Source organism: Aythya ferina (genome assembly GCF_964211825.1).
Source record: "Aythya ferina genome assembly, chromosome: 25".
Lineage (NCBI taxonomy): Eukaryota > Metazoa > Chordata > Aves > Anseriformes > Anatidae > Aythya > Aythya ferina.
The window spans coordinates 3,876,387-4,010,303 of NC_140323.1; the positions used below are offsets into that span (position 1 = coordinate 3,876,387).

A 133,917-nucleotide genomic window follows, 5' to 3' on the forward strand; every position below is an offset into this window, starting at 1 on the left:
GGGGCAGGCAGGATGTGTGCTGCTGGGCCTGGAGGGTAGGCCTGGCCTGAGAGGAGACAGTAAAGGAGGCAGGTTTGGGGCTTAAAGCAGGCTTGTCCTGCCCTAGCATTATCCAGAACCTGTGTGCCTGCCCCTGGAAAGCCGTGACAAGACATAAAATGACTCGCAGCTTGCCAAGAGAGCTGCGGTGGTGGAGGAATGGCCGCCTCAAGGGGCTGAGGCCAGGCACCATCACGGGAAGGATGCAAATTTCTCAAAGGAAGCACGATCTTGGCACAGGCTGAGAAGGGAAGGGGAAGCACTGCTCTGCTGGCCCTGAGCGGTGCAGCCCCAGGAGAAAAAAAAAAAAAATCGAAAAATAAAACATATAAAACATTAAAAAAAAAAAAAAAAGCCGCCCGCCCGCCCGCCAATTTATTTGGGGCCCGCCCGCGCCGCTTTTCTCCCCGCTGGGGGCGGTGCTTCCCGCTCGCCACCTCCTGCTAGGCCGGGCGGAAGTGGGGGGGGTGAAGCCGAGCCGGCCGCCATCTTGGCCGCGGGAGCGCGGGGGGTGCCCGTATGTTGGGCGCCATCTTTGAGGCTGGCAGGCAGGAAAGCGACGGCCCGAGCCGCGGGGACGAGGTGGGACGGCGGCGGCTGCGGCGGCCCTGGGCCCTTGGGGTTCGGTAAAAATCCCTGCTCGCCGGTAACTAGAGCCCTTCATAGACCAGCGGGGGGCGGGGGAAAGGCCTCCTGCCCGGCCCGGCTCCCCTCCGCTGCCCTGAGGGGGAGCAGGCCGCGTCCCGGGCCCTGCGGGTCGGGGTGCCCTGAGGGGAGGAGGGGGGGTGCAGGCCGCAGGGCCTGGAGGCAGGGCTGGGGGCTGGGGGCTGGGGGGAGGGCTGGGGTGTTCCCCCCCCCCCCGTATCAGCCCCTTCTGGGCCCTGTGAGACGCGGAGCTGCTGCCCGGGGTTAGGCCCAAGGTCTCCTGTCAGGCCCGGGGCCGCCCTCGCCCTGCCCTTCCCTCCCGCTCCTGAGCCCTTCGTCAGGCCTTGCTGGGCCCTCTGTCCGGCTGTCTGTCCGTCCATCCGACCCTCTGGCCATCTGTCCCACCACCCTGCCCTGTCCCTGCCCTCTCCTTAAGAAAGCAAAGAGTCCCCGGGCTGCCTTCATGGGGGGGGGGGGGGTTAGAGGGGAGGTTCTGCTGAGAAAAAAATGAAAGATTTCCCCCTTAACGGGCGCCTTGCGAGTTCTTTCGAGTTCCAACCTTCTGCCTTCCTTCCGTAGCAGTGCCTCTAAGGGGTGCGCTGTAAGGCAGCCCTCATCTGGCGCGTTGCTCCTCCGTTCCCCCAAGGAACTGCCTTCAGGATCTGACTAACTCTGGATGCACCCGGTTGTCGCCTTAATTTCTCCTTTAGCTTGCTGAAAACAACCCGGTTGGGTGACCTTTTGCGTTTCTCGCTTAAAATTTGGATCGAGGAGGTCTGTGTTTCCTTAAGCTGATGTCCATGCTGAAGGTGCAGAAGGGTTCCGTGCTGTTGCTTGGGTCAGCCTTGTTGCCAGGTTTGGAATGTTTCGCCTACCGGTGCTTCGGTGCTGTTGGGCTGCACTCAGAGTGTGAGCTCTGGGCGTTATTTCTCAAATACTGCGTTATTTGAGCGTACAGACCCCAGATATTCTGCGGAGAGGTGATTTAAGGCACGTCAGAACCACCGCTGCGGCGTGTGCCAGCGTCGGACGCCCGTTCGAGTGATCGGGCGGAGCAGGTGAATTGAATTTTGGTGGCGAGGTGTTGTGGGGGAAGAGCCAGGCTAAGGAGAGCTTCCTCTTGCTCTGCCCCTTCCCATCTCAAATGGCCGCTTCCTGGGGAGATGGGTTCGTTGGGAGGTTAACTACAACGTTACAGTGAGGATGAGGAATCATCTTTAGTCCCGTAGGTATTTGCTGCTAGGCCGCAGCGTTGATTTCAGAAATTGTATTTAAAAAAGGGAAAAGAAAGGAAAGATGTATTCTTTAACATACTCTCTTTTCTCGGAGAGTAGATGGAGGAGCTTCAGCAGTGCCCTTCCTCCGGAAACGATTCCCAGTGTCTGCTCAGACACTGAGGAGGAAAATGAAGGAGAGCCACCCGATAGAAATAAAGGAAAGAAGGGGTCATGGATTAAGGGAAAACCACTACATAAAAAATTGGTGCTCTCTAAAAACTGTTTAAGGGTTTGGGACCTGCAGGTGCTGCCTACACCTGTGTGCGTTGCAGTCGTGCCTGTTGCCACTGAGCAAAACGGGGAGAGCTGCTTTGTCGAACACGGCGTGTTAAAGCATGTGCCACTGCCTGGAAGAAAAGCACGGACTTCCCTCGTGTGGGACTTCTTCCCTAGCGATCTGTGGTTTACCTGATGGTTTCCCATAAGCTGAGAATGTTTAAAAGGAAAAAAAAAAAAAAAAAAAAAAAAAAACAACAAAAAATAACACCAACGTCTAGACTGGCGAGGCAAATCCTCACCTGGGGACTGAGTCAGCGGTGACATCACCATGCGAAGCATTGTGTGCGCTTCAGGTCGGGGCTGCTATAAGCCTCGCAGCGGGGAGGGAGAGCAGATCCAGGGTGCCTCTGTGTCAGCCCTCTGCCCTGGTGGCTTCGTGAGCACTGAGAGTTTGACTCCTGTGTTCCCAGCTTTCGCTTCCGCACCTGTGGTGTGGCAGAGCCAGTGAGCTGCTTCCTCAGCTGGAAGAGGAAGAGGAGTGACCTCAACATTGCCGAGGTAAAGCACAATTATTGAAAAGATCTGACAAAGATGTGGGTTGTACCAGCACGGCCGCTGCAGCTGCAGCAGATCCTGGAGCATTGGAGAAGATAGAGAGGGGTTTCTTCGTGAAAAGAATGCTGTTAAAAGTGTTTTCATGCCAGAAATTAGGACAAACGCCTCTGTTTGGACATCCTCTATTGACCTGGCACATTGGCATTACAGCGTACCTGGCACGCTGTTTGTATTTAAAAAAAAAAAAAAAAAAAAAGGTATTTTAGAGGTATTTGAGTCAGGGCAGGCCAGAAACCTGCCTTGGCACTTCCACATCGCAGCAATGCTTACAGACCCTGCATCCTGGCTGCCAGGCCAGGATCTAAATTTGATGGTGCTGTTGGTAAACTGAAGCTCAGGAAGCGCTTCTGGGTTTTTCTGTTCTTCCACGTGAATTTTTACCCTGTGAAGATGGTGTATTAAGCTATTTTCATAACAACAAATAGGTTTAAAAGCAGTTTCAGTTTAACATCTACATACGTGGGTGTTATTAACAGAGCTTTGTATACTGAGCTGGTGCTTGGTAGGAGAAAACATAAATCTTACCTGGGAAACTCGGACACCCCCAACTACATACTGCTATGAGGAAACTCAGATGTAAGAACACACTGAAATAACACCTCACCAGAGCTGCTGTGCTCCTGACCACCAAAGGCACCTTTTTCCAACACCGTCGTACTGGAAGTTGATTCAGACTGGCATTATGCAGCTGGTTCCATCCGTAACGTGTGACTGTACAGTGCTGTAAAAGAAATACTTTTTCACAGCTTTGGAGAAAGTGAAGCAGAGAAAACCACACATAACCACTGATACCTGGACCCCAAACTGCCACAGACTGACAGTGATGCCCACTGGATATCTCCTGATGCCCTGCTGCCTTCTGACTGCTCCAGCAGAAGTCCCATTTGAATTAGCCAGCAGGTCCCTCTGAGGGAGGGACTTTGCTAAAACTCCTGCCGTAGGAAGTATCCTACGGGAGCCAAGTTGCTAAACTGATGTGTGGTTTTCCCTTAACCCCCTCACCCCTGACTTTCCAGCTCCTGACGACGCTGCCAATGTGTGCAGTGTCACCGTGTGCCAACTAGGTGCCAGCTGCCATGGTTTATATATTGTAAAATTAGTGATTTGGGACTCGTGAGTACTGAGGAGAGGCTAGCAATTGCTTAAGAGCTTTCCTTGTGTCGCTCTGGGGCAGGGAGATGGGTGAAACATCTTAGGCTTGAAAGTGATTCCCTGCAGAGTGGCGTGCTCAGATCTGAACAACAGATCTGTCGTTTTGGCCACCTTATTAGATCCCTGCTTGAGAGGTTGCTTGCAAGAATCGATTCCTCTTCACCTTGATGTGTCAAGCTAAAGACAAATCTGTGCCGAAGCACTGTCTGATCAGACGAGTGCCTCGGTGCAGGATTGTTCTTTGACAGCTACAGAAACAGCAGGACGATCAGCGCCTTCAGAACAGATTGATTTGATCTTGAGGCTGTCACAAAACAGGTCCCTGAAGTGGCACGCCTTCAAATAGAGCTGCTTGGGCCAGCAGCTGTACCTGGCGGCTGCGGTAACTCAGGGCTCAGAGTGTGAGAGCGCGGTGAAAGGTGATCCCCAGCTGGCTGCTGGAGGAAGCTGAGGCAGCATTCAGCTTTAACCTTTGCCTTCTTGGCTGGCATCTTTGCACTCCTGCTGTCAGTGGGTGTTGAGTGTCCTTCCCCCCAGCCTCAGAACGTGCCCTCAGATGTAGGCAGCGTTTAGCAGCTTAGAATTCACTCAAATATAAAGAGTACAAATGATGCTTTTGCTTTGGAACTCTTAGCTTGAGGTTTTCCTGCAGGCCATGAGGTTTCTTGCAGCTGCAGGGATGAGTTCTGTTAGCAAGAGGCTGTTCTGTGCTTCGACTGTGGGAAGATGAATGGTTACCTGTGCACTGTTAAATATAACTTGACACCTAGCACACCGCACTTGCAGCCTGTGGGGTGCTTTAACAAGCAGGTAAATCAGCAGAGGCTGTTTTGCAGCCGGGGTGATGCTGGGTGATTAAAAAGCAGGGGCAGAAGAAGGAGTTTCTGGTGTTCATTCTTGCTTGTCATCCGAATCTCCGCTTCTACTGTTCTTAAAAACAAACAAACAAAAAAAACAACAAGGGGTAAGCATCTTAATATCTTTATTATAAATGGAAGGCACAAAACAGGCCAGCAACAGAGACTGTCCAAGAGAAATGCTTTGTGCTTTATAAACAAACAAGGCAGTACCCTTAGGTGGGTGTGATAATCCTCCTCTAACGCGTTTTTGGAGTGCAAAAATAGATTTGTTCCCTTCTTGCTCTTCTCTCTGGGACAAAGGCAGAATAGGTAACTGCAAAGGTAGACCAGGGAGGTCAGTTTGTTCCATACTGAGAAAGACAAGCCTGTAAAACAAACTAGACAGATTTTCTTTGTACTATTTCTCTTCCTTCAGCAAAGGCAAAGCTTATGACACTTGGTGTATTTCCAGACCCCCAGCTACTGACGCTGTAGCGCATCTCTAATTCTTTGGTACAAAAGGTTCAAAATCTCTTAATGCAAAAGCTTTACCAGCACCCTGGAGCAAAAAAAAGAAATCTAAAAATCTTACTAACTTCTATTACAGACCTGCTGAGTGCACCAGAGTTACTCATTTTTATTCAGGCTTTCAGGGGCAACTTCAGTTGGTTTAGCGCCTGGATTGCCGTGTTAGCAGATGTCAGTTTATAAAAAAAAAAAAAAAAAAAAAAAAGCTTTTGAGGTCCTTTTTAAAACGAGACTGCTTTTCTGGAATTTAGGGCTGCGAGGTATCCTTGGTTTTGCTTTCTTCCCATTCCTTAGACCAGATCCATTCAGATTCTGAACAGCGTTCCCGGGCTGTTCAGGAAAATGGAAGGCAACAAGCAAAATGATGAGCTCCTTGGGCAGTCAAAAGAGCTAAATCTGGAGAGTGTTTTGAGTCAAACTTCCATGCTAAGGAGCACCAGTAATTGTTAGAAGTAGCTGCAGAGGAACCTGCATGGCACTGGGTGTGTTTCTGAAGGTGCTAAAGGTCCGAAGTGACGATTCCTATCCATACTAAAGAAGAGAAGGAAACCTTGCACTTAACTACTGTTTTTATTCCCTTTGTCCAGCAGTCAAAAGCAGTAACTAATATGAGAACCCAACTTTTCCTCTCTTTATTTTAGATTTGGGAAAATTCCCTGCCAAAAAAATATTTCCTGGAAAATTCACTAGTGTTTGTGTGAGTAAAAGGTTCCAACCTTTTATTATTAATTTGTAAGAACTATTTCATCCACTTTTGTCCGGAAGAGTCAGAAATAATTTGCACAGAAATGTGCAGCGTTTTAATGAAAGGATTCAGAATCACTCTAATTTGAACTTTATCTGGTCTGGTTGCAGGTTTTGTGACATTTAGTGTCTCTTAAAAAAAAATAATCAAAATTTCTGACTTCATATCAGAAAAAAGAAAAAAAAATGCTTGTGGCTACATAAAATCTGTTGCAGCTCTGCTCATCGAAAAATCATTGGCTGTTAAATTGGACCTAAGTCGTCTTCTCTAACCTTTCATGATCCTGCAGCAATGGATGATGATGGATATATGGATTAGGGAACAGCACGTGATGGCAAACCTGTGGTATTTGCTACAGCGCAGAAAGAAAAACCAAATTGCTTCCAAAAAAATCAAACTAATTCAAAATCCTTGGTATCATGCAGCCATGCCACTGGCAAAGTGAGCATTCCCCTGCCTCTCAAAGCTTGCTGTACCCTTGATCTGCTGTCTTCCTGCTGTTAATTGATTGCAACTCTACGTGTCTGATCAGGGCTACGAGTTGTTCTCGATATGGAGATCATACAACATATACTGTGCACGCTTGTGTGTATAGATATGTTTATCCTGTATGCATGTACATCCGTATGCATATTTGTGTGCTGGCCCCCAGATCACTCATGTTACAAAGCATCGGCCTCGAAGGCATACTCATCCAAATCTTTTGTAGAGCCTCCATTTTTTTCTAGTTCCCTCAAAATGAGAGAATTTTTTCGCGCTCTCTGTGTCGAAAAGGCAAAAATTCTGATTTTCACTGTCGCTCTCGCTAACTTTCTCTCACTCCCTCCTCGTGTGTGTATAAGCACAGATGTGTGTATGCGTATGCACATCTGTGTCTTTATATGCACTGGTATGTTTTTTGCTGTACAGGTAATAAAGACGGGGAAAGGTTTTTGTGTTTTCTTAATAGGTGAAGAAATCTTGAAGACCAGAGATTGGAACATACTGAATTTTAAATTAAAAAAAAAAAAAAAAAAAAAAAGTTAAATTGTCCGGCTGTGGAAGATGGAGCCTCATTTTTGCAGCCACTTTGAATCACGAGTTCATCTCTAAATGCGCTGGGTTTTTTGTTTTTGTTTTGTTTTGTTTTTTTTTGGTTTTTATTTTTTTGAAGAGCTAACTAACCCTGGCTGTCTCCAGTCTGAGAGAGCATTCAAATGGACTTGCTTCCTCCATTAGTTATAAGCTGTTTAAAAGCGCATCCTATGTTTGAATTGTGGATGAGAGGTTCCCTTGGCAAAGTGAGGAGGAAAATTCTTCCTACCCCTTTATTATTAATTCACGGATTCAGTCTTGGTTCGGCCTACAGGAGAAGTTAACTGGAAGTCTTTGAAGATCGATAACTTTGCTGAGGTTGTCCAGGTAGGTGAAATAAAGACCCACAGTGCCTGGAATGTGCTGTTTAATGCGTCCTAACTGTGTTCTAGAGAAGTTATTTGTAGCCATAGTTGATTATTGACTTGCATGTATCATCAGGTGTTTTTTTTAAGAAGTGACTCCGTTTTCAGGCTTCCAGATGTGCTCCAAGTCATATTATTGAGGATGTGGAAGAGAACGCTTGCTGACAAAGCTCCTGGCAGCTTTACAGAACTTTAATATTGTGTTAGTTCATGTAACAGCTGATTTCAAGGCTTTGCTCTCCTCGAGAGACTAATTTGATTAACTGAAGAAAGCTGGAAAACTGTTCATTCCTCATTATTTTTCACTTGTTACTTTCTTTAGGGTTACTTTTAAAAAGAAGATTTCACTGATCACAAGCCAGTAGAAGACTTTCAGCTCAAGCAAGGGTGAAGACAGCTCTCTCCAAGAGCAGAGGAAGTCCCTGTGGAGAGAACCCGAGCTTGTTACCACAACTCGTCGGCATGTCTAAACAAGGAGACGATTGTTACTTCTATTTTTATTCTACCTGTACCAAGGTATGGCTGGCTTTCCTTTGCTTTGCTTTTTTTTTCCCTATTTTTTTCAGGAAGGAGTAGATTAGGAGGAGGAAGCACACTGGTCTTTGGTTAACTTGAGAACCAGATAGATTCTGAATTCAATTGTAGCAACATTAGGCAGCAGCATGGCCGTTTTGGAGGCTGTACTATATTTTCCTTGTTGGTTTCCTTTTGGCTCCAGGGAGACAACTGTGCCTACCGCCACTGCGAAGCTGCTCTGGGCAATGAGACAGTCTGCACGCTGTGGCAGGAGGGTCGTTGTTTCAGGAATGTCTGCCGATTCAGACACATGGAAATTGACGTGAGTGCCTAACGATGTGTTCTCAAAATAAATCAACAAAAGCATTTTTCAGTGCCGTAGGTGTGCAGATCGTGCTTTTGCAGGATAGATTCGTTTGCTTCAAAATCATACTGGTTTCTGTTACCAAGAGAGGGGGTGGGAGGAAGCAGAGGGAAATAAAATCAATGCCTTAGGTATGTCTTAGCAAGATATTTTTTATTTTCTTATTAGATGCTGACAGTTTTCTCAACAGATGCAGAATAACTGTTAATAGACTGCTAAAACGTGCTGGAGCAGGGGGGGTAATAAACAGGCTGTTCTATCCTCATGGGAGAAGGCCTGATAATGAACTATCAGGTCTCTTCTGTCCTGAAGTCCTTCAGATAACACTGTTGTAGCTGCCTGGGGTAGGAAGTGGGGAAAGTTAAAGGTGCAGAAGAACTGAGTCTCTGAGAAGTAGTTCTGGATAGAGTTAACCTAGGCAATTTCAGATGTTCTTTTTCCCTCTGAATAATCCTAGGTGTGTTAGTTTAACCCACCCTCAACTGATGTCTGAGAGTGCCTGTCTTCTCAAACTGAATGATGACCAATCTAAATGTGCATAGTGGTTACAGCTTATGCAAACTTTGTGAATATGCCTGGAAATACTATACCTAACTGAGAAACTGACCTTTGGAATGATGTTTCAGCACTGTGTTGTGACAGCTGTCATGATCTGGAGCTGTGCATCTCTTTGCAAGCCTCAGGTGCATGTTATCACGAGCTTTTCTTTCTTTCTGTCTTCAGAAAAAGCGCAGTGAGATTCCCTGCTACTGGGAGAACCAGCCGGGAGGCTGTCAGAAAGCCAACTGTGCTTTTCATCACGCAAAGGGACGTTACATCGACGGACAATTCTTACCACCGAGCAAGAGTGAGTTTAGGTCCTTTTTCTTTAAGCGCTGAAGAATTAATTTTGAGTATTACTTAGTGGGTGCCAATCCTGTAGGGGGCATCAGGTAACTGTTCATTTGTGAGTGCAGGAAAAGGTCTGCGGTCATAGGTGGTCACTTAAACCGTGTACTGCTGGTGTTTGTTTTCTGCTTTCGTGCTCAGCTTCTCTTTGCTTTGTGTGATGTTTGCCTTGCAGTTTGCTTCCTGTTGTTTCATCTTTTGCTGGGTGGTAGGGAGATGTGTTGTTGTTCGAAGGGAAGTCATTGTTCATGGTGTAAACGGTGATGGGATAGGCAAAAGGAGATGCTGAATTCATTGTCTGTGCACGTTATCTGCCTTTGCTACCATCTCTTTGCATTGTGGTCAAAGTTTTAAACTGCCATATTACCGATGATCCTCCTCTTCCTCTAGCTACACTGCCAAGTCCGCCTGAGTCCGCGGACGATGATTTGAAAGTGGCTCAGATGTCACTGCAGCAAAACAAACTTTCTGTCCAGTCAAATCCCTCTCCACAGCTAAGGGGGGTGATGAAAGTGGAAAACTCTGAAAATGTCCCAAGCCCTACACACCCTCCAGTTGTAATCAATGCTGCAGATGATGATGAAGATGATGATGGTGAGCATGTTTTGGTTCTTGGAAGGAATTTGTGCTGTAAATGATTGTGTAAATCTTTGGTTCTTGGAAGGAATTTGTGCTGTAAATGAATGTGTTAAATCTTTGGTTCTTGGAAGGAATTTGTGCTGTAAATGAATGTGTTAAATCTTTGGTTCTTGGAAGGAATTTGTGCTGTAAATGAATGTATAAATCACAGATGACCTGAGGTCTGACTAGCGATAGGGCAGGCAGTCTGGCCAGGTCACTGGTGGCTTTGTCTGGCAGTCAGTGGACAGAACCTGAAATGTTGGAGGAAAGCTTAGAACCACTCCTGGCTTTAGCTGGTCTGTTGTGTAAAGTTCTATGTGAAACTAGGAAGGAAATTTCCTTTTTCTGTCTGAAGAGCAATGTGTTGTGTAGTAGTTAAAGCTGCAGAGAGAACCTAGAGTCCTAGATGTTTTGTCCTAGTGTATTCTACTTATGAGTTCATCCGGTCAGTGTAGCTGTTTAAAAAAAAAAACAAAAAACAAAAAACAAAAAAACAAAACAGCAACAAAGTTTTTTATATGAACCATGGGCTGAAGTGTCACTGCATGAGCTACGTAATCATGAACAATCTGGTCTGTGCATAACTAAATAGATTTTTCCCCTTCAGACCAACTTTCTGAGGAAGGAGAAGAGACTAAAACTCCCGTCCAGCAACCAGCTGCAGAAGGAAAAAATGGATTACGGGTGATTTCCACTCGGAAAGCCAGTTCTACTACTACTAAACAAGGTATTCCAGCACCTTAGTAGGATAAATCAGAAGAACTTGACAGTTAAGTCAAAAGCAGTGTGGTGTAAAAACACAACAAAATGTAGGGGTGCTGAATGGACTCAGTTATTTCCGTGATCTCATTTCTGCCATTAATACCATCATGTGCCCATTGGGTCAGAAAGGTGAACTCCTTTTTACTTTTGGAGAACAAAACAGGGCCACATCATGGAGTTTAAATGGCTGCACGTGCAGCCTTGCAACCACTGTTGATAAGCCATATCTAATGATAGAGGGATCTAATATCATGTAATTGGATTAAAATTAAAACTACATTTTTAACCCTGAAGGATGAAAGGAGGGGCAAAGTGCCATTGGTTCTATGGCTCTTTCACTTGTGAGGAGTGTTGGCAGGCTTTATTCTAAATACTTCAGAAAGTTCCTGAGCGCTAAGAAGCCTGAGGACCTGTGGTCCTCAGTGAGTGCCTCTAAGCCTGTCTCATGAACTGTTTCCTGTTTTCAGAGGGCAGTCTGAATTTTGGAATAAAAACACTTGAGGAAATCAAATCGCAGAAGATGAAGGAAAAAAATAAGAGACACGGTGGTGAGTTCATATTCCCTACTTTCTTATCCTGTTCACGGCAGGTGATGGTGACTGGGAGCTGCTTGAGGGACAGACTTCCATTTTTAGCTGGGGGCATCAAGCAACCTGATTCTCAGCCAGCTGGTATTCTAGATGGGAGTTAAAAGGGCAACCAGAGGCAAATTAGTCACCTCTCTTATTTACATGCTCTGCTTGCTGTATTTTTGACAGTAACAAATAATTTAAAATTTTCTGTTCTTTGTGATAGTTTTTTATGTTGGGTAAACTTCCTTATGTTTTGGTTGCTCTGAACAGAAGGTTCTTCAAGATCTTCTCTTCCTCCCGTTGATTCTGTGATTTTTCCCGCTCCAGAAAAGGAAAATGTCCGGACAGTGGTGAGAACTGTGACACTGTCTTCAAAGGAAGGTAATAATGAATGCTTTTGTTTTGATTTCATTACTCCTACACTGGAGGGTTAAGCAATAATTAAAACAACTCACCCATGTTAGCCTTCTGGTGCTGCCTTCTGTTCAAAACGTGCTTTTATGCATAAAGTTCCTGATTGTACTGGAAAGATTTGGTGCTCAGGTTAAGTGCAGTGGCAGGAGGAAAAAAAAAAAAGTGTCAGTATGCAAATAGGGGGGTAACTGAAAAACAGAAGAGTAACGAGAAGAAAGAGCTGTAGAAGCCAGTGCTATATAAGAAGCAATTTCCGAAGCATTAAAGAGGCTGACAGTGGCAGGTTGTGGACACAGTATGACAGGAGTTTGTGTATAAATTGTTTAGAGCTGTGCAAATGCCTTTTAAAGGAAAAAAAGTGTGGAAGTACTTTTACTCGTAGACATTCACCTTAGAAAGGAATATTTCTCAGCATTTGTACCTAATAATATTCTGCTTGCATATGCAGCTTTGTTCTGCACAAAGTATAGCTGTCAAGCAGACTCAGATTCACTCTCTACTATCTCAGCTGGAATTTGAAGCAACCACTGAGACTATTAATATATTTTTTCTATGTTAATTATAGTTAAAATATGAGTTTGTGTGGTTTAGCTGTCAAAACAGTGTCTGACTGGGATTTTTTGGACATGGGCTAATAGGATAATATTTCTGTTGGCTACTGGTTTCTGTGAAATAGAAAAAAAATTCCCTTTTGTTTTAGGGGAGGAACCTGTGGTTCGACTAGATCTTGCTGATAAACAAGGAAAACGGAAAGCCTCTGCAGGTAAGAACTTTTTATGAGCTGTTACGTAGGTGCTGCCTTCTATATATGACTGCATTAAAGAGTATTTTTGATGCATGAAAGGAAAATACATTGCAGTGGAGATCTGTGACTGCAGAAATGGCAAAAAAAAAAAAAATCATTTAGCAGCTGAAAGGCAATTCTATGAAAATATGCTTGAAAAATAGAAGCTTGTTGTTGACTTCTCAAACCTTCCTGCAAAGAAATGTTCTTAAAATATTCCTTGTTTTCTCTGAAGCTGATGTAAGCGCCCCTCCAGTGAAGCGCAGCCTTGCTGAAAGGCTGGGGAAGAAGGTAGAGGCTCCGGGAAATGCTGAGAAAGCACCCAAGAGAGGTACAGGTACTAAACGGGCATCTGGATTGGATTCCTGGGTTTTATATTTAGTCTTTCTGTTTTGTCCTTTTCCAGTGATGTTTCTTTTTGCATGTTGGCTGAGGTTGTAATCACTGGGATTCAAAGTTACCTTTCCTGTCTTATTTTGAAATGTGAACCTGAAGTTGACATTATGCAGCCTCCCTAATTCGTTCTTTTTCTGTTTTGCAGTTCAAGTTCCCAAGCCTCTGAAGGACAGACTAGGATTACCTCCTAAACAGACCAGTCCTGACAAAGGTAACAGCTAGATATTGAATATGCTTTCTCCTCCTTCCTTTCCATGACCTTGGACTGTTTTCATACATCCCTAAAAATTAATTTAAACGAAAACAAAGAACTGATGCCTCTTGCTTGAGTGCTGAAGCTCTTCTGACAGCCACTATCAGAACTCTGGCTCTAGGTGTGTGTTTATTTTCCGCTTGTGCCTTGTCAAGGTTTTTAGCTGCTTCTGTGAACCGTTACATACAATTAGAATAGAACCACTGCCAGGAGCAGGAATTTGAAATGCAGTCTGAAAAAGTAATAAAGTAAAGCAGCATTTCTGTGTAGCAGTTCTCTCTGGATAGGGCTGGTCTTCAAAATACAAGTGGCTCAGAGGAGGAGAATGTTGTTCTGAGGATGTCGTTCTAAGATGCGTTATTGGGAACACTCAAGATTAATTTTCCTTAGTGCTCTGACAAATTCTGGAGACTTAAAATATTGCTGGACTCTCTTTAAATGTTGGTGCTTCTCCTCATTTCTTGATGATGACAGGGAAGGCTGCTAAGCCGAAGGGAGAGATCTATGTGAAAACACTGGAGGAAATCCGTCGCGAGAAAGCTCTTCAGAGGCGCGAAACTCAAGCCAAAGCCGAGGCTGAAGGGCATGGTAAAAGTGAGGATTCCAGCGCAGGGGCAAGACCTGCTCATGCAGGTCGCATCAAAACTTTCTCTGAAGCCTTGTCCGAAAAAAAGAATAATCGCTTGGCAGAAGAGAAGAAAAAAGCAGGAGAATCCCATACCAAGATCAAAATTCAGGGTGAGTCCAAGAAGCAGCTCGCTCTGTCCGGGCCCAGCAAAGGGCAGGTGAAGGAGCTGGCAGGAAAAGTCAAACCAGAAGGAGAAGTGCGCGTTAAAACCTTGGAAGAAATTAAGCGTGAGAAAGCTCTGCGGATGCAGCAGAGTGAAGGAAATGTGCCAGCTCCCTCAGCACAACCCGGACCTGCCCCAGCAGAGCAGAAATCATTACGGAGCACAAAACTAACAGGTAATAAGATGCTTTAATGCCTGTCCCAGTGAGGTGCTTCCCATATTGAACAAGTTCAGTTTGCTCAGGATCTGCTTCATGGGTAAATGCTGAATGGCTTGCACATTGTAGCCTTTCTCTCTCTCTCTCATGGGACACAAGGAATAAATGCACAAAGGCAACAAGTACCCAGCTTTCTTTATTTCTGCTGTTGACAAAACTCTTTTTTTGTCTTTTTTTAAAGCACCTGAAAAAGAAGAAAAGAAGGCAGTGGAATTGAACCGGCCTTTTCCTAAACTTCCCTCTGCATCTGATGTGCAGGTGAGTCCTCTGTGAAGACATGCATACATGCGTACAATTTCTGATAATTCTGACAAGTTCTGTTACTCACCGTGTGCCACCCTCTTGAGTGTGTTCTTACCCTTCAGCATCTGGTAGGAGCTGCAGTGCAGTCTAAATCCTATTGCCAGCAGCATTTCCAGACAACTCTGTAATCCTCAAACTTGGAATCAGTCTGTTTATACCACAGCGAATAAGAAACCCTGTTAGCACCAGCTGAAATCTACACAGCTAACGTGGAGGGAATTCTTTTTGTTCTTACTGACTTTATCTGTCAGACATGAAGGATTTAATACAGAAGGCCAGAGTTCTGTGTTTAAGGAAATCAGTCTGTCAGTGGATACTGTATAGGGGAACTTGTATGACTTTCTGCTGCTTAAAAAGAATGTGATAAATAGATGTACAGCAGAACACCCTAGCTGTTTAAAGAAGCTTGCCATAGTGGATATTGCAGATATGTGAGACTGTTTCCATAGTAAAGCATGGCTCTTGTTACAGGCAGAATTTTATGGAAAAAAAAAAAAAAAAACAGTAACCTGAACGATATTAATATGCTGTTCCACATCGAGACCATTTTGGAGGGATTGCTGATTAGATTTTCTTAACGAAATCTCCACGGATTTTATTTTTTTTTTTTGTCCTATTCATGCACTACTTTTCTTTCCTTCTAGCCCACTCAGCAGAGTGGAACTCGTAAATGTCAAGCGAAGAGCAGTGAGGAGAGACTGTGGGAGAAGCGGCAACAGAGAGAGCAAGAGAAGCTTCGGAAGGAGGAAGCTGCTGTCGAATCCACTGCTGGCTCCTTTGATACTGAACCAGCAGGGAAAGAGGCAGCTCAATTTCAGGACCAGGAAGCTAAAAGTAAGTGTTGAAGGTTAGAGTTACTTAGGTTGTCTTCTGAAATACAGACAGAAGATGACAATTCTCATGCTGTAACTCTGGCTGGGTGCATTTTGCCACACGATGCTACGAAGCGAAGTGTGTACTTTCTTTTTCTTAGTTCATTTCTTTTCCTGTCAGCTAGATGTTAGGTAAGGAACGGGAGACTAGAAAATGACACTACAAATTTGGACTTTGTAGAACAACTTAATAACTGTGGGACATCACTGCAGGGGAGAGGAAGCTGGTACAACAGTTGCATACACTCTTGTCCTGCTATAACTGCTGCTTTTTCCTTTCCTAGAGGGAGCAGGACTTTAAATATAAAAGCTGTCCATATTTGTGAACCTAGCTTGCATTTAGGATTGCTCTGAGTCTGAGGTTTCCCTTGTCCTGGATTATTATTTACTGTAGCTATTCGGTTTCTTTGTTCCTTTGTATGGATTGTTGGTAGACAGAGTTTACTATGTGGAAAAGATTCCTGAGAATCCAGGCAATGGCAGTGTAATTGTGCTGGCCAAATGCATTTAACTGTGTAGAAGGACTGTGGAAATGATTAAGAGAACCTGGATTTTTCCTGAGGCAGAGCAAGACTGTATCAGTTCTCTCTTCCTTTTACTCTAGCCAACTTTACGACGTCTGCGAAGCCTTCTGATGGGAAAGTCACTTCCCCCAAGAAGAAGGCACTGAAACGTAAGGCTCCTGGGAGTTATCCCTCTGCCGTAGCAGCTGTGAAACCACTGACTGCCTTTGCTGACATGATGGGACCTCCAGCCAAAAGAGCAGCCATGGTAAGGCCAGGGCCTAATGCAGAGATGGATCCCTTGTAAAATTTCTACCCTCCTCTGGGACAAAAGGTGGAAAACTCAAACGTTCTGCAGGCCTTCTGTTTCCTTTGAAATCCAGTAGCTGTCTCCAGGATGCTTGTAGAATCCTTCTGTATTTATGAGATGAATGGCACCCTGTAACTGGTACTCTGATGCTGTGATTTCTCTGGTGTGGGGGATTTTGTCCATTAATGCCATGTTCTTAAAAGACACAAGATCGTGAGTAACCTCCAGGTGAATGTAAACTTTCTTCAGGAGCACCTTGGTTTTGTATTTTGGCCAAGGCTCCGCAATGCCAGAGGAGAAGCAGCGTGGAGGAAAAAGCTATTAAGGAATCTTTTACCCATGTGTCATAAATACTGTTTTGCTGCTTTCTAGGGTGTTCCAGACATGCCGGAGCGCGTCCCAGCCACCAGACTTGAAGAAAATCCCCAAAACAGGTGACGACCCCAACTTGTTCTTTTTCTTAATCAGTGTATATCCCCAGGGAAACATAAGTTCTGTCACATGTGGGAAAAAATGAGGGTTCTGAGATAATCAAAGCCAAAATCCATCAAAGGAATAAGTCACCTGAAACCACTTTCTAGCAGCTAGCAGGAATGCTTAATTAGGCTTTCTTGAAATGCTGCAAGTCAGCACAGCTTTCCAGTGACTTCTTGGGTTGTCTGAATACCTGAACGAGGATGAGGTGAAGCTCTACTTCCTCGTGAGGTGGTAGATGATGAGTAGTGTCCTCTGCCTTTTGGTCCTCAAGAATGCCACCTCAACTCCAGGTGCCCTGGCTTCACAGATAAACCCCCAGACTGAAAAATGTAGCTGGTAACACATCGGGCTCTAAATGTAGCCCTGGGTTATTGATAACAATCCCTGTGTAAGATTGAAGCGTAGGAGGGCTTGCCTACAGTTTTAAGAGCCGTTTGCAGAAAAGGGATTTCCCATTAAGAAATGGCATATCCTGATTGTTCTTTCTTGCTCTCCCAAGACCTGAAGCGCGTCTTGGAAGCCAGGCAAGATCTGTGGAGCAAATGGAAGTCTCGAGCTCGACCTCAGCTTCTTCCCAGCTAGAAGAGGCACGGACGCGCCGGCTGAGTTCCACCGGGAATGCGCCCTTATCTGCGGATGAGGATTTTGAGAAACTACTTTGGGAAATCTCGGGAGGCAGACTGGAAGCCGAAATCGACTTAGACCCAGGGAAGGACGAGGATGACCTCCTCCTTGAACTCTCCAAGATGATTGACAGTTGAACTGCGTAGTCCTAGGGTATAATTAAAAAAAAAAAAAAAAAAAAAAAAATTTAAAACTGTTCTTCTTGTTGGATACCCCGAGGTGATCCTTTTTCTAACTGAGGCTTTGCAATGAGACTTAAAGCACAGTCCGAACTGGTAGAAATTGGCAGGATCTGCGCTCAGTTGTCCTAAATTTCCCTGCTGGTCAGAGTTAAGGTCTTGTGCATCCGTTCTGTAACTATAGGTGGCTGCCTTCAATATCGAGAGGACAAAGCACTTCTTTTGGCACAGAAAGATCTCCATTGGCACGCCATGGTGCCTGCAAATCGATCTTCTGATGGAGCGATGCTCTGAAGGCTTAAATGTAAAGCTTCTTCCTTCCTCCCCCCTTGGCACAACTCGATGTTGGGCACATTGCGAAGCTTCGGTGTTCTGATTTCTCGGACAGTTGATACCCAAATCCTGGAGTTACTATGTCAACTCTTGACTTTTACTCGTGTATGCCATTGTTTTGACTGTACCCGTGTCAGATGATGAAGCTGTAGGGGTGGGAGGGAGCAGAATCGTTATTCCAGTGTGTTGTGGACCAAACTTGCTGCCAGGAGTGGGGGTGGGGGTCAGCCCACCCAGCCTTACTTTCAATTATCAGGGAGGATCAAATGGTGAAAAGCAGCAGCTCTGCCATGCGGCTCCGCTACCCCCACTCCCTTCTCTTGTGCTGTACCAAAGTTCCCCCAGGCTTTGGTTGGTGCTTTTTGCTGGTGTGAGGACTCCGGGGCGAGTAGTCGGGACTCTGCCGCAGTCATGGGGTCAATGAAGGGTTGTTTAAGTGCCTCTTGGTTTTAAAACTTGCTCCCCTGAGCTGCTGGCTCTGCTGCCTGCTACAGCAAATGTTCGGGTGCCATCAGCATCGCGCTTGGGCGTGGGCACTGACCCTGCGGAGGACAGAGCTGAGATTCGGGTGTATTGTGTACCCTGCCACCAGCCATCGTTTTTTTTTTTCCCCTAGCAGATGAAATTTGAATTATTTTCCGAACTTTTCGCAGAATGGTATGATTTGTGAAGCTGTGGGGGTCCTCAGGCATTTGCTGCTGGCAGAGGAAAAGCGCTTGTCGAATTTGTTGTAAATACTTCATGTTTGGACAAAACCACGCGTCTCTGTGTGTGTGTGTGTGTGCTGTGACGCCCCGGCCCCGCCAGGGAGAACCTCCGCCGACGAAACTGCTGCTGGAGCTCACGCAGGCCTTCATCGTGCCGAAGGACTTCACGGGGACTTCTGCCGGCTCAGAAATGGGGGAGAAAAAGCAAAATCAGGAGGAGGAGAGCTCAGAGACTGCGCCCACCTGCCCTCGCTTTCCCTTCACCCCAAGCCCTGTTCTACCATCAGCCTTTGCCTCTTCTGCCTGCAGTGCTGGGCTTTCGCGTGCGCCATTGCTCCTGTACATATTTTATCCTTTTTTTTTTTTTTAATATTTGTATCCTATTTAATGCCCCCCCCCCCCCCCATAATAAACCTGCGACCATAGAGACGCGGTCCTCCCGGCTTCCTAGAGCGGCCATCAGCCCTCCGCGGTCCTCCAGCATCCCAGCGCCCCTTGCGCGCGCTCCCGCCCGCCCTCAGCGGCTTCCGGCGGCGGCGGCGGAGCGGGAGCGGCGAGGCGGCGGCAGCCATGGCGTACCGCGGGCAGGGCCAGAAGGTGCAGAAGGTGATGGTGCAGCCCATCGTATCCTTCCTGCGGCTGGGGGGTGCCGGGGAGGTGGGTGGGGGGCGGCTCGGACCTCAGGGGGCTCGGATCTGGGGTCCTGGGGGCTCGGCCCGGGCTTTGAGGCCTTGTCGCGGGGCCCTGAGGCCTCGCTGTGGGGTTTGGGGCCTTGTCCCGAGCCCGGAGCTGTCGTCCCCGTGCTGAGCCCTTAACGCAGCGCCCCAGAACCTCATCTTCCGCTACCTGCAGAACGTGAGTACCGCGGGGAGGGGGCGGGGATGGGGATTTGGGGGGTGTGGGGGGAGTGGGGAGGGTCTGGGGATTCCCCTCGCTGAGTTTTCGGCTCCTGGCCGTGTCCCGGGGCGGGTTTGTGGGGGATGGAGAGCTGTGCAGCGTGCTGGTGGGCACAAGGAGCCCGGCGTTTCCCCCTCGTGTTAACGGGAGCGGGATCGTGCAGCTGGGCATGCAGGGGTGTTCTCTTGTGACTGGAAACGTGTTCACCAAACGTGTAGTATTCGCCCAATGGTATAACACTAAAATGTCAGATTGCTCATTAAAACTGCCCCTGAAAGTTGCTCCTCGGAGCGTTTGGGAGCTGTCGTGGCTGTGGCTAGCAGGTATTTCTGAACACGAGAGAGAACAAAAGTGCTCAGTGTTTGTGGCCCGACTTACTCTCCTCCTTCGTTCTGCAGAGGTCGAGGATCCAGGTGTGGCTCTATGAGCAGGTGAACATGCGGATAGAAGGCTGCATCATCGTGAGTATCCGCACGTCCCCATGTTACATCTTTTGTTTTCCCTCATTCACAATCCTGTTTTTTGGTCAAGAAAAGCTATCACAAGGAAAAAAAGCATTGTACTTCTCTAATAAGTAGTCTTCGTTGTCCGGCCAGGATCAGCAAAGCTGATGATGGTTTGTGGTGTTGCTGAACTAATTCCCTTGTTGCTGACTCCTAGGGCTTTGATGAATACATGAATTTGGTGCTGGACGACGCAGAGGAGATTCACTCCAAGACAAAATCGAGGAAACAGCTGGGTAGGTCGTATGTCTGTGCAACCTGAGTGACGCACGCTCTGAAACCTGCCTGGGTCAGAGGTGCCAAACGTGTGATGAGCCTTGATGTGGAAGTTCAGTGAGCAATTTCTGGCTACATCGCTGTCCCTGATGATTTTTGAGCTGGAGGTTTTGCTGAGCGAGGGAGAATCTGTCCCTGCTTGTTCAGCTGCACCTGAAGCCTGTGGCCCTGGGCCGTTCTCACACTTGCTGTGATCTCTGAGTCAAGGCAGGAAGCCACGGTGGCTGCGGTGTTTATTTACCACCTGCTGCTGGGCAGAAGCAGCGCTGTGGGCCCAGTGCTGGGGTTTTCAGCAGGGACAGCGTGTGCTGGAACGGGGACAGTGGCCGGGGTGCGACTTGGGAGCGTGGAGCAGCCAGCAGGGAAGGGACTCTGTGTAATGAGCAAAACCCTGCTCAACCACACGAAATACTTGCTGAAAACATGAGGTTATTTACAAATTCTGGGCTCTCCCTAATCCCCTCGTTCCCTTCTGTGTGTTGCAGGTCGGATCATGTTAAAAGGGGACAACATCACCCTCCTACAGAGCGTTTCCAACTAGAACTTTCTGTTACAACGAAGGTGGCCGCCCTGCTGCGGAGTGCCTGAGTGCCAGGGGAACGTGGCCTGCTGGCTGATAGGAAGTTATTTGTTACTGGGGTTGCATGCTGAGGTAAAAAGTCCTTCCTTTGTGTGGGAGCAAGTTTTTTGTAGCTTGAAACAATACATGATGTATTTCCCAAATAAACGTTTTTCACATTAACTGTAAACGGAAAACAGAAATCTGCTCATTTTCAGTCCTGGCCTTCTGTGAGTGGAGAAGGGGGACAAATACTGAGGTGTGGGCTTTTCTTTTCCTGTGGATCTGATAATTTCTTGATAATGATCTGTGCTTTCTTGAACATTACATCTGCATGATGAGGCCAGGAGGGACTCCTTCAGGGTCCTTGAGCTAGCAGGGTGCTAATGAGGGTGTGGGAGATCTCGCGTACAATTGCAGCCCTTTGTCGCTGCAGTGACAGGTTCCTCAGATGCTTTCTAAATAAGATAAAGAGGGTTTAACTTCTCGAGAATCGTTTTGGGGGTGTTTACTGTGGATCAATCAGTAGAAGTATCTTAGTGGGGCCGTGAGGGATTTGGGGCTGTGGAGCAGTAACCCCACGTTCACAAGTGTTGTCAGATAAATCTCCAGATCAGAGAGTGAGAGCAGGCAACTGGCTTGGATTAAATCTGTCACTTTGTGCTGCTTTGGACAGAGCCTGCAGATTAAACCCTCGTGCTGCTCAATAAGCTGGGCTATCAGATGGGGCGGCTGGGTTTTTATCATTTGATTTATTCTTTTATCCATTTGGGGATCTGTCTGTTCTCTTTAAGTTTCCCCAAGAGAGCTGAGCTGCTTGGTGCATCGACCAGAGAGAAGTTCCCTGGCTTACTTGGGACAACCAGTCCCCTCCTTGTTTTTCTGATCACAAAAAATAAAGAAGGAAAACCAAATGTTGACTGTAACTCGGAGACTAAGATTACCTGAACAGAGAGAAATGAATTTTGATGCGCAGGCTGTGCTAGAAATCTGTTAATCAGCTTTCAGTTTTTCAAAACTTCAATTTGTGTGTCGTAATAATGAAATTTAATAAATTCAAGGTGGGAGATAAATTCTTTTCTGAAAGGGAAGGACAGAAATACGAGTCTTGAGCTGACCCGGCACAGTTCTGCCATTCTGAGAAGTGATAGAGCAGCAGTGTCACAGCAGACGTTCATGGTAAGAAGCCTTTGAGGGGCAGCGTGACACAATTATTTGGCTAAAGCAGCCTGAGCTGTACGGCCTGCTGCTGGGATTGGGAACTCTAAGTTGTGTTCAAGCTGCTGAGCCCTTCCACCATGTAGTACAGAAGTAACGTGCCCGTGTCATTTGGGCATGGGAGGCACTGAGTGTCCCAGCAGTGGGCACGTAGGGAACAAAATAGCATCTTGTGAGGTCCTCTGCTTTTTATTTCCTCCTCATTTTGCCAGCTGGAGCTTTCAGGAGGGGCGGAGGGAGGCTGTCCCAGGCCATAGGTCGGGTGTTGCAGGGTATTTGTGATGCAGTGCTTGTCAAATTTACCTGCCTGCATCTCCTGTTACAGACAGATTGCGGCCTCGAGGTTCTTTATCTGAAGTTGCAGGCTCTCCTCGAGGTACTGACTTACTCTTTCCAATTTTATATGGAAAATCCCATGCAGGTACGGGGTCAGGAAGAGGTTATTTAACAGAGGAGCTGTTGCATCACGGTGCTTGGGTCCGGTTTATCCAGGGCCCCTGACAATGAAGTAAGGTTGGCTCGGAGCCTGCAAGGCTCTGTTCTGGGGCTTTGTGCGCGGCTGCTTTTTGGGGAGAGTGGGATATTAGGAGAAAGAGCTCGTCCTTATCAGCAGCGCTGCTGCCAACTCCAAATTGTGCACTTCGAGGCTCCGTAATGCCTCCTAGAGCTCCTCTGCTCTCTGATATTATCAAATTAGTGCGAACCAACGTCAATATTGGAGTAGGCTGATGATGGGAGGAAGGAAGTCCAGGCTAATCAGCTCTGAAGCATCTCCTGATAAGGGCCCAAAATAGGCAGTCATTATGTGCCTGGGGAAGCTGCAGAAAAAAAAAAATAATAAAATAAAATAAATGAGAAGCTCCCCAGCAGGAAGCCACAAAAACTGCAGAAAGCCTGCAGGAGAGTCCGAGCATGTGTGGAGGGCCAGGAGGAAATCCAGCCCCATTGTCTGAGCGAGCGTTGTGGTCACAGCTTCTGGGCATCAGCAGCCCCCAGATGGGGCACGAAACCAATCCTGGCTTTGCCCGGCTGCCTTCCCGAGAAGCACTTGCCCGTCCTCCTAAAAAAAACCACGGGACTGCCTCATGGAAATGCTCGCTGATTGCTTTTTTTCAGCCTGATTCCTTCTGAAACATCTCGGTGCCCGGAGCTGGCTGCACGAGGGAGCCTTGGACAGAAGGGGGTGCTGCGGGCTCGGCCAGCTCCCTGCCCCTCCAGCCAAGTGGCGCAAAGCTCGGCAGGAACACGGCGTTCCCCAGCCTCCAGGCGGCTTCGCTGGCTCCCAAACAACCTGGCAGAAAGCTCCGAGCCGGGCGGCAGCCGCACGGGGTGCCCTGCTCCTGCGGGGGATGAGGAGGAGCAGAAGGCTCCGTTCAGCCTGAGGAGGAGCAAGGTAGAGTGAAGGCGTGCAGCTGGGCTTTCCGCTGCTCCAAGCCTGTTGCTGTGTTTGCTTTCGCAAGCTGTACTTTTCCCTAGCCTGCTCGTTCCTCTCCCTCCCGGGCAGGGGCTGGGGGAGAGGGGGGAGTGAAGGCGCCTTGTGAAGAAATCCCTCCAGGTGACGTTCTCGGGTCGCAGCGGGGTGCGTTGTGGCAGAAACACCGCACAGCAGTGCCCGCAAAGCGCCCGTGCTGGAGGTCACCAGGGAAAACTTTCTTAAACCACCAGCGCTCAGCCATCTATCACCAGCTGGCGGTCGGTGTAGGAACCACCTCACCTTCCCCTCGTGGCTCTCTCAGAGAAATCGAGCGAATTCTTTCTCAAAAAGGGAGCGCTCGAGACCGGTTTCTCCACTAATGATGGCACAAGGTACGTGACAGGGATCTCCACCACGCAGCGTTCCAGCTGGAGAGCGTTGCCTTGCCTGTGGCAGCCAGACGCCAGCCCTCTGGGGTCCAGGTGGGGCTGCTCAGCGCCGGCTTTGGGTTTTTCTCAAAGCTGTGAGCATCTTCAGCAGCGTAAATGTTTGTGTCAATGTTTGTGTCTGCTTTCTCCGCCTGTGGCTTCAGGCTTCTGGGAAAAAAAGGCTGCATTTCTTCCCTCTTGCACTTGGGAATTCCTCGCCCTGGCCCAGCCCAGTCCTTTCGTGGGATGCGGCTCCGTGCTTGTGAAACAGCCCCCGAGGAGGGAGGCAGAGTGGTCCCAGCTTTCCAGAGGGCGCAGTGCCTCTGTTCCTCTGTAGGATGCTTTGGTTGGGGGAGTGATTGCCATACCTGCTTGAACCTGCACCTCTGAGGAAAGCCCGGGCTCGCGGAGGCACCAGCAGGTGTTTCTGGGTGCTTTTCCCCGCTCCCAAAAGGTTTTGTTGCACTTTTGGTCGTCAATCTGAGGCTTTTTTGTGGATGCGGTGGGCTCAGGCCTGGGCTGGCAGGAGGATCACGGATGGGCCGCGTGCTGAGCCTGTGCTGCCTTCAGCATTTTCCGTATTTTCAGGCCTGGTAAGTTGTAAAAACCAATTCTGGCTGTTTTCCCTACAAGGGGACAATCACCTTCCCCCCCGCTGTGTTCTGCCACCAGCTTTGATCCCCCAGAGCCTCCTTCGCCCCAAGCCTCGCCGCCTCGTGCTCGGTGCACATTATCTGAGAACTTCTTTCAAGCGCTGGTATGTTTTGAGGATTTTGTGTGCCTAAAAATAATGGTAGCAAACTGACAACGGGGGAAGGTCAAGGACTCAAACGGCCGAGAAGCTGTCCCCTTAGGGCAGCATCTGAATATGGAAAACGTGTGTGGAGGAGGCAGGAGCTGGGGAAGAGCAGCCTCACGCAGCGCCGTGGTGCTTGCCTCAGTTCCCTGCATGTTTTTGGTCCGGTTCTGCGTGGGGAGGGGATAATTTGGGACCTTTTTCTCTGTTTTTCTCCATGGCTAATAAAACCGGGCTAGTGTCCATCAAAAGCAGAGCCGCTGCCTGGGGAGAGGGGGTGGCCGTGCAGCCGTTTTGCCCTTCTCCCCCCCTCCCCGAAGCCCTCGTCCGAGGCTTCTCAGCGTACACAATGCCAAGAACTGGCTCCAGCAGGTTTTGTTCGTGGCAGTACCCTCCGTTGGCAGCCCACACACAAGGTGCCCAGCATGGCTGCCCCCCCATCGTGCCTTTTCACATTCATACCCACCAGGGGCATCGTTCCTATTGTTTGCCACGGCTCTTGGAAAAATGAGTCATGGGCATTTTGCCTGCCCTCAGCGGGGAGACTCTGCCACATTAGCAGCAGCAACGCCCGCCCCCCTGCTCCGCTGCCTCGCATACCAGCAGGCCCCTGCGTGCGAGGAGCTGGGCTTTGCCTCCCTGCAGCCCCTTGCTGCTGCTGCTGCCTCTTGCCGGGGCCTCGTCCCCTGCACCCAAGGCTGGAAGGAGCTCGGCTCGAGGTGCTGCAGCCAGCTCCCTCGCCCCGTTCCTGCAGGGGGTCTTCTCCCTGCCTGGAGCTGGAATATTGAAGCCCGAGTTTCCTGCACTTGTCTTTGGGCTCTGCTCCTTCCTCGGCAGCTTATCAACGCAGATAGCGGTGGTTTGGGGCTCCTCCTGCAGCAGGGACGGAGATCTCCCTGCCCAGCCTCGCTCAGGGTGGCGTTTCCCTGCAGGATTTGGGGCAGGGGCACGGTAAAACAAAACCTCCAGCTACCACGGGGCTGGGGCAGTTTCTTTCACTCCCACACGAGCATTTATTGCTCACCCTCAGGGTGCCTGGGTCCCATTCTGGATTTTTCCTGTTCCACCCGAGAAGTGCTAAGGGCTCAGCTTTGCAGCAGGGCTCTGCCTCCTTGCGAGGACTTCAAACACAGAGCTTCAAAAGCAGGGCTGAGCTTTCCCACCTGTCCTGCCCTGGCTGCTGCTTTACAGCTTTTTTTTTTTTTTTTTTTTTTTTCCCCTTATCTGCTATTCTTCAGTCTCTCGTCTGCAAAACAGGAGCAATATCTAATAGTCCCCTGGGGGGCTGGTGGCTGATGGAGTGCTGCGATGTCCTCGGCCGAGTGGAACAGCGCTGCGCTCCGTCCTGCTGGCTCTGCAGCTCTCCTGCTGCCTGGCAATCTGCTCCCCAAACCCAGCCCTTTTCCGGGGACGCTTCCTTGTGCTTGGGTCGGGGGGTACGTGCTCGCAGCAGAGCCGAGGAGCTGCTTCCCGGGGTGCTTTTTAACCCCAGCTAGAAGTAAACCAGGACCCGCTGGTGAGGCTTTTGCCATCACAAAGCAGCCAGAGCTCAGCTGCATTTATTTATTTATTTATTTATTTATTTATTTATTTATTTATTTATTTATTTTATATTTTTTTTTGTGCATGAGGATGCTCCGAAGCAGAGGGGCGCTTTGAGCACCCCGCCTGCCCTCAGCCTTTCACCCAGACCCCTGGGTGCCCCCCAGCGTGCCCCCCCCTGTGCTCTGTCTGTGCCCTTCAGCCACCTGCAGAGCCGCTCTCTGCCCTACCAGCACCCCCCTCCCTGCAGCCCCAGCCTCTCGGAGCCCCCTCCGCTCCCCGCCTCGTGCAGGTGTCAGGGGGGGACCGAGGGGCAGCGCCAACGGGAGACGGGCTCACGGCGGGTACCGGCATCCGCCCCTTCAAAGGCTTCGTTCTCAGCTGGGGCACGGCGAGCCTGGCTGCGCCGCTGCCTCCTCCCCGAGGCAGGGTGTTTTGGAGCCCAAATCCTTTATCGTAAATCAACAGCAGAGCTAATATATCGAGGAAGTGAGATAATATCGGAGCCCAAGGTGGGCTCCGAAAAGGGGCGCGCGAGGCACGCGCGAGTCTGGGGGGGAGAGGGAAAGGGGGGCTGCTGCGGCAGGAACTCTTTATCTGAGAGGAAACGGCGCTGCTCGAGGGGGAGAGAGCGCCCGTGTGCACCTCTGGGCTTGTGTGAGCGAGGCTCGCCGGGAGCACGAGCGAGCCCCCGGTGCAGGACGGGATTTGCTGCGGTGTCCACGGGGCGCCCGGGCTGGGGACGGTCCCCGGGGTGGCAATTTTGGGGGATGAGGATCCCCAGAGGAGCCAGGGGTGTGCAGCTGAAGCAGCCGAAGCAGCAGCAGCGCTCCCCAGGGCTGTGGGGTGCAGCCCCCGTGGGATGGTCACCGTCAGCACCCAGCGGGTCCGGGCTCTGTGGGGTTGGCACAGCGGAGATGTGAGGCCCAGGGGAGCGGGTTAGGGGCATGCAGGGGGTCAGGGCTGAGCTCTGGTGTCTCCCTTCACACCGTGCTTGGTTTTCCCTAGCAGCCCTTACGGATCCTCAGCTTCCTCGGTGATTTTCCCAGGACTTGGAGGCGGGGGAGAGGCCGGGTCCACCTCCTCTGCTGCTTGGTAGCAGGGGCAATTCTCAGGACGACAAAATCAGCAACCCAAGCCGAGCTGAATTTACCCCTTCGTTAGCTGCGGTTGCTTCCCTTTCTTTGGTAACCCCAAACCCCCTTCTTCGCTCTTGTGAAGCCGAGCGTGGTCGGCGGGGGCATTACCACAGCCTGAAGCTCCCCTCGAAGCACTCAGCAGCTCGGGGCTGAGCCGGAGGCCACCGCTGCCTGCCCCGCTCTGTCCTGTGCCCCAAACCCCTCCGTGGGATTTGTCCCCCTTGGTTGAGGGGCCGGAGGGGGGGGGTGTCAGGGGCCGGGGGCTGTGCTGGCGGCCGGCAGCACCCAGGTGCATTTGGGCAGTGGGGAAAGATGCTCGGCAGCAGCTGGTCCGAGCGTGGCTCTCGCACATCCTTTTAGCCCCAGGGTGTGAGGGCTGCCATCCAGGGAACGGGGGGAGCAGGGGGGAGCGGGATGAGTTGCCCAGCTTTGCATGGCACCCGCGTCTCGTTTTAAACGGGCAGGAGCCGTGCAAACAGCTCCTGGGCTTGGGGTGCTGCAGGGGAAGGAGCCGGGGCTGCGCCGTCCTTCCCCAAGGTGCCGATGGAGACGTCAGGCTTTGTGGTGGGGCAGCAAAGCGCCCTTGGTTCCACGTCCCTGGGGGATTTTGGCGTTTAGGGGACGCTGCGGGCTGCGAGGAGGCACCGCTCCCCCTCACCCATCTCCTGCGGGTGCAGAGGGACCCCCAGCAAACGTTCCCAGGAGGGCAGCAGGAACGCAGCGCGGCTGCGGCTGGGGCACCCCGGTCCCCTTGGCAGCTCCGTTAGGGGAGCCTGGTGAATTCCCCTCCTAAATGCTGGGGTTGGTTTTTTTTTTTTTTTTTTTTTTTTGTCTTTGCTCCCTGCTCGGCTGGGTGGTCCTGGTGCCCCTGCCCGTGCTGTGCCGTGTCGTGCCCTGGCCTGTGTGGGCACACGCATGCTGCAATGCGCCGTGCCTTTTGGGGCAGGGTGGCGAGGAGGGGGGTGGGAAGGAAACATGCCTGCCTCGTTATTTAGTGTCCCACACACGGAGCCTGCCTGGCCCTCGGGAAACCTCCATCCACTGCGCGGCTGGGATCTGCAGCGAAAGCAAACAATGGGATCCCCAGAGACAACAATGCCCCATTGTCCTTTGAAGCCGTAACAATGAGACAATAGACCCCAGTCTGCCTCGCTGGTTCCCAGGCACGCCCCCTGCGCCTCCTCCCGCAGCCCCGATGCGGCTGGGCTCGGGGGCTTGTGCCGTCCCCAAGGACCCCGCGCCCCCCTTCCCGTCCTGCACCCACGGCTCCCGTCCCTCCCTGCTTTGTGGGGAGAGTCCTGGGGGTCCCGGAGCCTCCCGGTCCTCGTGGGTCGTGCCTGAGAGGAGGAGGAAAGCGGCTTCCAGCAGGCTTTGATCCTCGGGGCTTCGGCAGGCTTGGGGATGGAAAAGTCCCGCTGGGTCACACAGCCCCAGCCCCGGAGAACAACGGGACCTTGTTGTCTCCAGGGATGGCCACTTGTCAGCCCCTGCTGCTCTCTGAAGGTTTCCTGGTGTGGCCTCGCCGCCTCCTGGGGGAGAAACAACCACCACCCCTGTCCCCAAAACCCTTCTGCAGGCACCCCAAACGCTGCGTGGGAACGGGGACCTAGGGAAGGGGTGTGAGGGGACGGAGGAAACGGGGCGCAGGGGTCCCCGCTGTCCTGCAGGGCTCCTTGGGGACCTCAGAGCCACTCCTGGGCCCCTCTGCTCTCCTCCTCTGCCTCCCCAAAGGAGCCAGGGCCAGGCCTGCAGCTGCTCCGTGCTCCCCCAAAGCTGTGTGGGGCCACCTGGGATCAAAGGGCACATCCCCACCCCAAAACGGGCTGCGGCACCCCGGTGCTGGGGGCGCAGTGTGCGGCTGAGCGAGGTCCCCATGTCCACAGCCCTCTGCTAAGAGTGGAGAGTGGTCACGGTCTGCATGGAGCCAATTTGTCTTTTTGCCCCATTCTCCTTCATCACGGGCACGGCCCAGCCTGGTGGTCCCCGAGGGACCCCAAAAACCTTGCTTTTTCCCCAAGAGCATGGCCAGGCTCCAGCCTAGGCTGCGTGGAGCCCGGCGAGCCCCCTCTCCTCCCGGTTACCTACCGGCAGCCAAGCCCACCTGAATAGGTAATGAAAGGAGGAGAGAAAAGAGCCCCGAGCACATTGTGTTTCCAATGGGCCGGGAACAATTGCTAAATACAAATCACACAGAGAAAAGGGAGAGAGAGAGAGACAAAAGAAAGAACCCCGGCACAAAGGAGAGGAATGAAATGGTAAGTAAAGTCAAACAAAAAGGAGCCGGGCTGAGACAAAAGAAGGGAACAATATCCCCGAGGCAATAGGCTCCTGAACAATGGGGACAGTGACAGCGGCACAAAGGCACACTGTTTGCAAGTAGACGTTATCTCACACAGCCACTGGCAGGCCTGGCCCTGGCGCTTCTATTTTCAGGGATGCTTTTGTGCGGCGCTGAACAATATTCCTTGCATGGCTGCAGATAGAGAGATGAGGGGGGTTTGGTTCTATTTTTTTTTTTTTTTTTTTTTTTTTTGCCTTCCCGGTGCCAGCTCTGTAATAAAAACAGGTTGGGCCCTTCGGAGAGCCGGCCGGGGCGAGGGGAAAGCCGGGGCTGAGACGGACGAGCCGTGGTGAGGGACGTGGTGCTGGAGGAGCATCGCCTGGGGCTGCCTCCTGCATCCCACGGGGCCACCGTGTCTGTGTGCTCCCGGCAGGGTTGGCACCCCTGGGAGCATCGCTGGCACCTCGGGGTGCTCACGTCCAGGGTTTATCCACCCTGAGCTTTTATTTTTTCAGGGCAGAAAGACAGCCTGTCCTCGTTGCTTTTGTACCTCAGCTCTGAAGAGTTGGACATCGGGTACATGGTGGTGGGGACGTGGGTGCCACCAAGGCGCTCCCCAGCTCTGGGACCACACAGGGACACCCAGCAAGGCGATGGCACCGCTTGGGGCGGCAATTTGTGGGGTCACAGCTCTGTAGGAGGGCGTGTATATCCCGTAACACCCAGCCTGGAGCCTGCAGACCCCCAGGAGGAGGTTTGTGCCCGGCGTGGAGCTGTTGGACGGGGCGGGCAGGGGCGAGTGGCCGCGCAGCCCCCTGCCAGCTGGCCTGCCGCCCGCTTTCCCCTTCTCTCTCGTGTTCCTTGGGTTGGCAGGCGGCTGCGCTGGTGCTGCCAGAGCTGACGGGGCTGGGGCTCTGCTCTGGGCCCTCTTTGTCTTGCCTCGTGGCTGCGCATCAGGTTGCTGGGCCGCTGCTGTCCTCAGCATCCACTGCTGGCACCCGGCAGCAGCGGGCCCCGGGCCAGGGCGGCCCTCGGGCAGCTTCTCCCAGCCCTTTCCAGGGAGTTTGTGGCTTTCGGTGGAGCTGGTGCAGGTCTGGGGCAGTTCGGGCCTGGAAAACCCTTCTGCAGGGCCTTCCAGTTTGTCTCCTGGTGCTGCCTACAACCCAAACTGGTGCTACCTGCGGCCTTACTGGTGCTGCCTGGGGCTTTACTGGTGCTACCTGCAACTTCACTGGTGCTGCCTACGGCCCTACTTATGTTACCTGCAGCCTTACTGGTGCTGCCTACGGCCCTACTTATGTTACCTGCAGCCTTACTGGTGCTGCCTGCGGCCTTACTGGTGCTGCCTGCAGCCCTACTGGTGCTGCCTGCAGCTTCACTGGTGCTGCCTATGGCCCTACTGATGTTACCTGCAGCCTTACTGGTGCTGCTTACAACCCTACTGGTGCTACCTGTGGCCCTACTGGTGCTGCCTGCGGCCTTACTGGTGCTGCCTGCGGCCCTACTGGTGTTGCCTATGGCCTTACTGGTACAGCAGGGTCCGTTATCAAAGCAGGCAGCCTGCAGCTCTCTGCCCCAGCCTTGTGGACAGGGAGCGATGTCCCCAAAGCCCCCCGGTGACATCCCACCAGCTCCCAGCACTCTCCCGGCATCGCCTCTCCTTTTCCCTCCGGTCCCGTGCTCGGAAACCCGTCCCTCCTACGCCGCCAGAAGCCACGGGGACGTCACCCAGTTACTGTAAGTGGCTGGCGAGGGGAGAACTCGGGGTGTTGTGAAGACAGAGGCAAAGGGACCTGGTATCGGTGCCGATCTCCCGAGACACCCAGTTGAGCAGGGGGGGGCTCAGCGCCGACTTGAAAAGCTGCGTGCTGATATCGATCACGTTATCTGAGGGCGCATCCTGTTGCTAACTTGGGCTGCTTCCTCCCCCCTAACAGCTGGTGCTGCAGCGAGATGCAGATGCTGGGGATGCAGCGTGCCCGGGGGGGGGATGCTGCTGTGTTATTTGGGGGCTGGGGAGGCAGGAGCCCCGATTTTTGTTGGCAGCACGAGCGGAGATGCTGCAGCGAGCAGGGCTGCACCCGGCCGCTTCCTACCTGACCCAAGCCCCAGCGCCACCACCTCAGCAGGGGAAAAAAACAAAAAAACACGAGGGGAAATATTTGGGGCATTAAATCAAAGCGAAGCAAGTGTCGTACACTTGCTCTGAAAGGAAAACGGCTCCCAGGCCTGACCGCCCGCTATCTGATGCTGCGGTCGCCTTCACGCACGTGCCGTGAGCAGCGCCTCAAGACAGTGCAGCAGTGGCTGCTCCCCCAAAATTAAAGCCCTGCACCCCTGGGGCTGGGTCAGCACAGCCTGGTCCCTGCAGCCCTGTAGGGACAGCAGCTCCTCTGCTCATCCTCTGCCTTTGCAGCGCCTCTTCCCCTGAGCCTGGCATCCAAAAACCAGCCCAGGTTCCCCCGATCCAATTTCTCCAAGCCGGAGCTCTTTGCTGCAATTAGCTGGTGTTTAAACCCTCGCTAACCCTTAACATCCTAATAACAATAATAGCGATTAGTAATAATGCTCCACACGTCCCGCAGTGCCACGCATCTAAAGATTACGCTCGCTAATTAATTAAGCCCGATCCCCCCCCTCCTTTCCTCGGTGAGGGGAAGAAAAAAAATCTCTGAGAGTCTCTTAAGAAAGGACATAAAGGCAGGGAAATCCAGGCACCAAAACAAGACAAATGGGGATTTGAAGACAATCCGGGCCGGGCCCATGTGACCCAAGGAGTGGACGAGGCAGGAGAAAGGATAAAAATGCCAAGCACAGAGCGGGGAGAGAAAACAACCGCCAGCTTAAAAATCCGGGCAGAGAGCAAAGCACCAAGATGAAGGGAGTGACAAAGCATCAAAGGGACGAGAAACCAAAGGCGTCGGAACAAAGGACAAGCTGGAACAAAGGACCAAAGAGGGGAGAACAAAAGCACTAAATAGAAAACAAAGGCAGGGGGGACAAGAAAAGCCCCTCTGTCGGGCTGTGCCGGAGGGTCCCGGCCGGTGGCCGGTGGGTGGCACGGGCGGTGCCGCGCTCCCCGGTGGAGCCGGGCTGGCGGAGGGCGCCGGAGCCTGGGAGCAGCGGCCCCGGGAGCCCGGCTCTGCCTTTGAACCCCAGCTGATGGGCTCGGCCCCCAGCGCCGCGCTCCCGGGTGGCGAAGGGAGCCTGGGGACGTGGCTGTGCTGCCACGCTGCCCCCCGGCCTCCTCCCTGCCCGCTGGGTGGTCCGGGCATCCCTTCCCGCTCCCCTTGTTGCTCTGCAGGGCAGCCTGCTTGGCATCAGCACCCCTTTCCTCTCCTCCTGCAGCCCCCACCAGCTCCATCTGGAGCCCTCAGCCCCATCTGGAGCCCCCCTGCCCCATTTGTATCCCCCCTGCCCCATCTGCATCCCCAGCCCCAGGCACGGCATCGCCTGTAGGTGCTGCAGGCCTTGGCCGCCTGCTCCCCAGACCCCTGCGGGGGTCCAGCAGTGCCAGCGGGCAGCAGGGACCTTGCACGAGGCTGCCAGGATGCCTGCGTCCTCCCCACCCCGTCCCTTTCCCCTAGGAGAGGAGCTGTCAGCCAGGGCTGTGTGTGTGGCTAGCCGTAGCCACAGGGCCAGCCACTGGGCACCTGGATTTAAAACAGAGGCATTCAGGTTGGGAGGAGAGCCCCAGAGGTGTGCTGCTTGGCTTGCTGTCCCCATCGAATCCCCCATTTGGGGCTGAAAGTCCCCAGCAGGGTTCTGGTTACTCGTGGGGTGGGCTGTGACGGTTTTGGGAGAGAGAGAACCACCGGTGAGTGCCAGGGGCTGTCCAAAAACCAAGCCCTGGAGGTGTCCCCGCTCCAGCCCCGTTCTCGGTCTGTGCTCCAGCACCTGCCCTGGCCATGCACCTTCCCCGAGAGCTGCTGGTGGCTGCTCCTCTCCGCACCTGATGGGGAAACGCTGCCAAAACTCCCCCGTGGTTTGTGGCTGCGGTGGGAGGGGAGGGGGCCGGGGCAGGGCGAGACCCGGGGTTTTCACCAGCACAGCCAGCAAATGCAGCGTCGTGTGCGTGCCTGCCACGAGGGAGCCTTCCCTTCGGGGTTTTGCCGTCCCTGAACGTCCTGCCCAGGTATTTCTGCTCTGCACCAGCCGGGCTCCAACTGCGCCTGCAGCCCCTTCCCACCCCCAGCTCTGTTTTCCTGCAGCATCACAATTTGCTCCGTTTTACTTTGTGTTATTTTTTATTTTTTTATTTTTTTTTTTTCTGCTGAGCTCTCTCTGAGCACTAGCGGAGGACTGGGCTGCTCTCCCCACAGAGCCATCCCAGAGCATCTTGGATTTATTACGCCCAGATTAGAGGCTGTTAGCTGCGGGCGGACCGGGCTCCCTGCAGCAGCAGGGCACCGCCAGCGCCGCACGGGAAGGCAGCATGGGGCGCCCGGCTGCTGGAAGCACCTTGGAAATGGCAAGGAAAAATCGTGGTGTTTGGGTGGAAATAATTGGTAGGGTGATTCCCGGAGCACACCCACCACCCTGCTCGGAGCTGGGGGCTTGGGGCTTCTTTTCATGGTGTTTTTTTCCCCCGTGGCCCAGCCCTGTTCCCATCCTGAGCGCCAAAACCTGGGTCCGTGGGCTGGAAACGAGGGCTCTGCGCAGGAGGCAGGTGCAGGGGGTTGCACAAAGGTGGTCCAAGGCCATCAGGTGGGGGTGTCCCCTATTTCGGAGAGGATGGGGAGCAGGAGGGAACGGGGAGCTGTTGAATTCCCCCGGTTTGAGATCTGTCGGTGCTGGGAGGAGACCGAGGAGCTCCCTCGGAGGCGGCGGGTGCCGACGGGCAGGGACGGAGCACCCTTGGTGTGCCACATCCCCCCGTGGGCCGCGGGACGGAGAAGCCGTGGGGTGAAGCGAGGACAGCCCCGGAGCCGCCGCCGAGTTTGCAGCGAGTTTGAGCTCCTCCGTTCGCATTGTCATATCAGCTCGGGCTTTAATGGGCTGCAGATGTGCGTCTGTCTGCCTGCCTGTGTGTGCGCGCACCCCCACGACGCCGGACCACAACGCGTGCGCGTCCCCGAGGCTCGCTCCCAACCCTCTCTGGTGGCACGGCACAGCTGGGGCTGCGGTGCTGGCCCTGCAGGAGCGCTCCCACCCCCTGGCCGGCCACTCTCTGGGCATGATAGGGACTTTTTTGGGGTGGCCGGGTCCGGAGCTGGCCGAGCGCTGCGGCAGTGTTTTGCTCTCCGTCTTTCCTAGATTGCCGTGGGGTGGGGGAGCCGCGGGGCAGCTCGTGGGGGCGATGCTTTGCCCCCGGTTTAGCGCTGGTTTTGCAGCTTTCCCAGGCTGGTGAGGAGCGGAGCACATGCCCGTTTGCAAACAATGGGCCCGCTTCCGCGCGCAGGAAGCAAGGTCGGATTTGTTCTCCCTGCTTTGCCCCCTCCGGCCAGTTCTGAAGGGGCCAAGCCATTGTCTGAACCATTTCCATGACTCAGTCAACAGCATCCTGCGATCTGGAGGCCGGGACTCGCAGCCAGCACAAAGCAGGAGGCATCGCTCCTGCGGCCAGGGGCCCCGCGGGCTGCACCGAGGGCTGGGGGGGCTTGGGAAAAGGAAGGCGAGCGCTGGCCGTGCCTTTCCCCTCCGTGCCCCCTGCGCCGGCGGCAGCGGGATCTTTGCCCCCGCCAGCTTTCCTGGTCCCCCCACCCATTGTCCCAGCTTCCTTCTGCTGAGGAAAGCAGAAAGCTGGAGGAGGAACCGCTGGGGAGCAGCCCTGGGGGCTTGCCCGGGTGCTGCCAGGTAGGGGGAGGTGGAGCAGGAGCCAAGGGAGCCCGCTGAAGGGATGGGGAGCAGCCCTGCACCATCCTGACACCTCGTACCAATGGTCATGGAGATGCTCCGTGGGGTCTGGGGATGCTCTGTGGGGCCTGGGGATGCTCCGTGGGGCCTGGGGATGCCACATGGGGTCCGAGGAAGCCCCACAGTGCCTGGGGATGCCCTGCACCATCCTGGGGATGCTCCTGGAGAGGAGATGATGCAGGTGGAGCTGGTGTGGCTCAAAGGAGACGTGGGCAGGAGAGGAGCCAGGGTCCCTGCGTGCAGAGGTGCTGCCCCCCCCCCAGCTGGCTGGTTGGGCCCCCACCTCCCAGCACCCATCCGGGGGCGATGCCAAACCCAGGGGACCACCGTGAGGTTGGCACCGGTGGCAGTGGCCAGGCACCGGGCAGGGGAGCCACCGAGCCACCAGGGCCACCACGGCCACCAGTGGGCAGGAAAGGAAAGTGAAAGTCCGTGGCTGCTGCTCCGGCCTGGCTGTTGCCATGGCGACCCGAACAAAGCCTCGGCTCCCTCTTTTTGGCTCAGTTTTTTGGTCCTCGGCCCCTTTGTTAATTGTTTCCCCGGCCAGTTCGGGGGATGCGCCTCCCTCCGCCCCCGGAGCGGCTCCTGGGGGCCCTGCAGGGTGGCCGGGGCTGGTTGTCCCAGCGGGGTGGGCAGGGGGCTTCTGAGGGGCTGTGGGGGGGGGACAGATAGTGTGTGTGTGTGGGGGGGGCACTTCTGCATCCTGCCCTGCTGCAGGTTTGCTGCACGGCTCTCCAGGTCTCAGTTTTGCCATCTGTGAAATGGGAGCGTGTCGGAGAGCTGCAGAGCCACCCGCCCGCCCGCCTCTGCTCCCAAATCCGCTGGGCTTTGGGCTTTGTCCTCTTGGGGGGGATGCCAGGGGGGAAACTCTCCCCGATAACTTCTCGCCTCGCTCTTCCTTCTGTGCTCTCCCCACCGTGGGTGTCCTGCTTGGCTAGGGGCTCGGCACCGCGGCTCCGCTCATTTCTTTGTGACGGTCACTGCAGAGGTTTCCCAGGGGAAGGAGTAGGGTTGGGTGCCCAAACCCCTCCTGAAAACCCATTTTTATGGTTAGCGAGAGGCTGCTGGGAGCGCTGGGCTGCTGCAGCTGCACGGGGAGCAGACGGAAGTCCCCGGAGCCCGAGCTGTTGTGTTGTGCTCCTGGGCCGGGCTGCAAACAAAGCCGGGGAAAAAGAAATTCCCATGGAGGAGAGCGACGGTGCGGGGGGGAGGAAACGGCTTTGAGTCAATGGGAATGTTCCCTGTTGGCAAAACGTAAACAGTTCCCCTCCGATGTTGACATAAAACCGTACAGATTTCGGCCCCTGTTTGGCAACACGTGTGCGCCCCAGCGAGCCCCGAGCCCTCCAGCTCCCAGCGTGGGTTCCTCGGGGGGCGCAGGCGGTGGCGTCCCCGGAGCACCAGGCACAGCCACGGGGGTCCTGCAGTGCCCCGTCCCCCTCCTGCCTTCCCACACCATCCTTTCGGCTCTCCCCTCCTGCCTCCTGTGCCCTCTGCAGGTTTCCTCTTCGGAATGAAACCCCCAAAGGTCCCCAAAAAGCCGCCTGGCTCGGAGCAGGGTGGCACCCAGCGGGAGCTGCGGGGTGCCGGGGCACGAGGAGGGGATGTCCCCGCTGGGAACGGGGACACGGGGGGACAAACGGAGCCCCCGCTTTGTCCAGCCTCTGTCACCGTGCGTGGGGGCTGTGGGAGCTCCCGTGCGGGTGGGATGTGGGGTACGGGGGTGTCTGGGGGTGTCCGCCGAGGCGCCCCGCAGTTCTCTGGGGGGTCTCAGCCCCCATCTCCTCTCCCCCCCTTCCCCAGGACTCCAGGCTGGGGCTGCCGGCGGTGTCACGCGTGGGTCCCCTCACGGGCCAGGGGGGTCCCAAGGGGAGGGGACGGGGCAGAGGGGCCGCCCCGGAGCCGGCTGCTGGCTGGCTGGGCTGCTGGCCCTCCTCCTCTTCCTCCTCCTCCTCCTCCATCCCTCCTCCTCCTCCTCCTCCTCCTCCTCCTCGCTCCCTCTCTCCGCCCGGCGCCGGGGCAGCTCCCAGCGGAGGCGCCGGGGACATGGAGCGGAGCTGAGCCGTGCACGGCGGCACCGGGGCCAGCACCAGCACCGGAGCCAGCACCAAAACCGGCACCAAAACCGGCACCAAAACCGGCACCGACACCAAAACCGGCACCAAAACCGGCACCGGCAGCGGCGGGGACCCGGGCGCAGCGCTGCAGCGCGGCGGAGCCGTGAGTGCAGCCGGGGCAGGGGCAGGGGGCACAGCCCCTGGGGTGGGGGGGGGACACACGGGCACACGGGCACGGTCCCGGGGCGCTGGGCACCGTCCCGAGTCGTGGTCCCCGGTCCCTGTTGGGTTGGGTTGGGGGGGGACCGCCTGGCAGGACCCCCCCACCCCTCCTCCTCCTCCGCCACAACTCCCTGATTTTTTTTAAGCAGAAGGGTTAAAAAAGGAAAAGGGGGCTCCGGGGATTTCCCCGCACGGCCCCCTCCCCGCTGCCAAGTTCGGGGGCCGCAAACTCCCCTCGCAGAGCCGTGCGGGGGCGAGGGGGGAGCACGGCGGGGAAGGGGTTAAACCACGGAACCCCCTTTCTCCCCCCCCACCCGGGCACGGGGCTGGCAGGCAAGGGGTTAACCCCTGGGCATCCCCCCCCCTGTGCTCGGTGTCACCCATCTGAAGCCCCCTCCCCAGGACCCCCCCCGTCCCACCCCGCTTTCTCCTCCGGTTCCCCAGCGGGACGTGTCCCCACGTCCCTGGGCGCACAGCTCCCATCCCTGCTGCCCCCTGCTTTTTGGGGGGGTACAACGCCCCCCCCCAAGACACGGCACTGGGTTTGGGGAGGGGGTCAGCGCCCAGCTGGGCACGGCCAGACGGACACCGGACAGGCGGACACCGCGCACCAAGCTGCAGGCAGGGCCCAGCACCGTGCCCCTGAAGGTCCCGTGGGGTTTGAGGGTTTGGGGCTGCTCAGAGGGCGTCGGTGACACGGCAGCACCGAGGGGGTGCAGGTTTGGGGGTGTCCCGTCCCCCCCCCCCTTGTTCTGCAAGGGGATGGACGCGATGCTGCTGCGGTGCCGGAGGGGAGCGGGGATTTTGGCCGTGTGGCACCATCGCTCCGGCCTCCCCTGCGTCCCCACGGCACCGTCGGGGAAGAATTAGGAGTCCGGGCAGGAAAACTTGCCGGTGGTACCGCACACGGGTGGGTGTCGGTCCTACAAAGTGCCTCGACAAACCGCAGCAGCAGCAGCAGTGCCCCGCTGGGGAGTGGGGTGAGCGCCACGGCGTGCCGCTGGCTGGGACCCCACGGAGGCTGGAGCTCGGCACCGAAATTGTGTCCTCCCCAGCAGCTGTGTCAGGTCCTGTCTGCACACCGGAGCAGTGTTTTGGGGCTGTTCCGGGGAGATTTGGGTCGCTGAGGGCTGAGGGAGAGGAGCTGGTGTGGGCTGGGGGCGTGCTGCAGCTGCTGGATGGTGGAGAGGGCTGTGAAAGGGCTGCGGGGGTTTTGGGGTTTTCACCCCAATCTGGGGTAAGCCCTCGGCTTGGGTAGCACCTGCAGCGGGACACGGCCCCTGCGTGGGGTCGGGGGAGTTAAACTTGGGCAAAGTTAGCGGTGGAAGAGACAAACAGAGAGGTGCATCCCCCGGGGAGCCGTAAATGAGCGGTTTTCATACGAAATGCGCAAATAAATGCAAAGCTTTGCTTCTTTCCACCTCAGCCTAATGATTTCCAGTATTTTATGCAGGGTTTCTTTGCCAGAGAGGGATGCTACCCAGGAAAAATTACAGACCGTGGCTGCGTATTGTTCAAGTCTCAGTTACATCTTGTGAGGTACCTTCAGCACGGAAAACACTTGACTTCCAAAGCAAATCTGGAGTAATAGATTTTAGGAGTGAAAAAGGACCATTAGCTCAGCTAATGTGATTTTCTCCATAGCACAGACCAGATAATATCACTCAGTTACTCTTCTATTGAGCCAATAACTCGCGTTTGTAATTCATGCAATTTCCTTTTAGTTCAATTTAATTTTGTGCAGAATCCATTCTGTTGACACTGATACAGTGTATTTATTTTTTTTTTATTATTATTTTTTTTTTATTTTTTTTGAAAGCCTGCGATTTCAGAGGCTTTGTGTTAAAAATAGCTGCTGTCCTTTGACAAACGTGGGCAGGCTAAAGGCAGTTTTCGAAATCGGCTGCGAGCGACGGGTTCGCAGCAGCATCCAGCTCCCTCCTCGCTGCCCTCCTGCTCAGCCCCCGGCTGCAGAGCGGGCGCTGGGGCGCGGGGCGCACGCCTGGGCTCCCCCCTGGCATCACTTTTGGCCTCATGTGCAGGAGGAGAAGTCCCTGCCGAGCAGCGAAATAGGTAGGAGAGGAGATCAGAAACTTTTACAGATTTATTATCCCTCGCTAAATGTATTTTCTGGAGGAAGGTGCTTTGGGTTGGGACTGCTGGGCACGGTTTTCCTCTCTGAAGCAAAGCGCTGTCATTCCTCTTACCTCCAGCATGCCTGCTCTCTGCTTGCTTATTTTTATTTCTTTTTTACCCTTTCCAAATTGGAGCACCCAAATCTTCCTCTGGACAGCCCTGGGAGCAAAGTTTGTTCCGGCCAGGGGCTGGGGGAGGCAAGATGTCCTGGGGGGAATAGCTGGGCTTTTTGTCTCCCTGCCGAAATGTCCGGGGAGCTGTGCCCTGGCACGCGAGTCGGAGCGAGGATGGGGCAGATCGTAAACTTGTTATTTGCTGGAGGGGATTTAATCCATCCATGGGACGCAGAGGAAGGGCTCTGCGCTCAGTGCGAGGCTCCCAGCCGCAGCGGCACGGTAAATCTAGCCTTTCAGTGGGTTTATTTTTGTATTTGTTACTTGCTGGGGGGCTCCTGGGGCGCACACCCGAGCCTGCAGCTCTCACTGCCCTTTGCCTTCCTGGAACTCAGCCTCGCTGGGGCCAGGCACCGCCACCGAGGCTGCAAAGAGGTCGGGGATGGGAGGCTCTGGGAGCTGGCAGCGCGCTGCAGGGCACATTTTGCACCCCCAAGGTGAGCGTGTTGGGGCGATGCAGGGCTCGGAGCCCCCGCGGCTGCAGGTGGGCTTGCGAGGGCAGGGACACGGGGCCGGGCTGCATCCCGTGGACGAAGCATCCTCGGGGCTGCGGGGTTTGAAGTTTGCTGATGAGCTTGTGGGGTGGCTCGGAGCGTCCCCACAACGAGGGTGGTCTGCAGGGTGTGGGACCTTCGCTGTGCCGTGGGTGCCGGGTCACCCGAGCTGGCCCCGTCTCGTCTCCGCCATCCCTCCCGTTCTCTGCCTTGGGACTGAACCCAGCAACCTCGGAAGGGTTTTGGGGCTGTTCTCGGCCACCCTCGGGGCTCTGACCCTGCACACCACGGGGACCTGAGGGCTTGGGGACCGGTGGCCCGCAGCCGCCTGCTGTCCTGCGTGAGTCCGGCTTTGTGTGGCCGCTGCGAAGCCGCGCTCCGGCTTGCTCCAGCTCCATCCCATTGTAAGCACAGCGCGGTTTTGTGTCGGGCCGGCTTTGTGTGTGCTCGGGTGAGTGCAGAAAGCAGCCGGGCTTTTTTTTTTTATCACCGGAGGGCCAACCTGCAGCAGGCGCAGCAGCAGCAGCGGCCGATGGTGCGGGTGCGCTGTCAGCGCGGCTCCGCTCTCTGCTTTTACGCCCTGAAAGTTCCTCAGCCGGGCTAATAAAACGCGTCGTGTTTATTTTTCCTTTTTTAAAAATAATAATAATAATTGGAAAAAAAAAAGAAAAACAAAAACAAAAACAAAAATCCACTCACGGGCAGGGCGGTTGCTCCCTACAGCTCTGGACAACGCCGTGGAGGAAGCCCGCTGGCCTCTTTTGTTCTCCTCTGGTGCGGCCGTGCTGCTGAGCGTGGCATCGCTACAAGCTGCGAACTATTGATGAAAGATGTTTGTTTCGTTTTCCCTCTGCTAGAAAACACCCACGGGCCGAAGCTGCCCGGTTTTGTGTGTCTGACAGCAGCTGGGGCTGGCCGAGGGGCTGGCGGGGGACTTGTGCTCGCCGGAGACGCGGTGGCCCGGGGGTCGGGCGGTCCCCGCCTGGGGGTCCGTGGAGCCCTGACCAGGCAGCGCCGGGCTGTCCCGAGCTCTGCTTGTTTGTTTGTCACCAGCTTTGGAGGTTTGGGTTTCATTGTGCTGCGGGGAGGAAGACTTGGGATGCTGAAAAAGTTTTACGTGATGCATCACCAGTTTCCACCCAGTTTTAGCCCAGTAGAAACCAGACGAAAGGGAAATAAATTCGGGCGGCTTGTGACAGTCCTGCTGGGGAAAATCTCGGTGCCTTTACCCCGTCCTGTGCCTTTTGGAGACTGTCTTCAGGAGCCAAATCTGGCCGTGCCCCGTACCCCCAGAGCTCCTCGGCGCGAGAAACGCGTGGGTTCGTCCAGCGCTGCTGCCTTCAGCAGGAGGAAAGTTGGCGGGGCCAAAGGCATCGACTTTGGGAACATTTTCCGCGGCTTGGAAGCCCTCCCCGCCTCCCTCCCACTCCGCCGCGCCGTCCCCACCTGCTCCAGGACCATATGTCCCAAGCTGGAAGCGCTCCAGCCCCGAAACAAGGGCCTTTGGTCTGCCCAGTCCCACCAGTTTGGCACCGGTGGGGGAGAGGAGAGGCTGAGGAGGTACAGGGGGCACCTCTGGCTGGCGTCGGAGATGCCCCAGCTGCTCGGACAGGGCAGTTAAAAAAAAATAAAATAATAAATGAGCAGGGGAGGCAGCGGCTTGACCTGGCTTCCACAAGGCTTTTGTGCGAGTCGGCCCAAGCACACTCTTGGAGGGGAGCAGGGCACGGGGACACTGCCAAAACGTCCGTGTCCCCTTCGCCTCCAAGCACCGCACCAGCACCTTGGAGCCGGGACAGGTTTGCAGCCGCTTTTAGCTAAAAATGTGTCGGTTTTGAGGGAGAAAGCCGCTGCTGCGGGCGTTACGCTGCCCTCCCCGCCGCCTCGTCCCGCTCCCTTTGCGGCCCTTCCCCTGCAGAATGCCGCCCGGGAGATGGCTCCGAAATGTTTGAAATTCTGCCTCGCCATAATTTAATGCTCCATTACCAGCCAGGCCCGCTGCGGGCATGTGACCGTTATAAAAGATGCAGCCTGGTGGCTGCAGAGCCCGGGCAGCCTCCCCCCCGGCTGCCTTATCAGAGAAAATCGAGATAAGGGGCTCATCATTAGGGCAGCCCCGTGCGCACTCAGTGGTCCTGGCCAAAATCTGCTGGCCCGAGTTGTTATTTTTTTTTAATTCTGGCTGGCGAAGGTGGCCGATGGCAGTTCGGGGTGTGCTGGGAGGAGAGGGTCAGGCTGTAAATGAAACACAAGGAGAATTAAAAGAACATGGGGTAGCAGGGAGCCCAGAGCGGGGGCATTTGATCCTCTCTGCCCTCGCAAAATGGGGTTATTGTGGTCTGGGAGCCTGGGAAGAAATAGGAACAGGTCGGGAGGAGCACCTGGAGGCGTTGGCAGCCTCTCCGGCACCGCGGTGACAGCAGCCAGCCTGTCTCCCCGATGGGGCCCTTGTATCTTCCTCTTTTCTCCTGGGTGGGTGCTGGTGGCGCAGGGTGGCTCCGTTTTACAGCCTCGTTCAGGGAAAAAGTAGAAAAAAAAAACAGAAAAAACAGAAAATAAAGCAGAGGTAGGTGGTGGCGGTGCGCTGGGTTGCAGTGGGCACGCAGAGCCCGGGCTGCTGCTGGGCTCCACGCTCAGCCCCTGCTGTGCCAGAGACACGTCCCCGGTCCTGGGCACCCCCTGTCCCTCCTGGCGTTGTCCCACGGCTGGCAGGGGGCTTTGTCCCCGCTGTCCCGTGCGGGGTGAGCATGAGAGCAGCAGGGGTGGCAGCACTGGTCCTTAGTGCTGGGCTGCATGGGGCTGGAGAGGAGAAAAAGTGCAGAGAGGAGAGAAAAGGGGACAGGACAGGACAGGACAGGACAGGACAGGACCATGGGCTGAAAAACATCTGGGAAAGCACCGGGTGCACAGCTCGTCCCCAGCATCCTGAGGTCTCCAGAAACTGGGGACGGGGCAGGGCTGGGACAAATCCCACAGGGCAGGGTGATGGTGGCGTTGGCTATGGGATGGAGCGGGTCCGGTGTGAGCTGGGCAGGGGGGAGCCACCTCCTGCAGCCCCTCTCCACCTGCCAGGAGCTGCTGGAGCCAGGCTTGGGGAATTTAGCGAGGCCCTGCCCCGGCCCAGGGCGGCATCCGCCTGCCCGCCCGTCGGGGAACGGTCGGGGAATGCCAGAGCCCGGCTTATCTTTTGTCTGGAACAATAGAGGGCTCGGCCCTATTGTTCTACCTTGCACGCCCAGCCGGAAAGCGAGTCCCCTGGGGCAGGGGCTGCACAGGAGCTGCCTCTGGGGCTGCTCGGCTTGGGGGGGGGGTTTGCTGGCAGAGCGGACACGGACACGGACACGGACATGGACACGGACATCGCCATCCCCACGGGCTCGGCAGGTGAATTCCCCAGTGGCTGAAGGAGCTTTCCTGCTCAGTTTTTTCACTGTGATACAGGCTCTGGGGAAGGGATGCCCGGAGCTGGAGGGGTAGTGTGAGGGTGGCCCCCGGGGGACCCAGCCGTAGCTGCGTGGCACAAACACAGCAGGGCAGTGTTTGCCCCTCTCCGAGGCTCCTGGGCTGCGATTTGGGTGTCTGGGTGCAATCCCTGCAGTATCTGGCCTTCCCGTGCCCAGCGGCAGCGCTCTCAGCTCCAGCTGGCAGCGTTAAAAACCCCTTCCCCAGACCACGCTCAGCCTCTTTCTGCTGCCTGAGCTGCACCCCCTGCAAAAAAAAAACAGCGTGTGTGTGTGTGCACGGAGCAAATGTGGGCTCCCAGCCCCGCTAAGCCGTGCAGGAGCCAGCCGGGACGAGGCACGTGGAGCCAGGGGCTGCCAAAACCCCTTGCAGGCTGGGGGACCCGAGGGGAATTGGGGACACAGCGAGGCGCGGGGGGACAGGTGCCAGCGGGGCTGCGCGGCCACAAAGAGCCCCTTGTGGGCTGCGGGACACGGGGGTGGCTGGGGGCAATCGGACACCCCCTCGCCACAGGGCAGAGCCGCCTGCTGCTCGCCGGAGAGTCTCTGCTCTCCCCTTCGCTGCATTTTGTTTTTTTTTTTGTTGTTGTGCGCTGAAAATAATCCTGGCGGGGCAGGGAGGGCTCGTCCCCAAATCTCTCTGCCGTGACCAGGATTTCGTGGGCTTTATCTCCTCCGGGGAGAGGGCTGAGGCGCGAACCCGGCTGGGTGGGGTGGTCTCGGTTTGTGGGGTGGTGGCTGCTGGAGCCCTTTAGCCGGTGCCCCCACCCCACCGCCCAGGCTGCTTGCTCATCTCCCTGCTGGTTGTGGAGCTCTGCAGGCTCAGAAGTGATGAGCTGGAACCGGGAGCTGCCCCGGTGTTAATTTTGGGGATGTTTTAACCCATGCCAGAAAAGCTTCCAAAAAAAAAAAAAAACGTGCTCAGGGTGGGTGAGCGGGGAGGGAAGGAGGCGGTAGAAATGCGAGGCTGGGAGGCATCGGCCGGATCCCTGCACCCCGGCAGAGGAGGTTTCATGGAGGTGTGAGCCCAGTCCCCATCCTCATCCCTGTCCCCATCCCTCCAGGCTTCCCTGCCCGCCTTGATGACACTTTGCAAGCTGGGGACAGCCGCAGTGCTCGGCCGGGTCAGCCCCATGAGCTGTCCCCTTCTCTTCCCCAGCGCCGTGCTCGGGGTGAGCTCCCTGGGCACGGGGGATGCCGCACGGCCCCTCTGTAAAGGACCCCAGCAGCTGCAGCAGGATGGGGGCGAGCTGAAGCAATTATAGCAGCATTTTTGGGGCACGAACCAGCCCTTCTGATTTCTCTCTCGCACTGAGCCCTGTGTCGTGAGCCCCGTTGCTGCTGCTGGAGGCACCTGGAGCAGCGTGGGGACGAGCTCCCCGCCGAGTCCTTACCACGGGGGCCTGAATCCACCCCGTAAATCAGAGTAACAGCATCTGAGCGACCCTGGGTGCTGCTAATAAGGGAGAGAAGCCGGGCCGAAAGCATTTTCCTCGGGGGTCTTCATCCTGACCCGGCCAGCCGTGACCGCTGAGCTCTGAACCACGGTGGGATCGGGGCTTGGGTTGCCAATAGCGAGGGTGCGATGGTTTGGGGGGGTCTTTGGGCATGGCACCGACAGCTCCTGTCACGCTGGGAAAAATCTGTTGTCCAAATGTCAAACGGCCCCAGCAGCTGGGAGGTGGTGGCAGCCCCTGCCCCGAGCCCGGGCAGCAGCTGGGGAGGGCGAGGTGGCCTCGGTGGCCAAGGGAGCCAGCACAGCTCGGGCTCAGGGACCCGTTTGCTGCAGTTACAAAGCCACAGGAGGTGAAACCGAAGGTTTCCGGCTCGCTGCAGGCTGCTGGGTTTTGGGGAGCAGGCAGAAGCGTGCGAACGTGGGGGTTTTGTCTTCGGTGCCACCTTTGAGGAGCCCCCGAGCTCCTTCGGGTGCTCACGTGTGAGCCTGGCTCATGTGGGAAGCACGGGGGCAACCAGACCTCCCCCCAGAGGGAATTCCCCTCTGAACCTGGGGGCAGCTGGAAAAAATGACTTGGATGGAAGGTGGAAAATGGCACGAGAAGGTCAGCAAGGGTTGAGAGAGGGGGGTGCATCGTGCTCCGTGCCATGCCCGGGGACCCTTGGTCCTAAAGTGCCCGGGCACGCAGCTCTGGTGCGGGGTGAGCCGAGCGAGTGCCTTGGGGTAAGAGCCGGAGAGGAAAAGGGTCAAACGTCCTCGCCCCTCCAGCGAGCGATAGGAAAGTATTGTTTAGGAACAAGTCGAGTCAAACGTGCCCCGTGCTCTGCCTGGAAATGCTGAGTGAGTGAAATTGCACAAAACGTGCACCGAGATCGGGCCCCTCGATAAGCCCCAGGGCCGCGCCTGGGTGCGGAGAGGCTGCGAAGGAAAGGAGGGCGACGGCGCTCGCAGCGCGGTGCCGGGTGAGTTGGCCTCGGCCTTCGCCTCCTGGCTCTGCTCCCCTTACGGGAAGGGTTCCTTCATTTGCCTTTTTCCCCCCTTTTTCTTGAATTTCTTTCCCATAATGGATTGTTCGCTTCAGATCGATTGCCTTGGGAGAGGTGGCGGCTGAGCAGGCTGCTGGCTGTATCGATGGGGAGGGGGAGGCAGGGGGATTTAAGGGGTCCTGGGTCTGGGGGAGGTGCTGAGGACCTCAGCAGGGTCCTCTGCCCTGTGGGATGCTGGTGTTGGGGCCGTGGGCCTGATCCTGCCAGCCCTGCAGGTGCCTCGTGTGCGGGCTCGGTGCTGCGGGTCAGGTTTGCTGCTGCTCCCTCCACCAGCAAACATTCTGCGAAGGAGGAGGCGTGTTTAAAAATTATTTCTGGTGCAGAAAAAAAGTAAAGAAAGAGTAAATACACGTTCTTCAAAGTTCCTCTCTCCTCCTGTTTCCCCTACATCTTGCTAACATGCTTCGATATCGCTATCTCCTGGGCTTGTGATAAAGGGGAAGAAAGGAAGGGCATGGAAAGGGGTCTTGGAAAATATTACGGTTGCAGGGCTTATGTTTTCCCCTGGAGGATTTAGACCTGCAGGGGAGGTTTTTTTTTTTTTTTTTTCTCTTGTAGCCCTTCAGAGGAAAGCACTGCTCTCAAAGCCCTGTGAGCGAGAGCGCTTTGAGCGCCGCTGCGTGCAAAAGCGCCGCTGCGCCGAGCCGCGTGGCTTCCCGCCGGCGTTGTGCAGGGTGCAGAGCTCTGCGAAGGCTCAGGAGGGGCTGCTCCCCCCCTGGTTGGCCTCATCTGCAGCCAGCAGCCCCCCTCAGAGCCCTCCTTGCTCCCCAGGACCGGGTTGCAGCGGGTCCCCCCCCTTTGATGCCACCGGTTGTCCCCTTCTGGTCCCCCTGCTGCGGGGCGCGGCGCTAGCTAAAGCCATTTTCACGCCGACCTGGGTGAGAAACGCATCCAGCTACAGAGCCGAGGCTGGTGCACGAGCCTTTCCTTATTGATACCAGAAGGAAAAATAAAAAACAACAACAAAAACCCCGCGGACTGTCTCGTCCCAGGGCCAGGAAGCGGGGATGACCGGCGCGCTCCCCTGCCCATCACGTGGCAGCCGCTGGGACTGTTCCCCGCGCCCGCTTCCCCCTGGGCTTCGCAGGGCTTTAAATAATTCCAGCGCGACGGAGTTTCCTCCGCTTCCCTGATGAGATCACTCCCCGCCTCATAAATCTCGCGGCCAGGAAGTTCCACCTGATGTGCAGCTTAATTTTTCCCCTACTTAAACCCATCCCGTCACTCGTCTCGCTAAAGGAAAAATCTGTTTGGGCCGGAGCTGCGAAGGCGGTGGACCCGTGCCAGTTTACACCCCGAGCCGGCTCCGGCTGCCTCTTTTTTTTTGATTTTCTCCTTTTTTTTCAGCTTGGGTGCTGCTCTCTGGGGTGCAGTGGGATGTGGTGGGCTCTGTCAGCCAGGCTCACCGGAGGCTGTGTCCCTGCGTGGTGCTGAGCGCCGGGCAAACCCCGCGGCAGGAGCCGGCTGCTTCCATCTCCGGGGTGAAAACATGCAGGAAAATAACACGTGCTGCTCGCTGGGCTTCGCCTCCTGCTGTGGCAGCCTCGGGGTTGTTCTTATTCCTTATTTTGAAGCTTTTCTTTAAAATATAGCTTCACAGCAGTGCAGCCAAGGGCGGGCAGAGCATGAGTCTGGCTATTGCATCCGTAGGGTAAGTGCTGGTAAATCAGATGTGATTTAATTCCCCCTGGGCCAGCACTCTGGGGCTCTGCTCGCTGTCGGATGGGGGTGGACATGGGGAGGGGGCAAAGGATGGTAGGGGGGGGTCCCAGCAAGGCCCTGGTGCTGGGAGGCAGCACGGGGAGGGAGCAGCTGAGTAAGACAGGAAGGCACCGTGCCGTGATGCGTCCCTCGGCCCTTTCATAAGAAACCAGAGCCAGGTGGTAAAAGAAACCTCAGAAGCCCTACGAAAGCAGCACCAAGTGCGCGCTGGAAATTGTTAGTAAGAGGGGGGGGCATCGGGAGGAGGGGGGAGCGGCGCAGTTCAAACCTGCACGGGCTGGACCAGATGGGCTCCGGGACCTGGAGGGCGCACGCGGCGCCTGGAAATTGCCATTTTCAGGCAGGTTTTTGCTTTCCCCTTCCCACAAGAGCAGGGTTCCCGTGGAAGGACTCCGTCTGCTGCTGCTCGCAGGCGCCGTGCACAACCCAGGCCCTTCTCCTCCTTGCATGATGTAAATCCATTCTGCCAAGCCCCCCAGATCCTTTCCTTCCCCTCTGCCATGCCCCCAGATTCATTTTTTTTTTTCTCCATCTTGCTCGTGCGGATCCTTAAGTGAATTTAGCAATTAACACCTTTTCCCCTCCCTCCCCAAGTTTTGCAGGACTGCTTAGATTTCCCCGACCATCCGAAGGGCTCCCCGGCCGGCATGCATCAGCAAGACGAGCATTTCGTTAGCAGTCCTAGCTGCGGCCCAGAGGCCTTTGGAGAAGGTCGGGTTTGGGGACAGAATGACGAAATGCTGCTCGAGCTGCTGGTAATCGCTTTAGGGGCAAGAGCCAGGCTGTAAGAGGAGCCGGGCGTTTCTACTTTGCATCTCAGTGATGGAGAATTGGTGCTGCCCCCACAGAGGAGGCCGTGCCGGAGCTGTGACGATGCGAGCCCCAAAAGCGAAGGGGAAAAATCCTTCCCCTGATGGGGCACCAGTCCCGGCCCCGTGGGATCGGGGCCAGAAGGGAGCTGGGTGCCGGGGGGGCACAGGTGCCCCTGGCTGGGGGTTTCCATGATGCTGACGCTGTCCCCGTTGTGTCACCGCTTCGCCCCGACGTTTCCGGAGGCCGTTATCCTCCCCAGTGGTGACGTTGCCTTCGGGGAGCTGCTGGAGGCCGGACAAAGCGCCGCCTGTTTTGCTTGAGCAGTGGGAATCCCAAGCGATCTGCCCGTGAGCCCCCAAGGCTTTGCCAGGACGGAGCCCCAGGGCTTTCCAAACTCGCCCTTCTTGGCACCGATTTGGTGTTTTTTTCCAGCAAGCCGAGCTCTCGGCAGCTTTCTGGGAAAAAGGCCGGGGCTTTCCGCGGGCATGCCGGGGGCAGGTGAGGTGTTAGAGAGGATGTGCAGAGCTCGGGCTCGCCCAAATGCAGCACGTTTCCGCTGCTGCAGCACCTCGGTTTTTGGGGCAGGATGGGTGCGAGCTGGGGACCGTGCGCCCTGCAAGCGCCGCTGCTGCTCGGTGTCCCCCGGACACGTGGCTGTCACGTGGCGGCGGCGTTTCTGCTGCTGGATAAGCTCGGCATCCGGACGTCTTCTGGGCTTAAATCCTGCTTTTTCAGTTAACGCCGGGGGTCCGGCGCTTTCTTTTTGCTGAAAGTTTCTGGGTGGCGATCCTCAGGATCTGTGCAGGGCTCTGGCTGCGAGCCATGCAGGCTGCGCTTCCCAGCTCCGCCGTGTCCCCACCGGTGTCCCCAAAGGTCACCGTTTCCTCCCGCTAGTGACAGCGCGGTGGTGGGGACAGCAGGTAGGCTTTAGGGCCAGGGTCTGGAGCCTGATGGCAATCCCTCGTGAGCCCCCCCAGCATCAGGAAGGTGAGATGTGAAGCCACGACCCCGCTCTTTGTCACCCACCGAAGCCCCTCTCCCATCAGCTGCTGCCTGCTGTCCCCTCTCCAGGCAGGAGCCCACCGGGGGACGTGCCACATCCCCAAAAAGTGGCAACCCCGTGAACTTCCCAGCCGGGGGCCTTCACCTCGGCCACCCCCGTGGGCACGGCGCGGCCCCGGCAGGAGGAAGCCATCCGTTCTTTTATGTGCGAAGGCACGCTGGGCGGAAAGGCTTGGAAAGGGCCCCGAAAGGACATTCCAAGTCTGGCAGGAAAGCGGCCCGCTCGTCTGGCAGGAGACGGGCTATTGTCTGTGCCGGTGGCCGGAGGGATTCCTTGGGCCTGTGTGGAAGGAGAAAACCTGTGCGTGGGTTTTTTTTTTCTCTGCCTTCTCTCCAGGGGGTGCTGGGGGCACAAGCGTGGTGGCGGTGATGCGTGGCTCCTGCCCGTGGTGCCTTCACGCCGGCCTCGCTCTCGGTGCCCCCTCGGGTTTTTGCGCTTGGCCACGCTTTGTGCTTTCTCCCTGGCTGGGGAGGGATGTCTGAACTGATAATTTTCTGCTGTAATTGTGGAGAAAGAGGAAAAGATAAAAAAAAAAAAAAAAAAAAAAACCAACATGACAGCCTCTCAGCTCTCCTGGCCTACGTGATGGGGCCAGGAATAAGAGCTGGGCAGCCCAACTCACCCCGTCAAACGTTGGGGTGGGAGCAGCCCCGGGGCGAGCAGGGGTGCAGGACCCAGCCAGCTCCTGCGCTCAGCCTCTCTCCTGGGACACAAGGAGGTGGAATTGCCCAAATGGGATCTCCTGTGTGCCGAAATGGGATCTTCTACCTCGTGCTGCAGCAGCTCAGGGGACTTTGTGTGCTTGTGGCTTTCCGCCCCCCCCCTCTGCACTCGCTGGTGTTTTTACAAGAGTTTGGGTTTCACCGAGCCTCAGCGTGTGCGCCCCAGCCCTGCCGAGCTGCAGGCAGCCGCCCTGCGAGCAGAAACCCTCCGTACCCATCCCGCAGCACACACTGCTGCCTTTTTCCTCCATTTGTGCGACCGGGACGACAAACCCACAGGCAGGAGAGGCTCTGGAGGCTAGGGGAGGTCAGCAGGAGGCACGCACTGATCCCCAACCACGGTGCCAGGCTGCTGCCGGCTCTGCCCCTGCCCCTTGGAGCCGTTTTGTGCGCTGCAGGCGGGGCAGATAGGATCAGCCTGCAGCCAGGAAGGGTGGCACGGCACACGGGGAGAATTGCAGGACGTGCCATTGAGGGGTGCTAACGGGGCAGGAAAGCGGCAGGGCAGCGGGATGTCGCCGTCCCGAGGTGGCAGCCCCTTGGGCTGGAGGTTTAGGTGGCACAGAGCGGCTGGGGCCTCTCGGAGGCGAGCTGAGCGAATGGTGCTTGCAGGGCATGGACAATTTAGGGCTTTGGTGGTCGTAATAAGCCCTCCTCGTGCTGCCCAAAGGCTCCTGGGGACACCTTATCCCCCCGCCGTGGGCTGGTGGCACTCGTTTGGTGCGAATCCTGCCTGCGCTCTGCCTCCCCAGGCGGGCACTTCTCATCCGCGCGCCGCTCCCCTCCGCCCTTCATTAATCGGGGAACATTAAAGGTGAAGAGCTGTTCCATGAAGACGTGTTCCCGGTGCCAAGGCAATTGTCCCCGTCCCTATTGTCTGCGCAACAGAGGAGCTCTTGAGCCGAGCACCTGAGCCTGCCGGCGCAGGCCTGGTACAGAGCGAGCCTGTAACAAGAGAACTGTGCGCTTTTCTCCTTTTTCTTCTCATTTATATATATATATATATATATATGGTTTTTTTTTTCTGTTCAGCAAACCGTACAATAAACCCACAAGGAGGCCCCTTTCAGCAGCCCCCTATTAAAGCACCAGCCCCGTTTTAAGAGTGGACTTCCAGTGGCCCCATGGGTTAAGGACCACAGGGGGGTGACCTGCTGGAGGAGGGGGATTTGGTAGGAGATGCGGTCCGGGAGGGGAGAGCAGGGGCAGGAAGGTGAGGAGCGGGGTTTTTGCCTTTAAAGACAGGCTGGAGGAAGGTGCAGGGGTGCCCTCAGTGCTTTTTTTTGCTTCCCCGTGCTGGGTTCAGGTGGTTGCTGTTGCTCCCCCAGCTCTGCTCCGTGCACGTGGAGCTGCGCTCAGCGCCCAGCCAAACTCCGTCTTTATTCCCGTCTTTATTCCCGCATCTTCCCCAAATTATAAAACCACCCGAGGCAACGAGCGCCGTGCTTCGGTGCCTCGGTTTCCCCACGGCCCACATCCAGCCCCTTGCTGCTCTCCCAGCTCCGGCTCGGTGGGCGCAGCACCCGCAGCCACAGGGCACGGCTTCCCGCTGGCTCCCCGCCATCCCCGTTTTGGTGCCAAAAGCGCCCTTTTCCTCCCCGGCCGAGGCGTGCCGAGGGCACACGGGGTGTGTTTTTATTCCGGCGAGGCCGGGAGGGACGGGACATGCAGGGTGGCAGTGCCGGGGGTCCCCTCCTGGCCGCCCCCCGAGGTGGGCTGGGGGCAGGAAGGGGCGACGCGGGCGGTGCTGCAGGATGCGGGCAGATCCCGTGCGATGCCGGGGCCGGGAGGAAGCCCACGAGCCCGGCGAGCGCAATGATTTGTTCGGAGAAGGGCAGGGAACTGAGATTAAAAAAAGCCCTGCTAAGATCAGAAACTCTGGCGCGCACAGTGCCCCATTGTTGAGCTGTCACACTTCCCTTTACTTTATTGCTTTTGTCCAACACCCCATTGTTCCACTTCCTTTTGTCCCCTATTCAGAGCCCTGGCTTTTCATTACCCAGCCGGCCTTGTTGTTTTCGTTTCTTTTGTTTGAAGTTCCTGAGAGGAAGGTTTTATTTTCAGCGGGTTGATTAATTCGCAGCTTGAGCTGCCCTTTGTTTGTTGTGTCACCGCTGCCCCCGAGTCGGGCAGCCGGCTTCGGCCCCTAGCCCATTTTAGGGGGGCCCCGAGATGCTGGGGGGCAGGCGTGAGCCCCCGGAGGCTGCAGCAGGTTTTTGGGGTCCCTGCTGTAGGGTGCAGACCCCCCCCAGCACACTGTAGTCCCTGTGGCCCCTGTGGTCCTGCACCCTGGCCCCGGTGGTGCAAACCCCGTCCTTCGTGGCCCCCTTTCCCCTTTATTCCTCCCTGATTTGTGACCTGGGGAGGGCGATGTCTGAGCCTGGGGAGGGCGATGTTTGCTGCCAGTCCGTGCAGCCTGAGGGCTGGTGGCCCAGGAGGGGAAATCCCCGCAGGGAGCACCGCAGTCGGGCTCTTCCCCTCGCCCCCCGTGCAATCCCGTTGCGGTCCCGGTTTGTCCCATTTGGGAATTCGGCCTCTGCCACCCGGCACTGGCTGACCCCATGGAAAAGGCTGGCCGTGGTGATGCTCGGTGTCCCCCCCCGGGTCACTTCAGAGCCCTGTGGTACCCAACCAAGGGCCGGGAGCCCCGATATGGTCATGAAAACCCCACAGAACAGCGAGGGCGCAGCTTCACCGAGACCCCTGCAAACCATCGGCACGGCGCACCCAGCTACGGGGCAGGGCTGGGCGAAGGGGTGCCCTCTGCTTTGGGGTGGGGGGGAGCAGAGGGACCCCACCACCCCGCTGACGGCCCCGTTGCCCCGCAGGATGTCCATGAGGAGCCCCGTTTCTCCCCACCTGGAGCTCGATGGGGCGGGCAGCATGGTGAACTGCAGCATCAAGACGGAGGAGAAGAAGGAGGGCGGCTACGAGTCCCCGCCGGGGGCTGCCCCCAGCGCCGAGCCCCGTCCCAGTGACCCCCCGGGACCACCGCCGAGGGAGGGCACGGACCCCCAGGCCCTGCCACAGGTGGGTCCCACGGCTGTCACCCCCCTCCTCCAGCCCCCTGGTCCTGGCCTTGACCGAGCCCGGGTCCCACCGTGCTGGCAGCGCGCTGCATCCCGCCCCGGGCAGACGGGGGTTGTTGTTTCCCCGAGCTTTTATTTCTCATCCTGAGGAAATGAGGCTGCAACCTGAGGCTCCCCCAGGCTTTCTGGCTGCTGCCGATGCTCTCGGGTCAGCCCTGGGATTTGCCTTTGGCCTGCAGCCCTCCGTGGCCTCCTGCACACCTCCTCCGCACGGTCACCCTCCCATTTTCCCATTTCAGTAGCTCTCGGCCATCCTCTCCCCGTGTCTCATAGCCCTCCCAGGCCCAGAGGAGCAGGGCAGCCTAAATAATTAGCAACAACCTCCTGCAAACGAGTCCTGGCTGCAGGAGGAGCGGAGATGCTCTCCAGCAGGGCTGCTCCCCAGGGGACGGGGATGTGCCGCAGGGTCCCGTGGTCCCGTAGCCAGCCTGGTGGGGCTGGCTCTGAGCATCCCACCGGCTCAGCACCGCCTGCCCGGAGCCCCGTGGATGTCCCCATCCATGGGAGCCTCCTCCAGGTGACCCCGTGTGTGTTGCAGGAGTCCCATTCGCCCGCCGGCGATGCGCTGGAGCCCCGGCGCTCGGCCTTCGAGCCGGCTGTCAGCAGCCAGGAGAAGCTGGACTTCAACAAGAACCTAAAAGAGGGTAAGAAAGGCTCCTGTGATTTACCCCCCGGCTGTTTTCGGAAAGATTTGGGATGGGAATCACCATCCCATGCTGTGCTCACGTGGCTCTCCTCTCCTCCCCTCCTCTCTCCTGCCTCCCCGTGTGCCTGCCGCTGGGGACAGTGATGCCAACCATCGAGAAATTGCTGTCCAGCGACTGGAAGGAGCGGCTGCTGGGCCGAAACGCTGCTGAGACCAAAGAAGTGAAGGGTGAGGTCCCCTCCCTGCCTCCTCGGTGCCCACGGGGCCGGCAGCTTTGTGTCCCCCCCCCCCCAGCAGGTGTGCGCGCAGCTTTGTGCGTTTTGGTGTTTCGTAACCAAAAAGTTCATTTGATTTTTTGGGGAGAGGAGGGTTCCTCCCTCCAAAAAAAAAAGAAAGCTTGTTCTGAGGACACATAGGGATGTTAGAGCACATCGGGGTCTGTAAACATCCCATGCACGGCCCCCTGGCCACCCTTCGCCCACCTGATGCCGCTCACCCCCTTCCCAAGCCCCCTGACCCGCAGCCTTGCGGCTCCTTCCCTGGCGCAGGAACCCAGGAGAGCCTGGCGGAGAAGGAGCTGCAGCTCCTCGTCATGATCAACCAGCTGTCCACGCTGCGGGACCAGCTCCTGACGGCGCACTCGGAGCAGAAGAACATGGCTGCGATGCTCTTCGAGAAGCAGCAGCAGCAGATGGAGCTGGCGAGGCAGCAGCAGGAGCAGGTGGGCTCGGGCACCCCCCCGGCCGTGGGGACTGTCCCGTCGGGGATGGCTTTGGTGTCCTCTGGACACAGGAACGGGACCAAGGGGACGAGGAGCAGGGGCAGGAGCGCCCTAGAAGTGATGGGGAGGTGGCTTTGGTGTCGGGGGCTGAAGGGTTTTGGTGTCTGCCCAGAAAATACCCCAATTTCCTTGCCCAGCCCGAGGCTTCCTATCGTGCTCCTCGCTACCAGGAGGCTCGGTCGTAGCTGTCCGTCCTCCTTCTGCCTGCTGAGGACGGCAGCCAAAGGAGGTCCTCATCACCGTGTGCCCTTCCTGACTGCTCTCTCCTTTCTCTGTGAACATCCCTTTATTCCTCAGCAGTGGCCCAAATGGTGCTACAAGTGCGGGGCTGACACCCCTGCCACATGGGGTGTGGGTGACGCGGTCCCTTCCCAGCCTATTTCTCACCTCGTGCCTGTCGAGGTGACTTGGGGACAGCTCAGCTAGCACCCTACCCCCCCACGGCAGCCCATGGGGACCTCCGCAGCCTCTCTTTTGCTGGTGTAGGGCAGCTCGTGCCCCGCTGGGGCTCGGGGCTCCCTGCTCCCGCGGCTCAGCCCCGCTGTCTCCCTCCTGCCAGATCGCGAAGCAGCAGCAGCAGCTCATCCAGCAGCAGCACAAAATCAACCTGCTGCAGCAACAGATCCAGGTAAGGGCGGGGATCACCCCGCTGCCACCCTGCGGGGACAGCCCGAGGGGACGTCGCGCACGGGGAGGGGGTCACCCGGCCTCTCCGCTCCTCTCCCCCTCTTCCCTCCAGCAGGTCAACATGCCGTACGTCATGATCCCCGCCTTCACCCCCAGCCACCAGCCTCTCCCCGTGACGCAGGACCCCCAGATAGCGCTGCCCATCCAGCCCATCCCCTGCAAACCAGGTGAGCGGGGTCCCCCAGGGCGCAGGGGGGGCACCCTGCAGGGTGGCCTCGTCCCCCGACGCCTCCGTCTCTGCTCCTCGCAGTGGATTACCCCGTGCAGCTGCTGCACAGCCCCCCTCCTCCCACGCTGAAGAGACCCGGCGGCTCGAGCCACCTCCAGATGCAGGTAACAGCCCCAAAGCATCCGTAAACCACCCCAAAAAAACACCCCGCAGCTGGGGGGCCGTGGGCAGCGCATCACCCTGCCTGCCCTCCTCCGCCGCAGGAGACCTCGCAGCCGCTGAACCTGACGGCCAAACCCAAAGGCTCCGAGCTCCCCAGTGCCTCCAGCTCGCCCAGTTTGAAGATGAGCAGCTGCCAATCCCTCACGCCGAGCCACGGGGCCACGAGGGAGCTGCAGACCAGCCCGTCCAACCTGCCTCTGGGTGGGTTCCCAAAAGCCTTCGTCCATCCTGGGCACCTCCTAGGTGCAGGAGATGTCTCTGCTCCGTGGGGTCCCACCTTGCTGCGGTGGGCAGCACCCACCCTGCGGCTCCGTGCGACCCCACAGGCAGCTCCTGTTGGGTTTGCGAGGGCAGGATGGGTGCCGCGGGGGTTTTGGGGTGCTGGTGCTGACGGGTGCTCTCCGGGTTTTGCCACCAGGCTTCCTGGGCGAAGGCGATGCCATCACCAAAGCCATCCAGGACGCGCGGCAGCTGCTGCACGGCCACGGTGGGGCCATGGAGGGCGCGCTCAGCCACCCCTACCGCAAGGTGAGCCAGGTCCAAATCCACCTTTTCTCACCCCAATCGGTCTCCGTACGTGGCGTAACATCCCTGAGCCCCCTCCCCGCAGGATCACGTCGGCCTGGACACCTCCCCGGTGAAGGAGCGGCTGGAGGAGGCCCCCGCGCACCGCCTGGACGAGGCTCTGCTCAGCTGCGAGATGGACGGTAGGGCAGGGGGGCACGCAGCAGGTCCCGGGGGGGGGGGACACACCACCCCATTCCCCTCACCCCCCCACCCTGATCCGGCCCCTGCTTTGCCTCGCAGGCTCGCGGCACTTCCCCGAGTCCAGGAACAACAACCACATCAAGCGGCCCATGAACGCCTTCATGGTGTGGGCGAAGGATGAGAGGAGGAAGATCCTGCAAGCCTTCCCCGACATGCACAACTCCAGCATCAGCAAGATCCTGGGTGAGTGCCCCGCGGCCGCTCCCCTTGGGTGGGCAGCCCCGGGCTGTGGTTTGGGGGTGAAACGAGGAGCGAAACCTCCTCCTGGCGTTTGGTGCAGCTGTGGGGACAAGGTCTTAAAAACGCCAAAAGGGACGGGGGGAGGTGTGCGGGGAGGCGCTGCATGGCAGGGACGAGGATGGGCCCAGATCTGCTGCATTTGGCCCCCCCGTGGTCCCTGGGTGCTGCTCACACCGGGGGGTCCTGGGTGATCACCCCATGGGTGACCACCACCTGCTGGCCCTACAGAGCACCGGCAGGGTCCTGTGGGGCGAATCCCTCCTCTGCCTGATGGTGCCCTGGACAATTCTGGAGCCCGGCACCGCGTTTTTGCCACCCTCTCCAACCGGCCTCCACCTGAGCGCAGCATCTGCTCTTTTTCCCCCCTCCATCCTCCCCGCTCCCTGCACCCCGAGGTGCTCCTCACCCCTCGGGGATGCTGCTCCGGCACTCGGCACCCTCGTGGTGCCTGTAGCAGCAGCATCCTCATCCCGCCACGTCCCAGCCCCGCGACCCCGGTGGCCCTGCGGCAGCTCGCTGCCTCTCCAGCCCTTCCCCGCGGCCGTTTCGCCCCAGCCTCCGGCTATTAAAAGCGAGCGGTGCGGTCTCCAGCGAGCCCGTCCCAAGGGCCAAGCCGAGCGTGGGGCGGCGCGGCGCGGCCCCGCTGTGGGTTCACCTCCAGCGCACGCACCTCGCTCCGCCGCCGGCTCGTTTTAGCAGCTCCGCTCGTTAAAGAAGAAACGAAACAACCGCCAGGCTTTTCCCTTTGAGGGAACGTGCGGGCAGGATCTGCTCGCAACCGCCGGGGACCGGGGGGGGAGTCTGGGAGCGGGTGCTCTGTGGTGTGCTGGTTGCTCTCACGCTCGATGTCCGTGGCTTTAAATAACCGGCGCTGGTTTGGTTTTTTTTTGTTTTTTTTTTTGTTTTTTTTTGCCTGGCAGCCGCTCACGGGTGCAAATTTAGCAGGTGAATACCTGCAGGCGAGCGGTGCTCACCCGGATCGGGGGGGTTTTGGTTCCTGTGTGCTCTCCGGCACGGTTGCTCCTGAAAAAGTGGGCTCGGCACGAAGGGCTGAGCAGGTGGAGGAGGCCTGAGCAAGGTGGACGTGGGGCGTGCACGCCTCCCTGCTGCGCTTTCCCTGGGGTGCCCGGCTCGTGGTGATGCTCCCCAGGGAGCTGGGCTGGGCTGGGGGGCGAAGGAGACCCAAGGGAGGGATGGGGAGGCTCAAAGAGGATTTTAGGGCATGGGGTCTGTGGAAATGTCCAGCCCAAAGGCCTGCTCAGAGCCCTGCTGACTCCACGGGCAGATGAGGATGCTCAGGGCTGTGCGCTGTTGACCCTGAGCATCTCCACGGCTGGAAATCCCACACCCTGCTGGGACCTCATCCCAGGGCTGCACCGCTCCCAGTGGGCTGAATCCTTTCCCCGTGGCCCGCTGTGATTCCCCTTGTGGCTGCTGCCTCTCGTCCTCCACCGTGCACCTGCAGAAAGAGCTGAGCTCGCTCTCCCCCGCGCCCCCTTGGCGCGGTGGAAGCCGCAGCCGCAGCCCCTGCGCCTCGCCTGAGCCATCCCAGCTCCTGCTCCCTGGTGGCCACCGCTGCAATGCTCCCACCGTGCCCGTCTCTCCCCAGCCCTCGACACAAATCCAGCTTCAGACCTCGGTGCGGCACCGAGGGGGCTGATCCTGTCCCTCCCCAGCCTGGCCCCGGCCAGCACCCTTTGTGCCGTGCCCCCCGCTTTGCTCTCCTGCCTCGGGTGCTGGCGGAGATGACAATAAAGATCAGCCAGCAGGGGAACTGGAGTCACACGCTGGCACAGCCTATTTTAGCTGCAGCACCTGCTCGCCCTACCTTGGAGAGGGGAGAGAGGCGAAAGTTGTGGCCGGAGAGGTGCCGGGAAGGTCAGGGCTGGGGACCCGTTCCTGGCACTGCCACCTGCGGCACGGGGCCCCCATGGGTGCCATCAGCCCCGGCTCCCATCTCACCCGGGGCAGCCGCATCTCCCCAGGTCCCCACGGTTTGGGGCCGCGTCCCGCTGCCCTGTGCGAATCCAGGTGTGTGCAGCAAAAGGGGAACGAGCACGAGCACGACCGCCACGGGAGCGTGCGCGCTGGGCTCATTGCAGCAGGTTGGGGGAGCCGCGGCATGGCAGGAGCAAACCGTGCGCCCCCCAACCCCTTTCTGCCCAGGTTCCCGCTGGAAATCCATGACGAACCAGGAGAAGCAGCCCTACTACGAGGAGCAGGCCCGGCTGAGCCGGCAGCACCTGGAGAAATACCCCGACTACAAGTACAAGCCCCGGCCCAAGCGCACGTGCATCGTGGAGGGGAAGCGGCTGCGCGTGGGCGAGTACAAGGCGCTGATGCGCAACCGGCGGCAGGACGCACGGCAGGGCTACTTGATAGGGTAACGTGATAGGGTGGTGGCAGAAAGGGGGCTCGTGTGCCCCCCCCACCCCTCCCCAAACCCAGCAGCTGACTGCATCCCCCCTCCTCCCCTGTCCCGCAGGCCGCAGGGCAGCCAGATGCCCCCCGCCTCCTCGGACGTGCTGTACCCGCGGGCGGTGGGCATGCAGCTGACGCCCCCCCTGATGGAGCACTACCTGCCCCGCAGCGTGGACCCCAACATGCCCGTCATCGTCAACACGCGCAGCCTCAAGGAAGGCGACGGTGGCGGTGGCGGCGGTGGCGGTGGCGGCGGGGGTGACGACGGGCACTCGGTGGCCGACGGCGAGATGTACCGCTACAGCGAGGACGAGGACTCGGAGGGCGAGGACAAGAGCGACGGCGAGCTGGTGGTGCTGACGGACTGAGTTTGGGGCTGGGTTGGGGGGCAGGTGGGGCATTTTGGGGGGGGTGCCGCGCTGGGGAGGTGATGGAGAAGCGAGGCAGGCTGCTGGGTGTTTGGCTACGTGGCCGTGCCGCCCCCCAACGCGCACGGGGTGGCTGCTGTGGGTGCCACCGAGCTGTCCCCCCCCTGCACCCCCCCGGGAGGGGATGGGGATGTGGGAAAAGCTCCCGAGCATCACCCAGCCCTCCACCCCGGCACCACAGGGACCCTTGCCGAGAGCCTCACCTGCGGCACCCGCCAGCCCCCCAGGACACGGGATGGGGCCACGCTCAGCAGAGCCCACCCCCCAGCCCCGCTGCGTCTCCCTCCCGGCCCTCGGAGCCTGCCAGTGAATTCCCACGGAGCCAATTTTAGCTCTCGCCTGGCCGGAGCACGAGCCAAGGTCTCTGAGGAGCCCTTTATGCTCCCGGCAGCCCTGGCCCACTTTGTAAATAAAGCGGGGGCTGTTCCCCACCCCCCCCTGCGCCGCTGCACCGGCCCCCCCGGCAGACCCTGGGTACGTGCCGTGATGCCGGGGTGCATCCCCAGGGGGGGGTAGGGGGGGTTCCTCTTGCCCCAGGTTGGTGAGCTGCACCCATGACCTGAGAGAAAAACAGGGATTTAAAAAAAAAAGGAAATTAAAAGAGAAAAAAAAAGGAAATTAAAAGAGAAAAAAAAGGAAGGAAAGGAAAATTAAAAAAAAAAAGGAAGAAAAGGAAAATAAAAAATAAATAAATAAAAGGAAAAATTAAAGGATAAAAGGAAAAAAAATTAAAGAAAATTTAAAAAAATGAAAGGAAAAATTTAAAAAAGAAAAGAAAAATAAGGAAAAAATTAGGAAAACGAAAATTAAAAAAAAATCAAAGGAAAAATTTAAAACCCGACAATTAAAAAAAAAATAAAATATAAAAGGGAACATTTTTAAAAAAGAAAGAAAATGTTAAAAAAGATATAATAATAAAATACGACCTGACTGCAGCCAGCACCCCCCCAGGGCCGGCGGGGGGGGCGCAGGGCCGGGCGCGGTGCCCGTGCTCCGCCGTGTGGCCGCCGCCGGGGCTGCGGGCTCCGTGCGCCCCCCCCGGGGGGGGGTCCTGCCTCCTCGCCCCCCCTCTCCTGCCTCCTTCCCCTTGTCAGAGCTTTATTTATTCCCCCTCCCCGGGCTGCTGAGGCTGGGGGCGGGTGGGTTGTGCTTGGGGTGGGGTGGGGAGGCGGTTTTTTTTTGGGGGGGGGGGGCTGGCAGCTTTTCCTCTCTATTATTTTTTTTTTTTTTAAAGACTGTAAATATAGATAGAGCATTATTTTGTTAATAAGACGAGTAACTTAACCTGTATATTTCACATACTTGTTTACAGCTGTCCCCCCCCCCCTCTCCTCGCCCCCCCCCCGCCCTCAAACCCCTTGGCACAATAAAGCTGACTTTTTGGAGCTGAGAGAGCTGGGGGGGGGGGGGGGGGCTTCACCCCCACCTTCCCTGCCCCTCTTCCAGCCCAGCCCCGAGGCTCTGCTCCCTCCCTTTTCTCTCTGCTGGCCCCCAGCTCCTTCTGCCTGCGGGGGGGGGTCCCAAGCTGCCCCCCCCTCCTTCCCACCTGGGTTTTCGTGGGGGTCTCGGCCCCTCGTAGCCACTTTGGGGCTTCCAAATTCCTCCGCCCGCTGCCCGCTGCAGCTCCAAGGGGCCCCAGAGCACAGCAGAAGCCCACCCTACAAGGGGACCCCCCCGTGCTCCCCCCCCCCCCCCAATGCTCTGCCCTTCCCCAGGAGAGCTCCGGGTGCTCCCCCCAGGCGCCACGCACCCACTGGCCCCCGGCTTTCCAGCTACCAGCAGCTTTTATTGCGCACCAAAACCAACACCGAACGCAACAAAAAGTCCCCCCAAAAAAACCCCAACAAAAAAAAAAAGTGGGGTAAATTCCTGGGCCCTGACAGTCCGCTGTCCCCAACTCCCCCCCACCCCCCGGTTGATGATGATGATGAACAAAGCTGTGCCCCCCCTTTTTTGGGGCAGGGTGGCTCCATCACCGGGGTGTCCCACGCGGCGCTGCGCTAAGGGCACAAGGATGGGGCAGCACCAACCCCTCTCACCCCCCCCCCCCCGGTGCTGGGGGAGCTGGGAGCCCCCCCTGCCCTGCTGTGGGATGCTGTAAATGGGGCCGGGGAGGTGATGGGGGGGCCAGGAGACCTCAGCCCCCCAGGGAAAATTGGCTGCGGGCTGAGCAGGGGGCGCGGGCACCCCGAGCCATCGCTGCCCCTCGCTGCCTCGCAGCATCCTGGAGCCGGTATGGAAAAAGATCCCCTGCCCAGAGATGGCCCCAAATCTGGGATCAACACTGACCTAAAAGGTGTTTTTTGTTGTTTTTTTTTTTTTTTTGGGGGGGGAGGGTGAGAGCCCGAGGGACACCGAGCGGGCAGGGCAAGGAGGAGGCAGGGAGCCAAGACGCCGACGGGCGCAGCGTGTGCGTCGGGCAGCTGGAGCAACCTGGCAGCTCCTGGGGCTGCTGAGCAGCTGGGGGGGGGGACCCCATCCCTCCCTCGGGGACGGCACGGAGGGAATAAACCCGCTGCCAGGCCCGGCAGCAGCGGTGCCAGCGGGGCACGGAGCCGCTGGGCAGCGGGGCTGAGCCGGGTGGCGAGGTTTCCTTGCGCAGGGCAGGGGCCTCCCCGAGGCCGTGGTCCTGTCGAGCGTCTCGTGGTCCAGTCTTGGGTATGTCCAGGGTGTCCTTTAAGCGGGGGGGCTGGGGCAGAGCTCCTCTCCCCCCCTCGCCACCAGCAGGACCTGCCCTCACCCCCGGCTGGGGCGGGGAAGGGGCGAGGGGGGCGCCGGGGGCTGTGGACGCAGCAAGGACAAAATAGCTCAGGGTCTCACGGGCCAGAGATGCTATTTGGAGAGCTGCAGGGCTGTGACCACCGGCTTCATCTTGAAGTACTGTTTAAATCTTAGCTTTGCATATCTGCCGAAAGAGGGACGGCCGTGAGATGGTCGCCCCCACCCCGGTGCTGACTCCCCCTGGGTGGGCCGTAGGATCCGTCCAGCAGGGAGGGACCTTTGGGGACCTTGGTCCCCTCCAGCCCCTCCCGGACTCACCTTAAGAAGTTAAAGTCTATGGTAGAGTATTTATCCTGGATCAGGCCCCAGCATGCCCAGAGGAAATGGGATGCCTGCAACAAAACAAGGCTCAGGAAGGGGTACAAAGCTTCCCTGCCCGTGGGACGAGATGCCCTCGCCTCTCCCGGCTGGGTCCCAGCAGCCTCACGGCCGTGACCACAGGACACGGGGTGGCAGCCAGCTGGGGCTGGCCCAGGGGTGTAACTTTAGATGCTCCGGAGGCGGATGGCAGCCCGGGTGAGGAATGCCAGCAGGAAGGATGCTGAGCAGCCGCGCAGCGTGCTCGGGGCACCAGCTCGGGGGACGTGCTCAGGGGTGTCCAGTGTTGGTAGCTGGGTGTCCCTCCCGACCCCACAAAAGCGGGCAATGGGGATTTGGCACCGCTGGGCCAGGTCCCTGCTGCAGCAAAGGGCTCTGCTGGAAGGGATGGGAGCAGAGCTTGGGCGTTCGGCACGCAGAAGGTGCAGTTTGGCCAGGTGCTGCCTCGCTCACCCAGGTAGCTTTTGCTTCGGCCTTTCCGAAAATCAGCTTTGTAAATGCTCTTGGCAGAAGTAAAGGGGTCAGGACGCCCCCATCCCTCTCACAACTGAAGCGTCCCCATCCCTCCACCAGCCTGCGGCACCACCGGGGACCTCCTCCTGCCCAGGTCGCTCTGGCACGGGGAGGACAGAGCCACAAAACCCCCCTCACACCAACCCCGCCGTGCTGGAAACCACTGCACCAGCTCCAGCCAGGAAAAAAAAAAAAAAAACCAGCTGAGATTGCACCCAAAATTTCCAGAGGATCGGCTCTGTTTGCCCAAGAGGATTTCCTCATGCTTGGCTGCACCCGGGGGCCACGCAGCCTTTCTGGTGGGATGCCCAAGGCTGCTGTCAGCCGCGCTGCCCTTTGGCACAGGCTGATGCTGGCTGGAGACCAGCACCGTCTCTGACCTTGCCCTGGGGCTCAGCACCTCCGAGCGCAGCCGGGCCCTCGGGGGGAGCCCCCTGCCCTCACCCCAAACCCCCGCAGCCCCTTTCCGAGTGACCAAACCCCATCCCCGAGCCCAGCTCCTCCTCCCCTCCGGCACTCACCAAGGAAAACTTGTTCACTTGCACGTAGAGAGCCTCCAGCTCCTTGTCGGACACGGCCGGCCCCGCGCCCCCCTGCTCGCCCTGGGTGAGCTGCTTGTAGGCCTGCAGGTAGGAGCGCAGCCACTGCAGCTGGGTGTCCTTGCTGGGGTAGAGGCGGTAATCCACCTCCTTCACGCCTGCGAGGGGACCTGGGGTTAGCGAAATCCCCTGGGGGGGGTCTCCAGGGTGACCAAGGGGCCCCCCCAAGCGTGCCGGGGTGGGTGAAAGCATCCCAGCTCCGGGCTCGGTTCTGATTTGGGGCACCCGCCCAGCTCCACCACGGGTATCAGAGCTGGGTCCTTGCAGGCAGCAGCAAACGGGGGGGCTCACGGCAAGCTGAGCCCCTCCTCGTGCATCGCTCTCACCCCGGGCAGCCCCTTTTTTAATTCTCTTGGACAAAAGTAAAGCTCTGGGGATGGATCCCTGCCCATTTCCCAAGGGATGCGACACCCTCCTGTGTTCCCCGAGGATGGGGAGCCCTCGGGGAGCCGCCGCCACCCACGGGGGGGTCTCGGGAGCCGCGGAGAGGAGCCCGGCTCACCCGCAAATTCGTTGAAGTGGTTCCCGATGTCGAAGGCCTGGTAGTTGTAGCCGGTGTACTCGTAGTCGATGAACCGAACTTGCTCTGTGAAGGCAAAGCGAGGGGCTGCGAGGGGCTGGGGACGGAGCCGAGGGGTGCCCGTTGGGGTGGGGGGGACACGGGGCCCCCCTCTCCAGGCTGGGCACGCCACGCTGCCGCACACCAACCCTGCGTCCTGTTGTAGATGATGTTCTTGCAGAGCAGGTCGTTGTGGCACAGCACCACCGGGGAGCCCAGCTGGGACAGCGTCTCCTTCATCCAGGCCAGCTCGTGTTCAAGCGTTTCCAGGCTGGGCACGTCCTGGTGGAGGCTGGGGAAGGGGAAGGGGAAAAGGAAGGGGGTGGAATCACTTCTGCTTGCATCCCCTGGGGGCGCAGGGGAAGGGTTGCCCCCCAGTTCCCCTCGTGCATGTTATAAATGAATTAATCAGTGGCACCAAGAGGGGCTAACGAGGCTGGGTTTGGTTTGGAAGCCAGCTCGGGCACGTGGCGCATCCTTGGTGCTGCCCGGGGCACCTGGCTCAGCCTCAGCCCTTCCCCTCCCCTCGCTTCGGTCCTCGCCCACCCCCAAGCGTCACCAAATCAGCCGCGGAGCCCGGCAGCGCCGCTCGGTTCCCACTAACCCAAAGGCCACGGGAAATTTTGGCATCCCCCAGGCCACGTAACCCGTTCCGTACCCTCTGCGGTTGCAGTTCCACGAAAAGAGCCGGTTAATAATTACCGAACCGACTGCATTGAAGGGGCAGACGTGGGTAAAGCCTGCCCGCAGCACGGCAGGCGCGGAGAGCAGCCCAGCGTCCCACCCAGCAGCCCGGGACCCGGTTAATTATTTGCCTGCCTCGGGGTTCGTTCACCTCCGCCGCCTCTTGGGGCTGCCCGCATCCTTCCACGGACTCACCTGACATGAACCCAGCAGGGCATCGCCCCGCCAGCAATGGGGTGAACTGGTTTGGAATGGGGGCCGGCTGCTTGCGTCTATGCTGCGCCCCCCAGCACCCGCTGCTCAGGTCCCCCTTCCCCATCAGAAGGGCCTGAGCATCACCTTATCCTAGCCATGGCTTCAAACACAGCCTAGGTTTGCAGGGAGGAGGAGGAGGAGGAAGATTACAGCAGGTGGGAGCTGCTGGCTCAGGCTGGATCCTGCCTGGGGGCTGCACGACCCAAAGGTGCCTCTGCCCTAGCGCAGCAAAAATCCTCCCCGCACCAGGCTGATCCATCCCACGAGCATCCCCTGCTCTGAGGGGCTCGTCCACAAGGTTGCTCGCCGAGGAATCGTGGCCCAAGCGTGGCCACGTGGCCAGGACCACCCCAAAAACCTGCTCCCAAACCCCAGACTCCAGCAGAGGCTTTACCTGGGGACCGGGGCTCTTCCCCCGGTCCCGTAGGAGGACCTAGAGGTGGGTGGGCAGCGGGTGCCCAAGCCAGAGCCTGGCTCTTTGGGATCCCTCTGCCTTTACCTGGGGTTGGGTACCTTTGGGCTGAGGTCCATCTTCACGAGGGTGAGGTATTTGTGCAGCTTCTGCCAGAGGATGGGCTTGGGGAGGCTCCCGTTGGCGTGGATGGCGTGCACCCGGGCCATCTCCTGGGCCACCAGCCTGGAAGGAGCCACAGAGACACGGGTGAGAGCCCGAGATGGGGCCGGAGATGTCTTAAAGAGATTCCTAAAACCACACCCAGCAGGGCTTAGACCCCTCTCAATTTCAGCTGCGAGCCTCTGAAGGATTTCAAGACCCCGTCTGGGTGAAAGACGGCATTTGCCTTTCCAGGGGAGGCTCAAATATAAACCACAATCCTCGGGCAGTCTCTTTACTCACCAAAACCTTAAAAAAAATGGTGAAAAACCCAGTGCTGGCTCAGTGGTGCCCGGAATGGTTCACCAGGGAACTCAGCCCGGTTCCCCCCCTGCACCACCCCGCTTTGGGCACGGAAAGGACGGGAGCAGAGCCCCCGGGCACCGCTTCGGAGCGAAGCAGCAAGGGGCAGAGCTGGAAAAGCAAAGCAGGGCCATGGGCTTCATCCAGCTCCCCCCCATCCCCGCACGCCCCAGCACTTGGGGGGGGTCCCGTGCACCTGAATATGCGGGGGTCCCGCACGTGGTCGGGCCCCAGGGCGATGCCGGGCAGGAACTCGTAGCAGAGCCCGTTCTGGAAGGCGCAGTAGAGGTCGGGGGCGCAGCCGTGGGCGCGCAGCACCTGGAAGTTCCTCAGCTCTGTCTCCCGGTCCACGAAGAGCTCCGTTTTCCTGCCGTAGATGCGGACCAGCACGGCGTCCACCATGTCCTCGTCCGTGTAGCAGGCCACCAGCTTGTTGGTGATGCCGTCGGTGAAGAGCTGCAGGGGGAGAGGGGCGGCAGAGGCGATGCCCGCAGGGCCCTGCCACGCAGGGTGGGCACGGGGGGAACCCTCCCCATCCTCCTGGCCCACCCGTGGGCAGACCCCAGGGGAAAGCAACGTGGTGACGGCAACAAGAGGCAACGGGCAAACGGGATTAGGACGTAGCAGCACCCAAGGAAAGCTCCCGTGGGAGGTGGAATGAGTTTGTGAGGCCTCAAGGTTCATGCCTGAGCTGGGGCTCTGCACGGGCACGGGGTGTTCGGCTACCCCAAAGCGCAGGTGCGTGGGGTGGAAACCCGCTGCTCTTCTCCACCTGGTTGCTCAAGGGCAGCGGGATGTGCTGCAAGCACGCTTGGCACCCCGGCAACCCTGGGAATCGGTCCCAAAAAAATCAGCGCAAACCTTTTGGCAGAAAACGAGAAGAAGAGGGAAAAAAAAAAAAAAAAAAAAAAAAAGCCACGGCAAACAAGGCTGAGCAAACACCACCACCCCATCTCCTCCTCCTGACCCTCCCCGCGGGGCCGGGCCGGGCGGGAGTCGCTGATAGGCAGGGACGTCTCTGCTGGGGACGTCTCTTGTCACTGCCCTGATGGCTCCTCGCAGATGGAAAGGGAGTTTTGTTCTCCCGGCTTGGCCGCCTGCCCGCGCACATGTGGGCCCCGCTGCCTCCCGCGCCGGGGTCCCCTTCCTGCCCCGGTTTCCATCCCCTAAAGCATGCTGAGGGGTTTGGGGCTCCTTGGCCCCGTGGGAGACCCCCACGTGGGCGGGATGCTCAGCCGGAGAGGGGACCCAAAAGTCCCCTGAGTGTTTGAGGGGATCCAAGAATCCCCTGAGCGTCTGAGGGGACCCAAAAGTCCCCTGCAGGTTTGATGGGACCCGAAAGTCCCCGGAGTGTTCGAGGGAACCCAAACGTCCCCCCCCGTGTGCTCTCCCTCCATCCCCCTGAAGCTGGGCGAGACGGAGCCGGGGCGATGCTGGCGGAGCGGGAGGGCGCGTGGTAGGGAGCAGCGGTGCTCGGGGGTGGGAGGGCTAATTTTAGCCGGCTCACTCAGCAACTCGCGCTCCTATATAGGGTGCCTATATATAGGGCTTCCCTATGCAGCCTGCCGAGGGAAACTCAAAGCGCTGGAATTACACACCCGGGCTCGGCCGGCACGAACGCCCCTCCTTGCACAGCTGGCGGCGGCATCTCTGGGGGGAGCACGGTGCATGGTGCACGGGGCAGGCTGTGCCAGCCCGGCGGCATCGCCCCCACGCTGCTGCTGCTGCCTCACCTGCACCTGAGTTGGGCTGACGCTGCCCAAGCAGCCGAGCTGCTTTGCTCAGGCCACATAATCCCCGTTTTCACCACGGAGCTGGGCTTGGTGTCTGCTCTTCTCGTCCCGCCGGGCTCCAGAGGGCAGAAATTCAGCAAGCGCAAGGTGTCCTGCTGTGCCAAAGGTGTCCCAGCACGCACAAGGTGTCACACCACGCACAAGGTGTCCCCGCCGTGCGCCGATGCCTCCGCGAGCGCCACGTGCAGCAGCCGCAGGTGAGCGGCTCCACCTGGAGATGCTCGGCGCTGCCTCACGCGCTGGCTCCACGCAGCGCCTTGTCGTGCTGCCTGGCGGCGTGATCAGCCCTTTGCCGAAGGTTTAGTGGGATTACTGAGCCTTATCCCCCACCCCCCCCACCCTGCCTTGAATTCCAGACCGTTAATTTTGGAGGCTCGCACGTGGCTCGGCAGCAACCTGCACGCACGCAGGGGCTCGCCAGGACCCCCTCCAGCTCCCAACGAACGAGTGTGACTCCTTGGGATATTCCTTGACGCTCCAAAGTGCAAATAATTGGCCTCAGGGCCACGGCCTGCTACCAGCCCAAATCCTTTCTTGCTGCTTTAGTGTGATTTGGGTTGGGGGGAGGTAAGTGTGACTGCTCCAGGAGCTCAGCAGCAATTAAAAGAAAAGCGAGACCTGGTGCAGAGATACCGAAGGGATGCAGCTCTGTGCCGTGGTGCTGCACCCCTGTGAGGGGACACAGGCAGACCCCCGGCCCCTCCTGCAGCCCTGTGCCTGCTGTGAGCCCAAGGGTCCCAAAGCTGCCACGTTCGCTGCCTCCCCGTGCCCACACTGGCGCTTCTCAAGCGCCGAGCATGTCACAGCAGCCGAAGTTAAAAAAAAAAAGTCTTGGGAGGCAGAGCACAGCCCTCTGAAGTCCTCGTGGTGGTTCGTTGGGCTCCTCATCGCAGTTTCTCTTATCACCAGGCGGGTGATGGAGGTGTGCGTGCGCCCTGGTAGCGTGGCTGGAAGTCGCCGACTAACGCCTGCGCCGCTTCGGTCCGGGGATGTTTCTGCCCAGGAACGGAGCTCAAAGGATGAGGAGCCGGCTCCCCAGGTACAACCTGCAGCACAGGGGGCTGGAGACCCCGGCGGCCGGAGGGCAGGTGGGGGAGGCCGAGCGCCCGGACCCATCCTCCCCGTCTCCTGCACCCTGCCCCAAGCGCCGTGGGATTTTTTCCACGGCACAGGCACAGCCTGGTACAGACCCTGCAAGCAGCTGTGCACTGACACCGTGCGCCGAGGTGGTGTGAACTGGGCACCGCTCCAGTGCGCGGAGGAAAGCTAACAGGAACGCTAATAGGAACCAGCTGAGGACCAGTGTCCCACTCCAATCCCCTCCCGAACTGCTCTTGCAAGAGCAGCGAAGGGAAATGCAACTGGAGGTTCCCCCCACATCTCCCAAGTTTTTTTTTTTCTTTTTTTAAATTAAAACCACACGCACGCACGCACAAGCTGCTGTTGAGCACGGATTCCCCTCCTATGCCTGGAGAGAACCTGGCCACCAGAGAGCCAGATCCTTCTCCACCTCGGGTCCCCCCCAGCCGTCACCACGGCGGGCAGGGCTGTGCCGCGCTAGGTGCCGCGCAGCGCCCGGGACATTTCCTGCCCTGACAACTATGCGGTGTGAGGAACTCCAGCTCCAAGCTTCCTGTCTCTTACCATCTGCCCTTTTCGCGTGTATTTTTCCTGCAGCTTCTTGTATTTAATTACACTTGGCTATTAATACATTTTTAATGACACTCCAGGCACACGGGAAGTGTGCGCCGTCGGAGGACACGCGTGCACACGTCCGTGCGTCTCGGTGCGCCCAGCTCCGCCGCGGCCCCGCTTTGTGCCCCCCAGTGAAGATGCAGCCCCCACTGCTCCACCCCAAGACCTGGCACTCACGGAGGGGGGGACGGGGCTGCAGAGCCACGCAGCCCCCAGCCCCAGGACCTGCTGTGCCAGCTCGGGACGATGCCAGCTCCCGGCTGAACTCCTGCTCAGCCCCGCGAGGGGACCGAGCAGCGGTGCAACACCGCTGATAACCCACACCAGCCCCGCTCCTGGGACCTGCTGCTCCCCCAAGCAGGGCGATGCTGGGGGGGGGCTGCCAGCACGGCCCCCAGCCTCCACCCCCCGCAGCAGCCCCCAGGGTCCCGCTCCCATCCGCAGTCCCCGCTCCGTCCCTCCCCAAGGGGGGTCCCCAAAGCCTGCTGGGGGGGGGTTTAATGCTGGAGACCTGTGCACACCTGCACTGCCCCTCTCTTTGGAGAGCATGGAGGGGGCCAGGATGTGTTCCCCCCCCGGCAGGCCCTGCAGCCCCCGCGGCGGGTCCTGTAGCCCCCCATAGCGGGACCTCGGCGCCCCCTTTACGCACGCCCTGCGGCCCCCCCGGGGCGAGCCCCCCCCACCCTAGGGCGGGGGCCCTACCTTGGTCTTCACCCTCGCCGGTTCCCAGCCGGGTCTCAGCTCCCGCACCAGCCGCAGCGCCCCGGGCAGCACATCGCCCTCATCCACCGCGATCCCCAGGTGGGGAACGCACGGAGGGACCCCGCGGCCCCTTCCCCGAGCCCGGTCGGCTTCCGAGCAATCCGGGCAGCGGCCGGCAGCTCCGGCCATCCCCAGCTCCGAGCACCCCGACCCTCGGCCCATGTGCCGGGGGCTGCGGCGGGGCCGGCGGCCGCGGGGAGGAGCCGCTCGCCGCTGGGAAGCCATGAGTCACCGGCCCGCCTCCCTCCGCCCGCCTTCCCCGGCAGCTCCCGCCCGCATTGTGAGCTCAGCGGAGCCCGCACCGAGCCCCGCACCCGGCTCGGCACCGGGGAACGCCCCGGGGAGCGCCCCCAGCCCGGCCGCCGCCGGAGCATCCCCGCGCTGCGCCCCCGCCGCATCCCAGCCCTGCGCCCCGGGGATGCGCCGGGGCTGGAGGGGTTGCGCCCCGCAGCCGGGGATGCTCCGGGAGTGGTGGAGGGATGTGTCCCGCAGCTGGGGATGCTCCCGGTTTGGGGGCGCGTGTCCCGCAGCTGGGGTTTGGGATCGGGGCTGGAAAAATGGGAGGATGGAGGTGAGCGCGTGGGTATGGGGGAGAAAGGTGAGGGTGGGTTTTTTGGGGGGATGCAGCACGTGGGGGGTGCTTCAAGGCGTGCTGGTGGCGTGGTTTGGTGTTTGGGGTGGTTCTGGGGGGAGATAGGAGATGGATGCTGTGGGACTCGGGGGTCCCTTCTGACTCGGGGTGTTCTGTGCTTTGGTGGTCTCCAGGAGTCCTCCCTGCACTGCCCTCTCCGGACCTGCTACCATAAATCATAGAATCATGCAATAACAGAATCATTAGGGTTAGAGAAGCCCTCCAAGATCATCTGCTCCAACCACCCCCTGCCACCGCTGTCCCCACTGAGCCGTGTCCCCAAGCACCAGCCCCAACCTCTCCTGGAGCCCCCCCAGGGACGGGGACTCCCCCACCTCCCTGGGCAACCCGTCCCAACGCCTGCCCGCTCTGTCTGAGCAGAAATGGCTCCTCATTGCCCACCTCAACCTCCCCTGGCACAGCTCGAGGCCATTTGCTCTTGTCCTAACACCATCTCACCCACCATGCTCCCACCCCACCCCAATAGGGATTTACAGGAGGGCTGGGGGGAGCTTTGGTAGTTAAGAGGGAGCATTCCCCACCCGTTGGCCCAGCTCCCCGTGGCCCGCTGACACTGCTCGAGCCCAGCTTCATTATCAGAGGAAATTACAACTGCCCGTGGCTCGGAGCAGAGAATGTCCCCTCCAAAGTTTACAGCTGGCTGCGGCTGAAACCAGCTAAATGGACCATGGAGACTTGGGGAAAATCATTTAAGGAAGGGGGAAAAAAATAAACCAGCCTGTTCCCCGCGTTGCTATATATAGCGTGAGCTCTGTCAGTTTTAATAGGATGGTCATAATTGCTCCGGCTGCTTTGCCGGGCTGAGCGTGGCCTAATTGCTTGCCCGTAAAGATCACAAGTGTTAATTCGGGGCAGTTGCGGGTTAGCAGTGCCCCGCAGCCTGCTCTGCGCAGCAGGCACCAGGAAATGGCCCTGGCACAGGCTATTAGAGGTGTTAATAGGCTGGCTTAAGGGGCCCGGCATCAGCACCACAGCAGCCCGGGCACCTTTCCCTCCCACTGCTCGGAGCAACGGGAGCAGAACGAGACCCCAAAAAAACCTCCTGGCGGAGGCCAGCCCCACCGTTTCCCAGCTGAGGGCTGTATGCAGAAGCTGTCGCGGGGAGGTTAAATCACCTGGTGCTTTGACAAGCTCGGAGACACTCGAATCCTCCCCAGACCAGACCCTTTGCGGTACAGAGCAGGGCAGAAGAGGCTTAGCTATTTGCAAAGGGAAATTTCTCTGCGGAGAAGCTTGCCAGCATCTCCAGGAGGCTAAAAGGCTGCAGAGAGGCCAGGCTGCAGCCTCAGAGCTGGCTTGTGCAGCCCAGCCCTTGCTGAAGGTCCTGGGGAGGCTCCTGTGCCCGTCCCCACGTGGTTGCTGCTTCCCAGCCCTGGGGTTTCCTCTGCTGGAGAGCGGCTGAGCGCACGGCAGCAAGCTCAGGAAGCTCTGGATGAAAGCGGATGGCCGGGGCCCCTTCCCTCCACCCCCAGCCCCAGGGGGCCATCACCACCGCTCTCCTCGTGCCCCGTAGACGCGACGGATCTGCTGCAGAAGGTGATGGAAAGAAGCAAGCAAACCCTCGGGCGCCTTGAACTTCCCCTCCCCGGAGACCCAGGGATGTGCATCCCAAGGCGGAGAGGTTTAAATACCCCAGCGAGGCTTCACGGCCACGCAGACCTCGACCCTGCCAGTGGGGAAAAACATCCGCTCAGCCACATCCTTCCGCGGAGCAGGGAAGGGGACGAGGGGCTGAGCTGGCAGCACGGCTCAGCATCGCCCTCCCAGACAGCCCGAGAGCCAGCTCGTGTCAGCCTGTGCTTTGGGCAGCGCTGGGAAACCCTCAGCAGTCATCGCTGGTGGTGGAAATAGGGATGAGAAACTCCTGCAGGCGGTTGTGCTCAGGTGGTGGCTTGCTCCGGGTTGTGCCCCAGACCCGTGGCACTCGCAGCACCTGAGTGGGTCGAACGGGAGAGGAGAGCGCCTTGCAAAGCGCTTGGCCTTGGGGAACGCTTGGGGGACGCTCGGATTTGCAGCTTCTGTGCTGTGTCGGGAGCCACTGCAGCTCGACACGAAATGTCAGCCCGCGCTGGGAGCGCTGCCTGCACCTCCTGCCGGGGCTGCCAGCCCGGGGCTCGCAGCTCCAGCATCCCCGCCGTGCGTCTCCACAGGCAGCAGGGGCAGAGCCCAGCCTGGGGCTGGCAGCTCCAGCCAAGGCGGTGGTGGAAACAAATCAGGAGCTGGGGCAGCCGGAGCAGCCTTCCTGCTGGGGCAGAGCCAGCCGCCCCGAATCGGAGCCGCGGGTGCCTTCCCCTCCCCAGAGCGCAGCAGACGGATGGACGGCCCCGTCCCGCTGTCCCCAGGGTGCCACCAGCTTTTGGGGGAAGGCAGGACAAGGCACGGCTAGCTGCAGGTCACCTCCTGCAGGAGAGGCTTGTTTGGTGTTTGTGTTACCCCAGCTGGCCTGCAGGCAGGTACAGGGGGGTCCTGCTCTCGTGAAATGGGTAGGGACAGAAAAGCAGCGCCTGCTGTGCTGCATTCCAGGGGAGGAACACTTGTTTCCCCAATTCCCTTAATTTTTTTTTTTTTTATTTGTCTGATTTCTCCTTTCTGCAGGAATAAGCGCCCACTCAGCTTCCTGTTGCTCTCAGATTGTTTAATATTAAAACACGAAGAGGGGTCGGGGACAACACCAGCCGAAACAGCCACCACTGAAACCAGCCCGATTATTTTTCTCCCATTCAAGGAACGACCAGAACGATACCAAAGCACCACTCCAAAACACCTGCAAGCTGCAAAAACCCCTGCTCCAGCCAGCAGGGAGCCGCCACATGCTGCCCTGTTGCACATCACCCCGAAAGTCTCTGGGGGTTCCCCTGGGACCCCCGAGGGGGATGCTCTGTGGAGGATGCTCTCCAGGCTCCCGTCTCCCCGGCAGCCGAGGCTCTCGGGAAGCAGCGCGGGGGTTTTGGAGTGGGAGAACACGAGGCTGTGCAGTTGCTTCGGTACAGAGAGGAGGTGGCTGTGCTTTAAGGAAACGCCGTTCCCGTTTGCATTCCCATTTGCTTCTCCCGGGTGCTGCTCCTGCCTCCCAGCTGGCTCCCCAAAACTCCCCCCCGGGGCCCCGGCGCTCAGCGAGCCGTGGCGAAGCCGATGCGGTTGTTGCGCCGGTCGAATTTGGTGTAGTAGTGCCCGATGAAGCTGGCGCCCAGGATCCAGAGGGGGCCAGCAGGCGGGGGGATGTCCAGCCCCGAGAAAGCCACCACGCAGACGTCCTCCCCGTACTGGGATTGCTGCAGGGAGGAGCAGAGCCCGTGACAGAGGTGCCGGGAGGGGGATTCCTAGCTCAGCGTGCCATCCCCAGCCCCACACACCCTGCTCTTGGCCTTCAATCCCCTTCCTCCAGGAAGAGATATATCCCTGCCTGTCTCTACTCCTTGCTCTTCACCCCAAATCTCCCCCAGTCACCCCCCGAGGAAGCAGCAACAGGTTGGGCTGAACACTGCTGAACGTGAAGGTTTGGGGAAAAATGGGAAATGTCCCTCTGGGGCTGGCTGGGGAGGGTGCAGCACGGCACTGGATGCTCCCGGAGGCACATAATCTGCGTCTCTCTCCCCGTGATGACCCCATCCCTGCCCTCCCACCCCCACGGAGGGATGCAGCTCACCCGCAGGACGTAGGCTGAGCCGCCGAGCGCGTACGCCTTGCCGCCCAGGTGGAAGGAGATGTTGGGCAGCTGGGGGACTCGGTCGCAGTCAACCACGTACTGCAGGAGGAGGAGGAGGAGGAGACGGTGCTGAGCCCCGGGCTGGGCTGGGGTGCGGGGCAGGGACACGGAGCAGGGCTTCGCTCACCTCTCCTTCAGCCATTTCTGCCGCCCCGATGGCTTTCATCAGCACGGACACGGGGCCGGCCGGGCCGGTGATGTAGGATGCTCCGGTGTCGATGGCCACCGAGCAGCCTTCCTTGCAGAATAACACTTCAGCCCCTACCGACACCCTGCAGCAGGAGGCAGAGGGGTGACCCTGAGCCTCCTGTGGTGGCCACAGCTCAGCCCCGAGGGCTTCCGTGGCCAGAAACACCAGGCAAGCAGAGTTCGTGCTGTTCCTGGTGCCTCCAGCACATCAACCCTCCGGGGGCACCTTCAAGCTTCTCAGACACACAAGCTAAGCTTCAGCATGTGCCATTTTCACGTTTTTTTTTTTTTTTTTTTTTTTTTTAATTATTATTTTTAAAACCAAACAAAGCAGGCTTGTTCCAGCGCTGCCGCTGCAGGCTGAAGGGGGTTAAATTCCTCCACCGCAGCTTCGGAGCTGAATCAGCCCACGGTGCTGCCTCCCCCTCCGCATTCCCCAGCACCGTGATGTGATGCTCCTCGCCCTGCGGCTCCGTGCCAGAGGAGCCCACCCCGCTGCCTCCCTTTTCCAGGGGTGGTGGTGGGGAAAATCTCCCCGCCACCCCCAGCCTGCTTCTCCCAGGCCAACCCTCGCAAGCCCGGGGTTTGTAGGATTTACCCGGTGCCCCCTGTCCTCACCCCTTCATGCTGATCTGCCAGTAGCCGCTCTTGCTGACGCTCAGGTAGTGGAAATCGCCGGTGTAGTAGGCTGGGTCGCTGCCTCCCAGGATGATTTCCCCGCCGGGTTTCAGGGGAGCGTTCCTAGGGCGCAAAAACACAGCGGGGTGACTCTCCCCTAGCCCCATATCGCTCGGGGTCCCTGAAAACCCAGGGGTAAGGGGCAAAAGCATGCGGGGCTGCCAGCCCGGTGAGCAGAGTGGGAGAAATCCCGGGTTAGTCCAGAGGGTGCAAGGCAAGAGGACGGAGAGCAGCGGCACGCGGGTCCCCGAGCAGCTGGGGGCAGGTGGAGCAGCTTTGGGGTCTGCTGCCCCCGGGGGCGCGGTGCCTGTTAGCGGGTGCTGCCTCGAGAGCTCCTGCTGGTCTTCTTACTTCGAAGCTCTGCAAAAAGGAGAGGGCTCTGTCGGGCTGTGCTCTGCGGGTGGATGCGTCCCGGGGGGCTGGGGGCACCCAAGCAGCACCCTGGTGAGGCTGTGAACGCAGCTGGCATCCTGAGGGGTTGTTTTTTAGGGGCGAATCCACCTCTAGTCGAGGTAAAGAGCCACAATTTGTGCTTTAAGCACGCATTTGTGGGGCTGGTTGCTGTGGCACATGGTCAGGCGGCTGTGGCCCCGATCGATGGGAAGTGCGGGGAGGGGGCAGTGATCGTGGTCTGCCAGGAAAGGGCCCTTCCTCTGCCCCTGGGGGATTTAGGGCTGCTGGGGGGAGGGCACGACAGCTTGGGGCACGAAATGGAGCAGGAAGGTTTGCTGACGCAGGTTTTTCTTCTTCCTTTTTTATTTTATTTTAATATTTTTTTTTAATTTTGCCTTTAGGCGAAGCCCTGCATCCACCCCCTGCCTTGCTGGTTCCAGCCCCACGAGCAGAGCCGGAGACTTTGCAGCCTGACGGTGCCACGCGAGCGGGGAGCACCCCCCCAGCTCTGCCTCCTGGTCCACCTTGTTCCACCCCAGCTCCTGCGGGCACCCTCCCCGTGCCCTCCACCCCAGCCCAGGTCCCACAGCCCCCCCCGTGCCCCCTTCCCAGCCCTAAGACGTGACCCCAGCACCGACAGGGTCACAACACCCACACTTTGCAAAACCAGAGACCCCCAAAGCCCTGCGGGACCCACCGGCTGTAGTAGACGGAGAACACGTCCTCCTGGAGGATCTGCTGGGAGAGGATGCGGTCGAAGACAGGGGTGATGCCGTCGATGGCCTGGCTGGGGTATCCCATGCCCAGGACCCCGTCAAACCTGGCAAAGATGAAGGGGAAGGCGGGCAGCGCCGTGGCCTCGGCGAACACCTGGATGATGGGGATGTCCGACACCTGGGGAAGGGCGCGAGGGTCTTTGCAGGGAGCTGGGGGGGGGCAAAACCCAACAGAGCCCCCATTTTTTGGGTACCCGGCTGGGCTCCTATCAGGGAGCGGAGCCCCCTGGCAGATCTGGGTGCTCCGAAATTCAGGGCTCACCATGACCACGTCCTGGCTGAGGAAGCCTTTGACGCTCCCCGTGCCGTAGCGGATGGCGAAGCCGGTGCCGTTGGCGATGTACGTCCGCGACTTGGAGGAGTCGTAGCGGCTGTGGGAAACTGGGGAGGGGCACAAGGGCATCAAAGACGGCGAGGGAGGGGACAGCGGGACCGGCTGGCGGCCCCTGCTCCCCCAGCTTCTGCAGGAGGATGAACCCAGCCTGCCCCAGCACCGGGAGACCCCACAGCGGCGAGCGGACCCCGCTGCGCAAAGGGCTGTGAGCACCCCCGGAGGGGAAGGGATTTGCCCACATCCATGGGGCGCAGCTGGGGCTGGAGGGGGTCAGCCCCGGGGTCCGGCTGTGCCCCCCCAACCCCAACCACTCACCGCAGGCACTGTAGAGGGGGGAGCACTTGCAGGACGGCACCCACAGGTTGGCCGAGCCCGTGTCGAAGACCACCTTGAAGGTCTGCGCGGGGGTCCCGATGCTGATCTCGCCAAAATACTGGGTCTGGAAGAAGCAGAGCACGGGAGGGGGTGTTAGCATGGGGTGCACGGCTAGCGCGCCAGATTTCGGTGCTGGAGCTGGTGGGAAAGGAAGGGGAGAGGGATATGGGGTGGGGGGGCAAGAAACCCCTATTTAGGGAGGGCCTCACGTCCAGGTAGTTGGTGAGGAGGGTGGGAGCCGTCCCGTTTCGGGGGCCGGCCGCCCCGCTGCGCCTGCCCTGCCGCAGCTCGGGGAAGACGTCCGCCACCTTCACCCCCATCTCCTGCAGCGTCTGCCGGATGGACGGCATCCTCCGCAGCGCGATCCTGAGGGCACACGAGAGGGCTGGGGGGCATGGGGGGCACCCACCGGAGCCCCCCCAACAGCTCCCTGCTCCCCTGCGCTGGGAGATCCAAGCGGGTGGCTCTAGGTGGCAGCAGCTCCCTGCGCTCTGGGGCCGCAGCCAGGCCCCCCCCTTGGTCCCTTTCCACCCCCCACCATCCGCAGGGATGTGGCACTCGGGGTGCAGGGATAAAAAGGGGGGACCCCGGGGGTGGCTGCTGCAAGAGGAACCCCCCCCGGCACCGGGCTGTGGTGGCGCAGGGTGGCCACAGGCTGCGTTGAGGCTCGGTGGCTCTGCACCGAAACGCGTTGCCTTAGCCTCGTGGGTTATTTGGGAGGCAGAGCTGCTGTCAAACCCCGCGGTGCTCAGAGGGAGAGGGGGAAGAGAAGCGAGGAAGGTGAGCTGTGCCGGTGCAGAGGAGGAAAGGAGGAGGAGGAGAGGTGTTTCCAAGCGGGTCCGGGGGAGCGGAGCTGCAGGAGGAGAGCTCCGGGGTCGTCGGCACCATCCTGAGCGCTGAGAAACGAGGCGAGACAGCGAGACCCAGCACGTCACGGTCCTCACACGTGGCTGGTACCTCTGCAAAGCCTGGGCCGGTGAGTGGAAGAAGCTGGCACCCCAGGTCAGGGCCAGGAGCAGCAGGTACCGCAGCACCCTCCTGCTGTGGCCGGCCAGCATCGCGCTCTCCCAGGGCAGCCTCCTCCTCTGCCAGCAGCTTTCTGGTGGCCCAGAGGGGAGGACGCTTTTATAGCCTGGGTTTCTGCCTCCCCGTGGGTTTCTCCTCCCCGCTGGCCGAGGGAGGGCTGGGGATGCTGCAGGCAGCACGGTGAAGGTGGCTGGGGGGTGCCCGCGGTGGATCCCATGGAGCTCCTGGATCCCATGGGCTGGCAAAGGCATCTGTGGGTAGCTGTGAGCCCCAAACCCACGCTCCCCGCAGCCCTGCTCGGTGCCAGCACCAACCCATCGCTGGCACAGCACCTGCAGGGCACGGGCCAAGTCACAGAGTCACAGAATTGTAGGGGTTTTAAGGGACCTCAAGAGATCATCGGGTCCACCCCCCCTGCCAAAGCAGGTTCCTTACAGCAGGCTCTGCTCTAAGTTCCTCATGTTTTTCTGACTGCTAACATCAAAAGACCAGAACGGACCCATTCTTCATGGTCCCAGCTCTACACGTAGCCAGTAATTTCACTTAAAAGTCCTCTCTCAGCCCTCTCTCTGCCATTTCCAACTCCATTATATTTCCACACCTCTCGGTAATACTTCCTCCCTTAAACACGCAGATGAAATCAAACACGCTTGTCCACAGATGTGGTCGCTGGATCTTTAGAAATCCTTTTAGATTTTATGGCTGCCTTTCACACAGCTTTTGCTTTGCGTGGAGATGTCAGTAGCTCAAACATGCCCGTGGGTGTCCCTCAGCCAAGACATCGGTGATGGGGGCACAGGGGTGGCTCGGCTCTAGCCTGCCCCGAGCAGAGGAGTGGGGTTTTCCCAAAAGGCCAGGGGTAGGAGCAGAAAACACAGCCCCTGTGCCATACAGACACTCTGTGCAAGCCCACCAGCCCATGCTACCCTTATGGGGCTGCTCTGAGCATAACGAAAGGGGAGAAGCCCCCCCAGCAAGGGAAGAGGGCCTGGGGGCAGAGAGGAGCTGAAGTCCTTGGAGCTCATCGAGGTACGGGCACCTGCAGCCGGGCAGGAGGAGCTGCTGGCTCTCTGCCCCCACGAGCAGGGAGTGGAGGAAGGGGCCAATTTGCTGTCCCCAGCCCTACATTTTGGAAGGGAAACGACCAAAGGGGATGCGCAGGTGGCAAGCTGAGCTGCCCCCAAACCAGCAGCAGCATCTCCTTCGCACCAGGAGCACGGGTGGCTCGTGCAGGGCCGTGGCTCCAAGCTCAGCACCCAGCCCAGGCTCTGATCTGCGGGGTGCCCGTGTGCAGGATCAGGCCCCGTGGCTCCAAGCCCAGCACTCGACCTTGAAACTCCTCAAAACCCCAGCTAGGTAAATGTGCTGGGGCACTCCTGCTGCAGCCAGGATTCGTCCAGGGCACTGCTGGCATCCTTGCCCAGAGGAAACGTGTGCTGGGGGGGGTGGTGAGGAGGACACCCCACAACCTACAGACACCTCGTTTCCATAACCAGGGCTCCAACCTCCTCCCCTCACCAATAAATAAATAAATAAATAAATCCCTCGGGGATTTTGGCCGCAGCATTTTGGAGCTGGGGAAGGCTGAACCCAGCGGGCACCGAGGTCTTTTCCCACGCAGGGCCCCGGTGCTGCGTCACTGGGGGTGGCCTCGTGCCCCCACCGTGGGCTGCAGTGGGCAGAGGGGTCAGGAGGCAGCAGCCTGGCCCCTGGCGAGGAGCCACCGGGCATAAATCCCCTTCCCGGGCATCCCGAGGGCTCGTGAGCTTCGCAGAGCCCAGGTCCCCAAAGGAGGGGTTGGGGTTGCAGCGTGACATCAAAAGGGATGGTGTCAGCCCGGGGAAGGTGATCCCAGGGCACGGGGCCGTGGGGCTCAGCGTTTCCAGCTCTGCTTTGACCAGGGGAGAGCACGGCCACAGGACCCTGAGGATGCTGAAGCCACAGGGGACGGCTCCAGGCTCGGCTTTCCCGCAGGAGGGACAGGGGGGGACTCATTCGGACTCATTCCCCTGGGGCCACCAGAGCACAAAGCAGCTGGGAAAGGCAATGGGATGCCGGTACAGGGCCAGGCACTGCCTGGTGCTGGTCCCCAGGGAGGAAATCCAAGGCTTAACCAGGCAGAAACAACTTACCAAAGCCCGGGGCAGGGGAGCTGCTGAAGGACGGGGAGGTTTTTTGCCTTGCAGGGCCGGGCTGGCAGTGCCAGAAGATGCCCCCTTGGTGCACGGCTCCTTCCTCCGTGCGAGGAAAATCCCCTCAGGGCATTTTCCAGCCCCCTCCACCAGCAGCAGGACGAGCAGCTGGCACACGGGCGATGGAGAGAGCTGCCACGGGGCTCCAGCTCACCAGCCAAGGGTGCGGTTGTGTGCGGGGTTATGGGGAGCAGGGCAGGGGGAAGCAGCACTGGGACGGACAGCCACGGGGACAGCAGCTGCCTGCACACCTCCCGGATTTTATCCCCTGCCCTAAGGGAGATCAGGCCCGGGGGGAGGGTGCTGAGCCCTTCCCACGCAGCCCCAAAGCGCCTCTCAGCCTGGATTTGCAACGGGTTGAGATAAGAGGCAATCGAGCAAGGCTGCAATTTCCTCCCCGGCTGATTTGTGTGCTGCCGCTGGGAGCCTGCTGCAAGGTTCCTTCAGAGGCTTTCGTGCAGTTCCACATCCGACAAGGGGCAGCTCGTCTGGAAATAACAGGGGAATGCTCTCCAAGTTGTTTCCTGCCTGCTTTCAAGGAGCCAAGTGATTGAGCTAAGAGCAGAATCAAGGAAAACACTTTCCAAAGGGCAACAACGCTTTCCTGAGAGGAAACTGTGCTCCTCTCCAACGCCAGGCTGATCTGAACGAGGGCACTTCAGAATAAAGCTTGAACTTGGTGCTTGTAACCATCCCTCTCTAAGCAACATCATTAGGAGATTTTGCAAAATAGCTTTCTTTTTCTTGAGGGATCTTTAAAAACACTACAAAAGGTAGATGCATTTCTGTGCTGCCCACGCATTTTACGCGCATCTCTAGCCTGAGTTTGGTGCTGGGGGAAACGAAAACAAAAACCACACGAGGCTCAGGAGGATCCTTGCTCCAAAGGGCTGGAAAGCTCAAGCATAAAAGCAACTTTGGGGAAGGATGGAGAGGAAAATGAGTGGCACCAGCACCAGGGGGAATTCAGCCACTGACGTCAGCAGAGCCAGGGCTTCACCCAAAGCGTTTTCCTAAAACCCAACCAGCTCCAGCAGGACCCACGGAGGCAGCATTTGGCTGAAGCAGAGGGAAAATATTGCCCTAAGAGGAGGCTCTGATGCAGGCCCAGGAGGGCAGCGCCTGCTCTGCCCCCAGGGCATCTCAGGGCTGCCCCAGGGATGGGGGTTAAATGCAGAGAGCGTGGTTACGGTGCATGTGAGGCCTCCAGCACGGTGCCTCTGTCTCAGTGGCTCCCTGTGGATGCAGCCTGGCTGGGAGAAGATGCTCTGCAGCCCAAATGTAGGCTTTCGGCTGGGATGGAGCAAAGACAGACATCGCAGATGTGCTCCAAGGAGGCTGCAGCCCTCAGCCACCTGTGTGATAGCCGAGCCTGGGATGTCTGAGCTCACCCCAGCTCCTGGTGCGCTCCGAGCCCTGCTCCTTTATCACCAAAGGTGACCCCGATGCCTCCCCCACTCCTGTCTTCCTCCTACCCACAGCCAAACTCACCCCAGGAAACCCCAGCAGAGGCTTTCAGGATGGGAAAAAAAACCTAACAACCTGCACCCAGACTGAAGGTGCCCCCTCCAACCCAGCAGCAAGGGGCAGCTTCCCCCAAACACCGCTCCCCCCAGGGCAGCCCTGCTTTATTCCCACCAGAGAGCTCATCCCCTGCTACCCAGGGCTCAGCCGGGTGCTGGGGCTGGGCTGGGGGTGCCCAAACGAGATACCCCAAATCAACTGCGCTCCCAGAGCCGTTCCCAGCCCCGCTTTCACCCGCTGCAAAGCAACTGCAGCACCCGCCGAGTGCCGCCGGGCACAGCCACTGCCTCGCCTGGGCTGCGCTTCAATCAGGAGGGAACAGGTTTGGCACAACCTCGTTAATTAATTCTGGCAATTTAAGAAGGGGATCTGCACAGGGACCCGCTTTGATGTGATTGCCCTGGTTTAATTAAACTCCTGACTTGCACCCAGCTCCCCGGGTGCTCGCAGGGACCTGGCTCGCATCCACGGAGCTCGTGCCTCGGGTTGCAGCCCCGCCGGGTTATGGAGCTGGCAGAGCTGCTCCTGGAGAGAGGATTCCCCAAATCCCAGGAAAAATAAATACTTCAAACTCACCTGACTGCCCTCAGCAGCCATCCCAAACGGCACGTCCCGTCCCCTGCTCACAGCCATCCCGGCTGCCCCCACCCCAGCTCCACCAGCAGCCCCCCCCAAGCTGCCACCAGTGCGCCCAGCCCGGGTGCATCCCATGGGAAATGGGGCTGTGGGAAACACAAACCCGGGCTGATAGCGCTCCGAGATAGCAGCTCCGTGTCTGCGTGCTTCCCTACAAGTGCTTCAGCCCCCCTCCCGCCCCAGCATCTCTCAATTAATTAATAACCTCGGATGTCGTTTGCTTTTTCATGGTCACTGGATTTGAAAGGGGGGTAATTTACTCTCCCCCGATGGGGTCATGAAATGTTAATGGGGTTTAATGGGTGTTTTGCTAACCTCCCCTGCCCTCTCCTGCTGCTCCCTGGGCTCCGCTCGCCGCAGCCCACGGCCCTGCGAGCTCCCGGTGCCACCACGAGCCGTGGCCATGGCAAGGTCCCGGTGCCATCACCAACTGTGGCCATGGCAAGGTCCCGGTGCCACCTCCACCAGGCCGTGATGCTTCGGGGTGGCACTCAGAGAAGCCAGAGCCGGAGCAGGCTCTGAGCCCCAGGAAAGGCACACAGGCTGGGTTCGGTCTCAGACACGTTTTTTAATTAAATCCAAGTCTCATCAGGGGAAGACAACAAAATAAAATAAAATAATAGCTACCAAGCCTGCCTGGTGCAGCCCGCGAGGCACCGTCCCTGCAGCGGGGCCAGCTCCGAGCCCCGGGGCAGCAGCTCCCACGGCTGGACCCATCCCGCGGTCACACCATGGAGCTGCTTTCTCCCAGCTTCTGCAAGAGCTGCAAGAGGGACGGAGCTGGATTAGTGGTCAAATATTTCAGGGCATCCTCCAGGAGCCACGGGGAGGCCGTGGTGACTTTCCCCGGCGTGTCCACGATGATTTAACTCAGCGGTGCCAGCGATTTGCATCGCCCGCAGAGTGCAGACCCCAAGCACCACATCCACGGGGGAAATCCCTGCCTGGCGCCCTGCTCACCTTGCTCAGGATGGGGATGTTTCCCAGCGAGCCCAAAAACCCAAAAGCCACTGGGAAAAAACTCCTGCACCGAAACAAAAGGCTCCGTTAGGAGGGCTGGGGGGGCTGACGGGGCCACGGCCAGCAAGCTGCGGGGATGCTTCATCCCCTGGCAGATGCTGGTGGCGTGGATTTGGCGCTGCCCCCACCCCGTGCCGTGGCAGCCGGGTGCCGCAGGACAGACCTGAAGAGGCTGACGAAGCCGTAAGCCTCCAGCAGCATGCCCAGGATCGGCCAGCGCATGAGGACGATGAGGACCCCCCCCAGGAAGAAGCTGGTGCCCTTCAGCTTTTGCCTCTGGAAGAAGAAGGTGAAGGTCCGCCTGAGGCCGATGATGAAGACCAAGCCGGAGAGGAAGAGGATCTGGGAGGAGGAAAGCGGGACGGGTGAGATGAGCCCTGCTCAGATGGTCGTTTGGCTCTGGGCCTCCCCAGCTGGCTGTACTCACGTTCCCAAAGGCCAGGAGCACCGAGTCGAAGTACAGGAGCATCCCAAAGAGGATGAAGAAGGCGCCGAAGCCGACCAGCCCCAGGCCGATCCCTGTGGAGGACAGGCTGAGACGAGGCCTCGGGCACAAAGCTCCCCCTCGGGCTGTGGTTGCTGTTCTGGGGGCCTCCCCATCCCGTTCCCTCCCAGAAACGTCCTTTCAGTTTCTCTCCAAAGCCTTTCCACCTGCCAAAAAGCCTTGGGCAGGCTGCTGGGTTCCCTAAAACCCCTGTGGGCTGCCGAATACAGACTAAACCACAAGGAAAAAAAAAAAAACAAACCAAAACAAACCGAAGGGGAAGGTCATTTGCCTGGACTGCCGGTGCAGCAGGCACTGGGAGAGGCTGGAGATGCTGGGGCAGGCAGCGATGAGCCGGCACCTCCCTGCTCCTGCTCGCCTCTCCTCATGCAAAACAGGGGCAGAGAGCGAGGGCAGGGCTGGCCCCACAGCTCTGCGCCCCCTACAAAGCCCCCCCTGCACCGCCAGCACCCACATCCCAGCACCCACATCCCAGCCAGGCTCCCCCCGTGCCCCCCGCACCACGAAGGGCTTCGCACCATCCTCCCCTCTCCCTGCCCCGATGTCCCCAAGCCTCCAGCCCCGGCACGTCCCCGGGGCGCATCCCGCACCCCGCCGAGCATCCCCGCGGCCACCGGCTGCCCGCTTACGCTGGAAATCACTCAGAGTCACCATCTCGCTGCCGGGGGGCCGGGGGAGGCCGGCGAGGGCGGCCACCCTTCCACGCACTCCCCGGCAGTGACCCTTGGAAAGGCCTTCGGTCCCCACGTCATCCTGCAAATCATTAACGGCCCCACAGCTCCACCGGCGGGGACGCCGGGAGCGGCTCCCTTTCCAAACCTATTTATTCCTTGGGTTTATACGAATTTGCCAGGCACAATGCTCTCTTTTTTTTTTTTTTTTTTTTTTTTTTTCCCACTCTGTTGAGTAGCTGCATCGAAAATAAATCCTAAAGGGGAATGAACCCCGTAAAACAGGGAGAGGGAGGAGAACGTGCTGCCAGCCCCCAAACTCCGGGCAAGGTCCTTTGTGCACGGTGAGACCCTACAGGTGTCTGCCCACTGTTCAGTCCAGCATTAAAATCATTAGCTGAGGTCAATCCCATACAAAAGACACTGGCATCGTGTTATTTTGTAGATACTTTTATTTCTCTAACACTAGCAAAAAAATCCAGAAAACAACTATCCCCTTTCCCACCCTCCCCCCTCCCCACCCAGTGCATAAATAGATTTCCTCCCGATGCGAATTCCTTCTCGCTTACAAGTCACTGCTATATGAAGTGTTATGAAAAATAATAACCAAAATAAAATTAAGAATTAAAATGTATTTTTTTTTTCTTCAATTTTCCCTAAAAAACGAAACGAAACGAAAACGACAACCCGGTTCCACAACACTGCAGCCGTGCCCACCTCCTCCGGCCACCGGAGTCGGGGGCAATTTGCCAGCTACAGGTCTGCGTGCCCCCCCCCCGGGTGGGTGTGCACAGCCGGTGTAAAGGGGTCTGCGCCCCCCCCAGCACCCCCATTTACACCAGCTGGGGAGCCCGGCCCGGCTGGCACGCCGCTGCGCCCAGGGACGGGGAAATAAAGGCGTCATCTCTTCAAACTTACAGTCTCTTTATATTTTTATTTTAAATAAATTTGCTTTTAATAAAAGCAGAAAATATATATATATTTTAAATATTTTTTTCTTTCTTTTTTTCTTTTTTCTTTTTTTTTTTCTGATAAATTGGCAAAGAATCTGCTTTTGTAATGCATTGGCAGGGCTGGTGCCAACAACCCTGCAGAGAGAGAGATTAGCACAAAACAGTACCTCCCAGAAAAGAAGAGAAAAACAAATATATATATATATATATATTATAAATGTAGAATTTCCATAAAACATATATTAAGGCATGTAATAGCAAAATAAAGGGCCAGCTTTATGAGCTAAGAGGGCAGCAGGAGGCTCGGGAGCGGAGCGGGACTTGGGGTTCCTGGGGTCTGAGGAGTATTGCTACGATCGGGGGAGCGATGGGGGCGCAGAGGGGGGGCCTGGTGGCAGCACATGGGTACAGGGCAGGGGGCTGGCCAGGGATTTGGGATCTGGCCAGTGGGGAAAAAGCGAGGGGATGGTCAGCAGCGGGCTCCTCACCCCATCCGCCTACCCCCTCCCAGCCCTGCGCAGCCTGATGCTGCTTCCCGGCAGGAGCAGCTGTTGGTCCTCCCTCTGAAAAGCTAAAGAAAAGGGTAAACCCGCTACAGAAAAAATAAATGAACAAGCCGCGGGGGTTGGAGTGCAATGGCAAGGTCTCGGGGTGGGGTGCGCTGTCAGGTTTTCAGAGGGTCCCAGCCCGTGCTGGCACCAGAGGATGTGAGCACAGCCGGGGTCCCCCCTGGTCCTGCCCCCCAAATCTGTCACCCCCCGGTGCTCATTGACCCAGCCCGGGGCTGTGGGGCAAGGAGCCCCCTCCTCCAGCAGCCCGGCTTGCACAGAGGGGATGCCCAAGGGGGTCCCGGCTCTTTGCAGCCCCAAGTTGCTCCCCATGTGTCCCCCCAGCCTCGGGCACCCATGGGTGCTGGGGGTGACCACAGGCAAAGCATCGCTGTTTGTAGGAGCACACTGAGGACAAACCCCACTGCTGCTCATGGCCCAAACCCGGTCCCTTTCTTGGCACCGTCCCCAGCCACCCGCACAGATCCCTGCTCGGCCCAGCGAGCCCTGGCTTCGTGCCGCTCCTCTGCTCCTTTCCAACATCCCTGTCCCTTCCCAGACCTGCTGCTCCGTGCCAGCACCGCACCGGGCAGCCCTCGCACTGTCCCAGCTCCCCGTGTCCCCCCCGTCCCCTCTCCATCCGACCCCGCACAGCTCCTCCTTCCTTCTGCTGAGCCCCGGGCACGAGGCGTCATGGAGCTGCCAGGCTCTGCTGGTGACTCCCTCCAGCCAGATGGATGCTAAAAGCAGTTTGAGGGCACAGGGGAGGCAGCGAGCACCCAAAGAGCAGAGATGGAGCCTCCAGAGCGCGGTGAGAGCACCACCCGCGGTGGGATGGCTGAGCTCCAGCTGCAGACTTTTGGGATGCCAACACATCCGCACGGAGAGGCGGAGGGTGCTGCGCTCCTCCAGGGCTGCCCCAGCAAGGGGAGGGCTGGCTGTGCCAGGACCACTGCTGCAAATGCCCCCCTGTATGGCTGTCCCAGCCAGCCCGGCACCGAGGCCACCACAGATCCATCCCTGTGCCGGCGGGCAGCTCGGGACCCCCTGTCCTTGGGGACCACGCTCCAGCAGAGCAACTCCCAGCACCCGCATGTCTCCTCCAGGACAGGGCAGAGCAGTGGGTGCCGTCCGTGCCACATCTCCCCGCTCATCCATCCTGGGGGGGTCTCGCCGCTGGTGGGAAGGAAGGAGGGGTCCAGGAGAACCAAAAACGATGGCCGAGGAGAGGTTCGGTGTCGAGTCGGGGCGCATGTTGGCGCGCTAAAACGTGGCCCCGTGGAACTTGACGGCGCTGGCAGCGGCCAGGGCTTGAGCTGGAGGGGAAGGAGAGTGGGGATGAGCCACGAGCTCCCCACAGACCCTCAAAAGCAGCTCAGAGGAAAACCCTGCGAGGTCTCGACCCCGTACCCAGCACCTCCCGGGGCCAGCAGCTGGCTCAGCCCCTGTGCCCAGCCTGGGGTCCGTGGCTGGCCCACACGGGGGGCTTCACCACGCAGGGCACTCGCACTTGTTCCATAGGAGGAGTTGGGGCTGACGTGGCTCAGGAGATGTTAGCTGGAGCAAGCAGCGATGGGCGGCCGCCGGGTGGGAAAGGAGGCCGGGGGAAGAGGCGCCCCCCGCCCGTCCCCGGCTGGAGAGGATGGGATGAAGAACAAGAGAAAAGGTGCTTACTTCATGGCTCAGACACGCATAAAATGGCTGCTGTCGGCGACCCGGGATGGTTCAGACGAGAGGGGGTTGGTCGGTGGAGTCGGGGAGGCTGGGGAGGTGGGAGGGCTTGGGGTAGCGCATTGAGCTGGAAACAAGAAATGGGAGAAGGGCGTGAAGAACACAAGCTGGCGGCGGCGGGAGGGGAGAGGCGGCACAGCGACAGGAGGCTCCCAGCGGGCAGGTTAGCGGAGGGGAGGAAACGAAGAGGAAGGAAGGGAGGAAGGGAGGAAGCAAGCGTGGTCAGGACAAACAGCCACAGCGGCGCCCGGCACACGTGAGCTCCCCGCAGGGCTCCTCATGGACAAGGCACCGCGCTCGCTCGGGCACCGCGGTGCGTCGCCGGTGCTTCCCGGCCCCCGAGCGCTCTCTGAGCTGGGTTTCTTTCCTTGGACGTGGGGCAGGAAGATTGGATTTGACATGGACTGATCCATCGCACGCTGCTCAGTGCTGCCGCAGGGGAAGGTGGCCCCAGACACCGCTGGCATCACCCTGGCAGCCGCTGGCATCGCCCGGCTTGCCGAGCTGGCATCGCCTGCTGCGCGGTGGTTCCCTGCGCCATGCTCTGCTGCCTGGCCAGGCCGTGAGCTGCTCACCCAACCTGCCTGCTCCACCCTGCGGCCACTCCTCCTGCGTTTTCAGCACCCTCAGGCCCTCTCCTGCAGGGCTGCAAGGTGCTGGCCAGGCGTCCAGGACCCTCCGTGTCCCACCGTGCCTTACCCGAGAGCATGCGGCCCCGGCGGGACGCCTCAGCAGCCAGCGCGCACGAGATCTCTATCCTCTTCTCCTGCTCCTGCAGCTGCGTTTCGGGGTCCTGGGGGGTGTCCACCTCCCCCTCGCCCAGGGGGATGACGTTCTGCAGGCTGTGGGGACAGCGGGGACTTCAGTGCCCAGGGCTGCCCTTGGCAGTGGGGTGCAGTGGGGTGCCGGGGAAGGGGCGCACGTGGGTTGTGGGTGCCGCAGCCTCACCTGGACTTGGCAATGAGGGTTTTTATCCTTTCCACCTTCTTCTGCTTCTCCTTCATCTCTTCGGGGCTGAGCGGCGTGTCGGGCTCCAGCTCGATGTACCGCTCGGGGATGAGGACTTTGTCCGGCGTGGATAGCTGGGGGGCAGCAGCAGGGGCTGAGCTGAGCACCGGCCACCAGGACCCATCCCCACGCCAGCACCCACCTTCCCCGGCCTCCCCCAGCTCCCACCACCCACACAGGGACTCTGTTTGGCTCCAGAATCCTGCACGATGCAGGGGTTGGATCGACCCTCCGGCAGCGGGGATGCCCCAAGCCTGTGCTCGTCCCTCCCGGCCTCACCTCCTTGTTGATATCCACGTCGTAGTGCTGTGGCTCCAGCTCCATCTTGCGCAGCCGGGCGATCTCCTCCCGGGGCGTCTCGTGGACCTTGCCGGGGTCGTCGGAGCGCAGCGCTGCCTCCAGGTCCGAGATGTCCACCTCGTGGATGCTGCGGTGCCGGCGCACCTACGAGGGACCCCAGCCCCGCTGAGCCCCCTGGACCAGCAAACTGTCCCCTGCCACGGCCCCCGGTGTCCCCTCCACCCCTTCACCACCTTCAGGGAGCTCGGAGCACCCCTGCGAGGCAAACCCCGCTGTGCCGGGGGCGAAGTGCTGGCGCAGGGACTCACCACCTTGTAGGAGGCGGGTGCCTTCGTGCCGGGGGTGTCGGGCTGCTGGCTGCCCAGCAGCTGCAGGCTGCGCCGCTTCTCCTTCATGGAGCCGCTCTGGTGGCGCTTCATGCGGTCGATCTGCTCCTCCACGCTCATCTTCACCTTCGTCTCGTTGGCAAACACGGCGCTCTTCGGCCTCTCCTGGGGAGGAGAGCCCAGCCCCGTGGTCAAATACCCCTGAACGGAGCCGGACCCAACCCCATCTGCCCGTGCCGCATCCCTCTGCAAGGGGCTGCCCTCCCCTGGGGCAAAGAGAGGCACCCGCAGAGCCCGGGAGGTTCCCAGCTGGGTGCTGAGGTGCAGAACCACGCAGCGACTGTTCCCCCCACCCTCTCCCCATGGCACTGGGGAGCAGAGCAGCACCACGGCTGCAGAAGAGCCCCCACAGCCAGCCCGGCACGGCCCACCCGGCCCCAACCCCTCGCCACCAGCCGTGCCTTGGATCCCAGCCCGTTGGCCATGCCGCCGGCGCTCCTCCTCAGCATGCTGCCCGCGGGCACCACCTCCTCCTCCGGCGGAGACTTGGTTCGGGGGGGCACGATGCCCACTGCAGGACAGAGAAACACCAGGCTGAGCATCCCTGGGCACGGGGGGCAGGGTCCCAGCCACGTGCGGTGCTGGGGAAGAGCTGGAGACCGTTGTGCAGAGATTTCCCCATGGCCAGGGCATGCTTGGGGAGCCTGCTGAAGCAGGACCTGCAGGGCCAGCACCGTACCTTTGTTGAGAGCCGCTTGCTTCTCTGCCTCCTGCTCCTGCCTGCCCGGCGGCCCCTCGGTGGGGGCAGTGGGGGCAGCCGCTCGCTGCGTCTCCTTCTTGCTCTGCTCGAAGCTCGGCTTGGGCTGCGGGGGCAAAAAAAGGTCCCCGGTGAGCCATGACCCTGCCGGGCAGCCACACTCTGCCTGGGAACACACACACGCACTGCCCCGGGGGGGACACACGGCCCCAGACATGCTCCTGGGGCACACGGATGCTGGCCAAGCAGACCACCAGCACACCCAAAGCGTGCTCCTTCAGCGGGGACACGGGCTGGGAGGGCTCTGCAGCTCGTGGCCAGGCACCCCTCGGTGTCCTGGTGGCACAGCCCCGTGTTGGAAAAGCTTTCTGCAGGGGGACGGTCCTGACACGGCTTGGAGGGGGCACCCAGGAGCTCTGGGCTGGAGGTGCCCCGTGCTGAGCTCCTGCCCCTGCCTGCAGGAGGGGACCGGGTCCCATGAGGGCAGGAGCTGGGGCAGGCACTGGGCAGCAGCAGGGGGCGAGCCGAGGGCTGTTTTTGGGGTCCTTTCCCTCCTGCACCCTGAGCACGCTCTGGTGACACTCACACTCGGGTCCATCATCATTCCCAGCTCAGCGCAGATTTTGTTTTTACAGCCCCACACGCATGCATCCTGACCCCTCCCAGGGCCACCCAGCTGCGAGGACACTTCTGCCTCCCAAACTCCAAACGTGGCCCCATTCCCAGGTGGGAACACGGCTGAGATGGTGCCAGGAACCTCCAGGTTTGGGTTTGCACACGCGGTCACCCCAGGCCGGCCGAGCTCTCCGGCCCCTGGCGCAGCAGGGAGCGGTGCCACAGAAGGACAGCGAGAGAGGAGAGGGCAGAGGCAAGCAGAGAGGCTGGGGCTGCAGCAGATTTACACCTCCAGCTACCCGAGAGGAGCCTGTCCCAGTCCTGAGCATCCACACGGGTGCTGTGGGAGGGTGGTGGGGACCTGGAGAGGCCCCGGTGAAGCTGCCTTGGGGTCAGTGCCCACTGCGCCCCTCGGAGAGGCGGAACGGTGCCACGTGCCGCCGTCCCCTAGCTGAGTGCCACCTCCACGCTGTCCCTGCCTGGTCCCCGATGTGTTGGGGAGGGAGGGAAGGGGCTGCTCTTCTCGGGGCTGCTCGGGAGAGGTTTTGGTACCTGTCCCCTCTGCGCCTCGCCGCCTCGCTGCCAGGAAGGGGAGGTGGGGTATGGCCAGGGGCGGCTCTCGCTAGGGAGCGGAGGGACGGTCGGAGGAGGCTCCAGGGGGACGTACGACTTGGGGAGGGGAGGTCGAGGCGGGCCGGGTTCCTGGGGTGGAGAGGAGCGTTAGGCGTGAGAGCAGAGAAACTGAGAGACGGGAAGGAAAAGAGAGTTAGAGAGAGCACGAGACAAAACACAGCGGAAGGCCGGGGAAAGGAGGAGGGAGAGCAGCTGGCGGCTGCTCCTTCGGTCCTGCACTTCTGTGTCCCCATCCACGGGGGGACTTTTCCCATCTCCCATGCGCAGCGGGGCCAGGCAGGGCTGGGGGCAGCTGGAGAGACCCTCCCCCAGCTCAGGGCTATCAGGAGACATTGGCATCGCCTTGGTGCAGCCAGGGCAGCTTTGGGGAGTCCCCAGGTTCCACCCTGAACTTCCCACAGATGCAGGTGAGATCAGTGGATGCAGAGACTGCGGTGGCAGCAGGAGCTGGCCCTGGAGCTGAGCAACTCCCGGCCTTCAGGATGCTCAGTGCAGGAGCCCTGACACAGCCCCTGTGAGGGGCACGGACCCAGACGTCACCAGGAGACCCCACAGCCCGGGGACGTGCCCCCAGACAGAGCCACATGCGAACCTGGTGCCCCAGCAAGGACTCGGGGCTCCCTGGGGACACCCCGGCTCACTCACCTCGCTGGGACCCGGCTTGGTGGGCGAGCCCTGGGAGCCGGAGACGAGGGAGAAGGGGCTGAGGGGGCTGGTGAGGCTGGCCGAGCTCAGGGGGCTGGCGGGGCTGTTGGAGCTGTACGTGCCCGAGGGGCCGATGGCCACTGCAGGGAAAAAAAAAAAAAAAAAAAAAAAGCAAAAAAAAAGCAGAAATAAGCACGTGCACCACAGCACAGCCTCTCCGAGTGAGTGCCTGTCACGGGGGACGCCCCAAGCTGTGGCATGCTGGTGGCTGTGCCATGCAGGGCAGGGACCGAGCCTGCTCACCTCTGTGCTTGGCGGTGTCGGTGCCGCGGGACGGGTTGTTCTTCCTCAGCCCCTCCATCACGTCCTGGATCCGCCAGATCTCCTTCTGGATCTGCCTGTTGACCATTTCGTTCTGCAGGGGTGAAAAGCAGCGGTCAGAGAGGCTCCCAGTGCTGCCAGCCCCGCAACCAGCCCTGCTGTGTCCCATCCCAGCCGCGTCCCATCCCTGCTGCCACGTCCTGCAGCCGCTTGCAGACCGGCTCCTTGTGGGATCAGAGGGCTGAAGGAACCAGGGGACCTCATCCTGCACCAGCTGGGGCTGCTGGGGGGCTCCTGGGGCTGCTGGGGTCCCGCTCACCTGGATGTCGAGGTTCAGCTGCTCCCAGAGGTCGTCGTGCAGGGCGGACACCTCGCTCTCCAGGCTCTCGTACTCAGCGGTGCTGTTGGCCAAAGCCTGTGGAGAGGGGGAGTCGGAGGGGTTTGGGCAGCAGCCACAGGCACGGAGCTCTGCCGGCTGCTCCGGGAAGGACGGATGGGGACGGGGATGGGGAAAGGGGCAGGAATGGGGACGGGGAGCGTGGTGGAGGGGGAACCCCTTACTGTGCTGGCCTGCGAGAGCTCGACGCGGATGTTGATGAGCTGGTTCTGCAGCGATTCCTTCTTGTGCAGCAGCTTCTCCGGATAAGCTGGCTGGCTGCCGAACATCTCCAGCTCCTGGTGCGTCCCCATCAGGGCGCTCTCCAGGCTCTCCTGGGGGGCACAAGGAGGCGATGCAGCCATGAGAGCACTCACCGGGGCAACTGGGGCAGGAGCAGCATTTCCTGCTCCTTAATGGGCCGTTAATGCATGGAGACCACTGGGACCATGCAATCCATCCCCCCCAGCCCACAAATGTGCCCCCCAGCCTGTGTGCACCACGAACCTTCTCCGCTCGGAGCTGCTGCACCAGCCTCTCCTGCTCCCGCAGCACCTTGTTCTGCTCGCACAGCTTCCCCAGCAGCTTCTGCTCCCGGGCAGGAAAGAGAAAATAAGGGAAGGGTGAGAGCCCAGCAGTGATGGGAGAGATGGGATGCAGCCAGGGCACAGCCCTCGGGGTTGGGTAAATGGGACGATGTCTGGGTGCGGGGGGGTTTCCAGCCTGCTGGGCTCATAGCAAGGGACAGGACACGTAGGGCGAGGGGCAGAGGGAGGACACGCAGCAAGGACATTTGCTCTTACATCGGTGTCTTGCTCGCTTATCTTGTAGGCGTGCAGAGGCTCCCTGTAGGCTTCAGGGAAGGGCGTCACCTGCAAGCAGAGCGCGGGGTGAGCCTGGCGCCGGGGGCTGTGTGCTGCCAGGAGCCCCTCAGGGAGGAGAGGCTGCAGCCGGCCAGCAGCCCCTCTCCAGGTCCTTGCGGAAGGAGAAACGAGGACCGGGTCCCCAGAGGCAGCACGGGGTGGGGGAAGGCTCAGCCTTCTCTCCATTCCCAGCCCCGGTGGTGCCCATCAGCTGGGCGAGCAGCAGGAGTTAACCGGAGACGAGCTCTCCGCCAGACGCCGAGAGCTGGGCTGGAGAGATGTCTCGTGAATCATTAACTGCCTGGCATCCAGCTGCCACCGTTTCACAGGCAGGGAAACAAAGGCAGGAAGATTAAGCTGTAATCCCACTTAGTGGAGTAGAAGCACCTATAAATCAGCCGCCACATCAGGACCTGTTTACCATCCAGCTTCTCTGTGAGTCATTTTCCTTTCCTGGAAATCTAAATTACTAATGGGACCTCACCAATTAAATGCCTCCAAGATCTCGAGATGAAAGGCATAAGATAGGAAGAAGGGGATCATTATTGCTAGAAAGCAAGACGCTACTTTAGAGTGATTTAAAACCACAGGACAATGCAAATGGACCTGGACCTGGGAAATGCCCGGCTCAGCTCGCGGCACAGTCTGGCAGATGTGGCTCCTGCTGCCTCTGAGCAGGGAGCCTGGCCAACAAAAGCACCGCAGCTGCTCTGCCTTCACCCTGCAGCGCATCCCTGCTCCCCTGGCCTGGGGATGGGAACAGGCACCTTCCCTTCCCCAAGAAACGCCAGTGATTGCCCGGTCACACATCCAAGAGATGCCTGCCCGGGTCTGGCCCGATCCTGCCCTGCTCGTGGCACCGAGTGCCAGCAGCACCAGGGCCCCACGGCCACTCTGGCTGCCGGGTGACTCGATGCACCCACATTTGGAGCTGCACCCCACGCTGGCTGGGGCTCCCCCATGCTTTTGCAGCCTCTCCAAACTCCAGGCAAGAGGAGAGAAGCGTGCCACAGCCCCATGGGGTAGCAGGCTGCTTCCTCTCCTCGACACCGGAGGTATTGCTTTGCTTTAAGATCCTCGGGCCGGATTCCTCCGGATCCGCCTTCTCCTTGCCTCTTCAACACAACAGCAAGCAAAGCGCCTGAACGAGGGCTCGGGACCGCAGAGTCCCCACCTCGTGCTCTCGGGACAAGGATTGACGGCGTTGCAATGGCTCATGGATGGATTAGCAAAGCCTGGGATGGACTAGCAGGGCCCCCAGAGCGTGATGTGCCGGCGCCGCATGGATGCTGGAGCTTGCATGAGCGGAGATGGCAGGAGGTGACCTCGGGGATGGTGCGTGGGGCGGCTGAGGTGGCCTGCCATGCACGAGCGGCCGGGCCAGCCCGGTGGCCAAAGGCTTACTTGCATGTAGAGCTGAGCCCTAGGGGAGGAGGTCTCCACCATCCTGTTCACCATACTGATCAGGGTTTCGCTCTCGCTCATCTGCGACAGACAGGGAAGGAAATTTCAGAGGTCAGCGGAGACGCGCGTGCGCTCGGGTGCCGCCGGTGCCGCTCTGTCCAGGACCCGTCGGGGCATCGTGCTGCAAGGTGCCGCCTCCGAGAGATGTCCCAGGTGCTCGAGCCACGAGGAAATAGCTGCCCCAGGCTGCTGCTGCCCTGTCTGGGGCAGTCAAGAGCATCCTGAGGGCTGAAAACTTTGTTGGGGGGAGAGGGAAACACAGATCCACCTGAGCCAGCTCCGAGCTGGGCTGCAGCCAACTTCACGCACAGACACAGCACGCACAGAGACGCCCACGGCCGCGACGCACAGCGTGGCCCCAGACAGACAGACAGACGGGCCCAACGACAGACAGCTCCACGTCCTGCCCGTGAGCACAGACACGCTCTGGGTACGGAGGGGACCGCAGCCTCGGGGGGACAGCAGGGTCCCCCGCTCCAGCCCCGTGGCTTCAAGCAGCAGAGCCCTCCTGCGGGGACAGCAGCACGCAGAAACACTGCAGGTGCCCGAAGATGAGAGGCAGACGATGGCCTCACAGCCACAACCCCTGAGGACCGAGGGGTGAGGGCAGCTGAAGCACGGATCCAGGACCAGCTCCCAGTTTGGGGCTGGTCAGCGAGGCGGGGCGCAGCCAGCCCCTGACTGCAGCCAGTGCAGCTCTCCAGACAAGCGAGGAGAGCAAAAATGAAGTAGCAAACTGTTTTAAAAGAGCTACTCGACAACATCCCTCTGAATTAGTCTCTCCAGAGGTCAGCAGGAGAGGAGGAGGAGATGGAAAGCCTTTTTAGGGAGCATTTTGAAGCGTCTCGGAGACCGAGCGTTGCTGCCGATGGCTGTGAAATAATCCAGAGAGCTTTCAGTGCACCGAGCGCTCCTGCTTGTCCTTGGCTCTGCTCCAAGGCAGACACAGATCTTGGTGATTACTGCACCGATGGGGATTTGCAGACTAATGAGATTGTCTCTGGAGCAGCTCCCTCAGTGCAAGCAAGCGCCGGGCGGCAGCAGCGGCTGATGGCTCCCGTCCCCCTCTCTGATTTCAGCTGTGCCCGCGCTTTTCACCCCCCTTGCTCCTGCAGCTGCCTCCCAGGCTTTCCCTCCCCCTGCCCCCGGGATGAAGTCAGCTCGTGGCTTTTCTCCAAACCCCCCTTGGCATGCAAAATCCCGGGAGCTGCTGCTTCGGTGCCAGTCCCAGCAGGCTCCTGCCCCCAGCCCTGCATCAAACCTCTCGCCTCCGAGGAGGCGCGGGGCGAGAGCGTCACCAACGCCACCTCGCCTGGCTGCACGCCTTGCTCACCCTCCTGCGGGGGTCCTGGGCGAGCACCAAGCACCTCCATGCCCCAACCCAGCCACCTGCAGGGGCTCGCAGCCCCTCGCTGGGTGCCCTGGTTCATCATTTTGGCAGCAGCTGGGCTCACACCGATGCCGGAGGCACTGTGGGGCGCGGGGACATCCCGCACCGCCCCGCTGGCTCCAGCACACCCCACAGAAGGCACTATTGGGGGGGTTCTCTGCCAAGCAACGAGCGACCCTACAGAGGGGAAGGATGGAGGAAGCAAAGCAAAGACAACGCGTGCTGCTTTAATGCCAAGAGGGGTGAGGATGGATGTTAGGGGAAGAGATGCGGTGCTGGGGAGGAAGGGGACGCCGCTGGGGACAGGGCAGACGGGGACAGAAGCAGCGTGAGGCTCGCAGCCAGCTCTGCCTACCTGCTGGTCCAAATACTCTAGGTTTCTTTGCAACTGCAGGTCTAAAAGTTCATCCTACCGGGAGCCAGCAGGCATGCGGCAAGAAACGAACACACAAAACACATAAAAGAAGAAGCAAAGCGGTTAGGTGAAGGCTGCAGAAATGCGAAGAACCTCTGGGCTGGGGAAGCGAGGGGCCACCTCCTCTGCCCCAAACGGGGAGGGCGGCCGGGGACGTGCTGCAGGAGCCCAGACCCCGCTCTCCTCCCGGCTGGAAGCAGCAGGTCCCCGTCCTTGGGGCTCCGCTGGTGAGGATGGATGGCAGCATGGATAGCTCATGAGAATTTAAGCTTCTCCCTCCTGCAATGGCTGCTCCTGCCCTGCGGGATTTGGCTGCACACAGGGGGGGGGACACCTGCTGGTTGCCCCCCCACCAGCTCCATGCTCCAGGGGGAAAAATGCAGTTGAGGGCCAAGCAGCAGCGGTAGCCAAAAAGTGAGGAAGCGAGGAGGGGAGAGGTGCAGGGAGCGCGCCAGCCTCACCCCATCCCCAGGGGAACAGCCCCAGCGGTGACAAGCTGGGCATTGCGGGATGTATGGGGGGGTCCAAGGGGGGCTAGGTGGGACTGGAGACACCAGCAGTCCTGCCCTGCTGCCCCACAGCCCCTCTCCAACCCACAGAGCTGCTCCTGGAGCAGGCGCCTCCTCCTCACCCATCCAAAGCAGGGTGCCCCGAGCTGTGACCCCCCTGTCCTTGCGGCCCCCCCCGAGCCCACCCGTCGGTGCCAGCAGCGCACGTACCATTTTGTCATGGACTGTAGGAGATGCTGGGTAGTGGTACGGGAACATCCCCGCGGGGACGGGCCGCCTGTCGCCCAGGTAGTCGTACTGGGGAGAGAGGAGACCCCAATAAACCCCAGGGACCGGTGAGGGGCACGCGATGCCTCCCCCATCCCCTCTTTGCTGCTCAGAGAGACTGCAGGGGCTCGGGACACATCTCGCCCACCCTGTGCAGACCCCCAGCCCTGCAGCAGGGTTTTGAGGGGTGCAGCAGCAATATAGGGACAGCAGAGCGCTCTGCTTGGGATCGCCTTGCTCATGGGGGCCCCAAGCTCCCCTCCTGCCCCATCTCTCCAGCCTCGCAGCAGCGCAGGAGCACCAAAATTGTGCTTGTTCCTCCTGGCAGGGCTGGAAGAGAGGACCTAAAGCCAACCAGCTCCTGCACACCAAGGACTCGGTGGCATCCTGAGGCCAGGATGTGCGCCCAAAAGGCGCAGGCTGTGCCGCAGCATCCCCACCCTGACGTCCCCAACTTCGGTCCCCTCCATCCTCGCACGCCCCAGCAGCGACGGACGCTTACCTTGGGCGAACTGATGGACCTCCTCATCATGAAGGCGGCGGGGTCGGCGTAAATCTCCTCTCCCCGGGGCGGCAGCCGCTCGAAGCGGGCGCTGGGCGAGCGGACGGGGGAGTAGACGCGAGCCCGGGTGTAGGAGCCCTGGCTGGGCGAGCGCGGCACGGAGCGGGAGCGGGGCTGCAGCGACATGCGCCGCAGGGACCCCGAGGCGGCGTCCACCTCGTCGAAATAAGCCGGCTGCCTGCCGGGGCCGGCGAGCCAGAGCGGGACGTCCTGGCGGCCAAAAGCGGGGTGCTCCTTCCACTCCCGGAGCTGGTAGGGGCCCCCGTTGCGGAAGGAGGGGCGCTTGTCGTCCAGCGCCCAGGGCGGGCTCACGCGCTCGTAGGCGGGCATGGAGCAGATGCTGTCGGGGCGCACGCCGGGCGGGTAGTACTGGTAGTCCTCGGGGTACTGGGGTGAGTAGGGCGAGTAGTAGTCGGGCACCCGGCGAGAGACGGGGTAAAACCTGGTGGGGCTGGGAGGGAAGTGAGAAAAAATGAGAGGGGGATGGTCCCAGCGGCAAGGAAATCCTCGTAGCGCGCAGCTGTGGGAAAGCGTTGGGAAAGGTGGCGTCTGTGCTCCTGTGGTCCCCGTGGTGGCCCCCCTCCAAAATTCGCCCTGCTTGGCTTTTGGGGGTGTCCTCCACACAGCATGCAGCAGATTTGCTGACCCCAGGAGGGGATAAAGAGGAAAAACATTCCCAGAACATCACCCAAAAGAAAAGGAGCGGGGTCCACCCCCCTCGCAGCCCTCACCTCCGCAGCTCCTCGGGGGGCACGTTGCCCCGGCGCAGGTTCACCCACTGCTGCAGCTGCGTCATGGAGCTCTTGCGCTGGGCGATCTTCTCGGGGTTGGTGCGGGGGGCAAAGCTCCGGCGGTGGGCAGCGCTCTCCCCATCGGGCGGGGGGTAGGCGGTGCTGCCGGGGCGGCTGGGGGAAGAGTAGGGCCACCCGTTGGGCTGCGTCGGCCTCTCCGCGCTCGGTGGCACCCGGGGTCCCTCGGGGTAAGGGCTGCCGGGCTCCGAGGGCATCTCCTGCCCCGCGATGCCGTTGGCTTTGGCCAAGGGTTCCTTCTTGCTCTCCATCCTCTCCGGTTTCCTCTCCATCTTCTCCGAGCCCCGGCCGTCGCCTTCACCCCGGGTCTTGGCGTCGGGGTCGGCTTTGGGGTGCTCGCGGTGCACGGCGTTGCGGTGGTGGTGGTGCTTGCTGGGAGGGATGTTTTCCGAGTCTGTTTTCTCGTGTCTGGAGGCCGTGGAGACACGAGAGAGCATTACCCTCCCCCTGCAACACCCCCGGGGTGCCAGCAGTCCCCCAGCCCTCCCGCAGCCTCGGAGGGCTGATGCTCCCCCAGCTCCGTTCTGCTCAGGGCCCCCGTGCTCCAAGAGGTCCCAGCCGTGGCGCACGGCCCCCTCCACCCCTCCAAGAGGCCGAGGGGTGCCCCCCAGCCCCGTGCAGTGCTCTGACCTCTGGGTGGGGGGGATCTGCACCCGGGCGGCTTCGCCCATGGCTTGGATCCAGGATTCCTGCTCCTCCGTGTTCTCGGCGCTGAAGAAGTAGGTCCGGATGCCGGCGTGCTCGGCCTGGGGAGACAGGGACTGCCCGTTACTCGCCGGCACCTCCTCCACCCAGCACACAGTCACCTGCAGGGGGGCACAGAAGTGGGGAGAGAGACAGACAGGAGAGTGAGAGCTCCGTCTCCACCCTGGCACGAGGTCCTGGTGCCGCGGGAGAAGCCTCCTCGGTCCCCAGGAGCATCCTCAGCAGCACCGGGCGGGATGAAGGCTCTGCGGGCAGATCCAGGATCCCTCGTCCCCTGGGCTCGCAGCCATGCCCTCGCCCTCCGTGATGCTGGGGACCAGCCCTTCCTTCCCCCAGGAGCTGCGCCCCAGCATTTTGGGGGTGCCCTGGGGTGCCCAGAGGCAGCCGGAGGGGGGGGCACATCCCATTGAGAGCAGCAGCGCTGGCCGGAGCGTTATCGGTCATGCAGGGCTAAGGGAAGGTGGCTTTCTGGCCCAGAGAACACTTTTTTTTTGGGGAAAAAAAGGTTTGCTTTTGGTCCAGGATGTCAGTGCCCACCCTCCGCCCCATGCTACAGCAGCTGAAGGGCAGGTTTGGCTGCTGAGGGCCTTTCTGAAGCAGCCACCTTCCCTCTCTCTGGGAAGGGATGGGAGGCAGCAAGGAGGAAGAAAATAATAATAATAATAATAAAAAGTAGGTTTTTTTTCCCTGGAAAACTTTTGGGGGTCAAATAATTTAAAATTAAAAAAAAAAATAAAAAGGGGGGGGAGGGGGGTTGGTTAAAACCCTCCCTTGTGTTTCCATTTTCCCCAGCTGCAGGGGGCAGGGACACCTCCTGCCCGGCTCCTCCAGACCCTGCAGCCTCCTACCTCGAAAGCTCTGCGGCCAGAGCGAGAGATAAAACACAAAACTGCACCGATTCCTGCCCCGGATTAGTGGGAGCGGGGTGAGTGAAGCATGCGGGTCACCCCTCGCCCTCTGCATGCATCAGAAACACAAGCAGATACTACCTAGCTGGTGGCGGGGTGCTGGCGTGGCCGAAGGGAGCGCGGAGACCTCCTGGCCGGGGGGATCCTCGCCCGCGGAGAGAGGAGGAAACACAGACAAGGGGTCAAACCGCAGCGGGGGGACCGTGGGCGCAGCCCTCGCCTGGCTTCGGGGCCCTCTGGGACCCCGTCCCCTCTTCCAAGGGGTACCCAAAGCGGTACCCAAGGTGCTGGAGCAGTGGCACAGAGGGAACCCCTGGGTGCTGTGGCTGGAAGCCCACGCACGCAGATGAGGGCTGTGGAGATGCCTCATCCTAGCGCAGCACCGGGCAGTTTGAGTCCCTGTTTCTATTTATCCGTGGGTTCCCACGGGGACAAGAGCACCGAGGACACGGAGAGGAGCGGGTCGTGTAGCTCCTGCCACGCTCAGGAGCAGGAAGGAGCCTGCTTGGTTTTGGCACAGCCAGCGAGCACTACCCCAAGCACCCAGCCTCCCTGGGCTAGGGACAGCGGCTGATGCTGCTGCACCCCCTGCGTGCCTCAGTTTCCCCAGCAGAAGGCACGGGGGATGTCGGGGGGGGTTACTGCAGTCCCCTCTCTCCGCGGCTTGGCTCTGCTCCACGCACCAGCACCAAGGAAGCAAGGGGAGGGCGCAGCGGGGACCCTGCAAGCATCGCCGCTGCCCCGGCACCGTCCTGGGGGTCCCCCCAGACCCCGTGCTCGGGCACTGACCTTAAAGGTGTGCTTCCTGCTGATGTTGTCGGAGGGCTGCACGGCCGCCACGCGGAAGCTGAGGAGGGGGATGCTGCCCAGGATGCTCTCCTCCTTCTCGTCTGGTGGGAAACCAGGGGGGTTAGGCGCACGGTGAGACCCTCCAGCTTCGTTCTGGGGACACGGCCCCATCGATCCTGCCCGTGCAGGCACGGGGCTGCTCGGGCGGGCAGCCCACCTGTAGGAAAGCTCTGCCTTCCTGTTGCTTCGCCAGCAAATGCTGCTCAGCTCGGCTCGCACAACAGCCTGCTCAATAATTCATGCTCGCCCTCGGCTGCCAGGGTGAGCGCAGCGAGCTGCCAGGGAGGCGTTAACCCCGGCGTGGCAAGCGCCCCCAGAAGCGAGCAGCCCCCAAAAAACATACCTTTGTAGTAGAAGAGGCAGCGATCCACCAGCACGAACCAGCGCTTGTTCCACTGCTTCACCCCCGAGCTGGCCTGCGAGAGAGGAGCGGTGAGACCGCGGGAGACGCGCACCCAAGGGTGACGGGCACCCAAGGGTGGCCAGCACCCGGGCGCAGAGGGGGAGGCACATTCTGGGGATGGAGCATCAGGGGCAGCCGGGTACCTGCTTGTAGAGCCAGCCACTTTTGGTCACGGCAGCGTTGGGGTTCCTCTTCATGGAGTTGGAGCGCTTCCCGAAGGCGATGCCCTTGCGGGAGGGGCGCGATGCCTGCAGAGGGGGAGAGGAGGTGCTCAGCACCCAGGGGGACCCCCAGCACCCCGTCTCCACCACCACCACCTGCCGTGCCGCGTGGCTCCGGGCACTCACCCGGCCTCCGGGGCGCTCCGGGGGCACCTCCGACACCATGGCGTGGTTGGAGGGCTCGCTGCTGCTGCTGGTCACCGGGCGCTTGCCGCCTGCTTTGCTTGACATGTCCAAGGTCGGTCTGTGGCACAGATCTGCGGTCAGCACGGCCACCTTCCAGGAGCCAGACCCCCCAAATCTCCACCCCAAGCACCCAAATCTCCCCCTCCACGCCCCGAGCCCGCCTCGGTCCCCAGACCGGGGGAGGTGGGCGCCAACCTACTTCTGCAAGTCCAGTCTTGAGTTTTCTTCTGGGACCTGGCCCGTCACTGGGTGCAGGAACGTGTTCCGCCTTTCATTGTGGCTGCAAGGCACAGCGAGGGGGGAGCAGGGTTAGAGCCACGGGGGGGGGACCCATGGCACTGCTGCCCCAAGAGCTGAGGAGGAGGAGGAGGATGGGGTCTGAGGGTGCACAGAAACCCGGGGAGGTGCTGAGCTTCTGCTGAGCCCCGGCACGGAGCACAGCTCCACACCGCCTGTGCGAACCTGGGTGCGACAGCTCCATCCATCCCCACCGCCCCCCTAAATAAATCCCTTTGTTTTTAGCACCACATCTCCCGCTCCAGCACCAGGGCTTTGTCGTGCGTCCTGTACTCTTCGCACCACACTTTGCTGGTGCCCCAAAAAGCATGGAGGGGGACCCCCAAAAACCCCCTGTGCGGCCCCTGGGTTTGCAGCGCTGCCGGGTGGCCGCTCCCCTTGCTCCCCCCGCTCATCCACACGCTTCATAATCCGCGCAGCAAATTTCAGCTGCGTTTCCCAGACAGCCTTTGCCTCGCCAAGAGCCGAAATGAGGTCTCCGATGGCCGAGACCTCATTACTTCTGCTGGACACATCACACGGCGTCGGCTGCCGCGTGGTGAGGCATTACCATAACCCCCCCCCGGCTGTCAGCACAAATCGCTGCAGAGGCAGCAGCCGTGGCCCGTCCTAAAGCGACATCCTCAACGTCACATCCTCTGCTCCGGCTGGCGGATCTCAGAGCCATTTGCCAAAATATCTGGAGTCAGGCTAAGAGCAGGGTCACAAAGCCCCGGGCCCCGCCGCTGGCAGCACTCTTGGGGGTCATGGGTGGAGGTGGGGGGCTCTCAGCAGAGCCCCAAGCAGGGGTTTTGCAGGCAGCTGTCCCCAAAACGCTGCCAGGCCGGTGGAAGGATGCTGCCTCCTGTGGGGCAATGCTCACCAGCTGGGTGCTCCGTGCCCCAAAAGCTGCAATGAGGACGAGACATCCGAGCACCGCCCTGACGCACAAAGCTGCCATGATTTGATGGCAGCTGAGACAAAGAGTTAATGTCTTGGAGAGAAAATAACATCAGTCACCGAAGCACCTGGGAGCTGGGGTGAGATTTTAAACCAAGCCCACAGCCGCCCGGTGAAGAGCATCAGCTATGGGGTGCTCCAAAAACCTCTCTGCTTTGGAGAGCCCCCCCGAAAGAGCCACCCCATGGCCAGGCTCCGGGCTGCACCCTGGGGTGTTTGCCTTGCGCCAAGGGGCACCGAGGACCCCGTTTTGGTGACAGCCCCCAGCACGTGCCAGGCACCAGGACACGGGTACCCCCTGGCCACCCACCATGTAAACAGCCCGGCACCCTGCTGGAGTGCCGAGTGTCAGCAGGGGAGGGGAAGTTTGAGGAAGAAAACAGCTGCCAAGACCATCCCATCCCATCCACGCACGCATCGCCCTGGAGCTGGGCTCCAGCCAGGCTCAGCCGATATTAACTGCTTTCTGCCAAAAACAGCCCTGCGGGGAGCTGCTCCCCCTTGCAGATCCCATCCTGGCCCCACATCCTTCTCTGCCCCCCTCCGCCTGCTCTCCTCATTAGCGGGGGTCACCTAAAAATCCTTTGCAAGGCGCCCACACCCCGCAGCGAGGGGCAGCAGCTGCTCCCCTGGCACCGGGCTTTTCTGTGCCGCGACCGCATCTGCTGCGAGTTCGCTGCGGTGGCAGTGCCCCCGTTTTGTGCTCCCTGCTCTGGGGGCACTGATGGAGCTCTCTGCCACAGGGTCTGGAGCTGCTTCGGGTCCCTTTGTCCCCGCTGGTGACTTTGGAGAGCCACAGCACCACGGCAGGGACGGGGCAGGTCGCGGGGAGCCGACACGCAGGGAGGGTGCAGACACGGAGCCAGCAGCACCCCAAACACCCCAGCCCTGCACAGCCGGGGCTGCACCGAGCCACCGGTGCTGCCAAGCCCCTGCTGGGGACATCCCCCGGGTCCCCAGCCCTGCCCACCAATGTGACTTTCTCTGCCTGCAAGCTGGGCTCTCCCCCAGCCCGAGGTGCCCACCTGACTTTGCAGCCCCCCTGGGTGCTTTCTCGCCCCCACGGCTCCTCCTCGCACCACCCCAGGCACCTCTGCCCCCTCCCCATGCTGCTCCCACCCCCAGACCCGCTGTTCCCTCGGGGTTTTGGGGCAGCTCCTTAACCCCCCGCCCGGAGCAGCTGCCTCTGTGACCCCGCTCCCGAAACTCCCGAGCACTGCAATGCAGCACTCGCTGCCCGGCCCGAGGTGCCCCCAGCCACCACCACCACCACCACCACGCCAAACCCCCCCGGGGGGGGTCCTACCTCACCCTCCTGTCCGCCCGAAACTTCAGCATGGTGCCGGGGCCCTGCGGGCTCAGCTCCGGCTGCCGGCTCCCACCATGGCAGCGGCGGGCGAGGGGGGTCCCGTGCCACCCACCGCCCGGCTACGGCGCACGTGCCATGGGTGCCACACGAGCAGGGGGGCACCGGCGATGTGCCACGGGGCTCGACGTCCTCTCCCGGCAGTGGCAGCCCCCCGAGCCCTGCGCTGGTGGCATCCGGCGGTGCCGGGGCTCGTGGCCGCTGCGGTGGGTGCTGGCAGCCCCGGCGCAGCGCGGGTTGGCGAGCCCTGGAGCGCGGCAGGCAGCCGGCAGGCGATGACAGGGACAAACAGCTCCCGCTCGCGTCCCCACGCAGAGGAGAGGCGAAGGGCAGCGCTGCACACGCCGCCTCCCCCAGCCCAGGTGCAGCGTCGGGGAGCGGCGAGCGTGCAGGAGAAGGGAGAAGTGGGGTGGGGGCTGCTGGTCCCTGTCCTTCCCCCCCCCAACCCCTCGCCCCTCTCCGGCACCGAGCGGTGCAGGGGGTGCTGCCCGAGGAGGGGAGGGTGCCGCGGGGAGGAAGGCGCTGAGCCGGCGCTGCTGCTGCTGCTGCCCTGCATTCCCTGGCTGCATCCTTATCCCTTCCCCCTGCTCCTGTCCCCAAATCCTCCCCGCTCCCCCCTCCCCCTCGCTGTGCCTCCGTCCCTTTCCAGGTCACCCCAGGGAACAGGATCAGCACCAGCATCGACCAGCGCCGTACAACCCAGCAGCTTCAGGGGGGGGGGGACGGGGCCCTGCAGGGTGCCAGCAACGGGGCTCCGGCACCCCCAGACGGGATTTGGGGTGCCCTCAGCCCCCCGGCAGGTGAAGGGGGGAGCCCAGGGGGCAGGATTGGGGGGTGCCCAGCCCTCCTCCTGGGCACGGCGCTTTGAAAAGGCAAAGGCAACGCATCGCGGCTGTTCTGATAATGGACTGAAATGTCAGCGCTGCCTTCCCTCCCCTCCAGAGAAAGCTCCAAAGAAGGAAGCGGAGCGCAGGCAGCCAGCTGGCCTCCATCACGCCCCGTCCCCGCTCCGCCACGGCCCCGGGACCACCTCGGGACACCAGCGCAGCCCGACGCACCGCTCAGCGCGGCGCCAGCACCATTGCATCATTCACCTGCTCCTCCCCAAAACCAGGACCTGGAGCCGCAGCCTGCCTCGTCCGTCAGCACGGGGCGAGCTGGAGCAGTGCCGGATCCCAGCCTCAGCGCTCGGGGGATGCTCCCACCGCTCCCCGGCCAGCACAAGCGGCCCCTGTCCCTGCCAGGGGGCCGGGAACCACGTCACCAGCGCTGCCAGAGGCTGTGCCAACGCAGCTGGGATGGCAGCTCCCGAAGCAGCCACACGCACCTGTGTGGGGCACCCGGTGCCGAAGCCGCTCTCAGAGGCGTGGAGGAGCCGAGCGGCGCGGCCGCTGCCCCCCTTGCTGGCATCCTGCTGGTGTGAGGAGAAGCCAGCCCGCTGCAGTGCCTGCCCCTGGGGCGTCCCCACGTCCTCGCAGCGGCTCCCCAAACCCCGCCACCCGCGGTCAAGGTCCCCCAACGGCCCGTGGACGCGTGCCAGCGCGCCGCCGCCGCGCGCCAAACCTGGGGCTCACCCCATGGCAGTGCCAACAGGAGACACCAAATTCCCCTCTCCTCGCCACGCCAGGGGTTTCACCTCCTGCCCCATCCCCGTCTGCACCGAAGCGGAGCAGAGCCACGCTCAGGGGTGACTCCAGCAGCCCTTAACCCGGGTTCAACCCTGGCGTTGCCAGCTTGCAGCAGGCGCCGTCCCCGCTGCCCAGCTGGGCTATTTCACGCTGAGCAGCGCCCGGGGGTGGTCACGGACATGGCCCCCCTGCAGCAAAGCAAGCAGACACGCTCCTGGGCTCTGAGCAGCAGCTCCAGGGTGGGAGCTCCCCCAGACCTCCCAGGAGAAAAGAGCCGGGGCTTTTCCTTGGGGTGAGCATCAAAGCAAAACCCTCCAAAATCTCCCCTTCATTTTTTTTTTTTTCTCAAAGGTAGGGAGCAAGGGAAGGGAGTAAAGGCGGTAACTGGAGAACAAACTTTGTCTGGGTGCTGCTGGTCTTCCCCCTCCCCAAAGTTAAAGTTTGCTGAGCGCTGGGAGGACAACTCCACCCTTTCCCCAGGGGGAAAACCCTCCTGGCTCCCCGCTGCCCTTCCTGCGACCGTGAAGGTCACCGCCCCCCAAGCGCTTGCAAACAAGGGCTGGGACGCCTCCAGGAGCAAAACCTGAGGACCCTGAGGTGGCCGAGGCCCTGTGTGGGTGCATCCCTTGCTGGCATCGCCCTTCGGTGCGAGCAGCAGCGGGCACAACCCGGCCTCGAGAGGCAGGAAAGAGGCAGGCGATGCCGGGCGATGCCAGCCTGCACCCGCAGGCAGGAACCACGGGCGGCTGGGCTGGCTGGCTCTGCCCGGCGGGGCAGGCACGGGGCACACTCAGCAGCAGCTGGCTGGCTTCCTGGCAGCGATTTTTCCTCGGAATTTCTCTGCAGCCCATCCCTTTCCTCCCCAGCTGCCTGCTCAGGGTGGTCAGGACCCTTCCTCGCCCATAGATCGGTGTGCGAGGCCCCTCTCCATTGATTTTTTTTGCATGCACAGGGCTCCGCGCCAACCTCAGTGCCTTGTCTGCTCCGCAGCGAGTGCGCAGGGGCTCCGGGGATGCGTGACCCCATCTCGTGCTGCTTGCATGCAGTGGGAGAGCATCGGGGCTGCAGGCTCTTATCTGCACAGCCAGGGAGCTGGAGGGGAGCGCAGCCTCTCCGCCCAACCCCAGGAGCCTGCCAAGCTCTAAATCCAGAGCAGAGCTGCGGGGAGGGGGGTCCCCGGCCCCCCTCCTCTCCACCAACCCGCCTGAGGTTGGGCTCAACCCCTCTGAGCGCTCCCAGCCGGCTAAAAACATCTCCCAGCTCCCAGGCTGGCTGTGCGCCACCGGGAACGGAGCACCTTGTCCTCCCACGCCCCAACCCGAATTTCAGCTCCGCACGCGCCTCCACACCCCCCCCCGGCCCCCGCCCCGCGGAGGGGCCCGGTGTAAACCTGGAGCAGCCACACTCGGTTCCGAGAGCGGCTCGGGGGTGAGCATCCAGGCGGCTCCCAAGCGAGAGGGGCTCGCGTGGCTCTGAGCCAAACACGCCCTGCGTTTTGGCCTCCTTCTTCTGTTTTTCTAGCCCTTTCTTCACCTCTCCCTCTCCTCCGGAGCCACATCCCTCTCCTCCGACCGAGGCAGGGCTGAGCCCTTGAAATCTCTTTTCTCCGAGGAAGCAGCGAAGCCGCAGCACCCGTGGGGTCGCCCCGGCACCCGTGGGCACCCTGCAGGGAGGTGGGAGAGCAAACTGCCCCCCCCTCGCCTTCCAAGGGCAGGGGCAAAGGGCTTTGGGAGCAAAGCACCTCGAAATGCACCAAGAAACGGAGCCTTTCTTCTCTCCTCCGCGGCCCCATGGTGCAGCCGGGAGCACAAAGGAGAGGCTTTGTCTGCGAGGAGTCGGTGACACCCGGGGGAGATTTATTTTCCCCCCAGCGGTAATAAAGCCGCCTCTCCGCGCACACGGAGCTGCCCCGCTCGGGGCAGGGGGTGCAGCGGGCTGGCTGCGTGGGCTCTGCTCCGCGCGTTGGCCGGTGCAGCTTTTCCTCGGGATGCAATAAAAATGAAATAATTTAACAAATAAAATTGAATTCTGCAGGCGCAGCAGCGGCCCTGCAGCCAGGGGACGAGTGCCAGCGGCTCCTCCGCTGCCTCTGCACCGGGAGAGGCCAGGGGAAGGCAGCGGGACGGGGCCGCCACGCGGCTCCTGCTGGCTGCCGGGAGCAGGGGGGGCAGCCTGCAGCCACCCCACACCCCCCCCGAGCTGATCCAAGAGGGATAAAAGAGGGACGTGAGCGCTCCCGGCGTCCTGTGCCAGCCCCAGCCCAGCCAGCAGCCCGGGTCACAACCCCGTGGGAGGGGAGGCAGCGCAAGCGGACAGGAATTCGGCTGAACAAATGGAAGAGCGGGGACTCGCCGGCCAGGAGCAAAGCCGACGGGGAGAAGTTTGGGAATTGCTGCTCTCAGCGTTTCTGAATTCCCCCGTGCTCACAAGCTATGCGTGAGGCCGGCTAGCTCGGGGAGAGGGAGAGAGGGGACGGCAGGGAAAGGGGACAAGGCTCTGGGGACAAGAGGAGACGGAGGCAAAGACGGGAGGGCGAAGCTCCGTGACCCCCCCGGCCTGCCCCACCACCACGGGCTCAGCAGAGCCTGGAAACGCCAGCGCTGCGGTGAGAGCAGCCCCTGGGGATCGAGCTCCTCGTGGGCGCTCACCAACCAGCTCTGGGTGCGTGGCCACGCGCGGAGCTTCCTCCCCTGCCCACCACCACGCTGCCAGCTGGCCGGCGCCCCGCACCGACGCGCACGGCTCCGCGCGCCGCCGGCTTTTCCTCCGTAACCAAATCCATGCCCTAATCCCAGCCCCGCCGCCCAGCTGAGCAAGCGTTTCCGGCACTGCCGAGGCGGCGACGGGGGCCAGCAGCCCAGCGCAGCCCCCCCCCAGCTAATGACAACGAGCTCCCGGTCCTGCTGCTCCTGGCTCGGCGCGGGGACGCAGCCGAGAGGTGCCTGCGTCCCCCCTGCCCGCAGGCACGGTCGTGCCATTCTCCCCGTCCGTTCCTGGGGTGCAGCAGGGGGGGAACCGCAAGGCTTAGTTTTGTTTTCTGCCCCATCCTGAGCCAGGAGCTTCTGAAAAGGGTTCTCCAAAAGGAGGTGGCCACCGTGCGCTTAGGGTGGCTGCAGCCCTTCGGCACCCCCTGACCGCGCAGCGATGCCGGGTGGGAAGGGAGGGTGCCAGCACCCATCCTCTCCGCCACCTCGCCCCGGTGACAAACCGCACACGTCAGCGGCCAGCAGGGCGCCCAGGCGGGGAGCACCGCGGCTCAGCACCCGCCACCACCCAGAGCTTCCCCAGGCGGCACCCAGGGGGGGCTCAGCACCCCCTGCTCAGCACCCTGCACGCCGAGGCCAGGCCAGGCTTTACCCGCGGCTCCTGCAAAACACACCCTGGCTGTAAATCCCCGCGCAAGTCCCCTGGGAGACGTGAGCGGAGGGAAAACACAAAGCCTGAGCTGGATCACGCCCGCAGGACCAGGGCTGGCGGAGCCTGGGCAAAGTCCCCGGCATGAGGACGGCGGCTCCTGCGCGCCCACGGCCCGCGGGGTGGCCCCGTGGCACCCAGCCCCCTGTGGCACCTCACCGCCACCGCGCACGACCCTGATGGGGACGTCCCCATGGCTGGGGTCCGAGGGTCCCTGCTGGGGGTCGGAGGGAGGCAGAGCCCCCTGGAAGGGGCAGGAGAAGCCCCCAGCAGCCTGAGCACTGCTGGCTGGCTGGGAGCACGGGGAAGGCAGGGGATTTCCAGAGAACAAAGCGGCTGCTGGCAGCCGGCATCGCCTGCGGCGGGGGGGAGCAGTCCCAGGGAGAGGAGTCCGGCAGAAGCAGGGCAGTTTGTGTTTGATCTCCCTGGAAACTCCGGGGCCAGAAGGGAGAGGGAAAGGCATCGCCCAGAGGGGCAGCCCGGATGAAATGTGGGAGGCGCAGGGCTCGGTGCGGGCGCAGCACCGACGGCACCGGTGGGGTGACGCACGGGGAGCGTCACGGCGGGGTGACAGCAGTGGGGTGACAGCAGCGGGGTGACAGCAGGGACCTGGGGCTAGGGCAGGGCAGGTGGCAGCTCCGCGTCCCGGCAGTGCCAGGTGCATCGCCCTGCTTCAACCACATCCCTCCTCTCTGTTTTGGGGTGCTCACTGCCGGGCTCCCAGAGCCCCCCGTGCCCCCAGGATGGGGCAGCTCCCCTGCAATGCCACCAGCCCCCTCCCCAGCCCCGGGTGGGGATCTGACAGCCTGGAGGTGACCCAGCAGGGGTCAGAGGGGATGACAGCAGTCGCGTGGACCCAAACAATTACCCATCCAGGCACTCGGGGCAGGGGCTGGACATGCTGCTGGCACCCCGAGTGGCACCGCGGCAGGCACCGAGAGGCACGGGCAGGGCACCCGCGTGGGCGAGCAGCCACGAGACTTCAAGAGCATTTACCAGCAATCCTTCAGCCTCCCCCACACACACCACGGTTTGCCCTACAAACCTGGAATCGTTCTGGCTCTGCAGACCTCCCCCCTCCCTCAGCCCGGGCTGGGGACACAGCAGGGACCGGGGTCACCGCTCGGGGCCCAGCTCGGTGCTGTGGGCAGACCGGGGGGACACATCCCCTCCTGGACACCCCCTCTGCCAAACTGATGCACAAACGTGGCCACAGAGCCGCATGCCAGCCCCATCCTTGAAGGATTTAACCCCCTCTCCAAACCCTTCACCAAACCACTTCCAGTGCGCAGAAATACCTGTCTCAAGCGATCGCCGGCACGAGGCAGCAAAACAAACCGGAGCCGAGCCCCTCCTCGGGCAGCTCAGGTCACGAGCGGGGGATTACGGCACCGGGCAAATCCTTCGGGGCCAGATCCTCAGCACCCGCTTGGGCCAGAGCACGCAGTAATCACGGCAGCATCCCGAGGGTGACGGCCACGGTGACACTTCACCCGTCACCCCGCCGGCTGCCCTCGGTCCCTGGCCGCAGACAATGGCCCACGTGTGCCACCGGGGCTCAGCACCAGCACCGCATGCACTGGTGTCACCGCACGCACCGGGTTCACCGCGCGTCCACGCCGCTCGCCGACGCCGGCGGCTCTGCCCGTGGGTGGTTTTGTGCCGAGCCCTGGGGACGGCGGTCGGTATCAATCATTAACAGCCACCTCAGCCTTAACCCCATCGGCACCGCCTCGCTCCAGCCCCGCCGTGGGCAGGCTGCCTCGGCTCACGGTGCCCCGAAAGTCCCCGGGATGTCACCGCAGCGCTGACGCTGGGGGTGCGGAGGGGCTCCCGGGGGGCTCTGCACCCCCAGGGGTTTGTGGCCACCCCTGCAGCACCGAGCAGCTTCATGTGCACCACTCCTCTCATCTCCTCGCTCTGTAAGCTGTACTGGGGGGGTTGCAAAGTCCTGTGTCTGTGCACCCCAAGCTGCTCCGTGTCCCCGAGCAGTGCTGCCTGTCCCCGTGCAGCCCCGAGGGCTGTACCCTGCCTCTGTACCCAGCTCAGCCGGCAGCAGCCACCCCATGGGGCCAGACCTGCTGGGACTGAGGATGGAGAGGTCCCGGAGCTCCACGAGCAGCATTTCCAAGGAAATCCGGCAGCTGCAGCTTCAGCTGAGCATGTTTACAGCCCAGCCACAGCTCCTGGCTCCTGCAGCCGTGCGGGGGCCAGCCCAGCTCCCGGGGCTGCTGGCCATGGGGCCACGATGCCAGCACCCACAGGGGCAGGAACAGAGCACCCAAGGCGCTGCCAGGACGGCCTCGGTGAGCAGCTCACTGCTGGGACAGCAGAGCCAGAACCGTCCCCACGGCTCCGTGCCGGGCAGGGCGTTTGTCCCCGTTAGCAGACGCTTCGTCTGCAGTAAGGACCGGGCACGTTGTCGGGGACAGGGTTAACCCAGCACGGCAGCGACATCTCCTCCCCGCACGGCCTCCCCAGGCAGGGGGGAGAGGACGGACACACGGCCCCCCCCCTCACCTCTGGCTGTTACCTGACCTGCGAGCGGCTGAATGATTAACCTGGGGTCCCCCTGACACCGGCGGCCCCGAGCATCCCGTGCCAGGCCCCAGCACACCAACACCTCGCTCAAGGCACGACGCAGCCACCGCATCCCCCTGCGGCCCCAAAATGGCACAGAAGAAGCGCAACCCCCAGAGGAAACCCCCCAGGACAAGGGGGCTGCTGCACCTCCATCCCTATCCCCGTTTCTCCCCGTTGCTCAGGATAAGGGAGCAAAGACCCCCGTGCCCAGCCCGTGCTGCCCAGCGCTGGCACAGCCGTGGCTCTGCGGGTACTCACAGCCCCCCCGGCACAGCAGCGCACGGCTCGGGGATTCGGACGCCGACACGCAGCGAATTTCGGCTTCTCCAGCAGCTCAGCCCCGGCTGCGGCCCCGGGGGTGTCCGAGCTGCGAGTGCTCAGAAATAGCCACGGCCAAACATCCGCACGGCACCACCCCGCGCGGGCTGGAGAGCGGAGGGCTGCTGGAGGGATGGTTTTAATCAAGATACGAGCCCATCAAATGGCTCAAAAAGCCACAGACGGGAGTGAGCTGTAAATGCAGATGCGGCGGCTGATAAGATCTGCCTGCAGCCGGGGCTCGGCTGCGATGTGCGCGGCCCCTTTGCATAGGGGCAGGGCTCTGGGTTTCCCGTTCCCGGGGCAGCACACCCCGTGCCAGGCTGACTGCTCCCATCGGGCTGCTTCGCCCCCAAAATGCTCGTGGCTGCCTGCGAGCTGCCTCCTTCCCCGGACCCGCCGGGAGCCCCTGGCACCCACCCCACATGGGGCACCCATGGGTGCGGAGCCTGGCTAGGGAATCGTGCGTGGGGTGGCCCCACAAACACCCACACGGGACGGGGAGCCACCAGCTCCTTACAAAGCCCTCGAGCTGTCGGTATTTTGGAGGTGTGATGCCCCCGGCTCTGGCGCAGGGTGCAGGAAGCGTCCCTCCTGCTGCCAGCAGTGGGGTTTGAAGGCTCTGCCCTCGGGGGCTCCTCTCGGGGTGCAGCACGAGCCCCAGCCTGGGGGCAGTCAGACCCAGGAGGTTTCCCCACAGAAACTCTTGCTTATTTTGGTCTAAATCCCAAATTCTCTGCCGTTGCCTGTCGGATCTCCCGGAGACCCCTCAATTAGGGAAAAGCACTCGGGCGCACGAGCAGAGGGTGTGCTCAGACGGGTGCAAGTCACCCCCACAGCACCCCGGGGTGCTGGGGGCACGACGTGGCGCATTGCTCTGCCAACACCACCCCCACCGCAGCCCCGCGTGGCCTCGGAGCATCGCCCACCCCTGCAGAAGGGAGGACGGGCGCTTCCCGCGTGGATTTGGGTTCGGGGAGGCTTTGGGGCTGTGAGGCTGCCACCTCTCTGCCCCGTCCCCAGCTCTTGGGCTGCACCGCGCCGCTGCCAGCCCTCCGAGTGACTCAGCGGCTGCTCTGCGCCCCGAGCACCCGCAGTCAAGCCCCGACGCATTCGGCGCATTCCTGGCATAGCCGGCTGTGCCGGGCCGGCGCGGCGCCGAGCCCCACACCTGCCGCAGCGGTGAGGTGGGGTGGAGGCTGGCAGCGCGCTCGGGTCTCTGTGAACAGGCCCGCGTGCCCCTGGGCTTCTCCACGCTCTGCTCGCCGCGACGCGGCCGCCTGGCCCCGGGGGGATTTACCCCGAGCAGGAGCAGGTCAGGGCCTCGCTGCCTCCCGTGCCGTTGGGGTGCCATCGCGTGCCGCCCAGCAGCACGACTGCTGTCCCGGCTGCCTTCCTCGTGCAAAGCCACGCTCCCTTTATCTTCTCGCAGGTGCGATGGCAGAATACGGGGGAAACTCGGTGTTTTTAGGGCTGATCCTGCGCCTCCGCAGGCCCCAGAACAGTTTGTAACCGCGCTGTGACGCAAGAGCGCACGCGTGGCGGTTGTGCAAGTGCATTGCGCCAAGCAGCTCCCAAGGACGGTGCGGGCAGCAGCTCCAAGCTGCCTGGCCCCACGCGGGGTGGCCGAGGCTCTCGGTCCCTGCAGGCACCCACAGCCCGGCTCGCAGCTGTGGGGAGCATCCCGAGAGCTCGATGTGGGTGCCAGAGGGTCTGCAATGCTCGGAGCACCCCAAATTGCTCCCAGTGCTGAGGAACAGCCACCGCAGGAGCAGAGCGTGGCACCTCCGGCACAGCAGCACCTGCTGCACGTCCCAGTGCTGCCACCCTGTCACCACCAGCCCCAGACCCCCGAGATGGCTGCGCATGCGTCCGTACCGCCAGCCCCTGTGCCCAAGCAGAGCAGGAACCAAAAGTTCCCCAAACCCGGCGGTTTGTTTATAAACAAACAGATTTCGGCCCAAACCAAACACACAGAGCCAGGCTTGGGAACCTCACCCCTGCTTGCCAAGCTCACCCCTGCGGTGGCTGTCCTCTGTGGGGACACGGGGAGGGACACGGGGGACATCACCAGCTGCCCTGCCCGTGCAGCACCAAAGCAATAAATCAGAGCGCTCTGAGCAAACCCCAGCAGCCCCACAAACCGCAGCCTAACGAGGCGCCTCCCGCTGCTGATAAGTCTCCGGCACGGCCATCAGGGGCTGCCAGCCCCCGGGATGAGTGAAGGACCCAGGAGAGCGATCCTCCTCCCGTATCTTGGTGGAGAAAGCAGTGCTGCAGCACAGCTCGGACGGGCAGGTCCGGCTGGACGCCCTCAGTTCCTATCAGCACTGCCGAGAACTCTCTCATCACCACCGTGGTGCAGCCTGCAGGTGAAACAACGCCGAGCTCATTGCGTATCCAACCCTGAACCTCCTCCACAAGCCATTAAACACCCGGGGAGCCAGGGGTTCAGCCCAGCTGTTGCCACCAGGACCGGCTCAGCAGCGGTGCCGGTGCTTTGGGATGGCCGGGCCCCGGTTTATTGCCATCTCCAGCCCTCCACACCCCGGTGTCCCAGGGCCGTGGCTGGGGCAGGCGGGCACAACCTGCTGCTGAATCACAGCCGGTTCCCAGCACCCCGACCACATCCTCATCTGGGGAAAAGCACAAAATCTGCTGCAGGAAAAGCAAAGGGAGCTGCAAGTGTTTTGCACCCCCACGGACCGGACCCTCAGAGTCTCCCGGGTTGGTGCAGAGGCAGCACGAGGCCGGGCTGTCCCCCTGTGCCACCAAACAGCCCTTCCCTTGTCACCCTCCCGCTGCCGCCCCCGCAGCAGAGCGGCCGCCGCGGGCGGGTTTTGCAGCGCGGCGTCGGCTCTGCAGAACGAGCTCTTCCCCTGAATGAAGTTTAGTCACCGCGGGATGTTTCCAATTGGAAACCAGGACAGTTCCAGGCTGAAGGCGAGCCAGCTTTCCACTTCCCAGAAATCCCATTTGCAAGCGAGCCTCCTGCCAGTTCCCCTTTCTCCCCCGGCATCGAGTAAATAAATACAGCCCCGGCCCTCCCCGTGCCGAGGCGGGGAGCTGCAGCGCTCCGGGCTCCGTCTGCAGCCCTGCACAGCCTCCGTAGCTTCCATCCCCATCCTGGGGAGGCTGCAAACCTCCTCCCGGCCCCAGGCAGGGGGTGACAGCCTGGCAGGGACCTCGGTGCCCTGAGCCGTGCCCCGGGGAGGGAAGCAGGAGGGACGGGAGTCGCCGAGCTGGGGCTGGAGCCGGCGGTTGCGCAGCCTGGATGCGTCTCGTGGCACCGCACCTGCCCGCAGCATCCCCCCGAGGAGGCTGGCGGGGGCTGGGGAGTTGCATCAGGTTTCGTCTCCGTCCCGGTGGAGATGAGCCAGGCTGGTTATCGCCCTCCACGAGGAACTGCTTGGCTCCGGGGAGACGGCGCTGGGAAGAGCCCAGGGGCTTGCGCCGGGTTTCCAGAGGGCAGAGATGATGGGCTGATACGGGTGGGAAGAGCAGCCAGGCGCCCACCTGCACCTCGAGGCAGCCCAGCAGCTCCTGCTCCTCATGGCTTTGTGTCCGCGGTGGATTCCCTCCAGCTTCGGGAACAAAAAAAAAGCTGCACTGAAAGAGGAGCCGCTCGTCCTCCTCCGTGCTCACGCCCAGCTGCCCACTCCGGAGAATTGTTAGGGCCGTGCATGGAGATTTGGCTGAAATTTGTGGCCCGAGAGGTGAGGAAGTCACTGCGAATCAAGGGATTGAACGGAGAGGTTTGGATTTAACGCCCCAGGAGGCCAGTGAGTGGAAGAAAGCCAGCCGTGCCCTGGGCTTGCACAGATGGACTGTCCCTCCCCGTGTGTCCCTCCTGCCCCAGCAGGACGGAGCAGGCTCTGTGCAGGGACAGCAGAGCTGATGTGCTACACCAGCCATTGTCAGGAGCCGCTAATGATCCTTCCTTGTCACAGAATTAATTAATTAGTGGCCCTGCGGCACTAGGACGGAGCGAAGGACGTGCCCGCCGGGAGGAGGGAGCGCTCTGCTCCAGACCACAGCCCGGCCCTTCACCTGCAGCAGGGGAGGAAGGAGCAGGACAGTGCCAGGATCAGGCCCAGCTACGACCCCACCACCCTCCAGCACCGCAGAGCAGCGGGGAGACCGCTCCCACCCCCAGGACATCCCCACGCGTGGCTGGGAGCAGCCGGATGGAAACCACAGCCGTCCTGCACCGCCCGGCAGCGGCACCCACCTTGCTGGTGGCTGCTTCCTGCCTTTATCTCGAGAGTGCTGGAGATGGGAGGAGAGACACGGTGACAGCTCGGCCACCTGCTCCAAAACACAGCTCGCCGCCACGGCCCTGGAAGCGGATTTGCTGCCACGCACAACCCAGCTGCTCGTGGACGGACACGGAAAAGTGGGAGAGGTCTCGGGACAAATCACCACGTCCCCAGCCACGCACACCCAAGGGGCAGCCCAGCAGCTGAGGAGGGGATTATTCCCCCAAATGGCTCAGGTCAGAGCAGGGTCTGGCTCTCCTCAGGCTTCAGAGCGCGCGCAACGAGCCGCCACGGGGGCAGGATCCCTGCCCGCATCCTGGCTGCAAGCGGAGCCGTGCGTACGCGCGGCGTGCCCGGCCCTCTCGGCTGCCTCTGCCCCACTCCCGGCCCTGCCAACCTTATCGGCGCCGCCACACCTTCCCTGCAGCTCCCCACAAGGCTCAGGTTTAACCCCTGGCAGAGTGCAGCCCGGCTTTCCCGCGCACACCGGTGCCGTGCCCGGCGGGACGCGCTGCCCGCCCGTGGGCACGCTGCCTCCAACTTGCTGCTATCTGGGGCCACGCTTGCCAGACCCCTCCCCAAAACCCCTCACCCCATATGTGCCCACCGGTGTCAGCTCTGAGCCCCTTCAGTGCTTCTCAAGCAGCTCTGCAGCCATCCTCCAGCAAAGCCCAGCTCGCTTGTGCCCCGCGGCCGCACAGACCCCTCCGGCACCCCAGCCCTTTCACTCCAGCCCTGGGGGGCTCTTCCTCCATCCCCAGGTCCCTCCAGACCCCCCAAACTCAAACCAGGCTCTGCGCCCCTGGCTGGCTCACCCTACCTGCTCACCGGGAGCTGCGGTGCCAACGCGGGGAGGGCGGTGGGAGCGGTGCCGAGGTGGGGAGCCCTGGGGAAGGCGGGGAAGGGGGAAGCGGCAGCCGCCTCGGAGAGCCGCCACGTCCAAACGCTGCAAGGACTGATAAGCGAGGGCTGAAATCTGAGCCTGCAGGTTGGCTGCCTCCTATATAAACAGGCGCTCGCACACACACACACCCCCGTGCGCGCCGGCTCTCACGCCACTCCCGCCTGCTCCCGGCCACGCCAGGCGCTCGCCAGCCCTCCGCCGGGGATGGCCGCGCCACTGAGCCCCCACAAACGCTTCCCGAGCCCTCCACCACCAGTCCTGGCCCCAAAGGTGCTGGCTCAGGCTCAAAGCAGAGCCTGGCGCTGGTTTATGTCATGCTTCAGATGTGTTTTCATTCCTCGGGCAGCTCTGCCACTGGGCTCCGTGCTCGCCTCACGGTGTGACTTGGGGAAGAGGCAGGGAGCCCGTGGTGGGCACTGGCTGGGCACCGCCTGCCTGGATGCTAAAATCAGCAGCACAGGAAATGAAAATGGTGCATTTGTAACCTCGTGCTACAGGACAGAGGGGCTCAGCACTGTGCTGGATAAACACAGAGGGTGCCCTTGCCTTTGGTCACGAGCAATTTTGCATCCCTCATTTGGGTGAGCTGGGCAGCGGTGCCACATGCGTGTGCCACGACTGCTCTGGTGCCGCAGAGCTTTTGGCTCACCCCTGGGGGCAGTGCCCACGAGCGTCCCCACTGCTTGGTGCCCTCAGCAAACCCTCTGCTTGCCAGGGCTTCTGCGGCCAGTAACCAGACCGCGGCCGTCCTGTGCCACCGCGGGACTTCCTCGTGCCAGCGCCAACCCGGCCGTGCTTCCTGCAGCAGGAGGAAACTCTCGAGCAGACAAAACCCGGCCCTGTTTTTCCCAATTCTCCAGGCTCACCTGCAGCCCAGAACTGGGGCAGCCACATACCATCGGCGAGGCTGGGCTGCACGCGCGGCTGCTTGCTTCATCCCCAGCACCTGCCTGCGGGGCGAGCGGGAGCGGGGCTGTGCCGTGCACCCCGCTGGGGGACCTGGGGCTGGTCCCGGGCACTGCCCTGGGGAATTGGGAGTCCCGAGGCTGCTCTGCCTGCTGGGGGAGAAGCCGACCCCTGGCACCTTGGCACGGGGAGGTTCTTTGTGGCCATAACCACGGCGACCCCACCATCCCTGTGCCGGGAGCACGGTGCTGAGCGGGGGTGCACGAGCCCAGCCCAGGTTTTTCCTGCGCTCCCCGAGCTCGTGGGGCTGGATCCAGCTGAGGATCCTGTCGCGGGTGTAACGAACCCGAAGGAGCCCTGAGCCAGCTTCCCCGCCCCGGTTGCACAAGCGGCCGCGGGCGCTGCTGCGGCGCAAACAAAAACAGCCTGTTTACGAGCAGGCAGCGCGAGGGCCCCACAACCTGCCTCCTCCTCTCCCATCGCCCCACCTGATCGCGGAGACGTGCCGGTGTCCCTGCTCCGCCACCAGCTCCCATACACCCAGCACCCTGCACGCCCAGCACCCCGAGCCGTTCCTCCCCCGCTCGCCCCAGCAGCCCCCCGTCGAAGCGCTGCCACGGCACCAGGACCCGTCCCCGTGCAGCACCCTGACCCCAGGATCTTGTGACAACTCTTTGGGAGAGCAAATTTGCCTTTGGAGCACTCAGCTCACGCTGGGCGCGATGGGGATGAGACGGCCTCGGGCAGGGATTTAATTCCCAGGGCCGCTCCACGGGACTTCGACCCTGGCTGAAGGGCTGGGGTGGGTTTTTGGGGGGATTTTGCTTTTGCTTAAAGAGAACAGGAGATGGGGTCGAACCTCACGCACCCTTCCCATCCCCGGAGTTTCTGTGCCACACAACCAAAGGAGCATCTTCCCCCCGGCGGGTGGGAGCTGCTTCATGCTCCCGGTCGTCAGAGAGCCAAATTTGGGGGGCACCAAATTGTACCCCAGCCACCGAGAGGGAGTTCAGCCGCCCCGTGCTCATGCTGCCTGCCCAGCACCAGCACAAAGCACCAGTTCCCCCAGACAGCCCCTGCCTGAACCCAAGGTCCCCCTTATCTTCAGGACAAGCATGTCTGCTGATAAGCCCAGCACACGGAGGATAAGATAAGGCTCCGAGCAGCCTCTCTGCTATCAAAAGCCCTCCCTCCAGTCTGCGGCACGGGGCAGCCGCTGTCCCACCGCGCTCCCCCCCCAAGGCTGAGGGGCGCTGCACAAGGTCTCCGCATCCACACCCCAAATTCTGCCCCAGCTCGCCAGCACCGGGGCTGATCCCTGCCCCTTCCAGCCACGGGGTGGGCTCAGGTCACGATCAATGATCCCAGTGGAGTGGGACCGAGTGCCCCACGCACCCCATGGCCCCCCCCGGCAGCCTCCCATGGCGGTGCCCCTCGGATGCCCGGGGTGGGAAGCTCTCGCCGGCCCCCGCGGCGCGCACGCAACCTCTCATTTAGATGAGCTTTAAAAGATTCATTAGCTTCACACTCCAACAGTTGCTCGTTGTTTCCAAATAACAGCATCTATTTGATTGAGGAAAGAGAGAGGGGGGGGGGGGAAAAAAAGGCACACGAAGCACACGGCAAAGCAAACAATTTGTCTCAGACAACCTGGCAGCGGCTCCACCTCGGCGGGGAGAGGCACGCAGCGCGCGGCCGCGCTGGGCTCGCAATAAAAACTGGAATTGCTAATCATCCCTGCTCAGCCGGCCTGAAAGAGGAGACGCTGCCGAGGAAAGCAAACCCCCAAGAGCGAGCGTGGACTTCACCTGACCCCACCTCGGCCGGCCTCTCCTCCCGGCTCCTCTCGCTGCAGAGGAGCTGCCCAAAAATCAGGGCACGAGCATCCCTTGGGGGGGAGCAACACAGGGCCGGAGGGTGCAGAGCCAGCCTGGCCTTTAAAAGGAGCAGGATTTGGAAAAAATAAAGACAAAGAAGACCCAAACAACCCCTTTCTCTCCACGCTTGTTTGCCTGGTGGCATCCACGGCTATAAATACCCGGCACGCTCCGTTCCGGACGTGGCAGCTCCGCTGTGCCCAGCGGCACCCTCTGAGCCCGGATTTGGGAAGGGGCCCCTGTTTGCCTCTGCCACTTCTTGTGGTTAAAAACGGAGCAGGGTGCCGGGAGCTCACCCAGCAGCACCACAGGGGCTCGAGGATGGGGAGGGGACGGTTTTGTCCCCAGCAGTGCCAGCCCCCAGCAGTGGGATCGGGCACGGCCGGACGCCCGCCAGCTGGGTGGCGGCGGTGCCAACGGCGACGGGCAAGGGCGGGTGGGAGGAAATCCCCAAAAGGGCCCCGGAGGCGGAGGAGACGGTGCCAGGAGGGAGTGAAAGGCAGTGCTGGTAGGTGCCAGGGCTCCGTGCCAGCCTGGTGCCAGCGCTTCGGGGACGCACGGACGCAGCCAGCCCCCAGTAACCCCCAACCAGTGCCCCTGGCTGGGAGGAGCGGGGCAGGAATGGGATGAGAAATCCTTTTTCCGGCACATCCTGCCCCAGATTTCACCATCCTGCCCCCGGGACGAGGGGCACCCGCCCATGGGGACCCTGCGGAGGAGGAGGAGGAGGTTGGGGTTCGGGGTGCAGCCCGGGCTGGGGAAGCCCTTTGTAAGAGCGGCCCCGCCGCAGGATTGCACCTCATTACAGAGCAATTACAGAATAATTATCCCACGGGAACGCCCAAACCCCGATCAGGAAATGGGGCTGCTGGGTGCCAGATCCTGCACGCGTGCACACCCAGAGCCCAGGAAACCTCGGGAGCACAGACAAGATGCAGCAGGGAGGTGCTGGGCCTCACAGGGTGCTCCCGGCTTAAATCCCACCACGCTGGCTCCGTGCCTCAGTTTCCCCACTTGTGCACGGGTTGTCCCCTAGCTCTGCACCCACAGCATCCTCTGGGATCCTTTTCTTTTTGGGGGCTTTGCTTTGGCTCTGCTTTAGCCAGCGTGCCCCCGTCTCACCCCCCACTGCTCCCCAGCATCCCCACGGGCGCTCTGCCCACTTCTCAGCGACCCCAAACCCTCCACGATGGGGACGGCCCCTAGGAGCAGGTGAACTTTAACCACACACAGGACATTCCTGCTCCCCTCTGGCACGTCCCTTATCTACGGAGAGCTCTCCCAGGCCCGTCTGCAGCCCCGAGGAGGAGGCCAGCGGCCCTATCTCGTGCCCAAGGACGTCGGGAAAGGGGGCGGCGTGCGGGGCTGGCGGTCACGGGAAGGATGGGACCCTCTGAGCCAGCATCGTCCCCGGCTCCATCCACCCCGAGGGACCCGCAGCACCTGAGCCTCCTGCGACGGCAGCAGGGACAAGGTCACGCCAAGAGCAGCCGGCGGGGAGGGGAGGCAGGGACGGGGACAGGACGCGAGGCAGCGGCGCTGACGGCTGCTGAAGGGGCTGGCATCTCCCGGCACACACGGGGAGAGAAGCGAAACGAGCCCTCTCCTCCCCTGCGGGAGCTCATCAGCGCGATGGCAGCTGAGCGGTGGAGCCCGGAGGCCCCGGCGTTCGCACGTAGCTCTCGCATCCTTCATCTCCCTGACAAGCGGGAGAGCAGCCGGCAGCCAGAGCCCGAGCTCCGGGCGGCCCCCACGAAAGGTCACTGCCTTTGCACATTCACAAAACACGCATTTAGGAAGGAAAAAAAAAAAAAAAAAAGAGGAAGAAAAAGGAATCCCACGCTCGCACGGAGGATCTGGAGGATGTGCTGCAAGGAGACCGGCGTGGGTTGAAGGAGACAGCATGGGGCTGGGGGGGGGGTGCTGGGACCCTGCTATGCTCTACCCCAGCGCCCCCGGCCCCGCAGTCTGGCACCGAGCGATGGAAATCGTCAGACGCACGCGAAACTCGCAGATTTGTATCTCCTGATTTGCTTCCTGGGCCCTCGGGGCGCACTCGCGTTTTCAAATTCTCCGGAAGAATAAAGGCTGGAAAATGAGTTTCAGTGCTCAGAGCAGCTGGCCCCGGGGAGCCTGCCATGCCCCGAAAAACTCCCTCAGCTGGAGGGGGCAGGGACCCCCCCGGCACTGCGGGACCTTGGGGTGAGGGTCCCGGCTGGGGACCACGCACACGGGGCAATGTCACCTCCTCTGTGCCCGAGTTAGCAAAGCTGGGTGGCCACGGGACAGCCTTAGCCCTGGCTTTGCCCCGCAGAGGCTGGTGATGCTTCAGGGCTCCCCCGTGGGAGCTGGCAGCGTTGTCTCGCTGCCCCAAGTACCCCGCTCCCATCCTGCACCCCCCGCTCCAGGCACCCGAGGGATGCCAAAAGCACAGCCCTGCCGCCTCCGAACCAGCCAAGGATTTTATAAACCACTGGAAGGGAACAACTGCAAAGCCAGGGGGGATTCACCTCCTGTGAACACAGATAGTGGTGCACGGGGGGGAGGCCGGGATGAGGCCCCAGTTGCTCCATCCCCAGCGAGATCCACTCAGCCTCAACACAACCAACAACGCCGAGCCTGCTCCGGGCTGCGGCCGGGCTCACCCTCACCACCTGCGCCGGGAGAGCCCTTTGAACCCAGCCCGTGTGGGGCTGTAATTAGCCCTCACCTGCCGGATCACATCACCGCACCACGCACCCACCGGCTGGAGCTGCCGGAGCTCAGCACCCCCAAACCCTGCACCCCCAAACCCTGCGCCCCCAAACCCTGCGCCCCCAAACCCTTTCGGGTGCCCGGCACGGGGCTGCTGGGGGACAACGCGTCAGGGTGGAGGTTCCCAGCTCCTTCCCCCTCGCCCAGGATGCTGCGCCCCAGCGCCGGTGCCGCGGGCACACACGCCCCGTCCTCGCCCGGCGCCGAGCGGCATCCCCTGGGGGGGCCCAGCACCCAGCGAGGTGCTGAGCCCGGCGCACGGCTGCTCGGAGGCGCGGCGCCCGGCCGGTGCCCCGGGATGGGGGAGCGCGGTGCCGGCACCCAACCGGCCCAGCCGGCTCAGGAGGCAGCACCCGGTGCTCCCAGACTGGTCCCGGCTGTTCTGCCGGCTGCCGGCCCCGAGCACGGCACATTCCTGGCGGATTTGGGGGTGGGAGCTGCACCCGTAAGGCCACCGCCGCGGGGCTGAGCCCACCGGGGCCGTGTAGCACCCAAAAAAAAAAAACCAGAGCGTGGGGCCGAGGTGGCAGCAGCCCCTCGACAACCACAGCCGTGGTGCACAGTGACCCTTACCTGGCTGCCAGCAGCCGCGGCGAGGCTCCAGGCCCCGGTGGTGCTGAGCTGCCCGAGCTGCCGTGCTGCTGCTGCTGCTGCTGCTTACGTAAGGAAGGCGAGGAGGGGAACGCCGGCTGCGAGTCCCCGGCGACTGCAGGCAGGAGGAGAGGAACAGCAGCCTCTGCTGCTCGGCAGGCGTGTGCGGCTCCGGCAGCAGCAGGAGATGGGTGCCGGAGCTGCGCGCCACAGGAGGATGCGGGTGCACGGCCGGCGTGCGGGAGGATGCTCTGCTCCGTCACTGCGCGAGCCCCCATCCCTTACCCTGAGCTCCTTCCCCAAAATAAGGGGGCTGGGGACGCTGCGAGGATGGGGAGGGGAGGTGGTGGCAGTGGAAGGGGCAGCCTGAGCCCTGTCTTGGCCGGATCCTGCCTCCCTGCTCCGAGAACAAAGGGCTGCGCCGCACAGGTTCTGCCGGCCACTTAATTACCAGCGGGACCCGGGGGCTCAGAGCAGCCCAGCTGCATCCGAGCCGTTCAGCAGCAGCGAGGTGAAACCCCCCGCTCTAAAGGACACGGCAGCAGGAGGCAGCTTCGTTGAGACCCCGTTAACGCGGGGGCACGGGGAGGGATGGAAAAAAAAACCCCAAGCTGTGCCAGGACGGAGCAGCGGGGCAGGCAGGGAGCAGCACCCACAGCCCCGGGCATGGCAGCGGGGAGACGAGGCAGCAGCGATCATGGACATGGAGCAGGGATCAAGGGCACGGCCCAGGGATCACGGAGCAGGGATCATGGAGCAGGGATCACGGAGCAGGGATCACGGACACGGCGCAGCGTGTTTGGAGCAGGGCGGCTGTCTGTCGACGGGACGCCAGGCGCGCACAAAAGCCGTCTCATTATCCCCTAATTAGTGCTTTGCCAGCTCCTGCAATTAACACCCATGCGAGCGGCTGCTGTTGAAGTAAACAGAGGGTTAGAAGCACCCTGGAGCCCCTGGGGAGCCGGGGGCCCTGGCGGGGTGCAGCCCACCCAGCCCCAGAGCGGGCTGCGCAGAGCGGTGGCACCTTGGTGGGGCCGGGGGCTCTGCCTGCTGCCCACCAGAGTGCCCTGACCCAACAGCGTGTCCCCCCACGGTGTGTGGCAGCGGGGACAGAGGCTTTCCCCTGGCTCAGGACGGGTCTCAGGGCTCCGGGTGAGGTGAGGGAGCCACGCAGAATTCCTGCTGCTGCACCAGCAAGGTGTTTATTCAAAAGCCGTCTCCTTGGGAAACATCAAAGGCGAGCCATCAGCCAGGTCTTAAATGGCCTTTCTCCGGCTGACCCAGAAACACGGATCAAGAGCTGTCTCATCCCTTAATTGAGAAGTTGGTGACTTTGAATCTTTATTAAAGAGCTTTGCTAAATTCACAGATTAAGGCCACAACCGGCCGCTGCGATCACCCGACCTCACCCAGCAGCTGCTCGCCCCGTGCGGAGCGAAAGCTGAGACACAACCAAAACCACACTGAAAACCATGAGAAAAAAAGAAAAAAAAAAAAAAAAAAGAAAAAAAGAAAAAGAAACAAGAAAAAAAAACCAGCCTTTCTGCACAACCCAAGCCCCAACCCAACCCCAGGAAGTTTTGGCTCACGCAGGGGCCTCGGCGCGCCCCCAGAACCACCGCGGTGCTGCCCATGCCAGCACCGGGCTTCCCCGAGCAGCCACGGAGCTGTCAGATGCTGGGGAAAAAACAAGGCTAAAGAGGAGCCGGCGCATTCCTCCCTGTGCTATTTCTGCCTGCTGCGGATTATCGTGTTTCAAGCTAGGGCAAACAGACGGGGGGATGCTACTACAAATGCCGGAGCGGGAGAGGGCACGGAGAGGAGCCGCGTTTTCCCCTCCAGCGAGCAGAGACAGGCAGGGGAGATCCCCAGCCGCTTCCTGGGGGCACAGATGGAGAAGGAGAATAAATAAAAACCAAACCAAACCGAGCCCCAGCCCGGCTGCTAAGGGTTAAGCTGGCCTCGGCGAGGGATTAAGCCCCGTGCTGCCCATCTGGGCGACGTTTGCACCAACCCTCCCGTGCCAGGCCTGGCTGCACCGGGGGCTGGCGGGGGGCCAGCAGCGTGCACGGGGGCACCCGCACCCGCACGCACACACACACGCACTGCAGAGGGATGGGGTGATGCTGCTGCATCTCCCCCAGGAGCAGGGAGCAGCCCGGGGAGGGCACGGCCACCGGCTGCCCAATTTCCTCCTCCCGCAGCGCCGGGCACGGAGCTCGGCCACCCGCCCGCGCCTGCCCCTGCCTCCTCTGCCTCGGTCCCCGAGCCCTGCTGCTGCTGCTCCCGACGGTTTCTATGGGAACTCGGCAGGAAAACACGGTTTTCCAGCGAGGCCAGCGCCAGCCTGGCTGCCCGAGCCCACGCGGCGAGCTGCGCCAGCACCGGGCTCGCCTGCATCGCCAGCACCCCGTGCCGCTGCACCTCGCTTCGCCCGGGGAGGGCTGGGACCCCCGACCCCAGCCCCGAGGGGACGCAGGGAGCAGCGATGGGGTGCCTGGAGCTGGTGCAGCGGGACGGCCAGCTCCTCCCCGGCATGGGATGGAGGCACCCTGCTCGCCCTACACCACGCTGGACAAAGCAGGCAGAGCCCCGGCCGCGGGGGAGAGGCTTTACGCTCGCCCTGTGATTTTTAGCAGACGCTCAGGAATGTTAATGCCTCGTCTGCCTGGTATCCAGGAGTCCTAATCCCAGCTCTGGCTCCCTGAGGGGCTGTGGGCAGCAGCGGGGGGCTGCAGAGGAGGGCCGGGGGCTCCATCGGGGCCTGGTGGGGAAGCCCCAGTCCTCCCAGAATAGAGCAAAGGAGGGACTGGTGCAGCTGGGAGGGGAGCAGGAGCAAGCCCTCCTGGAGAGCGGGGTGCCCAGCTGCTGCCCTGCACGTGGCCCCGGGGTGCAAAGCAGGGCGCAAAGGGCGATGCCAACCCCCTGCGCACGAGGAATTGGGAGAAACCGAGGGATGGATGCTGCAGAGCAGCACGCAGCGCCTGCCAACAGCCCCCCTGCTGGAGGGACCTCACCCTGAGCGAGTGCCACCGCCCCACTGCCCTCGGTGCCTGCCCCGGGGGGGGTCCACACACCCCGTCCCCACTGTGGCATGGATCAAATCACGCACAGGAGCCTCCTGCCCCATGGCACAACCCCACGGCACAGGCTCAGAGGGGGACAGGGACCCTGCAAAGAGGTGCCGGGGGGGCTGCGCCTCCCCCTAGCACCCTGGCGAGGTTTGGGGGGGGTGCCAGGGGGTGGCCAGCCCCAGCCCTTCCAGTGGCGCTGGGCTCAGAGGCGAGCAGAGCCGGGTTTAACAGACTCGTGGCTCGTTTCAGACGCACCATCATGTGATGCCAGGAGCAGGGCGAGCTCCTCCAGACCTGGCAGCAGCACCACAAAGCTGCGACCGACTGCTGGGGCACCCGCGCCGTCCCCGGCACCGCCAGACACCTAAAATGCACCGGGGGGCACCCAGCAAGCGCGGCACCCGCCTGCTGCCCGCCGCCGGGGGGGCTCCTGCTAACAAGGGGGCAGCAAAAGGGAGCTGAGAAGCCCAGGGAAGCTCTTGGGTGCCCGGGGAGCACCAGGAGATGGCTCCGGCTCCATCGATTTTATCCCATCCTGGCTGCCACCACGGCAAAGCGCCCGGCCGAGCCGTGGGACCGACCCCAGCACCCAGGGCTGGGGGGGGGAACGCAGCAGTCTGGGCCCCCAGCCGTGAGCAATGGGGCTTTCGGGTGCAGAGACCCCCCCAAAAAAAATCCCACATCTCTCCCAAAGCCCCTGCGCCGGGTCCAAGCCTGGGGGACCCCAAGGTGCAGCCACGGGGGGGCTGGGGACACAGCAGACGCACAGCAGGCAAACGCGCCACGGGGAGGGCTGAGGGGGGGTCTCCACGTCTCACCAAAATCCCAGCGGGGGGGGCGGGTGAAACCATGCACGGGGACCCTGTCCCCCAGCCCCTCCAAGAGCCAGGAGGTGCCAGCCCCTCTGGCGCACCCGGTGCTGGCCGTGGGGCACCATCGGGGCACCCCTGGGGGGCTGCGACCCCCCCGGCTACAGCACAGATCCCCTTATAGAGACCCCCCCACCCCACCCCATAGCACACATCCCGATGGGGGAAGGATGCTCAGCCACCCCCCACCCCCCCAGACCCCCCTGGGGAGGAAGAGGAGGGGGAGGAAGGGCTCCGCGCCGGGGGGCACTCACCGTGCGGGGTGGGCAGCGGCCGGGACCCCCCCCGTCTGCTGGCACCTAGGGGGGGCTCAGCATCCCTCCCGCTCAGCCCCAGCCCGAGCTGGAGCCGCAGCCCGAGCGGGAGCCAGAGCAGGAGCTGGGCATGCTCGGGGGCCGCCGAGCAGCACGTGATGCCGGGCTGGCACCCAGCAAAGCGGGGGGGCTCGCTCGGACCCCCCCGCAGCCACCGCACCGCTCCCCCCGGCATCACCCAGGGGGGCTGCACCGCGCCGGGACATCACCCCGATGGGGGCCTGGGCCCTGCTGGCACCCCCCCACCCTGTGTCACTTGGGGAAGGAGGTGGGGGGGGCACACCGGGACCCCCCCACGGTGCAGGACCTGGCTCCCCATGAGGGTGGGGGGGCAGCTGGGGCCCTGTCCCCTCTGCATCCCTGATTTGGGATTTGGGGTGGGGTTGGGCAGGAGCACCCCCAGGTTGCGCACCCCGCGGAGAGCACCCTGGGGAGGGGGGTGCCCAGAGGATGGGCAGCAAAAAAGCAGCCACGGGGGGGTCCCATGGGGCACAAACCCCCCCCCCCCATGGCCCCAAGCCCCGCTCAGCCCCCCAGCCTCCAGCTGGGCTGGCGTGGGGAGGGAGGGGGCCCTCCAGAAAGGAAAACCCCAGGGCTGCCCTCGATCCTATAATCCCACCAGGAATTAGGGGCTGGGGGGGGGGGTTCACTGGCTGCCCTGCATCCTGCATCTCCCCCTCCCAAGCTCAGAGACCCCACTCGGTGCCTGCGAGTCCCCCCCCTCCTCCTCCCTGGTCCCTGTCCCCAGGCACCCCCGGCTCACTGCGGGGGTCCCGCAGCCCGCAGCCATCCCCAGGAGCCATCAAAGGAAGCACGGGAGCAAAGGGGGCTTTTGTGGGACCCCCCCGGAGTGGTGCAGGGCACCGCAACCCGGGCTGTTTGTCCCCTACCCCCCCCCGCGCAGGGACCGCAGCCGCCCGGCGCTGCTCTGCCCGTCCCCAGCCCCGGCGCAGCCCAAGGGCGCAGACACAGCGGGGCCTTTTCTCCTCCTGGCACCATCCGGGCAGCGAGCCGGGGTGCAAAAGGGCCCTTTTGTAACCTCCTGGGTGCTCCTGGAAAAGGCAGGAGCCGGCGCAGCCCGGCCAGGGGGGAGCCTTTGGGGTCGCAGCCCCCCTCCTGCAGCCACGGTGCCGCCGTGCGTGGCGAGGCAGGGCCACGAGCAGCACGTGGGCAGCGTGGAGCGGGCTCTGAGCCAGATCCTGGAGCTCATCCCCAGTGAGCACGGCCAGCTCGGGACCACCGAGCCCCCCTCTGCAGGGGCAGCATCCTGGAGGACCCCCCCTTTTTCTTTGGGGACCCTCCCCGAGGGCAGAGGCAGTGCCCGGCACAGGGCAGGGGGCTGCCTGGCTCGCCCCCCGTGTCCCCGAGCTCCCCAAGCTCTCAGCAGAGACATTTGCATCCCAAATGGGAGCGTGGTGCGCACGGAGCAGGTCCTGCTGCCTGCGCCCAGAGCCCTCGGGTGGCTGCTGCGGCGAGGGGAGCGCCAGGGGAGATGTCTGAATTTGGCAGAGGGGAAACCTCCGTCTGCGGGGGTACGGGCGCTGCAGCACCGCCACCTCCGAGACAGAAAGTCGAGAAGAAAAGGCTCTCAGCAGCCACAACTTTGTGTTTTTTGTTTTTTGTTTTTTTTTTTCCAGCTGCTGGTACCCGTGGGACTGCCACAGCCACGGGCACCACCCCCATCTCCCATCTCACGCAGCAGCACAGACCCCAGCCCCATCCTCCAGCAAGAGATATCCCCAAACCTTCCCAAACCACACGCCGTGGCTCTCCACGTGGATTAAACCAGCCCGTGCTGCTCTGGCAGGCGTTTTGCTACGGTCTAGGGAAGAGCAGGAGGAGCAGCACCCCAAAGGCTGCAGGACAAACCCCGCACCCTGCTCGGGGCAGAGGCAGGTGGGGAGCAGCGTCCTCCGAGGCTGTAAAAACAGCACAGAGGGGACCGAGTGGCCACCCCCGTCCCCTGTCACTTACTTGATGAAGTAGAAGCCCCCGTGCAGCGTGGTGTCCACCTCCCAGCCTCGGGGCAGCCCTGGAAGGACACAGGAGAAGAGGTGGTCAGCCTTCCTCGCCCCCACCTGCACAAGAGGGGAGTGTTGGGTCCCTCTCCCACCAGCGACGGGTTTTGGAGGCTTCAAGGAGTCCTGCTGCAGAAGGGGGCTCTTAAGACCCCCCGGGGAACACCTCTCCAACCCCGCTGCAGGGGTTACGGGGGCTCGTGCATCCCCAAGAGATGCGGCATCGCCTCGCGCCTCATTTGAAGTCTCCCCCCAAAACCCAGCCCTGCTCTCCCAGCTGCTCGGGGGGCTCCAAGGCGCTTCTGGAGCTTTTCATCACACGTCCCAAGAGAGGGTGGGGGGCACGCAGGGGGAGCCGGGGCCCGTCCCTTACCGGCGCAGGAGAAGTGCCCGCTCTGGATGGAGTAACCCGTGCTGGGGTGCACCCAGCTCGTGGACTTGGTCTCGTCGCTGTGAAAGACAAAGTGGGGGGCAGTGAGCACCCCGGGGGGCTCGGGGAAGGCCCTTTGGCAGGGCGGGGGCTTGGCAACACAAGAAACTTTTTTTTTTTTTTTTCCAGCCAAAGGAAAGGAAAAGAGCAGATTTTAGGGAAATTGGGGAGCGGCATCCACCAGGCAACAGCCGGGACAGCAGCGAGCCCCGAGAAGGGAGAAACGGGGAGCAAGCTGAGATGACCACGAGTGATAGGAAAGCACCTGGGCACCGAGCCTTGCAGCGGGCAGGACCCCTTGCTCCCAGCCTGGATTAAGCCCCCCGGCCCCTGCAGCCCCCCAAAACCGCGTGCCAAGCCGGGAGCGCAGCCCCCGCCCCCAGCCCTGTCCCCGTGGCACCCCCGGTCCCACCAGGCAGTCCCGTACTTGATGAAGAAGATGCGCCCGTCCCCGCAGACGCCGTAGGTCCACTTTCCCGGCAGGTCCAGCCACTCGATGTCATCGGCCATGGGGGCTGGCAGGCACGGGGCAGCCCCGTCCTCCGCTCCCCACACGGCTCGGGGAGCGCGAGCCAGCTCCCGGTCCCCAACCCTCCTCCTCCTCCTCCTCCTCCAGCAAACACTTGCTCAGCTCAGCCCTTCCACCCCGGGCTCTGTTTGCTGCAAATAACCAAGGAGGGAAGAAGGAAAAGAAAAGAAAAAAAAAAAAAAAAGGGGAAAGAAAACCAAACCCATCAAGTTAACCCCCTCGGAGCCAGGCTGCCACCTCGCCCGCCAGCCGGGGTTCAGAGGGCACCTGGGCGGCAGCGGCGCAGGCTCTGCGGGGCTAGCCCATCGCAGCTTCCTCCCCTGCCTACTCAGTGTAATTACCGTCAATTAACTCCGGGTGAGTAATTATGGAGTTGTTCCTTCCCTCTCCTGTTCGTCTTAAACAATGTCAAATTCTTCTCGCCGTCTGATCTCGCAGCCAAGCAGAGGCAGTATGTAGGGCACCCTGATGATTATCTGCAGCGCTCGCGGAGCTGCCCAGTGGGTATTTTCTCTCTGCCTGTTCTTAGCCATCAATTAAACGTCTTTCAAGGGGAAAGGTGGGGTCTGGGAGGCACCTGGGCTGGGTGACTGTGAAGGAAGCAATTGCCCTCGTGCCTCAGCGGCGCCTTGTCCGAGTTTCTCATGGCACAAGGAGGAAGGAAGGCGCTCGCTCGGGAGGGGACCGAGAGGAAAAGGCAGGAGCCGGTCCCCGAAGGGGATTCTTCTGCTGAGCTTAAGCACAGCCCTCACTTCAGAGCTGTTCCCTGCCAGGATTTGGGAAACCACTTCACCCAAAGCCTTGGGAAGGATTTTCATGTAATTCTTTGAATACCTGGGTGAGAAAAACGCGCCCGGCGAGCCCACCGGGAGAGCAACGGGACCACGGCACGGCAGGGGATGCTGCCCCCGTCCCCAGCATTGTTTCACCGGGACAGGCTCCATTTCACGGGAGAAACACCGGGGTGCAAAGCACCACGACAGCTACACGCTGCCTTGTTGCAGGATTGGGCTTCTTGCCCGAATTGGGGCTGAGCCCCGGGGATAGCGTTGTGCCGCGCCCGCCCCCGTAGCCCACGGCCACGCGAGCGAGGTCGGGGCGTCACCGCCCTTATCACGGCCCCATCGGCCGCCCCGGCCCCGCAGAGCCCACGGGGCAGCTCCACGGGCTCTGGCACCACGATGTGCCCTGAGATCAGCAGGGGTCAAAACGTGGCCCCGGGGGAGCCAAAATGCAGCTGGGGTTTTGTGCTGGCTCGGTGCGCTGCTGCGTCACCGCAGGGCAGCCCGGCCCCTGGGACCACGCTGCCACGTGAAATTGTTAAACTGTTCCCATCATGGTTTTTGTTTTTGTTTTGTTTTTTATTACAGGGGAAGCCATCGTCAGCCCTGTGCTGGGAGATGGCCCAAGCTGGCTCAAGGC

General features: G+C 60.7%; 7 protein-coding genes across 61 annotated transcripts; 3 read left to right on the forward strand and 4 right to left on the reverse strand.

The window, feature by feature from the left end:
* Positions 1-545: 545 nt before the first annotated feature.
* On the forward strand, positions 546-18,809 carry ZC3H11A (zinc finger CCCH-type containing 11A). Of its 35 annotated transcripts, none has more exons than XM_084497751.1 (19): positions 546-621; positions 5,956-6,011; positions 7,408-7,460; positions 7,821-8,014; positions 8,217-8,336; positions 9,102-9,225; positions 9,657-9,860; positions 10,495-10,614; positions 11,117-11,197; positions 11,549-11,602; positions 12,336-12,398; positions 12,655-12,750; positions 12,961-13,026; positions 13,543-14,034; positions 14,258-14,334; positions 15,024-15,213; positions 15,856-16,022; positions 16,437-16,498; positions 17,041-18,809. In XM_084497751.1, exons 4-19 carry the CDS (start codon positions 7,961-7,963, stop codon positions 17,300-17,302), a joined length of 2,232 nt encoding a protein of 743 aa, XP_084353877.1. In that variant the 5' UTR covers positions 546-621; positions 5,956-6,011; positions 7,408-7,460; positions 7,821-7,960; the 3' UTR covers positions 17,303-18,809. The 35 variants fall into 35 exon arrangements, with proteins under 35 accessions (XP_084353877.1, XP_084353880.1, XP_084353889.1 ...); XM_084497754.1 differs by having other exon boundaries at positions 548-621; positions 7,009-7,460; positions 11,492-11,602; positions 12,655-12,756; XM_084497763.1 differs by having other exon boundaries at positions 548-621; positions 11,492-11,602; positions 12,655-12,756.
* A 26-nt stretch (positions 18,810-18,835) lies between these two features.
* Positions 18,836-20,809, forward strand: SNRPE (small nuclear ribonucleoprotein polypeptide E). Its single transcript, XM_084497778.1, has 5 exons — positions 18,836-19,008; positions 19,213-19,239; positions 19,680-19,742; positions 19,942-20,020; positions 20,546-20,809. The coding sequence occupies exons 1-5, from the start codon at positions 18,955-18,957 to the stop codon at positions 20,599-20,601; spliced, it is 279 nt and encodes a 92-aa protein (XP_084353904.1). The 5' UTR covers positions 18,836-18,954; the 3' UTR covers positions 20,602-20,809.
* A 2,129-nt stretch (positions 20,810-22,938) lies between these two features.
* On the forward strand, positions 22,939-61,228 carry SOX13 (SRY-box transcription factor 13). 7 transcript variants are annotated; one of them, XM_084497780.1, is made up of 14 exons: positions 22,939-23,230; positions 53,487-53,688; positions 54,286-54,391; positions 54,535-54,621; positions 54,942-55,114; positions 55,734-55,802; positions 55,914-56,028; positions 56,112-56,194; positions 56,294-56,453; positions 56,671-56,780; positions 56,863-56,959; positions 57,060-57,203; positions 59,427-59,643; positions 59,746-61,228. In XM_084497780.1, exons 2-14 carry the CDS (start codon positions 53,488-53,490, stop codon positions 60,047-60,049), a joined length of 1,866 nt encoding a protein of 621 aa, XP_084353906.1. In that variant the 5' UTR covers positions 22,939-23,230; position 53,487; the 3' UTR covers positions 60,050-61,228. The 7 variants fall into 7 exon arrangements, with proteins under 7 accessions (XP_084353906.1, XP_084353909.1, XP_084353905.1 ...); XM_084497783.1 differs by lacking the exon at positions 22,939-23,230 and adding an exon at positions 33,263-33,572; XM_084497779.1 differs by lacking the exon at positions 22,939-23,230 and adding an exon at positions 37,298-37,513.
* A 1,658-nt stretch (positions 61,229-62,886) lies between these two features.
* ETNK2 (ethanolamine kinase 2) lies at positions 62,887-71,160 on the reverse strand. Its single transcript, XM_084498293.1, has 8 exons — positions 70,925-71,160; positions 66,931-67,190; positions 66,318-66,455; positions 65,029-65,171; positions 64,823-64,906; positions 64,243-64,418; positions 63,149-63,222; positions 62,887-63,014 (listed from the first exon to the last, which is right to left on the reverse strand). Exons 1-8 carry the CDS (start codon positions 71,144-71,146, stop codon positions 62,942-62,944), a joined length of 1,170 nt encoding a protein of 389 aa, XP_084354419.1. The 5' UTR covers positions 71,147-71,160; the 3' UTR covers positions 62,887-62,941.
* Positions 71,161-74,304: 3,144 nt separating this feature from the next.
* REN (renin) lies at positions 74,305-79,145 on the reverse strand (the record flags this gene model as incomplete). The annotated part of the gene is made up of 9 exons (XM_084498337.1): positions 74,305-74,908; positions 75,283-75,381; positions 75,470-75,614; positions 76,150-76,272; positions 77,258-77,496; positions 77,641-77,759; positions 78,028-78,151; positions 78,297-78,453; positions 79,045-79,145. The coding sequence occupies 9 exons, from the start codon at positions 79,143-79,145 to the stop codon at positions 74,747-74,749; spliced, it is 1,269 nt and encodes a 422-aa protein (XP_084354463.1). The 3' UTR covers positions 74,305-74,746.
* A 4,868-nt stretch (positions 79,146-84,013) lies between these two features.
* Positions 84,014-85,726, reverse strand: GOLT1A (golgi transport 1A). 2 transcript variants are annotated; one of them, XM_084497593.1, is made up of 5 exons: positions 85,620-85,726; positions 84,913-85,004; positions 84,649-84,827; positions 84,426-84,489; positions 84,014-84,228 (listed from the first exon to the last, which is right to left on the reverse strand). In XM_084497593.1, the coding sequence occupies exons 1-5, from the start codon at positions 85,642-85,644 to the stop codon at positions 84,190-84,192; spliced, it is 399 nt and encodes a 132-aa protein (XP_084353719.1). In that variant the 5' UTR covers positions 85,645-85,726; the 3' UTR covers positions 84,014-84,189. The 2 variants fall into 2 exon arrangements, with proteins under 2 accessions (XP_084353719.1, XP_084353718.1); XM_084497592.1 differs by having other exon boundaries at positions 85,581-85,688.
* A 369-nt stretch (positions 85,727-86,095) lies between these two features.
* Positions 86,096-132,542, reverse strand: PLEKHA6 (pleckstrin homology domain containing A6). 14 transcript variants are annotated; one of them, XM_084497574.1, is made up of 28 exons: positions 132,394-132,542; positions 131,910-131,986; positions 131,493-131,550; positions 103,625-103,705; positions 103,366-103,483; positions 103,162-103,266; positions 102,959-103,031; positions 102,556-102,656; positions 100,784-100,959; positions 100,076-100,561; positions 99,285-99,795; positions 98,726-98,812; positions 97,947-98,000; positions 96,142-96,222; positions 94,678-94,746; positions 94,382-94,462; positions 94,060-94,209; positions 93,818-93,913; positions 93,481-93,592; positions 93,178-93,317; positions 92,452-92,601; positions 91,267-91,390; positions 90,989-91,098; positions 90,510-90,692; positions 90,181-90,345; positions 89,842-89,975; positions 89,593-89,735; positions 86,096-88,478 (listed from the first exon to the last, which is right to left on the reverse strand). In XM_084497574.1, the coding sequence occupies exons 1-28, from the start codon at positions 132,474-132,476 to the stop codon at positions 88,426-88,428; spliced, it is 3,801 nt and encodes a 1,266-aa protein (XP_084353700.1). In that variant the 5' UTR covers positions 132,477-132,542; the 3' UTR covers positions 86,096-88,425. The 14 variants fall into 14 exon arrangements, with proteins under 14 accessions (XP_084353700.1, XP_084353707.1, XP_084353710.1 ...); XM_084497581.1 differs by lacking the exons at positions 96,142-96,222; positions 97,947-98,000 and adding an exon at positions 88,837-88,960 and having other exon boundaries at positions 132,394-132,540; XM_084497584.1 differs by lacking the exons at positions 131,493-131,550; positions 131,910-131,986; positions 132,394-132,542 and adding exons at positions 88,837-88,960; positions 129,459-129,595.
* Between the last annotated feature and the right edge of the window lie 1,375 nt (positions 132,543-133,917).

Bases quoted from the DNA above. Each gene is read 5' to 3' on its own strand.
- ZC3H11A (XM_084497754.1), top strand. From the start codon at position 7,961: ATGTCTAAACAAGGAGACGATTGTTACTTCTATTTTTATTCTACCTGT. The intron at 9,861-10,494 runs GTGAGCATGTTT...TTTCCCCTTCAG, and splicing joins TGATGATGAAGATGATGATG to ACCAACTTTCTGAGGAAGGA. The intron at 11,603-12,335 runs GTAATAATGAAT...CTTTTGTTTTAG, and splicing joins GACACTGTCTTCAAAGGAAG to GGGAGGAACCTGTGGTTCGA.
- SNRPE (XM_084497778.1), top strand. From the start codon at position 18,955: ATGGCGTACCGCGGGCAGGGCCAGAAGGTGCAGAAGGTGATGGTGCAG. The intron at 19,009-19,212 runs GTATCCTTCCTG...GCAGCGCCCCAG, and splicing joins AGGTGATGGTGCAGCCCATC to AACCTCATCTTCCGCTACCT. The intron at 20,021-20,545 runs GTAGGTCGTATG...TGTGTGTTGCAG, and splicing joins AAAATCGAGGAAACAGCTGG to GTCGGATCATGTTAAAAGGG.
- SOX13 (XM_084497780.1), top strand. From the start codon at position 53,488: ATGTCCATGAGGAGCCCCGTTTCTCCCCACCTGGAGCTCGATGGGGCG. The intron at 56,029-56,111 runs GTGAGCGGGGTC...TGCTCCTCGCAG, and splicing joins GCCCATCCCCTGCAAACCAG to TGGATTACCCCGTGCAGCTG. The intron at 56,454-56,670 runs GTGGGTTCCCAA...TTTTGCCACCAG, and splicing joins CCCGTCCAACCTGCCTCTGG to GCTTCCTGGGCGAAGGCGAT.
- ETNK2 (XM_084498293.1), bottom strand. From the start codon at position 71,146: ATGGGCCGAGGGTCGGGGTGCTCGGAGCTGGGGATGGCCGGAGCTGCC. The intron at 65,172-66,317 runs GTAAAGGCAGAG...CCCCTTCCCCAG, and splicing joins CCAAAGGTACCCAACCCCAG to CCTCCACCAGGACGTGCCCA. The intron at 64,419-64,822 runs GTGAGCCGGGCT...GTCCCCTCGCAG, and splicing joins CCACTTCAACGAATTTGCGG to GCGTGAAGGAGGTGGATTAC.
- GOLT1A (XM_084497592.1), bottom strand. From the start codon at position 85,644: ATGGTGACTCTGAGTGATTTCCAGCGTAAGCGGGCAGCCGGTGGCCGC. The intron at 85,005-85,580 runs GTGCGGGATGCG...TGTCCTCCACAG, and splicing joins CCGCGGGGATGCTCGGCGGG to GGATCGGCCTGGGGCTGGTC. The intron at 84,490-84,648 runs GTCTGTCCTGCG...GTTTCGGTGCAG, and splicing joins GGCTTCGTCAGCCTCTTCAG to GAGTTTTTTCCCAGTGGCTT.
- PLEKHA6 (XM_084497574.1), bottom strand. From the start codon at position 132,476: ATGGCCGATGACATCGAGTGGCTGGACCTGCCGGGAAAGTGGACCTAC. The intron at 99,796-100,075 runs GTGAGGGCTGCG...CTTCCCTCCCAG, and splicing joins CCCCCCGAGGAGCTGCGGAG to CCCCACCAGGTTTTACCCCG. The intron at 90,346-90,509 runs GTGAGTCCCTGC...GGTCCCTCGTAG, and splicing joins CACCCGCCTCCTACAAGGTG to GTGCGCCGGCACCGCAGCAT.